The sequence below is a fragment of the Xyrauchen texanus genome, chromosome 19 (assembly GCF_025860055.1).
Source record: "Xyrauchen texanus isolate HMW12.3.18 chromosome 19, RBS_HiC_50CHRs, whole genome shotgun sequence".
Lineage (NCBI taxonomy): Eukaryota > Metazoa > Chordata > Actinopteri > Cypriniformes > Catostomidae > Xyrauchen > Xyrauchen texanus.
This window is the reverse complement of record NC_068294.1, coordinates 4,402,599-4,535,247: the sequence shown is the minus strand read 5'-3', so window position 1 is coordinate 4,535,247 and position 132,649 is coordinate 4,402,599. Positions and strand designations below refer to the sequence as shown.

General features: G+C 40.2%; 1 protein-coding gene across 1 annotated transcript; it reads left to right on the top strand.

Moving 5' to 3' along the window:
• Window positions 1-29,450: 29,450 nt before the first annotated feature.
• Window positions 29,451-126,440, top strand: LOC127659534 (short transient receptor potential channel 3-like). The gene is made up of 13 exons (XM_052149398.1): window positions 29,451-29,605; window positions 51,292-52,057; window positions 54,912-54,962; window positions 57,071-57,256; window positions 83,688-83,852; window positions 88,524-88,740; window positions 107,714-107,947; window positions 114,486-114,750; window positions 115,373-115,568; window positions 117,395-117,604; window positions 125,200-125,283; window positions 125,408-125,483; window positions 126,298-126,440. Exons 1-13 carry the CDS (start codon window positions 29,451-29,453, stop codon window positions 126,438-126,440), a joined length of 2,748 nt encoding a protein of 915 aa, XP_052005358.1.
• The last annotated feature ends 6,209 nt before the right edge of the window (window positions 126,441-132,649 follow it).

The following is a 132,649-nucleotide window of genomic DNA, read 5'->3' as shown; positions in this document are numbered from 1 at the left end:
TCACACACGATCATCTGATGAGTATTGGATGAGCATCCCTATTGGACGAATCTATTGTAATGACCACGAGCACAGTCTGTATTTGCATCAAGGCAGGCAAGAACCTGAGAGGTCTGATGATTCACCAAACACCGGTGGCATGCTTGAGGAAGGGACAAGTGGAGCAATGCAGTAGCAAGCATTTCAAGTTTCAAGGTGCCGACTACTGAACCTGGTCAGACGGAGGAGGACTCCCCCATAACATCCATGCAACATGAGTCCCTATACAAGGCAGGAAGTCTGAACAGCGTCAGGTTAAGTGACCTGCCGCTAATTAAAAGGAGTGGCTCTAGTTGTATGAGGATGTAGAGAATATCCTGGAGAAGACATCATAGAGCAATGGGAAACTCCAGACTATGTGCACACTCATAATGAACATAGGCACAGTCCCGCATACACACACACACACACACACACGGACACTGACCGGCATATACACACACACACACACACGGACACTGTCCGCGCACACACACACACACACACACACACACACACACACACACACACACACACGGACACTGTTCGGCACACACACACACACACACACACACACACACGGACACTGTCCGGCATACACACACACACATGGACACTGTCCGGCACACACACACACACACACGGACACACTGTCCCACAAACTATCATTACTCAAGACTTATTGAAGAGACAATAAAAAAGCACTTAAAAATAGTTTTATCTATCATCCCTCTATCCATCTCTAACTGTATCTATCATCCCTCTATCCATCTCTAACTGTATCTATCATCCCTTTCTCCATCTTTAACTGTATCTATCATCCCTTTCTCCATCTTTAACTGTATCTATCATCCCTTTCTCCATCTCTAACTGTATCTATCATCCCTTTCTCCATCTCTAACTGTATCTATCATCCCTTTCTCCATCTCTAACTGTATCTATCATCCCTTTCTCCATCTCTAACTGTATCTATCATCCCTTTCTCCATCTCTAACTGTATCTATCATCCCTTTCTCCATCTCTAACTGTATCTATCATCCCTCTATCCATCTCTAACTGTATCTATCATCCCTTTCTCCATCTCTAACTGTATCTATCATCCCTCTATCCATCTCTAACTGTATCTATCATCCCTTTCTCCATCTCTAACTGTATCTATCATCCCTCTATCCATCTCTAACTGTATCTATCATCCCTTTCTCCATCTCTAACTGTATCTATCATCCCTCTATCCATCTCTAACTGTATCTATCATCCCTTTCTCCATCTCTAACTGTATCTATCATCCCTCTATCCATCTCTAACTGTATCTATCATCCCTTTCTCCATCTCTAACTGTATCTATCATCCCTTTCTCCATCTCTAACTGTATCTATCATCCCTTTCTCCATCTCTAACTGTATCTATCATCCCTTTCTCCATCTCTAACTGTATCTATCATCCCTTTCTCCATCTCTAACTGTATCTATCATCCCTCTCTCCATCTCTAACTGTATCTATCATCCCTTTCTCCATCTCTAACTGTATCTATCATCCCTTTCATCCATCTCTAACTGTATCTATCATCCCTTTCTCCATCTCTAACTGTATCTATCATCCCTTTCTCCATCTCTAACTGTATCTATCATCCCTTTCTCCATCTCTAACTGTATCTATCATCCCTTTCTCCATCTCTAACTGTATCTATCATCCCTTTCTCCATCTCTAACTGTATCTATCATCCCTCTATCCATCTCTAACTGTATCTATCATCCCTTTCTCCATCTCTAACTGTATCTATCATCCCTTTCTCCATCTCTAACTGTATCTATCATCCCTTTCTCCATCTTTAACTGTATCTATCATCCCTCTATCCATCCCTAACTGTATCTATCATCCCTTTCTCCATCTCTAACTGTATCTATCATCCCTTTCTCCATCTCTAACTGTATCTATCATCCCTTTCTCCATCTCTAACTGTATCTATCATCCCTTTCTCCATCTCTAACTGTATCTATCATCCCTTTCTCCATCTCTAACTGTATCTATCATCCCTTTCTCCATCTCTAACTGTATCTATCATCCCTTTCTCCATCTCTAACTGTATCTATCATCCCTTTCTCCATCTCTAACTGTATCTATCATCCCTCTATCCATCTCTAACTGTATCTATCATCCCTTTCTCCATCTCTAACTGTATCTATCATCCCTTTCTCCATCTTTAACTGTATCTATCATCCCTTTCTCCATCTCTAACTGTATCTATCATCCCTTTCTCCATCTCTAACTGTATCTATCATCACTCTATCCCTCTCTAACTGTATCTATCATCCCTTTCTCCATCTCTAACTGTATCTATCATCCCTTTCTCCATCTTTAACTGTATCTATCATCCCTCTATCCATCTCTAACTGTATCTATCATCCCTTTCTCCATCTCTAACTGTATCTATCATCCCTCTATCCATCTCTAACTGTATCTATCATCCATTTCTCCATCTCTAACTGTATCTATCATCCCTTTCTCCATCTTTAACTGTATCTATCATCCATTTCTCCATCTCTAACTGTATCTATCATCCCTTTCTCCATCTTTAACTGTATCTATCATCCCTCTATCCATCTCTAACTGTATCTATCATCCCTTTCACCATCTTTAACTGTATCTATCATCCCTCTATCCATCTCTAACTGTATCTATCATCCATTTCTCCATCTTTAACTGTATCTATCATCCCTTTCTCCATCTCTAACTGTATCTATCATCCCTTTCTCCATCTCTAACTGTATCTATCATCCCTCTATCCATCTCTAACTGTATCTATCATCCCTTTCTCCATCTCTAACTGTATCTATCATCCCTTTCTCCATCTCTAACTGTATCTATCATCCCTTTCTCCGTCTCTAACTGTATCTATCATCCCTTTCTCCGTCTCTAACTGTATCTATCATCCCTTTCTCCATCTCTAACTGTATCTATCATCCCTTTCTCCATCTCTAACTGTATCTATCATCCCTTTCTCCATCTCTAACTGTATCTATCATCCCTTTCTCCCTCTCTAACTGTATCTATCATCCCTTTCTCCATCTCTAACTGTATCTATCATCCCTTTCTCCCTCTCTAACTGTATCTATCATCCCTTTCTCCCTCTCTAACTGTATCTATCATCCCTTTCACCATCTCTAACTGTATCTATCATCCCTCTATCCATCTCTAACTGTATTTATCATCCCTTTCTCCATCTCTAACTGTATCTATCATCCCTCTATCCATCTCTAACTGTATCTATCATCCCTTTCTCCATCTCTAACTGTATCTATCATCCCTCTATCCATCTCTAACTGTATCTATCATCCCTCTATCCATCTCTAACTGTATCTATCATCCCTCTATCCATCTCTAACTGTATCTATCATCCCTTTCTCCATCTCTAACTGTATCTATCATCCCTCTATCCATCTCTAACTGTATCTATCATCCCTCTATCCATCTCTAACTGTATCTATCATCCTTTGTCTATCTTTAACTGTATCTATCATTCCTCTATCTGTCTCTATCTGTATCTATCATCCCTTTCTCCATCTCTAACTGTATCTATCATCCCTCTATCCATCTCTAACTGTATCTATCATCCCTTTCTCAGTCTTTAACTGTATCTATCATTCCTCTATCTGTCTCTATCTGTATCTATCATCCCTTTCTCCATCTCTAATTGTATCTATCATCCCTTTCTCCATCTCTAACTGTATCTATCATCCCTTTCTCCATCTCTAACTGTATCTATCATCCCTCTATCCATCTCTAACTGTATCTATCATCCCTCTATCCATCTCTAACTGTATCTATCATCCTTTGTCTATCTTTAACTGTATCTATCATTCCTCTATCTGTCTCTATCTGTATCTATCATCCCTTTCTCCATCTCTAACTGTATCTATCATCCCTCTATCCATCTCTAACTGTATCTATCATCCCTTTCTCCATCTCTAACTGTATCTATCATCCCTCTATACATCTCTAACTGTATCTATCATCCCTTTCTCCATCTCTAACTGTATCTATCATCCCTTTCACCATCTCTAACTGTATCTATCATCCCTCTATCCATCTCTAACTGTATCTATCATCCCTTTCTCCATCTCTAACTGTATCTATCATCCCTTTCTCCATCTTTAACTGTATCTATCATCCCTCTATCCATCTCTAACTGTATCTATCATCCCTTTCACCATCTTTAACTGTATCTATCATCCCTCTAACCATCTCTAACTGTATCTATCATCCATTTCTCCATCTTTAACTGTATCTATCATCCCTTTCTCCATCTCTAACTGTATCTATCATCCCTTTCTCCATCTCTAACTGTATCTATCATCCCTCTATCCATCTCTAACTGTATCTATCATCCCTTTCTCCATCTCTAACTGTATCTATCATCCCTTTCTCCATCTCTAACTGTATCTATCATCCCTTTCTCCGTCTCTAACTGTATCTATCATCCCTTTCTCCGTCTCTAACTGTATCTATCATCCCTTTCTCCATCTCTAACTGTATCTATCATCCCTTTCTCCATCTCTAACTGTATCTATCATCCCTTTCTCCCTCTCTAACTGTATCTATCATCCCTTTCTCCATCTCTAACTGTATCTATCATCCCTTTCACCATCTCTAACTGTATCTATCATCCCTTTCTCCATCTCTAACTGTATCTATCATCCCTTTCTCCATCTCTAACTGTATCTATCATCCCTTTCTCCATCTCTAACTGTATCTATCATCCCTTTCTCCCTCTCTAACTGTATCTATCATCCCTTTCTCCCTCTCTAACTGTATCTATCATCCCTTTCACCATCTCTAACTGTATCTATCATCCCTCTATCCATCTCTAACTGTATTTATCATCCCTTTCTCCATCTCTAACTGTATCTATCATCCCTCTATCCATCTCTAACTGTATCTATCATCCCTTTCTCCATCTCTAACTGTATCTATCATCCCTCTATCCATCTCTAACTGTATCTATCATCCCTCTATCCATCTCTAACTGTATCTATCATCCCTTTCTCCATCTCTAACTGTATCTATCATCCCTCTATCCATCTCTAACTGTATCTATCATCCCTCTATCCATCTCTAACTGTATCTATCATCCTTTGTCTATCTTTAACTGTATCTATCATTCCTCTATCTGTCTCTATCTGTATCTATCATCCCTTTCTCCATCTCTAACTGTATCTATCATCCCTCTATCCATCTCTAACTGTATCTATCATCCCTTTCTCAGTCTTTAACTGTATCTATCATTCCTCTATCTGTCTCTATCTGTATCTATCATCCCTTTCTCCATCTCTAATTGTATCTATCATCCCTTTCTCCATCTCTAACTGTATCTATCATCCCTTTCTCCATCTCTAACTGTATCTATCATCCCTCTATCCATCTCTAACTGTATCTATCATCCCTCTATCCATCTCTAACTGTATCTATCATCCTTTGTCTATCTTTAACTGTATCTATCATTCCTCTATCTGTCTCTATCTGTATCTATCATCCCTTTCTCCATCTCTAACTGTATCTATCATCCCTCTATCCATCTCTAACTGTATCTATCATCCCTTTCTCCATCTTTAACTGTATCTATCATTCCTCTATCTGTCTCTATCTGTATCTATCATCCCTTTCTCCATCTCTAACTGTATCTATCATCCCTTTCTCCATCTCTAACTGTATCTATCATCCCTTTCTCCGTCTCTAAGGCCGCGCCCCTGAAAGAATAGGAAACAAGGTAAGACCCCCTTCCCTTAATGCATGTAAGGGCCCCGGCCGTAGTTGCTCTATGCGAGAAACATAGAGAGAAAGAGGCCCAGCCAGGCTTGGCCCGTTTCCAAGGTGATGCTTGCCAACCTGTTCCCCTCACTAGGGTAACCAGAAGGATTCTGATGACTTTAATGGGGCATTGGGGAAGGGTACGTGCAGCCTGATACAGCTGGTCGCCTTTGCACGTAAGAATACCTGCCCGCTCCTGTATCAGCAGTTCACGTACACGGCTCAGCGCATGGCATGATTGAAGTGGGACCCCTTGTGTCGCTTCTCCGACACAACGTGGAGAGAGCGACAGAAGGGGAACGTCTAGGTTACGTATGTAACCTCCGTTCCCCGATGAAGGGAACGAGACGTTGTGTCTTCCCTGCCACGTCGCTGAGCCGAGCCACTGTTGTGGCCAGACCATTTCCGGCTACTCATTCAAATCCTGAATGAACTCCCGTATTTGTCCCACCTAAATACCCGTATATCCGGGGGTGGGATATGCAAATACCATCTGCCAACTTCTCATTGGCCTTTTTTCATAGAACAGAGCTATATATCGGCGCTCAAGAGAGACCCATAGTGTCGCTTCTCCGACACAACGTCTCGTTCCCTCCATCGGGGAACGGAGGTTACATACGTAACCTAGACGTTATAGCATGTAACATCTGATCTTTGAGCATATCGGAGGACAAAAGATAGTTGGACCTAGAGCTACTTCCAAAACACACACAAAACAGAGATGGCTGAATATCACCTTATGAGTGAAGATGAAAACATAAGAGTTTTTTCCTGCTTTTCATCATTGTCGTTAGTTTTTGTACAAGCCATCATGTTATCCTTTCCATGATCAGACACTTTGGGAATATGCGATGGAATCAGCACTCTGTCTAAAAAACCTCCCCTCGTAAACAGCTGCTTCATGTCTGCAGCTAAGAAACACTCATGCTGGTCTGGTTATAGATTGTGGTCCATTCAGATGAGTAATTTTGATCACACCACAGTGTTTAATGTAAAAGTCCACTCTCATGCCTGTTCGATGAGTGTGTTTGAACCCGTGTCAGCCCGGAACCGTTTTCATATCCGCGTGTGATTTTGAATTATCTGCTGTAATGTGATCTCGCCATGGAGCCCTTCTCATTTGTTGTTGTTGAACTCACGCCAGAAAGGAACCTCTGTCATGTCCGTGTGTATTTTGAATTCTCCGCTGTAGTGCCAGCTAATGCATGAGGAAATGCTGTGATTGGATGGAAATTTTCCTTCTCATGAATAATGTGGAGAAATTATCTGTGCTTTCCTACCAGTCATAACTCCGATTTTTGTGTATAGTTCATATTTGTGAAGTTTTTTCAGCTTTCGAAAAAATAAAATGCTTCAAAAACAGAAAAAAGTGCCATCCTTGTTTTAAATTAAAATGCTTTGACCAAATGCAAAAATTGTATTAGTTTGGTTTTGCTTAACTCAACACTCAATTGGCTTTACAAGTTAGTCTCTTTTTATCATCATCTTAAACTCACAACAATAGCCTGCTGTTCTGGTGTCTCTAGAGGTCTATGTCACTAGGGATAATTTAGTTTTCCACTAGACACAGAGAGGCCACTCACTGTGTTTCATATTGACAGAACACCTTCTAAAGATCTACTCAATTCAGCTTAAGTGTATCTGACTACTTTTTCTGTATTGCTCAATAAGTGGCAGGTCATATAACAGGATATTCACTGGCCCTTCTATTCTGAGAGCAAAAACCATCCTCTAGAGCAGGGATTTTCAGTGTGGGGCACGCCTCCCCAGGGGGTGTGCTAGAGCATGTCAGTGGAGGTGCGGAGAGTGGTAAATTATTTTTATGAAATAATTAATATGTATACATATGCATTGAGTTTAACAATTATATTTTATTTTAAATATTATTTAAACAAAATAATAGGCAATATATATACATATTTATCTATCAAGAATCTTTGTGAAGATTGTCTGTTATTTGTCAAGCCCGCCAATAAAGCAGAGTGAAGTATTAGTCTCTAAATACAATGGAGCGGATTGTAAGACCACCAAATTCGAATCCTTCAGTTTCAGTGGACAAATCCATTTTTAATTTTCATAAAGGAATTTTGCCTTCATTAAATATACAACTATCATGTGATATTACAGTATTGTGCAATCAGAATTCATGTAAAGTCTTTCAATAAAGTAATATCTACACATATTATTCAGCAATATTTATAGAAGATTAATATGGCGCTATCGCTGTAAGAACAAATCACTCTTGCACTTCAAACGGACATTCGATCCCTCACGCCAAAAAGACCCATCACTCTCCCGCACCTGGTTTCACTTTCAGCCGAACTCATGCTACAAGTACACCTGTGGCAGCTAGTATGCAATCATATTGTAGACCTCCTTGTGTCCAATGAAGTGATTTCCATGTGTATGCCCATGTTGCGTAAGACATTGCGCATATTGGATAGAAAAGATGCCTAAATTTCAGAGGCTCCAGGGGCATATGGCATCCTCAGCGGCGGTCACGCCGCTCGGGTTGATGCATATGATACCGCTTCAGCACTGACTTCAGACTCAAGTCCCGAGATGGGCATAGCGCCACAGGGCACATCGCGTGGCCATCATGCCGATCTGCCGCCGCTGGTCCAGCCCTTGGACAGGGAGGACGAGGAGCAGGTCATCCTAGTTGCCCCTAGGACATGCAGGCGTTCTCTGTCAGCAACACGTGCCTGGAGTTCGGCCTGAAATACTTTCACGTGGTCCCAAAACCCAGACCGGGATATGTGCGCAAGGTTCCCACGACCCTGTTTCGGGATCAGGTGGTGAATCTGCAAGCGCTGCCCAGGTGGAGGCAGACACAGCCTTGTCATTGCATGTGATCCAAATAGATGCATAAAGCATGCACTGGACACAGCAGAGCTTTAGATGCTCTGATTATCTCTTTGTCTGCTTTGGAGGACAGCGGAATGGAAGCACTGTCTCCAAACAGAGGATCGCCCTCTGGGTCACTGATGCCATCGCTTTGGCATATCATGCCCAGGACATGCTGCCCCCCTTGGGGCTACGAGCACACTAAAATAGTAGTGTTGTGGCTACATGGGCTCTGACCAATGGCACCTCCTTTAGCGGGCTGTGCAACACCCAACACCTTTGCGAGGTTCTACAATCTGCAGGTTGAGCTGGTTTCGTCCCGTATATTGTCAGGTATGAACAGGTAGGTTTGCGAGATAACTGGCCGGGTGTACCGCTTGCGCATGGTGCCTTTTCCCTCCTGGAGGAAAAGCCTCGCCCAGCCGTGTTCACAAAGTCATGGACCCTGGATGTCCTTCCTACTTAGCCCTGTGGCAGGCGAGTTGGCGGAGAAACTCGATGCCAGCTCAGTATGTCTGCTATTTAGGACCTGTACAGGGGTATGTACTCCACTTGCACTGGTTGCCTGTAAGTAATCCTGTGTGATGTATCTTCTGCGTGATGTATATATATATATATATACTTTTATAATAGGCAATTAAATGTTTTACTGTGCATACCCCGGCATGTTTTATTTTTGCATCATTTAATAAAAAATGATTCATAATTCAATGATCATAATAGTTAATCTTTTCACAACTGTTCATTTGTTATGCGTATTATATTAATGATAGAGAAAATACTTCAATTTGTCATGTTTATATTTTATTTTTCATAAAAAGATATTTAGAACTGTTTACTCTATATGTAATTAAAGATAAAATGAATGAAAATGCTACTGTTCGCTACTATATATATTAATATTAAAACAAATTGTAGAAAAGTAAACTACCAACAAAAAATAACCAAAGTGCTCAAGCACAAATTTTTGCAGGGTTCTTCATGTGGATCATTTGTGTTCATCTTATGTTCATATAAATCTTATGTTCATATAAATAACTTTTTTTTATATCCAGAAGAATGGTTTACACATTTAAAACAATGTTTTTATGCTTGTTCAATGAACCATAAACAACATGCACCTGTGGAACAGTCGTTAAGACACTAACAGTTTACAGACGGTAGGCAATTAATATCACAGTTATAAAAACTTAGGACACTAAAGAGACCTTTCTACTGACTCTGAAAAACTCCAAAATAAAGATGCCCTGGGTCCCTGCTCATCTGTGTGAACGTGCCTTAGGCATACTGCATGGAGGCATGAGGACTGCAGATGTGGCCAGGGCAATACATTGCAATATCCGCACCATGAGACGCTGAAGACAGTGCTACAGGGAGACAGGAAGGACAGCAAATCGTCCTCGCAATGGCAGACCAAGTGTAACAACACCTGCACAGGATCGGTACATCCGAATATCACACCTGTGGGACAGGTACAGGATGGCAATAACAATTGCCTGTGTTACACCAGGAACACACAAGCCCTCCATCAGTGCTCAGACTGTCTGTAATAGGCTGAGAGAGGCTGGACTGAGAGCTTGTAGGCCTGTTGTAAGGCAGGTCTTTACCAGACATCACTGGCAACAATATCACCTATGGGCACAAACCCACCTTCACTGGACCAGACAGGACTGGCAAAAAGTGCTCTTCACTGACGAGTTATGGTTTTGTCTCACCAGGGGTGATGATCGGACTCATGTTTATCGTCGAAGGAATGAGTGTTACACCGAGCCCTGTACTCTGGAGCAGGATCGATTTGGAGGTGGAGGGTCTATCATGGTCTGGGGCGGTGTGTCACAGCATCATGGGACTGAGCTTGTTGTCATTGCAGGCAATCTCAATGCTGTGCGTTACAGGGAAGACATCCTCCTCCCTCATGTGTTACCCTTCCTGCAGGCTCATCCTGACATGACAATGCCACCAGTCATACTGCTCGTTCTGTGAGTGATTTCCTGCAAGACAGGAATGTCAGTGTTCTGTCATGGCCAGCGAAGAGCCCGGATCTCAATCCCATTGAGCATGTCTGGGACCTGTTGAATCGGAGGGTGAGGGCTAGGGCCATTCCCCCCAGAAATGTCTTTGTAGAAGAGTGGGGTAACATCTCACAGCAAGAACTGGCAAATCTGCTGCAGTCCATGAGGAGGGTGGGTGGCTTCCTTGGTTCCTAAAAATTATTTAGAAGAGAATGATGTATCTTACAGAGATACAAAAAGTCATTCAGTATGATTTTAAAGAAATAGCTCATCCAATAATTATAATTTACTCTTCATTTACTCACCCTTAAGCGTTCTTAAACTTGTACGACTTTCTTCCATGAGGCACAAATAAAACAGAGATATGATCTGTTTATCTCCATAAATGCAAGGCATAATGGTGGCAAAAAGGTTAAGTGTAAGACTAATAGCTTTTTGATTAGAACAGACAAAAAAACCTAAAAAATTATTTTCACTATAAATCTTGACATAAGCGGTCTCCTAGCCCTAGATTTCATGCTCAGGTCGCCAAGATTTCAAGTTGGATTACACTTCCTGGCACCATCTAGCATTCAGGCATGCATTAAGCACTATGAAGTGTAATTGAGCTTGAACTCATGATCAGCTAGGAGACTACTAATGTCAAGATAGATAGTGAAAAAGGAGTTACAGTTTGGTCTGTTCTCACACAAAACTAATTGGATCGATTCAGAAGAGTCATATGTATTACCTTAATGCAGCCTTTATGTCGTTTTTGGAGCTAAAAGATTTGTTCACCATTCACATGCATTGTGTGAACAAACACGTCATATTTCCATTAAAATATCTTTGTTTGAATTCTGTGGAAGAAAGTCATAGCAGTTTGAGATCACATAAGGGTGAGGAAATGATGAGAGAATCACTAATTTTTGTCTAAACTATTTCTGTAATTCAATGCATGATCACTACTATAGACTAAAATGTATATATCCAATTAAAACTGTGTGCCAAAGACTTTTGAACAGCACTGAATAAAAATAATGTAAAGATGTGCTCAAAGATGCCTTGTATGTTTTTCTTTAAAATGAGTTAAAAATGTGTTTTGTTTTTTATTCAGTACTGTATAACATATATTACATAGCATAAATTATCATTTGTAACTTTTTGTATTAGTTGAGTGTGAGCCTCTCAAATGTCCTGAGCGATAAAGTTGGATCAGCCACTGTGGTTGAGAGATCAAACGAGAAGTGCCATGTACAAACATCACAAAACGCCACAATAATTGACCCCGAAGGAGGACACATGATATTAAGAACCAAGAGCTTGTAAACTTTTTAAAAGGATCATTAGTACATTTAGATATGATCTGGATTTGGAATTGTATGTACATATCTGTAATATTAATATTTTGCATATCAAATAGCTACATTTAATGCAGTTCTAAAAAAAGCAACTTTTATGCATCATTAAACAAAAAACATCTTGCAGAAGCTGCAAATTATGTAAATTTACAAGCAGAACTGTATATGTTGTTAAGATGAATCTACCTTGTAGGTTCTTCAATTTTTCCCACTTTTTGGCAGGAGTTACCACACCAAGCAACCCCATCTCTTTCAGAACATTTCTTTAGTGCATGTAACGTAATGATTTAAATATGACTAATTACACATATCAAATGAAACTGAACTCTACTAATTTCTGAGGAAAGTAATCTACAAACTCACTCCCATCCAAGCTGGGCTGTGTTCCTGCACCCAGAGAAGAGATGCCCATTGGCCATCCTGCTCATTATGAGACGCGTTACGTCTTCATCCGTCCCTACAACAATAGAAAATCTTTGGTACATTATTTTCAAAGGCGTATGCGAATACAGTACTTGCATATGATAAATAATATATGTGAACAATCCAACAAATTATCATTTGCTGTGTGAAATCTCAACCTTAAAATTACCCTTGCTAGTTTCGAGTCAAAAATTTCATTTAAGCGTTAGTGGCCAATTATAAATGAATCCATCAATATGTATAATTTTACTTAGTTATATCTTGATAAAGATTTATTTGTATTTATAAAATAGTTACTTACATTTGTAAAAGTTGCCACCTTCGGTGTTTGCGTCCGCCATTTGCTATTTTTTATTTTGCACTCTTCTGCCGTCTCAGTGTTTGCGAGACAGCTCCTTTTATACCAGTATGTCCAGGGGAGTGGAATGCAAATTCCACTCTCCAATTCCCGTTGGCCTTTTCTTAAAGATTAGAGGTGTTTGGAGTTCCCAAGTGAGACCCCTAGTGTCACTACATCAACAGAACTTCTCATTCCCTCATCAAGGAACAGAGGTTATGAAAGTATCAAGGACGATTTCTGCCCATATTAATATACATTATTTACAATGGTGATGAAAGGCAAATGTCAAGACTTTTTTTTGGATAATCGAAAGCTATGTTTCTGATTTAGGTTTAGGTCATTCTTTACTTAAGCTTAGTTTTACTGCCCCAAAAGGCAAAAAGCAGAAGTATTTTATGGCAAGTATTATTTTAATGGATAAGCAAGCACTACCATTAAATATGTCATTTTGAAAAGAATACTTTAGAAACATGTAGTCAGTGACAATATGGTTTTAAAACGTACAATATTCATTTAAAATACTTAAAATGCAGTGGCAGGCCGTGCATTTAAAGTCTAGGACTTCAGTGTGATTCATGACATTAAGAAAACACAGTTTCACAATGAATAAGACACCCCTATGCCTTTGGGCATCATACATTATGTCACAGCTAACTAGTAATACCAACTGATATTTTAAAAACACGTCCATGCACGAAAGCCAGAATTTTAACTGCAGCATAACTGTTTTGTGAAATCATTGTCTCCCGAACAGACATTCAAAAATAAAAAAATTTTCATATGAATTTATCAAGGAGGTCTATAATACCTGGAAAAATACATCTAATAATATTTGTATGTTGCTTGCAATAAATTTTGTTTTGTCAGAGTACATGGTTATGCTGCGTTCCATTCAAGTTGGATGTGGGATATTCCTACTTTATCTCTGATCTCTGACCATAAATGTATTCATTACCTGATATTCGGAACTGCAAAGCTCCTGTTAGAATTTATGCTTCAGGTGTATGATTATCAAACGCAATTATGTTTTATACACCGGTTTCTGCAGGCATTTGTTGAACAAGCTTTAATATCATGGAATGTGGAAACTAACTCATTTATTGATATTACTTAATAAAGTGAATGTTTATCACTTAATTTGAATATCTCCCTGAGTGTCGACATGTTTGTGTGACATCATGCCTGCGACATTTAGAAGGGAGCCCGTTAATGTGCACACCATTTCATGTAGGATATTTGGTATGCTAAATTTAGAAGGGAATTTAGGGTCTTGAAATATGTGAGCTATGAAATAAATGAAACTGTCCTTATTGTACATTATTAGGTAATGAAATGTATAATGGAATTAGTCGTGTTTGACAGCCATTATAAATTAGATAAATGACAAATTACTAGATTATTCTCCACCATTAAAATCTTAATACAACTTAATACAACTGTTGTACAATTTCTACTGTAAGTAATTAGCTTTAATAAGTGAATTATGATTAATTCACTTATTGGAGTGATATTATTCTCATGGCTTATTGAAAATAATATCACACGTATTTAGGTACAGATTTGAAGCAAATCTTTTAGAAACAAGGATGAGATTATTTATCACATATATACATGAGACAGGTTGGTGAGAAGAGTGACAGAATGTGAAATAAATGATCAATACAGTGAAAATGAACTTTATGAGTCTGTTGACAATGTCTTAAGAAACATTGATCCTTTTTTGAGTCTACATTGATTTGCTATCGGATTACCCAAAGTATTTAACAAATACACCAGCACTTTGAGCACAATATTGGAGATTTACTTGTGTGTTGTGGTGTTTCCTTACGTTCTTTGTGTTGCTTGGTTCTTGGCTCTTGGTCAAAAGTTCGTTCCGTCAATGTTTTGGACTTCTGTAAGATCAGAAGGTTGTTGTCTGTATGAATGATGAGGTTGGCTTTGAAGCGAGGCCTTCTCTGAACCGTAGAGTTTGCGAGGCTTCCTCGGAACTTCAAGTCCCGAGCTCCCTTGGACCTCACATGGCATGGATCTGGTTCCAACGAGATCCAGAGAAGACCACGAGGGAAGAGTCAGAGCGAAGTCTGAGCAATCAGCGAAGCAGGAGAGACAAGCAGAGAGGGAAGATGAAAAGAGAAGAGAGGCAGGAAGAGAGCGTGTTCTTCCTGTTTGGAAACATTTGAACTGAAATTGGCCGCATCTCCAAAGGTGTCCTGTGCCGATCAGAAGTGACTTTTCAGAGTCACATGGTCAACTGGGCTGGCTTTTCCGACAATTGATTTATGGTTCTTTGTTTCAGATTCTTTTACAAAATTTCCGCTCAAAATAGTGCGTGTTTAATCATTAACTTTATATCTTGCAAATGGTACAAGAGACATGATATTCATTGTCATCAGCTTTCTCTATGTGACCAAGAAAACCATTGCATACCAAGCAGGACATTCTTTCATGGATATTATACGAGTAGGTAACAAACATGAAAATCCCTGGTTATAAATCATACTGGTTAATTCATTGGTTATACAACATGGATAAAACATTACACGCATTTTAAAGAGGTACATCAGACTATAATCATTAATTTGTTAGTTATACAAGTTACCACAGTTCAAAGCAATTTCAGAATTACCTAGCAAGCCTAGGTATTGTATAAATTGTGGATTTAAATGCATTCTGTACATTTTAGAAGGTTAAATTGGTAAAGTACTGTGACTTTGTGTAGAATGTTTCTGGATTAAGGAATGTCCTTTTTAAGAGTCTAAGTGTAGCAAATTCGTTGATATCGGAGGACAGAATCTTGTGTGTCCCGAGTCTCTAGTAGAAAGTTTTAAAATCCGACTTTTCGAGTTGAATGGAATGCAGCACTATTTTTTAAAACTTGATCCGAAACTGAATGCTCCATCAGCCTAATTTACACATAGAAAACTTCTGATGTTGCTATAACGATGCAAAATGCACTTACCAATTTAATTGAAGGTAAAAGAAGTCCTCCTTTCCTCACTTACAGCGTGATTTGCATCACTCAAGGCCAGCTAGAAGGTCTCGACATATATCCTAAAGATATGAAACACACCCACCAAGAACAAATAAATCAATCTGATTGGCTGATGAATCTGACAATTCTGACCCGTGTTTTCTGTTTCACCCTCGCCAGTCACGTTCCATGTCACTCTTCCTTGTTATCCGTCCCGTGTTTTCCGTTTCACCGAACACGCTCCTGGTCATGTCTTCCTTGTTGCCCGCCTGTGTTTCACTGTCTCTGTTAGAACTACACTTCCCTTCATCCTCACTCCTCATCACCGCTGTCACAGCGTTATTGTCCGCACCTGTCGTCTATTTTATTATCACCTGTCTTCGTTAATCTGTCATTGGGTTTGTTTGCTCATTGGTTACTTTGTTCTCTGTCTGTGTATTTAAGCCCTGTCTGTTTGTTCTGTGGTTGTCGTTCGTTAATGTAAGTACAGCGTTTCCGTGTTCCTGTCCAGTTGTATGTTTCCGTCACTCGTTTCATGGTTACCCTGTTGTCCGTCAGCCCGTCCAAGGTTCCCCTGCTGTTCCAGTGTTCCTGCCGTTTTTTCCCATTGTGGATTTTGCTTTGTTCTTATGTTTGTTTATTTTGTCATCCCCCAATAAAACCCGCGTTTGGATCCGCATTCTTGTCTGTCTTCCCTGGTCATCACAAATACCAAGTTTAAATCATTCTAACATAATCTCTTGATATAAGTAAAAGCTTCAACCCCCCAGACTCTGAATTAGCAGGGAGTAATACACTGATGCCTCATGACCTTTTCCAAAAGCAGTAATCAACTCTCCCTGAATATCTGCCGATTTAGGGGTGTGTGTGCTACTCCCAAAACAATATAGAGCAGGTGGCGCAGCTGTAAATAGAACCTATAGAACTGAGATCTGGGAATCCCAGAATGTTGAACCAATTTTTCAAAAGATCTCAAAACTCCACTCTCCCCAATCTACTCTGACCAGCAGAAAGGGGACTTATTAATACATAATTTAGCTTGAGGCAATATTTAAATAAATGTCAGAATTAATTACTCTGATAACTTTTGTCCATAACTAGTGCAAATGCAAGATAACTGGCTGTAACTTGAAATGTTTTCAAAACCAGGGAGAGCTCTCTCAGGTGGAAGCAATCAATGAGCCAAATGTCTAAGATCGAATGCATAATAATAAAACAAAATCTTGGGTAGGCCAAGCCCACTTTTGTCAGTCGGCCTATGTAATTTATTAAAATGTAATCTAGGATTCTTACCATTAAAATGTAATCTAGGATGCTTACCATATCAAATGAAGAACTTCGCTATGCTTTCAAATTGCTTGAAATACGAGAGGGGTATATCTACAGGGAGAGATTGTCGCAGGTAGTTAAATTATGGAATACAATTCATTTGAATAACATTAACTGTTCCAATCATAGATTAATGTAATGAAGCCCACCTGTCCACATCGCTCGAAAACCTTTTTTATTAAGGGATCAAAATTAAACTAAATCAGACAAATTTTCTGGGAATAAAATGCCCAAATACTTAATGCCCTGTTTGGGCCACTGGAAGGTGCCTGGCTGGAAAGCCATTACTGGGCAGTACGCTGTCAGAGCCAAAGCTTTGGATTAAGACCAATTGACTCTGTATCCTGAGAGCTTGAAAAAGGATTAAGAAGATCTAATGGGGTCAGAGACGAATAATAAAATATAATCTGCGTAAAGCAAAAGCTTATGTGCCACACCTCCCGCCACCACCCCTGGAAAATCATCTTCCCTTTTTATCGTGGCTGCTAATGGTTCCAGGGCAAAACAGAAAAATAATAGAAAAAGAGGGCAACCCTGCTGGGTTCCTCTATCCAGAGTAAAATAATCTGAAATGAATCCATTTGTTTATACACAGAGTATTGTTTGTACGCTACAGAGTATCTATAAAGTAACTTAATTCACCCAATAAAAGTATTACCTAACCCATATATTTCCAAAATCTTAAAATAATCCCAATCTACCATATCAAATGCTGTTTCTGCATCAATTCAGATGGTTGTGACTGGAATCTGATCATTCGCCACTGACCACATAATATTGATGAAATGCCTAATGTTATCAGAAGAGCTGAGGCCCCAAATAAACCCCACATGATTTTTTGCCAGAATTTTTGACAATATTTTTTACATCTAGCTGGATCAGGGAAATTGGATGGTAACTCTTAGACTTGCTTGGATCTTTGTCCTTTTTAAGAATCGGACTGATCCGGGCTTAAGTCATGGTTGGAGGAAGCTTTCCATTCTTTAATGATATTATATAAACTTCTAACAAAAGTGGAGCCAGTTCTGTAGCATAAGATCTTAAAAACTCAGCCACAAAGCCATCTGGCCCCACAGCTTTGCCTGTAGGTAAGGCCTTAATTACCTTGCCAAGCTCCTCCAAATTTATCTCAGAATCAAGAGAATTTTTTTGCTCAGTCATCAGTTTAGGGCGTTCTAATGGTTCCACAAAGTTTCTAATGTCTTCATCAGTAGACGAAGACATGGAACTATAGAGATCAAGATAGAATTCTTTAAAAACATTGGCTGAGGTAAATATTTTACCAACAGCAGATTTCATTGAGGGAATGGATGAAAAGACTCTTTCTGCTTTATATATCTTGACAAAAACTTCCCTGCTTTGTCCCCCGACTCAAATATGACTGCCTTGCCCTGAATAGCCAAAACTTCACATTCCGTGACAAAATAGAATATATCTGTCAATTCTCTGACATTCGGCACTTCATCTCTGCCTCTGGACTTTTAATTTTCCCTTCCAACTCCACAAGTTCTCGTGCTTTCGATTTTTTGGTGAATGAGGCATACTGTATGTTTCCAATTGAACAATCGACAACAGATGAAATGAGGGGAAAAAAAATCTATTCTAGAATAAGTGTTATGGACTGATGAAAAAAATTTATAGTCCCTACCGGATCGGTTAAAAAGTCTCCAGATATCTGTAAAACCAAGATTTTTAGACATCCTGCTAACCAATTTATGACATAAAATGTATTAAATCTAGTAAAGTGTGCAGACCCTCGCATGGCGACACACGACTCCCCAATGTGCAAGCTTTTCAATGTAGTGTGCGCAAGCACAATGTAAATGTGCAAGCTTTTCAATGTAGTATGCAAGCACAATGTAAATGCACAAGCTTTTCAATATAGTGTTAGGAAGCACAATGTAAATGCGCAAGCTTCTCAACGTAGTGTGCAAGCGCAATGTAAATGTGCAATCTTTTCAATGTGTTTCACTGTTATCGGCCTCCCATAGTCCCATCTTCACAATGCACATTTTTTAACCAAATTGCATCATGCCACAATAAACCGTTACACCCCTATTATCTTAATATGATCCCCCACTTTTGAAGTTCATGTAGGCTATTCTATGTCAGATTTATGAAACTAATTAGTGTTATGTTGGGGTGCAGAAGAGTTGTTCTCTAGGCTCTGCTCTGATTTAATTTGGCAAAATTAATTTGAAACGGCCTGTAAGGTGACATGATATTTTAAAGCTCCTTAAAAAAAATATTATCTTCATCCCATTGATCGAAATCCAGTTCTTGAAGTTCGTGTCTAGATAGTCTCACGTAGCAGACCTTTGGCTTAAAAAGCAAAGGTCTGGGCTCTATCGCAGCTAACATTGGCAAATAACTGGCCACTAAGGCATGACATTTTGTGTGCTATAAGCATCAGACGTTAGTACACAGACTATGGGTGTGCCATCTGAGGCTGAGAAAAGCATCTAGACAACAAACCTTCTCCATGTATTGACTTGTCCGTAGGGAATTCTGATATTTCAGCCTCAACATGTGTCCTGAACTTTGTACGATTGCATAGATTCCCCCACCATCCGAAATGAAAAGGCCACAAACATCTGAATTTGTAGCAGTTCAACCACCACACCATATCAGACATATTAGAATCACAGAGAGACCTGCCATCATTCCCGAGCCTCACCTCTCCAAGACCCACGCTCCTTCCATGGCCTATGCAGGCTGCTGCGGGACTCAAAGCAGCACCTCAGGATGGCATTGATAACCGCTCTCAGCTGCTAGTCTGCCCAGTTATGATTTTAGATCCTCACAGGTAATGTCAGTTTGGTTATATTAATTTTCTTCGCCTGGCAAGTAAATGCTCTGACCAATAAAATATAAGCTTAGAATTTTAGGATCTTTGGCTTTGTATCACTTTTATTTTTAAATAAACAACTTTATGGGTCTTCAATGTTTTTCTTTGCCAAATATTAATAATATTAATACTATTGCCGTGCCTTGCAGTGCACTCTGTATATATGTCTTTGTTTCACTGTGCCTTTGTATACCAAACAATTTAATCATAATTAAATTAGGTGTTAACAGCTTTGAAGAAGTCATGACATACCATTTTGTATTATTTTAATATGTTCCATTAACATTTCTCCATGTCTGCCAAACATGTTGAGTGGTCCAAAAATCATCTGCTGCCTGAAACTGAACTTTTGACCAGATGTTATGAGTGAATGCACTTGGCTGCATAATAAAGCTAGAGAATGCTCCACTGCTCCCCAATTACTAAATTTATTTCAGTTTCAGCTAAAAAGAGCCCTAGTGCTCCCTCGTCTCCCCCCGTACTTACTCATGCTCCCCCACTCTCACACACACACTGCAAAGGGTGGTGCGAACTGCCAGAAACATCATCGGAGGTGAGCTTCCCTCCCTCCAGGACATATACACCAGGCGGTGTGTGAAAAAAGCTCGGAGGATCATGGTCTGTTCTCACTGCTACCATCAGGCAGGCGGTATCGCAGCATCAGGACCCGCACCAGCCGACTACATGACAGCTTCTTCCCCCAAGCAATCAGACTGTTGAACACTTGATCTATCAGGATCAATAATTAGCACTGCACTTTATTCATCTATAATCTCACACTGGACTGTCAACATATTCTCCTCAATATACTACTTCATATATATATATATATATATATATATATATATATATATATATATATTTCATATACTCCTTACTTATTGTATTGTATATTGTGTATTCTATATTGTGTGTATTGTTTACTGTACATTGAATATAATTATTGTGTTGTGTAAGTATGTGTACATTTGATATGTAAATTGTGTTGTGTAAGTATGTTGTTTATTGTAATTGGTATATGTCTCGTCACTGTCATGACTGCTATGTTGCTCGGAACTGCACACAAGAATTTCACCTACTGTTGCACTTGTGTACATGGTAGTGTGACAATAAAGTGATTTGATTTGATTTGATTTGAAGATGGATGGATGGAAGTGTAGACCACGGGGATGCTTCCCATTCCACAAATATTTTATCAGTAAAGAATCTAGCTTTTTCCAATAATTTACTGGTGGGGAGAGAGGAAGCATAGAGCTAATAAAGTTAATGCGGGACAGAATATAAATTTTTATTGTTGATAATCTGGCAGATGGTGATGCATGCAGACACATCCATCTTTGAATATCAGACTAAACTTTTCCATAAATTGACAAATAATTAACTTTTGAAATGAGGAGTAAGGTGGGTCTCAACTCAATCCCTAAGTATTTGAGTTGTGTTGATATCTGAATATTATTTGGAATAGAGAAATTAAATCCATCTGAATTAAGAGGCTTCAAAATAGTTTTAGAATGATTCATTTTAAATCCAGATAGTGTACCAAATTTATCTATGATTTGGAGGGCATAAGGAAGAGAGCATTGTTGATCAGATAAAAATAATAAAGTATCATCCACATATAGAGAGATAGAATGGATTGATGAGCCTAACTGAATCGGGCTAACAAGTTTACACGGTCTAACATGTACTGCACTAGAGATTCTATTGATATTTGTTCTACTGTCCGAGATGAGTCCACTCGTAGATACCCTGGCCATGGAATTAGAGTATAAAGTTTGTATCATTCTAATAAACTGGTCCCCAAAACTGAACTTTTTCAACATACAATAAATAGTTACATTCCAGCCAATCAAAAGCTTTTTCAGCATCAATAAATAGGCCGCTATTCTGCAATAATATGTAACACTTGATGAACATTGTCAGAAGCCAAACATCCCTTAATAAAACCAGATTGATCTGGATCAATTAATTTATGTATCACTAACTGTAGATGTCTGACAATAACTTTAGCATACATTTTTACACCATCGTTAATCAAGGAGATGGGCCTGTAATTAACACAGTCTGAATGATCTTTGCCGGGTTTAGGTATAACCGGTATTACAGCTGTATTGAGGACTTTGTGAAAGTTGCCTTTGAATATAGCCTCACTTATAGTACGTAGACAAATGTGGCCTAATAGTTCCCACAACGTCAGGTATAAATATAATGGGAGACCATCAATTCCCTGGGATTTCCCTTTATTTGAACATACCACTGCATTGTGTAGTTCTTCTAAAGTGATTTCAGAGTCAAGGCTGTCAGCTTCCTCCTTTGAAAGTATGTTTAAGTTCATGTGATCCAAAAACTTGTAACTGATCAGTGCTGGGTTGCATTTCTGAGGTATATCATTCTTCAAAAAATAACTTTAATGTTTTGTTAATTTTTGAGGTATGTGAGGTGAGACAACTTTTTGAGCTTGAACTTCTGATCGCCTGGATATTAAAATGTCACTCATGTTTTTTAAAAGTAAGCGCAAGGAGACGGCTTGGTCTGCTTCCATCTAAGTAATATTTATGTTTTGAAATATGGGGAACAAACAGGGTTTAAATACACAGACACAGTAACGACTAAATGACATGCAGGTGAGAACAATGACTGAGTGAGGGCAGTGATGAGGGCCGGAAATCATGGGAAGTGTAGTTTGTGACTGTGACATGAAGTACGGGGCAGACAACAGGGGATCATGACACAAATCATTAAGTGCAGCCCTTTCCACCTTTAATTTTTGTTGAGTAACATTGGAAAATTGATGAACCAATTCCTTTTCTAATTCCCCACATCTTATCTCTAATACAGATAGTTGTTCAAGATAGTCTTTTTTAAGTCTATAGCATTGTTCCTTAAAAACCCCTTGATGGATGCCCATAACATATTTTGATAGGAAACAGAGTACAGGTTGATTTCGATAAATTCAGTCAGTCCTGCTCTCAGTTGTGAAAGAAAGTCTTCATTTTGCAACCAAAAGTATTAAATCTCAATCTGGATTGTTTACAAAGTGTATTAATCTGAACAAATGCTAATACTGTATTATGATCAGAAACACTTTGTGGTAAAATTTCAATACTGATTAGATTTGAAAGTAGCACTGAAGAAAGTAAAATGTAATAAATTCTCGAGAATGATTTGTGATTTGGGGAGAAATAGGTGTACTCCTTAGCTGTTGGATTATGTAAGTGCAAAGCATCACACACATCTAAATCTACAGTGAATTACTGTATCTCTGTGCTGTAGAAGACTGAGATTGCATTACTGAAACCGAAGGGTTGGAATGGTCCAAAACTGAGTCAAGCACTGCATTCATGTCGGAGCCTATGATAATTGAGTAATCCTGGAGAGATAGTAGGGATTGCATTACATTTGGAGCATATAACAAACGCTAACCTCTTTCCATCTATTGAAGTACAGCAATATGCAACTCTACCATCATTATCCAAACTTGTGTGTTCAATAATAAAATTTGATTTACGTTTGAATAGAATTGACACCCCCTTCTTCTTAGATTTACAACTTGATGATACAATGGAAATATAATACCTGTTTTGCAGTCTTTGGGCGTCCATGGCAGTAAAATGTATTTCTTGAAGAAACGCTACAATCAATCTTTTTTCTGTGTAAAAGATTCAAAACCCCTGTACATGGTGACAGAGCTCGCACAGCATAACTTGTAATGTATAGAGCAGCTTATTTAGCGTGTAATTAAAGTTTTTAAAGCTAAAAGCACAAACAAAATCAAAAATAATCCTGAGTGCTTTATGCACCTAAGCGCTCCCCTCCCTTTCCCTTATCCCCCCTCTAGCAAACGTTTGTGGCGATCATGAGGCAATGTCTAAACACTATTCACCTTTTTACCCCCCTATGAATTGAGGAGAAAAAAAATATATATACATATTATATATATATATATATATATATATATATATATATATATATATATATATATATATATATATACACCAAACTTCGAAAAACAATCTGAAATGCAACGATTTACATAATGGCCACCAAATTTAAATTAAGAACTGTGGCCTGACTTTTCTAGGTTTATAAACATACAATAGTTAAACATGACTTTTATGTATATCAGTCTAACAACCTGCACATGAAATTTTTTTAAAGGAGATTAAAAACTAAAAACAGTTGAATATATATAAAATACTGGTTACCATTTCACTTTAGTGAACTGAAACACAAATGTAGGCTGAAAAAGTCTTTGTTCCATGCATTGCACGGGATTATAAGCAAAAGCATTACATGACTCCTTAGTCTGCCTCCTCCATTGCCTCCTGAAGCGGGAAGTTTAAGGCTTTACGAGCAGCGGGTACCATTGCGGCATCAAGACCCTTGAGATATTTCTCCGCATCCTCCGGAGATTCGAATGAGTATTTCTGACCCTTATCGTTAACTCTCAGTGATGCTGGGTAGATCATGAACAATTCTGCACATTTCTGATGAAGCTTAAATCTTACTACCGAGAACGCCTTCCTCTTTTGTGCTGTATTATGTCTGTAATCAGCATAAAATTCCAGGCATGTTCCACCGGGCAGGGTGGGTTTTGCTTTCCGAGCTCCTTGAAGGATGGCTTGCCTGTCAGGATATTGGAGGAGGTGTAATATCAACGATCGTGGTTTGGGTGAGTTGAAGTTCGAGTATACTCGATGAGCTCTATTGATCTCGATCGGGGATCCATTTGGGTAGCATTTTCTGTAGAAAGCCGACAGGATCATCCCCTTCCATTCCTGTTGGTAGACTAACCAGGCGAACATTGTTGCGCCGTGACCGATCTTCTATGTCATTGCATTTTCGCTGTATATGTTCAAGTTGAGATAGGCAGAGATTTGTATCTTTTTTGTTTTGCGTAAACAGCCTTGGAGATTGTCCACTTTTGTTGTAATCAACGGCATATTTTTACACAGAGAATCAATTTCTTCTTTCAGAGATCGAAGAACAGCGATATTTTCGTTCATATAGTTATTATAGGGATTTTGGGCCAACTTTATTGCCTCCGTCAACATGCGGGAAACCATGTCACGCAAGGCCTCCTTTTGTGATTCGACTGCTAGGCTAACGAGTGTTTTGAGGCATTTGCAGCCCGAAGCCATTTTTGGGGAGACATGTTTTTTTACTTGTTGCCATTCTTGCATTAGAACTGACCGGTTATTAAAAAAAGAAGTTATCTTTCCTCAAAGTGTCAAAATACCATTAATTAGGGGGTTTTAGTCAGGAGAATAGTGCTGTGCTTCCAGCCACTGGAAGTCCCTCAGGACACTGTATTTTAAAGATAATTTTGTTAAAGTCCAAATAACTTTACAGATATTTATTGTAAAGGGTTTAAACAATATTTTCCATGCTTGTTCAATGAACCATAAACAATTAATGAACATGCACCTGTGGAACAGTCGTTAAGACACTAACAGCTTTTAAGGTCACAGTTATAAAAACTTAGGACACTAAAGAGACCTTTCTACTGACTCTGAAAAACACCAGCCCTGCATGAACGTGCCTTACAGTGCGTAACAGAAGTAGAGCTAATAAAAAAAAAAAAATCGCCTTGAATTGCTCACGCGAGTTTGACCGCTGGATTAAATGTCAAGCGCTTCAATCTGACACCCTCCAACTGCCTGCTCACCTGCCACTACCAGGAGCTGACCACTGAGGACCCCAGGCACACGTCTTTGTTGATGACGCCTTTCCACTCCGGAAAAACCTCATGAGGACATTCCCTGGGCGCATCCTTCCAAGAGAGCATAGGAGTTTTAACTACCATCTGTCCCAAGCTTTTGGTTGTGGAGAATGCCTTTTGGATCCCACTAGAAATATTTGAAAATGCAGGAAAAGTGGGCAGATCCCGGCGGGGATAAAGGGAACGAACCGAGTGCAGGGCTGAGCGGGGGGGTGGGGGGGGGGGCACCTGAGACTCGTAGTGACGGATTAATTGACAGCTGCTGTCAGACTCTATGTTATTATTATTCCTCACATGGTCGCAAGACGACATGTACATGAATCTGCCGTGGTGAGCTGGAACCTGCTTACGTCAGCTGTCACCGCTTACGTCACGAAGTACCGCAAACAGCTAATAGGAAAATTCAACTGCAGTAGCCACCGTTCAACCTGAAGAGGGCAGCACTAAGACGTTTTTACACCATATATTGTAGAATTAAAACACTTTATACACAAATGTCAAAAAAATTACTTGAATCAATGACCAGTACTAATAAAGCCCCATGCTTACAGATCATTAACTAAAAAAAGTTGGTTTAGGGTTTAGTTACCCTTTAAGAAATTATTCCAGACTTGCTTAAACTTCCCTAATTTGTATTGATCATTCTAGCAATTGACTAAAGTCAGCACTTCCAGTCATAAATTTAACCTATTCAGTGAGTTCTGGTGTTTTTATGTTCTTCATGTTTTGCAGTATTCCTGGAATAAATTAAACCTGTCTTTAACACCCTTTGGTTCAAGTGTTTTATCATCAAGACACAAATGAGGGATGTTTTATCCATACTTTTTTGAACATGTTTGGTACATGTGAGAATAAAGATTTTCCATCTATAAAAACTTCTCTGTATGATTTTCCCGTGCTGTGTGTGTGTCTTCGCTTGTAATCCAACCTCCTATGTCAATCTCTGATGGCCATGCTGCTACCTCTGAACCCTGGTGCTCAACTGATGCATTTCCGCAGTACACTGCGGTCCTGTCTTCCCCACACCATGGTACTGGTTGTTTGTTTTGGGGTAACAAATGGATCGGGAAACACAGGACCGCAGAGTACTTCCACCTTTTTACTGGCCCTGCCACTGATCCACTACTCTTCTCTGTCTCCTTCTTCCTCATTTTAAGATATGTGTCTCACAGGCCCTTCCACTTCCTCCTGCATATCTCCTCTAACATGAAACACACATTAAACATGAAATGCTGTTCACTTTTTTTACACCGGTTTTGCTAACTTTGGCTAATGCTAGTGCTAACGTGGTTCATAGCCAATAGCTGGAATTAAGTAGATGCACATATTTTTAGAACTTACTAGGTAGTCCAACTTTCTCTCTCACTTTCCTCCAAGCGATATCTTTTTTTGTCCAGTCTCTGTACATGTATGACGTTGTGTCATACAATTCCGGGTGCCCACACACCGCTACAACCATTTTGTCATCCATTTTTCCTGATTTCTTCTGCTACTACATCAGTACATCAGTGAAATCCGGACAGTCTCAATGCTGATAGGCTTTCGCGATAACGTGTCATGCAGATTTTTCAATCGAGTTGAAATTTTTAAAATACGCGAATGAGAGGATGTGGAAAGTGAGAGGACGTTTATTTTTTGCTGAGATTATACTGTATCTATGTGGTCTATACCAGAGCCGGCCGGCCCAAGGCATACGTGAACTAAGCGGCTGCTTAGGGCCCCGGTGGCCACCAGGGGGCCCCCAAGAGCACATGATTTATTTATTTTTTTGTGATTATACTGTCAATGGACAATGGTAATTATACAAAAACGCAATATTAAATGCAATATTATGTTAACAGGCTGCAGGATGCAAGCACATTCAGACAGCAAAACAGCAATGTCACAAAAAAGGACATATCCTCTGGTGCAAAGAAAAGGATAAAGAAGAAAACAGAGGAAGAGAAAAACAGCAAGATAAAGGTATGTTAAGTAGCTAGGCTAAGTTACGAGCTAACATTAGCTGGGTAGTTAGTTAACATAGCCTGTGTAGCATATCTTCTTTTTTAGGAAAGTTTGATTAATCATCCGTAAATAGCCTTGACATCTTAATATATTATTAGTACAACATATTACTTAGCAAGTTTAGATTAAAGTTTTTGTCTTCTGTGTAAAAATAACTTTCCTGTGTATATATTTTTTGTAATAAAAATAAGCTTCTGTTCCATAGACTTTGTACTGATAACAACTTAACATTATTTACATTAGTCTACAATTTTGGGGTCTTTGCTATTATATTCCAATATCATTATGCCTCAGTTAGCTAGTTATAGATTAAGAGTTGTTGTTTAGGTGTACAGATGGCTTACTGCTGTGTATAATAATTTGTGTTGAGAAAATAACATATTTTGTCAAATATTCTGTCAAATATGTACTCTTATGAAACTTCCCTAGGAGCACTGTTGAAATATTTTGGACGTGGGGCACAACCAACGCCACCTGCCCCAAGTTCCAGTGCTACAGCTGATTTTTCAACAATCCCAGATCATTATATTTATATGGATAAGCCATGCCTTTGTTTTTGACATTACCTTCTAATATGACATCTAACATGGCTAGCTTTTATTATTATTTTCATCTTTCATCAGGTCCATCCTCTGCATGCAAGGAGCACTTCCCAGCATGTGCATCCACTGATGTGGTCATCTATCCTGTCTGACTCAGAAAGGACTGATCTGGTAAGCAGAGGGCCACTGCCTATAAAGGAAAACTTCACATTCCCTGAAAAACCTGATGGCCGAAGCTTCCACTACTAAGTTAATTAATGGGGAAAAAATGTAAGTGGAGCTGCTCACTTATTCAGAAAGAAATGATACTGTCTACAGCTTCTGCTGCAAATTGTTCTCTAGGAAGTCCACAAAACTGGTAACAGAGGATCAACAGGATTGGGTAAATATAGGTGTGCTACTGTTACATTTAAAACCGTAGAAGGGTAAAATCATGCCAGGCAGACATTGGTATATGGTAAGCAACACAGCTACAACTAATACAGTTGTGTGTTAGATTTATAGTGTGCGAATAATCAAGCATTGACAATATTCAATCATATTGGCGGCACCGAGGGGCCCCCAAATCAAATTCTGCTTAGGGCCCCATAAAGGCTTGGGCTGGCCCTGGCCTATACTATATTATCACTCTCTGATAATGCACTACTTGATAAAGAAAAGATTAATGATTCTATTCCTGTTTTGTAGTAGAAGTAATATATATATATATATATATATATATATATATATATATATATATATATATATATATATATATATATATGTATATACTGTATAAATCTGTGCATCAAAGGGTAAAAAAAAAAAACATTAATAATTTTTTCCTTCAAGGATGTCCCCAAGGAGATATTTTGTCCGAAAACCACACACACGCAGGCACACACGCAGGCACACACACACATTATTTAGCACACACTGCTAAGATGCCACCAGTACCTCCTGACCTCCCTTTGCAGTGTTTATCATTGAGGGCTGCAGACTGAATGATCAAGTTTTTTGGTGTTGGATGTGGGGCAGGGCTGCTGTTTTCTCTCTCTCTCTCTCTCTCTCTCTCTCTCTCTCTCTCTCTCTCTCTCTCTGTTCGCACACACACACGCGCGCGCGCACACACACACACACACACACACACACACACACACACACACACACAGTGAAACTGGTGCTGATGCTGGAGTGTGCGCTTCCTGTGTCACTTTCCGCGGGCAAGCAGCACTGGATTCCTGGAGCAGCTCTCACAGCCTCTGTCTGTATGTCCACTAAAGCGTCTAAACATCGCAAAAGCGTCTCGTTCTCGGAGGATGAAGATGAACAGTGCTGGAAAGAGGAGAACGGCGGTGTGGACGCACATCACATGAAATCCGTCAATACAGTGAGCGATTCATCGGGATATTACCGCTACAACATGTGAGTGTTTATACTCTAATAACTGAGAGAAATGTATTTGGTCGTACTGTTTGGGCAGTATAGTACCTAAACATGTCAGGAAAATAGTTCATTTTCATTAAAAAAAGTTTAAGATATAGTTATAACGTTCCTTTTCACACATAAAATGTCTCATAGGTAGATATAACAACGATATTATCTTCAGTAAAAAATCGTCATGTATTACCGCCAATGAAGAATATTTATTTTTGAAACGTCTGTCAGCGGCTTCAATTAACAGGGTTTCATAAAGAAAAGCCAATGATGTCTTTAAAATATTGTTTCATTTTGTGTTTTTTTTCTACTTCTATATAGTCTTAATACAGTGCTGGGTAGATTACTTCTGAATTGCAATCCAGACTACAAATTACATGACTAAAATGGCAATCAGTAATGTAATTTTTTTAATTACAATTTGGATTACCTTTAGCTCTGTGTGAGTTCTAAACACTGGTTGGAATTGGGTGGAACATTTGCAATGTGTCCGGAGACAATACACTGACATACACACCACAAATAACATCGATTCTGTGTCAGTAAAGATCTCTTACAGCCTCAGCTTTCTGTTCTTGGCTGACAGAAGTGGAACCCAACGTGATCTTCTGATGTTGTAGCCCATCCACCTCAAGGTTTCACATGTTGTGCATTCTGAGATGCTATTCTGCTCACTACAATTGTACAGAGTGGTTATCTGAGTTACCATAGCCTTTCTGTCAGCTCGAACCAGTCTGGCCATTCTCTGTTGACTTCTATTATCAACAAGCAATTTTAATCTACAGAACTGCCACTCACTGGTTGTTATTTTGTTTTTCACACCATTCTTTATACACTTTAGAGACTGTTGCACGTGAATATACCAGGAGATCAGCAGTTACAGAAATTCTCAAACCAGCCCATCTGGCACCAATCATGCAGTTTGGCACTGTTTTGGTAGCACGAGTGGGACCTACACAATATGTGTCAGGTGTTTTTAATGCTGTTGCTGATGTGTGTCTGTATATATAATATATATATATATATATATATATATATATATATATATATATATATATATATATATATATATATATATTAGGGCTGTCGATTTAACGCGTTAATTCAGTGCGATTCATTTTTAGTTATTAAGCGACAAAAATTAACGCAATTAATCGCATGCCCGCGGACCATAATAAGGAAGATTCCTAAGAAATGCAAGCTTGTAGTACCACCTGTTTACTCCAGAGGGCAGTAAGTGAATTTTCAGCTGTATGAGCAACACAGTTTATACAGTGAAGAAAACACTTCAGTAGGCAGAACAACACAAACATGCGTTACGTTCTTGCGTTCAAAACACTCGAAGGAGCGCAAATGCGATCTAAGGGATCTCAAGATGTGTTTAAAGATTGAGTATTAAACTATATTTAACTTGACACAGTGACCTAAACATTTTATGTTTATGACGCAAGACACCCGAGACGTCTGACGTAGGTGTAAATAGACAGGTCCTTAAACAAGCCCTCATAATAAATCTCCAACTGATTGACAAATTCACTTGTGAAATGGATTGCTGTGAACTGTGTACCAATAATTGACTTATGATCAATAATATGGTAGTAAACAATACATTGTATTCTAAAGCCGCTTTTTGTATTGTCTTATCAATGATTAACTCTTCTGCTACAGAATCATAAACACGGGACGTGATGGTAAACTGTCCATTGTGCCAATGGATGGTATGCACATGAGGTTTGCCTTGATGTTGAGAGTGGCGTAGGAGCTGTACCTCAGTCATGGGAAAGATGTAAATTTCGGGACACATCATCAGTAATGTACCTTTGAATCAGGGGGTGTTTCGGCCTTTCAACACTAGACACCCTCATCAAAGGTGGCCAGCTACAGGGTGATCAAACCTGAGCTTGTGTCCCATGCCCAATCATGAAAATTAGGACTATGCAAGGCAGGAGGCGTCCTCTTCCCTGAGTCAAGCATAAGGCTGACCGCATACCTTCAGCCTCCTCATGGAGGGTTGTGACCTGGGTTCTCAAGTGGGTTATAGGGTGGGGGGATTAGTGAGTGGGTCATGTTGATGCTTTTTGAGCCCAACAAGGGTCCTTCCTTTTAATCCATATCCACTGGCTGCTTCTTTCAGCCGCTTCAGAGACTGATCTAATTGTTTGTCGCAGAGCCTGTCCACGGATGCCAAGGTCTTTCAGCAGTCTGATGGTAGAAAAAGCCACAAAACCTCTGCATCCCACTTCAACCGGATAGACTTTTGCTTTCCATCCTTGTTGTTGAGCATCTGCTGCCAGTTCTATATAGCGCAGTTTCTTGCGTTCATAGGCCTCATCTGTTGAATTCTCCCATGGGACTGTGAGCTCAGTGATGTAAACAGACTTCAATGAAGGGGACCAGAGAACCAAGTCTGGCCTAAGGGTGGTGACTGCAATTTCAGGTGGAAAGATTAGTTGCTGGCCTATATCGACTAGCATCTTCCAGTCCCGGGCCATGGCTAGCTGTCCAGCTTCTGGTTTGGTAGGGGGATGGTTGGGCTTTTTCTGTCCCTCTCGGATGAAGGTTGGGGCTGTGATGGACTTGATTGCTCTCAGGGGCAAGGAGTTGGTGGCATTCCTCTGGCTCTCAAGAGCTGCTGCCAGACTCTTGAGGACCTGGTTGTGTCTCCAGGTGTAACGACCTTGTGTGAGGCTGGTCTTACAACCGACCAAGATGTGCTTAAGAGTCGCTGGAGTTGGGCAGAGGGCACAGGTTGGGTCCTCGCCATACCACTGGTGGAGGTTTTTTGGAGATGGGAGCACATCATAGGTGGCTCTGATGATGAAGCTGATGTTGCTTGCCTCTATTTCCCAGAGCTCCTTCCAGCTAAGCTTTCTCCTCTCCAGGCCTTCCCACCTCATCCATTGTCCCTGCTTGGCAAGAGAGACAGCCTTTGCACTTCTTTCCGCCTCCTCCTGATGGCGCACCTCCTCAGCCACCATGTTCCTCCTCTCTGATGTTGAGGCACTACGCCAAGTTGGCTTGTTTGTCGTAAGGCCAAGGCCACCTCTTCCCAACTGGACGTGCCCTACAATATCGCTGTGCCTCAGGGCTGACGTAGCTTGCTGCACCGCATCAGATGGTGTCCATTTCCGTCCAGTTAACAGAGGTGGAACGGCATTGCTGATGGTCTGGTCTCTGGAGTCCTTCAAAGTCATCTGGAGTCTCACTTTAGAGCACTTGTACTCTTCAGTGAGGATTGTGATAGGAAGTTCAAGGACCCCTTTGCCGTAGAGGCTGATGTTAGTCAGACAGCGTGGGACGCCGAGCCATTTCTTCACGTATGAAGTCATGGTTCGCTCCATCTTCTCCACAGTTGTTATTGGGAGCTCATAAATAGTGAGTGGCCACATTACCCGAGGGAGAAGTCCAAATTGCAGGCACCAGAGCTTGAGCTTCCCTGGCAGAAGGGTACTGTTGATGTTTTTTAGACTGTTGGTAATTTCCTGCCTTACTTGCTGCACTTGGTCTTTGTCCCTGAGGCTTGCATTGTACCATCTACCCAAGCTTTTGACAGGTTGCTCAGACACTGTTGGTATTGGGTCATCACCAATGCAGAACTTCACATCTTTAAGCTGTCCCTTAACTATTGAGATGCTTCATGACTTGTTCGGTTTGATTTTCATCCGGGCCCACTTGATGTTCTCCTGCAGTTTTCCAAGTAGCTGCCTGGCACATGCTGCAGTAGTGGTCAGGGTGGTCATGTCATCCATGTATGCTCGGATAGGTGGAAGGTGAATCCCGTTCTTAGTTCGCTCACCCCCCACCACCCATCTTGAGGCCCTGATGATGACCTCCATGGCCATTGTGAAGGCCAGGGGTGAGATTGTACAGCCTGCCATGATGCCTACTTCTACGCACTGCCATGATGTTGTAAAGTCAGCTGTTGTAAAGCACAGTTGCAGGTCTTCGAAGTAGGCTTTTACTAGACTAGTGACGGATGATGGAACATGGAAGAATTTGAAGGATTCCCAGAGGAGGTTATGGGGAACTGATCCAAAGGCATTGGCCAGGTCAAGGAAGATGACATGGATGTCTCTCTTGTCTTTCTTCGCCGCTTGGATCTGGTGCCAGATCATGCTGGTATGCTCCAAGCAACCAGAGAACCCAGGAATGCCGGCCTTCTGTACGGATGTGTCAATGTACTTGTTCTTCTCCAGGTAGGTGGATAACCTCCGTGCTATCATGCTGAAAAAGGATTTTCCCTCAACGTTGAGAAGGCAGATTGGCCGGAATTGACTAATGTCTGTTGCATCCTTCTCCTTGGGAATCAGCACCCCTCCAGCCCTTCACCACACCTTAGGTATTATTCCCTTCTGCCACACTATACTCATGAGCCTCCAAAGATAGCGTAGAACATCTGGTGCGTTCTTGTAGAGCTTATACGGTACTCCATTCGGCCCAGGGGCTGATGCTGATCTTGCGCGCCGTACTGTACTCTCTACTTCCTTCCATTTTGGAGGGCCAGTCTCCAGATTGAATTCAGGAGGTTGAATAGGTGGGATGTCATGTGGGATAACTATTTGTTCATGCCTTTTTGGGTCATGGTTGACCTTTTCCAGATGTTCTTCCAGTTCCTGCTTTGGAATTTTCAGGATTCCGCTTTTTTCCTTAGCGAAGAGATCTTTAACGAACTTGAAGGGGTTTTTGTAGAACCTTGTTCTTGTGTGTTCCTTCTTCTTGCGAAGTTTCCTCAGGTTCTCTGCTCTTCGCAAGGTTGCCAACCGACACTTAATGTCCCCCTGAAGTAGCATGAGACCCTCTCTCTCTGCATCAGAGGCCTTCTTCCACTGCTTTCTCAGGTGCCTTCTCTCTCTGACCAGCATTTCTATCTCCTGCTGCCTCCTGGATTTGACTGGTGCTGGTATTGCTTTGTCACTTCTCCTTGTGTTTACTCCAAAGCCCTCTTCTCCGTAGTGGTAGATGATGTCACCCATCCTTTCCAGCTTTTTCTCTGCTGTGCCCACTTGTTGCTCCAGGATTTTTGTCAGATCGTTGTTGACTATTTCCCACTCTGTCTTTTCAACAGCTTTGGGCCACTTCACACTCGGTCTGTGCCCTTTGATCTTTTCCTCCTTGGGAGGTCTCTGTGGTTGAGTGGGTACCTCCACCGGCATTTCTGTGCTTGTTTTATCATCCTCAGTGACAATGGTGCTGATGCTCTGCTGAACTGTGGTTTTTATCCCGTCAGCTGTGCTTCAATCGACTGATTTGACTGGTTGCTTCAGTAAGAAGTACTGGTCAATCGCGAGGCCATTGTTTCTGCTCTCTCAAGCACCCTCTCTTTGCCTTGGTGGGTCCTCAACCCCTGTATGATGTTTTTTTTGCCCAGCCACAGGTGCACACTTGAAGAGAGTGTCCAGCTGCTGCTGTGGTTGTCTCATGTGCCGTGTTCTTGCTCATAGTCATGTCCGTTCCTGGGTCTGTAACCATGCTGTCAGTCAATGAGCCATCTTGCGCCCCCGCTCTCGCAGGCTCTGGGGGTATGTTCCTTTGTTCACTTTCTGTAGCATTTGACGGGTGTCTCCAACAAACTGAAACAGTGTCGGAGACTGCCGCCATGGGTAGCTAGCCCATGACAGCCCCAGTGGGGACTATTCCCTCCAGTCAGCTGTCTCTCCAAGCTGTCACACAGACTTTCCTATGTTGTCAGCTGTCCTTTCACAGCGGTCACTGGACAAGTCCAGATACTCAGAATCATAAACACGGGACGTGATGGTAAACTGTCCATTGTGCCAATGGATGGTATGCACATGAGGATTGCCTTGATGTTGAGAGTGGCGTGGGAGCTGTACCTCAGTCATGGGAAAGATGTAAATTTCGGGACAGGAATGTAAAGCATTTTAATTATCTGAATATGTATATGTATATATATATATATATATATATATATATATATATATATATATATATATATATATATATATATATATATATATGTATACAAAAAGTTGGCCTATAAATGCCTATAGTGCATATATATATATATATATATATATATATATATATATATATATATATATATATATATATATACAGTGTATCTATAATGCATACTAATGAACCATGTATTGAAATATGAGATCAATTTGCAAACATGCTAAGGTGATAAATATGCATGCAAATTTGACCTATTCAATATATAATGACGCATCGAAAATTATTTGAGGGCAATTGACAAGTAAGCTGATAAGTGGGGGGTGCTATTATGATCTATTATGTATCGAGAGCTAAAGTAGCCACAGATTGCCTGAAGCTCACTGTGTAGTTCTTGTTTATTTGAGAGGTGTTATGGGAGGCAAAAGCATGAGATTGTGTGACTTTTGGTCTAATATATTTGGACACTCCTTTTTCAAAGAGACAATGTTGCGACAGAAATTCTGAGATATCATGTGCTATCTGCGCTTTGATGACAAGAACACGAGAGCTGCCCGCCTTATGACAGATAGATTTGCCATGATATTTGAGATATTTGACACATTTTTGAAAAACAGCATTGCTTCATACACGCCCGGTGAGAACATAACAGTTGATGAACAACTGTTCCCTACCAAGGCGCTCGTTTCACACAGTACATGGCCAATAAACCGGACAAATTTGGCATAAAATTCTGGGTGGCCGCTGATGTTGAAACAAAATACATGCTGAATGCACATCCCTATCTAGGGAAAGACAACAGTAGGCTGGTCAGTGGTTATCCGACAATTTTGTCATGCATCTGGTCTAGGGTGACCAGATCAGAATTGGTAAAATGGGGGGGGGTTAATGAATTTCAAAAATCTGGGCAAAATTATTTATTGAGGAATTCAATGGAATGAAATGACTGTCTGTCATGTAAACACGGAAATACAAATAAAAAAAAACATTGAACTCAAGTGTCATCATGAAACAAATAAAACAAACACGCTTTAATAACCTGTTAACCTGCACCCCCACTCAGGGGCTCTCAGCTGAAAATGACATACCTGAATTAAAATAAATATAGCTCCTGAGACCAGTGTACCACAGGCACAATTAAGGTCTCTTTGGAAAGAAGACACTTGGCACTCTACTAACAATAAATCAGAGTTGATAATGCTCAAACAAATAAAAAGTTATAAAAGTTGAAGTGCCTCATAAATAATGTGAACTTCAAAAAATGTTTTATTATTTCATGTACAAATCCAATTAGGTAAAGGATTGAAAGCCACAAGTCTCATCAGTTTATATTTCAAATTTGAGGAAGATATAATGAAAAATGGGGTTCCTGCAAGCTTTTTTCCAAGACTATGTCAGTTCTCTTTCTCCCTTCCCTGCTGTGAGGCACATCCCCAGAAATGACATCCCCAAACTAAAATAATTGTAGTTACTGAACAATTTGCTCTACATGCACAATTTAGACATATTTAAAAAGAAGACACTTTGGAGTTTATTACCCAAATGTAAAAGTTGAAAAAACTTACACAGACAAACATTTATAGAATTTAAAGTGTCTTGAAGATAATTTGTACTGCAAGTAACATTGCATTATTTTATGAAAAAATAAATGAAAACAAACCTGGATGAATCCAGTTAGGTAATCGATTGAAAGCCACAAGTCTCATCAGTTTATATTTCACATTTGAGGAAGATATTATGAAAAATGAGATTTCTGCAATATTTTTCCAAGACTATGTCCAGGTACCAAGAAGCCTCCTTGGATACCTCAAAAAGCAACCTAATGACCAAATGTTATGAAGGGTACTGCAAGCTATTTTAGTCATCATATACACTGTTCCATGCTTTTTCAATTATAAAATAATCCACACAGCTGTTGCATGGGAAAGAATGGAAAGATAATTAGAACCCCATGTCAAGTAAATAATTCTGTATAGTTTTTATGTGGCTGGCCATTCAATCAACAATCAAACTGATGGGCAGTCGTTTAGACAGCATTCATAAATCAACAATCAAACTGATGGGCAGTCGTTTAGACAGCATTCATAAATCAACAATCAAACTGATGGGCAGTCGTTTAGACAGCATTCATAAATCAACAATCAAACTGATGGGCAGTCGTTTAGACAGCATTCATACTAAAGGTCGTCCATACAATCAAACTGATGGGCAGTCGTTTAGACACGTATAATGTGTGCATGTTACATAGCAACTCACCGATGTAAAATTGGACCATCTTTTCCGTCCTCAAGCATATCACCCTCGACGCTGTCTTCACTCTCCTCAATTTCGTCATCGCTGCTTCGAGTGATCGCAAATAAAACATCTTCAGCAGAAAAAAACTTCTTTTGACGATCCATTTGATGAGATAATCCGTCCAGTAAGTAAGACGCGAAAACAGATGTTGACTGGGGAACCGTCTTTTTACTATGGCTTGTTTGTTGTCAAATGGCGGGGTGTGGTCACAGCCTACATCGCAGGTTAGCTCCTCAATAGAGAGTGGCTGATTCAAATAAATAAAAAAACATCTTGTTCGCGAGGAATTTAGACTTCCGGGTATCGTTGGAATCGTGCACTGCTTGGCTACATTTTCTATCAGTCATATAATTTCAATTCTTTCATTGGCTTTCGTTGTAAAGACAAAATAATAGGATCAGCATATCATGGCGTCAAAAAACTGACCGCAGTGTTTGGATATTTTGACCTATATATTGCCTATCTTTGTATTTGTGTGTGTGTGTGCGGTCTTAATTTGTTCATTACACTCTAAGCAACACACCCATATAACGTTCGGCTACCGGGAGTCTGTTTTTATGCATAATTTTATTGCATAACCGACAAGTATGATACTTCACCCTGAAGAAACTTCGATGTAAACAAAGGAATAACCATCGATGTTACAACGTTATTGTTTCTTTGGACTAAAAATGCTCTATGGGATGTTATTCAGTGGACCCTCACCTTTCCATTCAATCTGGAACTTTTAGCAGTGGATGCGTTTGTGGCTCGTTATTACGACACTACTGGTATGTACTCCGTTTTTGATTACGTGTGTTTTGATCTGTACTGCTTACATAAATGCAAGAAATACATTCGTTATAAGCTTTTCATCGAAAAACAGAGCTCTATCATCGATGCTTGAGGCTTACACCTTTAAAATGATATATAGTTTGCCAAGATTAATGATGTTCTTTCACGTTAAATCTATTCATAAACATTAAACTTGTGGGGGAAAAAAACTCTTCCGTGCGCTGGCGCTCTGGCAAAGGTTAACAGGTTAACATCAGCAACATCCAATCAAATCACTCCTTGTGACTTTTTTGAGCATGCATTTCAAAACTCCGCACCAAAATTATTTACTATTTTAATTCCAAAACTGAACTGTCATGTAGGCTAAACCTGAAATTACAAATAGGCCTAAAAATCATTAAAATCATGAACTCAAGTCTCATTATGAAACAAACACAATGACTGCGCTTTAACAGCAACATCCAATCAAATCACTCCTCCTCATAGCTGCCTGCACGTGCACTTTCCCTGGCCTCACGGCTGCAACTTGCGCTCTCTTCATCTACTCTATAACATAAAAAGGGAACAGAAAGGTTGTATTTCTTTGTGCGTATAGAATAACAGAAACAACAAAGGTGAAAATGCACTACGCTATACCTCCTCAGACTGGGTTGCGCTGGAGGCCCGGCGGCACTGACATATTTCGCAGAGGATTTCACTGCTGCCAACACTCTCGGCTTTGGCTTTCCCATTATGAATTTGTGGAATTCTCCACAGCTCATTTGTAAATTCATTTTTATTTTAATTTCGCTGTGGACCAGGTTAATTGAACATCTGTTTCTAACATCAGTCCAGGCACCTTTCATGATGGAAAACACCCGCTCTGAGTAAGCATTGCTCACGGGAATGCTCAGGACGAAGGACAGCAGCTTAGAATACTGCGGGAATGCAGACCTGCTCTTTAGCGCTTGTGCCCAAAGCTCACCTACAGGGTGGCTGTGTATCGCCAGTTTTGGCAAGACATCCTGCAGAGCACAATTCTCGTTGTAGAGCTCATCCATGTCAAGATCCTCATCCATTTGAAGGGCGGATACAACTGTGGTCAATTGCTGGTAGCTTATGTTTTGCCTTTCCTTAAGGTTGAAACACTGGAGGTTGAACAGGTGCCCAGTTTCGGAGAAGTTGAACCATTTCTCCAGGTATTGCTCCGCGGTATCATAGAAGCTGATAAATTCTTCACGGAGCCTGTCAACCCTAAATGTAACAGAGGACGCGAAGACACGGTCAACTTTTGCTCCGAAGAAAGCATCTTTTTTGCGCTGCTGGAGTTTGGTTCGGAGGCCGTTCATCAGCACGTAGACTTCAACTGAGGTGAGATTGTCACTCAAGACTCAGCACAGCACCAGAGAAAATCTTTAGAACATTTTGCAAAAAGAAGAGAGTGACCTGCAACTCGCTGCATTCATCTTCCTCTCCATGCTCGTTACCCCGGAGAGCATCCCAGATGACACGGGGGCACTCTTCGCCTCCCAGCGACAAGAAGTAGCTCTGCACAGCTGGCCAGGTGTTGATTAGTCTGTCAATTGCAGGGAGCAGGCTCAACTAGCGTGTCGGGACGTGGCGCAACAAGGTAAGGTAGTCCATGTCAGCAAATTCAAACATTTCTTTGAGGGTTGCGACTCTCTTGGCAGAACAGCTAAAATGATTAAATGATTTAATCACTATAGAATCTACATCAGTTTTCAGCACATTGCTTGCACGTTTTACGGCATTATGTATTATGTGAGCTGGGCAGTTTGCTGGCAGGATCTTGCTGTTGTGTTGTTTTAGATTTTGGTAAATTGAGTGCTTTCTGCCGTAATTCACAGCCGCATTGTCAGCTGAGAAGGCCGATACGTTATGAATGCTGAGATTTTGTTCTTCTAACTTTTGCAGTAAGGTGTCTGTGACATCATCTGAGCTCTCGGCTGCCTGTTCAAAGAAATCCAGAACCCTGTTTTGGATACCTTGCTCGGGGGTCCAGAATCTTACTGAGATGGGGAATGTTTTCACATTGCCTTTATTGGAGGCATCAGTTGCAATAGAAAAATACATGTCCTTTGACTCAAGGCTCTGGGAGAAGACAGACGCGAGCGGTGCCAGTATGTTTGTGACAAGTGCTTCTGCTTTTGTGCGACCGCAGCAGATGTGTTTAGCTATAGCCGAGTCGGAGTACAGTTTTGGCATTAATTTTATAGCACAGTCAAGTGATCTGTATGACTGTTGGTGGGTCACACAGTGGAACACAGAGGTCAGCTCAGCAGCAGCTATTTTATTATACATAGAATCATCCTCCCGTCTAAAGAAGGATGAGACCAAAGTGTTGGTCTGTACAGTTGTGTTGTTAGTTATATGTAGTTTGCTGCTAGCACGCAGCCTGACGTCACACTCCCCCCCGTGCGAAATACCAAACTCCTTCCTACATACATTACAAAAGCTTTGTTAGCACCACATAAAACAGCAGTAATCCAGGGGTATTTCCCTACCCAGTCCTCCCGATACCTGCAGAGACCTTTTAGCTTTTTAGCTACGTGTTCATCGGGTCCCGGGACACCAGCCTGAGGCTCCATTTCAAGATTGAATGAATGAATGAATGAAATTTGCGCCTTGCCGCCTACATAGTCTACGTAGCCTACTGCAGCTCTCTACGTTCTTTTACTGTCTATGGTTGCAATGAGCAGCCGACAGGAGCTGGCTGCAGGATGGCAATGAGCAATTTTTAATATTCTATCACACTATAACTACTCGAGAGTCTGCTCTTGAGACTTTGTTCTAATTTTCGGGACAATTAGGGCAGGATTCGGGATTCGGGACAACTGCTTGGATTTCGGGACTGTCCCGAATTTTTCGGGATGTCTGGTCACCCTAATCTGGTCGAGCCTTTCCTGGGAAAGGGAAGAAATGTAACGATGTTCACCTCGTTGTAACTGGCAAACAGTCTTTTGGTGAACAAAACCACCATTGTTGGCACAATAATTCAAATCAGACGAGAGATGCCCCCATGTACACAGGCACAGTCTGAAAGATGGTAAAAATGCAGCCGCTCATGTCTTTATTGTAAACTACACACTCAAAACAATGACACTTATACACCATGTGCTGTTTTCACAATGGAGTCAAAGAGTGTCTCCCACTTCAGGTCCTGTGAGATGTTAGTGCCTTGGAATCTGAATGCCCAAATTAGCAATCCATTGTGTGTGTGTGTGTGAGGGGGTTGGGATGTTGGACATGTATATGGTGGAGTTACAAACATCTCAACATTCACAGTTCAAATTACTGATTCAATAGCATGTGTAAACGCATGCACAGAAAATAAATCTTTTATTTCAGCTTATTTCCATGTAAATACATGTTAAGCTGTCAGGAATTCAACAATTAAATTACGAATAACAGCACTAAAATTATTATTGTTATTATTTATACTATATACACTACAATTATTATTGATTATATTATAATAATTTTTATTGCAAGACAAAGCACGCCTTTGCGAAAAATGAATATAAATATAAACTCACTCTCCTACAGTTACAAGCCTTCAATCACAACGTAATTTATGCCAAACGAGAATTAAATTAAACAAACTAAATATAGGAGCATATACTAAAATAATTGTAAGACAATGTTGCCAGGACAAATGGATCTGGATCAACCTTAGAGAATGTACATAAATTCAGTCTATAAGCATTAATAGACTAACTTCTGCCTAACTCACAGTGACATTTTAAGATCAATCCATTGGCTACGCGCAGGAGGCGCCATCTTGCGATCATTATGTGTCAGTAGCAGTGTCCCTGTCTGAAGACTAGCTGGTCATCTGACCTCTGAATTCGAGCTATTCGTAGGTTACAGTGGCTCGGCGCTTCTAGTGTAAAATAAACTCACTTTATTATATTATTAATAACAGATGACAGAAAGCCGTCTATACACATGTATATTTGTACAGAGGCATGCAGTCTCATGGAACACGCATGTAAAAGGTTCTCACACTTTCTTTGCTTCTTTCTTCTGAATTATTATTATAATTTTTTGTTTTTGCAAGAACAGTATCGTCTATGAGTGCTGCAAATGACCTCAGACATCTGAGCTCTGGAGGTGCTTTGAGTTCAGTTGGTTTTATTTCCACAGAGCAGTTCATTGTGACCACAACTCTCTAGCCTATACATCTGTGATTAAAACAAAATAATACATAAACACGTTCACCTCAAACCATGATTTATATATCAGTGATTATTATTATCATTATATATTATTATTTTGACATTTCTAATTCATTTTATGTCTTAATTTGTGTAAATATTTTTCTGCCTGCATGTCTAGACGGATACTTGCTTGACGGTAAATGGAAAGGTGCTTACTTATAAGTAACCACCTTTCCATTTACCGTCAAAATCACTAAAGCAAATATATTCACTGATCCCTCAGCCCGGGGGTTGCAGATGTAAGGAAAAAAATTATTTATTCACACATATGATGTATTTTCCTGGACAACAAAATACCAAAGCAGTAGAGAATGCATGGATGAAGCAGGTTCTTTGCCAGGGAGATGTTACCCTTCACAAATGTTGTAAAGGCATTTTTCAAAAAGTTGAACAAAACTAATTTTAGTTGTAATTAATTGTTTTCCAGTTTCATTTGAATTTAGTAAAAAGGTGTCTTGCTTTATTTGTGTTGGCTCTATCCTAACCCTGCTCAACGAAAATTACCTCATAGTACCACCTAGCGTCCAACCAGCAGTAATACCGGTGTTTGTCGGTTTGAACGTGAACACCATTTTTTTTTTCTGCAACCAAACAACCAATCAAATAAAAGCATTTTCAGTAGTAAATTTTGTGTGCTGATTGGACTACATGAAATGTAACCAAATTAAAACACTTTCTTATTAATTCACACCACAATTCAGAGCAGCCATTTTCGGTCATTTGTCAGATTCAGGTGTTTTAGGGTAAGGTAAGCTCTTTGGGTCTATATAATTAGCTGATAAAAGTATCATCATTGAGAGTTTGTGCACCAGGGCCCCCATATTCACAAAGACTTTTATCTTACCACTAGGAGTTCTCCAAAGATTTCCTAGCTAGGAGTTTTTGCTTAAACCCTATTCACAAAACTGCTAAGAGCAAGTTTTAGTAAGGAAATCTTAAGATAAGAGTAAGGCAGATTTGACCTCGTCAGGGTTTTTCCTGCATAGAGAATTATGAGGTGGCCTCCACTGTCAAATTTTGTGCCGCCTCCAACTGTCGATAAAACTCAGGCAGGCAGTCTAGTGGTGGTCAAGTACAGGCCCTCTTTCACTAGATAAGTGCCCTTTTTGTAAGTCATTTCTTATTTTTTATTTATATTTTAGTTTTGATTTAAATTTGGCCCTTGGCATTGTTTACCACTGCTGTAAAATTAAACCACAAAAAAATCTCCCTTGAGCCAGCAGAACTCCATTAAGATCTCCATTAAGCTTAACAACAAGCAAGCTAAACAGGTATTGGCTCAAAATAGCATCGTGCAGGGTCGTAAATGCCCCCAAAATTCAATATTTGAATTGCACCAGTTTTTTATATTGATAACATAGTCCATCCTCTGTGGTCACCGGAGGCACTGGCGCAATCACCTGACTTTTTCCCTGATAACAGCAGAAAGAAATACTCTGCCATTTTTGATTATACAGATAAGAGTAAGACATCATTCGAAACTATAAAGGGTTTACTTTTATTTGTATTCACTCACAATAACTGCAAAACATTGTGGTTTTGTAAAATTAAGAAATTCATACAGGATGCGCTTTCTGCCATCTCTGTCTCAGTGAACTTCTGTCTGGAGCGTGTTACAAAAATGCATCAGACTGCACGTAACCTCCCCCAATGCCCTAAAAGACGTCATGTAGTTCCCCACATCCCTGAGGGGGGGAAGCGGCATAAATAGCGGCAACCGCTGCCTTTTCTCTCAATGTTTTTTCTTCACAGAGTTTTTTCTACACTCTCGAGAGTGTGCTAGAATCAGCCAGTCATTGAGGTAGTTGAGTATGCGGACGCCCACTTCCCTTAACGGGGCAAGAGCTATCTCTGCGACTTTCGTGAAGGTGCAAGGGGACAGGGCGAAGAGGAGGAACTTGTACTGATATGCCCGGCCATCGAAAGCAAACCATAGGAAGGGTCTGTGTCTAGGTATAACCGAGATGTGAAAGTACGTGTCCTTCAGGTCTACCGCCTCGAACCAATTGCCTGACGCACGTCACAATGTGTTTCTGTGTCAGCATCTTGAACAGGAGTCTGTGTAAGGCCCGTTTCAGCACTTGCAGGTCCAAGATTGGCCGCAACCCACTTTCTTTGGCACGATGATGTAAGAAGTAGAACCCTTTCCTCATCTCGGCTGGAGGGATAGGCTCTATTTCACCCTTGTGAAGAAGTGATGCGATATCCGCACACAGGGTGGCGGCACTCTCTCCCTGTGTACCCGTGGGCCGCCCCACTGTCAAGTCAAGTCAATTTTATTTGTATAGAGCCTTTCACAACACACATCGTTTCAAAGCAGCTTTACAGAAGATCAGCATTAACAGACGATAAAACTGTAATGTCTATAAAGTCGATGAATCATCATTGTGTAATTAGATAAAATACGATTCTTAATCGTGTTTAAAAATAATTAAATAATAGTTGTATTAATAACTCCAGTGAGCAGCTGAAGGCGACTGTGGCAAGGAACACAAAACTCCATAAGATGTAGATTAATGGAGAAAAATAACCTTGGGAGAAACCAGACACACTGTGGGCGCCAGTTCCCCTCTGACTAACATCATGAATATAATGTAAATATTACTTATGTATAGTTAAAGTCATGGTTTAAAATTATTAAACTAAGTAAGTGTTAAGGGTCAGTGTTTAAACATCAACTGTGTTTGAACTGTAAGATAAATGACCAATATCTTTGAAGTCCATCCTGGATTAACTGCAGAAGTTCACATAGATGCAATTGTCCTTGTTAATTGGCTGATGAAGGCTTTTGTTGGCAATAGTTAGTCTATGCATTTCATTTCATGATCGTAGTCCATCAATAGACCGAGGTGATTCAGGTTGGAGTTGGCACCAATTCATCCTCTGAAGTCTTATCATAATAGACTGAAGTGATGTTAGGCTGGCACCGGCTGCATTTAGTCATCATCATTCAGTGACACGTAGCAATGGAGTCCAACACGAAGCAGGAATGGAGCTGGATCCAGCTGGTTCTGGTGACCTCAGGATAGGAGTACCGAGGTTGAGACATGGAAACAAATAAAATAATATTAGCATAGATGCCATTACATTTATTGCAGAGTTAGAGATCATGCTCAATGTTTCTGGTTCTGGTTGCAGCAGACCCAACTAAAGCAGCCTAATTGTGGGTTGGCTAAATAGATGAGTCTTAGTCTAGACTTAAACTGAGAGAGTGTGTCTGCATCTCGAACAGTGTTAGGGAGACTATTCCATAGTTTAGGAGCCAAATATGCAAAGGATCTACCTCCTTTTGTGGATTTTGATATTCTAGGAACTATTAACAGGCCAGAATTTTGCGATCTTAATGAACGTGTTGGAATATAGCTGTCAGGATAGAGACCAGGAGATCGGAGGTAAGTGATTCGACTACAGCTTTATTCAGGTGACAATAGTGTAAGATGAGTATACGGTGAATTTTCAGGTGCAGATATAGTGAAGATCGCTTGGTGCACGGAGAACAATAGGTAATCCAGATAACTTCAATAGTAGTATAATCACTCAGTCTCAGTTCGTTAATCCTTTCTCTCTACTAGGAATGATCGGAGTAACTTGATCAAATCTCGAACATGGGCTCTCATGAATCGGATGGGAGATCTGGAGATGGCAGAACAATATCACAAAGGGTTAGTTTGAGTCAGGCAAGGAAACAGAATTCTCAGGCAGTTCAGAGCCAACAGGGTTTTCAGGATACAAGAAGAGCAGTCTGTTCCTGTTGGAGGCTTGACAAAGACTGAAATCACAGTGAGAGTTCTTATGAGCTGGTTGATGAGGTAATTGATGATGAACAGGTGTGTGTGTTTAATATTCTGGAGAGAGTGATCTTTGAGTGGTGGACTGAAACAAGCTTGATTGATCCCTGACAATAGCGTGGTAGAAGATCACTTAAGTACTGTGGAGCTAGACCATTCAAAGCTTTGTACGTAGTTAACAGAATTTTAAAATTAATACGGAATTTAACAGGTAGCCAATGTAACGATGATAAAATGGGGCTAATATGATCATATTTCTTGGTTCTTGTTAGCACTCTGGCTGCTGCATTTTGAACCAATTTAATTTTATTTATTGATCTTGCTGGACATCCTCCCAGTAATGCATTACAATTATCTAGTCTTGAGGTCATGAACACATGAATTCGTTTTTCAGCATCAGCAACAGAGAGCATGTGCCTTAATTTAGCAATATTTCTTAGGTGGAAGAATGCTGTTCTACAAACATTGGTCATTTGATTTTCAAAGGACAGATTAGTATCAAATATAACACCTAAGTTCTTCGCTGTTGAAGATGATGTAACAGTACATCCATCTAGAGTCAAATTATATTTTAGCGGTTTTTTGGTCCAATAATTAGTACCTCTGTTTTGTCAGAATTGAGTAGAAGGAAATTTCTGGCCATCCAATCTTTTATTTCATTGATACACTCTGCTAATTTAGAGAATTGTGATATCTCATCAGGTTTTGAAGAAATATAAAGTTGTGTATCGTCAGCATAGCAGTGAAAACTTATTCCATGATTCCTGATAATATCTCCCAGGGGAAGCATATACAAAGAGAAAAGCAGAGGCTCTAAAACGGATCCCTGTGGCACTCCATATTTTACTTTTGTTTGGTTTGACAATTCCTCATTTACATAAACAAAATGGTAGTGGCCTGCTAAATATGACCTAAACCATGCTAATGCAACTCCACAAATTACATAAACATAATTCTCCAGCCTATTCAAGAGAATGTCGTGATCTATCGTGTCGAATGCAGCACTAAGATCTAAAAGCACTAGAAGAGAAATGCATACGCGATCAGATGATAAGAGCAAGTCATTTGTAACTCTGATAAGTGCAGTCTCTGTATATATTCTTCATATATACTATTTCTCTGTAGAAATGAACATATTTGGGAGGATACTTCCTTTTCTAGTATTTTTGACATAAACGGGAGATTTGAAATCGGTCTATAATTAGCAAGTTCTCCAGGATGAAGTTGTGGCTTCTTAATAAGCGGTTTGATAATTACCATTTTAAAGTTTCTTGGGACATGTCCTAAGCATAGCAAGGAGTTAATAATATTAAGAAGAGGTTCTGAGATTACAGGAGATACCTCTTTTAAGAGCTTAGTTGGTATAGGATCTAACAAACAAAGTTGTGGCTTTTGATGTTTCGATAAGTTTTGTTAGCTCTTCATGACCTATGACAGAGAAAGACTGAAGTTGCACATGAGGAAAATTATTAGGCACTGTTTTCTGAGGTGCAATGACAGATGATTGCATAATTCCAATTTTATCTGTAAAGAAATTCATGAAGTCATTACTCTTGAGCTGTGACGTAATATCTGGTTCTGCTGAAGCTTTATTCCTAACCAATTTAGCCACAGTACTGAATAAACATCTAGGATTGTTGTGGTTATTTTCTAAAACTATTTAGAGTTTACTAAAATATGCTGAACTGGCAGTTTTTAGTGCCTGTCTGTAGCTACAGACACTATCCTTCCATGCACCACGAAATACTTCTAATTTTGTATTTTTCCACATGCGGTCCATTTTCCGAGCTGCTCTCTTGAGAGCATGAGTGTGATCATTGTACCATGGTGCAGGGCTTATTTCTATTTTTAATCGAAGTGGGGCGACAATATCAAGTGTGCTAGAGAAGACTGCATATATATTTTTTGTTATTTCATCAAGTTCATCTGGGCTTTGGGGTTTATTGAGTGTATGCGGTAGATCTGGAAGATTATTTGTGAAGCTATTTTTCTTGTCGAAAGAATAGTTCTACCTGAATGACAGCATGGTGTAAATTGAGTAACATTAGTTGATTGCAGCATACAAGAGACGAGGTAATGATCAGAGTTGTCATCGCTCTGCTGCAGAATTTCTAGATTATCAACATCAACTCCATATGAAAGAATTAAATCTAGCGTATGATTATGGCGATGAGTTGGTCCTGTTACATATTGTCTGACTCCAAGAGAGTTGAGAATATCAATAAATGCTAATCCCAATGTATCATTTTCATTATCTACGTGAATGTTGAAGTCACCAACAATTAAGGCTCCATCTACAGTAACAACAAGATCTGATAAGGAAATCAGAATAAGGCCCGGGTGATCTATACATTGTAGCAAGGGTAAAAGACGACAGAGATTTTTTATTTATATTTGACACGTTATTTATATCAGCCATTTATATTTTTATTTTAATGGTGTCACATTAAGCATTATTAGTTCAAAAGACTTACATTTATATCCTGTCCTCTGAGTAACACCAAAAACTTCACTGTAAATTGTAGCAACACCTCCTCCTCGACCCTTCAGACGAGGCTCATGTTTGTAACAATAACCTGGGGGAGTAGATTCATTTAAACTAATATATTCATCCGGTTTAAGCCAGGTTTCAGTCAAACAGCGCATCCAATCTATGATCTGTAATCATTTAATTGACAATTAGTGCTTTGGTAGAAAGAGATCTAATGTTTAGTAGCCCTATTTTTATATGAGACTTACACTGTGTTCAAAGAATCGCACAGTTGTTTAAATTGTTGAGGAAAACACAAATATCCCAAAATCAGTAGATAAAAAAAAAACTCTAGAATGCACAAGTTCTGAAATTAATATTTGATCTAGGACCTTTATACAGCTTTGTAGAGTGCTTTCTATTGAAGAGTGGCATAGTTAAAGCAAATCATTCAAGTACACATTACAAAACACATTCAGCTTCATAAGCAGTTGTCAGTTACTGTAGTTTGTCATTTGTGAATTTCCATTCTGGTACAGTTTTTTTTTAACTTAAAAAACATTGAGATGTTTGCTGTCTGCTCCATCTCTGATCATCCTGTGGCACATCCATGACTTTCTTCTACTGAACACAAACAAAGATTTTTTGAAGAATATCTCTGTTGTTCCATACAATGCAAGTAAATTGTGGCCAGAAGTTTGAAGTGATCCAAACATTTTTGTACCTCTTTGGTATCATTTGAGTTGTGATGTTGACTTCCCTATTCTTTAACAGTTAGAATTTTATGATGAATAATCAGAATCAGAATCAGCTTTATTGCCAAGTATGCTTACACATACAAGGAATTTGTCTTGGTGACAGGAGCTTCCAGTCTAAAACAATATAAACAATACCAAAAACAGCAGCAAGACATGGGTAATTAAAAACAAAAAAAGAACACAAAATAAATAATTATACATATACGTACATATACTCACCTTCATACATACCCACATACACACGTAGTGCAAATCTAATACAATCTGTTATATAAAGAACAAAAAACAGTATATTTTGTACAGAGCAATGTAAGTAATGGCAGAAGTGGATATGTTGGATAATATAAATTAAAATTAAACTGTGTATTGCACATAATTATTGCTCAATGGGGCAATTTAATTGTTCATTAGATGGATGGCCTGAGGGAAAAAACTGTTCCTGTGTCTGACGGTTCTGGTGTTCAGAGCTCTGAAGCGCCGGCCAGAAGGCAACAGTTCAAAAAGGTAGTGGGCAGGGTGAGTGGTATCCAGAGTGATTTTCCTCACTCTGGAAGTGTATAGTTTTTGAAGGGGGGGGGGTAGGGGGCAACCAATAATCCTCTCAGCAGACCGAACTGTCCTTTGTAGTCTTCTGATGTCTGATTTCGTAGCTGCACCAAACCAGACAGTTATTGGAGTGCAGAGGACAGACTCAATGACTGCTGAGTAGAACTGTTTCAGCAGCACTGGTGACAGGTTGAACTTCCTCTTTATGGTTATATTTATCGTTATAGTTATAGTATCTTTCTTGGTGTGAACGGGCCTTTAAAGTAATCCACACGACTCCAGTGGTTAAATCCATACATCTTTAGAAATTATATGATAGGTTTGGGTGAGAAACAGATCAATATTTATGCCCTTTTGGACTGATTCTGAAGTTCCAGAATGGCTAACATCACTTACTGCATCTTTAATAAAGCAAAACCTAATTCACTCTCGATTACTGTTGATGATCTTCTGTCCTGTAGGCCTAGAATGCTTACTAAATGTGAGTCAGCTTGATTTAGGCACAGACGTCACTGTAACAAGACACACATCTCTTGTCCATTTCTGACATTTGTTGTGTTTCATAAAAAGCTATTTAATGCCAGAATGCGATCTCACCATCAGCAGGACCCTCTGCCCTGAAACACCTTCTCCTTTCCTTCCCTCTGGGAGAATTTCCCTAATGATACATCATTTTTCAAGCTTTCAGTCAGGGGTCACCTGTTGAATGTTTGTCAAAGACTGATAGAAGATATAACCAAGTAGCCAAGAGCAGAGAATGTTACTTCCACTTGAAGTCCTAATTTAAATAAAGTGTTGTGTTTACATTTGCTTCGTTTTTGTAGCTGCAGTACAATCTTTTCTTTAAAAGATATGGTCTGATTGTAATGTACAAAAGGTAAAATTACTTGTTTTATGTTTCCACTTGCAGGAAAGTCTCGGATACTTTTCTCCATCGCAGGATGACTCTACCACGAGAAAAGGGTCGTCGTCAGGCAGTTCGTGGGCCAGCTTTCCTGTTCAATGCCCATGGCAGCAGTCTTACGGCAGAAGAAGAACGCTTCCTGGATGCAGCGGAGTATGGCAACATACCGGTGGTCCGTAAGATGCTGGAAGAGCCCTCCATGCTCAATGTGAACTGCGTCGACTATATGGGACAGACTGGACTACAGTTGGCCGTTGGCAATGAGCACCTGGAGGTCACCGAGCTGCTCTTGCAGCGAGACAACCTGGCCCGTGTTGGGGATGCGCTCCTGTTGGCTATTTCCAAAGGTTACGTGCGTATCGTAGAAGCCCTGCTGGGTCACCCATCCTTTGCAGGTGCAGAGCGACTGACTCACAGCCCCTGTGAGTTGCAGGAGGATGACTTCTATTCTTACGATGAGGATGGCACACGATTCTCTCCCGATATCACGCCCATAATCTTGGCCGCCCACTGCCAGAAGTATGAGGTGGTGCACATGTTGCTTTTGAAAGGAGCCAAGATCGAAAGGCCGCACGACTACTTCTGCAAATGCGCCGATTGCACAGAGAAGCAAATGAAAGACTCGTTCAGCCACTCGCGGTCCAGGATGAATGCGTACCGTGGACTGGCGAGCCCAGCGTACCTCTCACTCTCCAACGAAGACCCTATACTGACCGCTCTTGAGCTCAGCAATGAACTCGCTAAGCTGGCCAACATTGAAAAGGAGTTTAAGGTAGGATGGTTGCCTCTCTTGGATGTCAGTGTTTTTTAGTTTGCACAATATGTTTTTCACAATGTTTTGGTTTATCATGACTTCTTTATTTAAAAGTGTTTGTGAATAATTTGCTACAACACCAGATACATATTTCCTTAAACATTTTGCATAAGAGATTGGCCATGTACACACTGCAAAGGACCAAGATTTTACAGTGAACTTCAAGTTGTGACCCAAAACAATACCAACCCCCGAACCCATATTTAATTGTGCCATTCTCCATCAAAATGAGTCGTAATTGATTTTTGACTGTTTTTTGTTTTCTGTTGTTTCAGATCATACAAAATCTCTGCTTTCAAATTATGTCAATGGTATCATGCAATTCAAACATCAAATTTGTTTTGCTCTTTAATGTGATGTATCAAATTGTGCTGCTGTCAATTCAGATGGAAGCACTGTATAAAGTGTCTCTCCTTTGATCAGTGCTCCTCTTAACTTCAAAATTACAACTCAAAAAACACATGAATGAATATCTGATGGGACGTTGAAAGACACTGTCATTGGCTGAAATTATCGTCTCTCATGTATTTGCAAATCAGTTTTTCAACCGTGGGAAGGCACCAATGATATCAAAAACCTTCACTTAACTTTATAGATTTACCTTAGAAAAATGTTATACAATGTCCATAGTTTGTTAGCTTGATAGAAAAGCTTATACCACCCTTTTTACTTTTGTGCATGAAATTCAGAATGCGATTCTGGGCCAATGCGACTCAAAATGATGGAGCAAGTCACAATTTGGTCTAGGCCATGTTATCTTATACATTTAGTACTGTTTATGGTCTTTGAGGAACTGCCTAATTTGGCTAATCGATATGGGCTACCAATTGTTTACCAAGTGACAGATGCATTTGCTCCAAAATACCATAGATTTTGATTGGATACAACACCTTTGACGTCACCAACAATGGATAGTGAAAGCATTTTCTCCTCACTTTTAAAGTTGAAGTAATCAATATATTCTGCAGCTTGATCTCATGAAAATTAGGTGACTATGGCGGCATTTTTGCAAAATTATATTATGTGGTTTACATACATACATTGAAGGTACAATGTTCAGTGTTTCGCTAAAAGTGAGTTAAATATTTTCCCGCACAGAGGTTTTTAAGGTTAATGCTCTATTAAGTTTGAAATCAACAAAACCTACATCCCTACCCTAAACCATAAGCCTAAACCTAACCGATATTGTTATAAAATTGTGAGATAAAAAACACAATCGCTTGAGCAACCATCATTTTGTGGTGGTTCTATGACATTTTCGGCTCAAGTGTCCACTTGCATGCTCTTCAGGACTCGTAAACCGGGTCCTTTGCATTGCAAGTGCAACGCTCTATCAGCTGAGCTACCGTATGCTCAAATTTGATGACAATTGAATTACCTTGTAAATGACTAAAGTTGAGGCATGAAACTCTACACTGTAAATCCCAAATTGCTCAATCTACATAAATTTTTTGTGGAAACGGCTAGCACATAAAACTTTTAGTTTAGTCCAGCACAGTAACATGAAAGTTGAGTACACTTGACTCAAATTTAGGTGTTGTTTCTACTCAAAGGTTTTAAATGGTCTGCACTTATATAACGCCTTTTTAACCGTAGCGGTATTCAAAACGCTTTACACTGCGTCTCATTCACCCATTCACACACCAATGACAGTAGAGTTGCCATGCAAGGCACTAGCCTACCATTCGGAGCAATTTGGGGTTCAGTATCTTGCCCAAGGACACTTTGGCATGTGGAGCCATGTGGGCCTGGAATCGAACCGCCAACCCTGCAATTAGTGGCCGACTCGCTCTACCACTTGAGCCACAGCCGCCCCACAACCTGAGCCACAGACACCCCACAATATAACAATATGATGCAAGCTGATAGGTTATTTGAACTTGATTTCTGTAGCCAATCAATAGCTTGTCCACATGCTTAACTCAGCATGTCTTTTTATGTTCTAGGAGTAGCACATTTTTGTACTTACTCTGCAACAGCCAGATCTATGTCGCCAAAACCAAAATCCTATCAATATGTCCTACCCACATACCCACAAAAACGCCTTACAAGTCCTGCACTATATTAAGTGTTTAGATGTCATAAGATTGTATTGTGTGAGAAACAAGGCAAAACATCTGTTTATGAACTCATAATCTGCTGTTTTACTTGTGATTTGTGTGGAAGTGAATAAAAGTCATTGTTTTAGTGCCTCTTATGTTCATTTTGCCAGGAAACTGCCGCAATACGTACAAAGAGCCACGTAAAAATGATTTAGATATATTAATGTAACTCTATGAGAACAGGTGTTTATTTTTCTATTCTGACAATGCGTGATTAAATGGTTAATAGCATTTTAAGTTTAGCATTTTTCTGTTGTGTGTACAGTACAGAATAAAGTAGTCACTCCAGAACCCATGGTGGTTGACATTGCAATGCTTTACTGTCTGACAGCTGTAAACAAGAAACATCTATTCCAGCTGTTTTATCCATTTGATGTCAGCTATTTTGGTCCAAAGTAATAGTAGTAGCTAGAGACAAAGTAATGTCGTCAGTTTTTGGTAAACCGGCATTGACAGAGGTTTCAGACACGCTAGAATGTGGTTGTCACTGCTGTAAATAGCCATTTTTTGTACTTGGCCAATATCACTTGGGAGCTGCACTTTGTCTTGTGTCAAACTTGTTAATTCAATCACTGTTCCAGACTCTTATCAGAATTCCAGACTCAGCTCTACTTATATGTACATCTCTTATCTTGACACTTATCTTCATTTTAACAAAATGTTTTAACTTCTGTTGCATGTTTGTTCGTATGTGCTGCCGTCGTCTGCAGGATAAAAAGAACCGTTACAAAGAGACATCACAGCACAATGGCTTCTTTCTGGTAAATATGTCTGACTACATCATTTTAATATTTGACTAACGATTTCTCATTGTCATGTTGCTGATTCAGCTCTTCAGTCAAGGTCAAACTGTCTGACAACCTGTCTGGTGGAACAACAGATTCACTGTAGGATTCCATCAATTTAAGCATTGAGACTAGTAGATTAGAGGGATCCAGAGATTCACTTTAAGTAAATAGATTTTTTTTTTTTACAGTACAAAATCTTTTAGACCAAACTTTACCCACAGTTATATATAATTCCACAAAAAAATATTAATCTTAATAAATAAAATACAATAAATCATATTAATCATTTAAGCTCGAATGGGCCCAAAAATTATTGTTAAAATATTAACAACTATAGTCTTGACCAATACAAATTAGTTGTTGTTTGAAAGCTTAGAAACTCTACTTTCCAGTGCATTTAAGCATTATGACCAAAACTAAACAAATGCTTGGAAATTTGCAGACAAATCAGAAGTGTTTCATTTTGATCATTTATATAAAGAAATGCTCTGTACATGTTATTGCAATCAGTAAAAACATCAAACTGACCATTTTTAACAATTACGTTGGTGTTGCTTAAATTCCATGGTTTCACTTATAACTTTACAAAAAAATAAACAGAAAATATCACATACCATTATTTAGAGGGGATGATTATATTTCAAACAGCGCCAGCCCGCTTCTCAGAAGAACATTCTGATATAATATTCTTCTCATCACAATTGTACGGAGTGGTTATCTGAGTTACTGTAGACTTCGTCAGTTCAAACCAGTCTGTCTGTTCTCTGTTGACCTCTCTCATCAACAAGACATTTCTATCCTCAGAACTGACGCTCACTGGATGTTTAAAAAAAAACCATTATATTCCAGTAATCTTTGTACTGCAATACAGTAATGAGAATCACTATTGCAAATAATGGGAATTACAAACAAAACTCAAATGTAAAACATCCAAATACATTAGAGTAATGAAAAAAGTGATAAATTCTGTAAAAAATTACGTCACAATGCAAAAAATTATAATGATCCTAAAATAGGCTTCATTTTGTTTTAAAATACAATTACTTTATTATTTCTAAATATAATTGCATTTTTCTTTTGACTTCTAGGGAAAATGACTTCTACGTGCATATGTTTTTGTTTCTTAGAGAACAATTTTTCTGTAGTGCCTTATTACTTTGATAACCGTCATGATGTCTAAAGTTTGATTCTGATAAAACATATGGGCTGATAAGAGAAGATTTGTTCTCGTCCTGGCGGTCTGATATAATGAACCTCACAGTAAACAATAAAGCACACAACAAGGCAATTTTGGACCAGAATCTCAGCAGCATTGCATGCTGGGAGATCAGACTGATATGTTTACCTGACATTTGTAGAGTAGACACTGCATAGAACTGCACACTGTTAGATTATACTTATGCCATACTCTCAATAATATTTCTTAAGTTTATATGTGTAATTTGAAAAGTCTATCAATATCTATCAATAATAATGAGATCAGACTGGGTGCAGAAATGGCACACTTCACCTTTATTGAAGTAAAGCATAAACACACATTCACTAATAACATGCAACAAGCCTACAAACACCTAAAACCTAACCCAAAGCTTGACTTAACCATTAATGCAAACCCTATAAACCTAACAATGATTTTAATAGGAAAATCACTTTTTTTCTGTATCATGGAAGAAAGACAACATTGGGGATTGGAACGAGTCAAGAGAAGGAACTGCATATATAAATATGGAATTAGTCAATAAATTAGTTCAGAGACGTTTCCTTTATTAAATAAAGTGTTGGATAGGAGGCCAGCTAAAATGTGATGCCTGTATTGTATTGATTTGCCCATGAGGCTGAGACTAGTCTCTATGTGACTAAATGTCATTCATTTATATTTAGTCAATGCAATTATTACAAGTTGTCACCAGACTATGTTATAAAAATGATCTTTAAAACATGTTGTATTATAAACCTTTTACTGCAGTGCTTCTCTAAATCTGACTGCCTTCTCAACTGAACATGCTGGAAATAAACCTGTAAACTGAGTTCCCATTTTGACATTTCTAAACAAACTTTTGCCTTTATTTTCGTCTTTCCAGAATAATTACAGGAAGTTGTCTATGCAGTGTAAAGACTTTGTGGTTGGCGTTCTGGATCTGTGTAGGGACACTGAGGAGGTGGAAGCCATTCTGAATGGAGATATCTCAGCAGAGCTTGAGGAAGGGCAGCATCATCGCTCCCTGCTCAGCCGAGTCAAACTGGCCATTAAATACGAGGTTAAGAAGGCAAGTGTCTTATCTAGTCCTGCCACACTTGCAAAAGCATGATACTGATTAAGAATAGGACTACTTTGCAGCAATACTGTTATTGTACACTCATTCACTATTGTTTTGAGCACACTACTGACCACAATATGCTTCTGTGGAGATTGTTGACCTTAATTTGAATTTCTAAAATGACCATGTAATCTGTGTCGATGAGGGCTTGATGTTTGCTAAAGCTGCTTTGATTTAATTGTTTCTGGATTACTCTGTGGACACCATTCACCTTGTCTATGGTATTTCAGGAAGGTTGTATTTGACTTTCACTCAGAATTAAATGGGGTGTATTTAATGAAAACATGTCCAGGAGCCTGATGTATAAAGATTGTGTATGCACAAAGTGTACATTGAAATGTGTGTATATATTACACAATTTCTTGACTGTGTGTGTGTGTGAGCACTCTTTGACTGGTTTGTGCCTGATCTAGGGAGGTGCCGGGGTGAACATACCCCACCTAATTTATACCTAGATGATTTTTGCCGTCACATTGCACCTCTCCGTGTTGGCCAGGGGGTCTGCCCGAGGCGATTAGAGGCATTTCCGAGTGGCTGTGCCCCACGGTGGCCACGCTAAGGGATGTTGAAAATGGCCCCCCGAAAAGCATCCCTCTCGCAGAGTGACGACACCAAATCCACCAAAAATCAAGCCAAGTTTTAGGGTCATATTTTTTTCATGACCTTTTTTTCACATTTTCATGACAAATAAATGAAACAAAACAAGAAAATCACATTTTGATACATAACTCCTGTACACACAATCAAATGGGTTATATCATTGGAATAATTAAATTAATAGTCGACATTATCGACAACGACAATGTTGAATAGTCATTTGATCTCATTTAACGTAACATGAAATCATATGAAACTCTAATGATGAAGAATTACACAGATCACAGTCCAGATGCACTCTAAACTTCCAAAGAGCTTCAGCTGTAGATTGCAAAGTACAAGGGAATTATACAAAAATACCAAATAAGTAAATTCAGAAGCACTCTCGTTGTGGAATAAGCGGAGTCAGAGCTCTTTAAAGGAAACACCATGGTGTTACATCTTAAATGGAGTTTTAATGCGTTATAGCTTTATTAAAGTTCAAATAATACGAATGCAGGTCACGTAATTAACTACAAACTCCGAAACTGGCATTTCTCTGTGAGGTCAGCGCCTCTTCTATGAGTTGTGTGAATGTCTCGTTCTAAGGGGGAGAGACTGAAACTGCACCCGTCTGATGCACACTCTTTCACGGGGATGCTCAGGCATGCACACTTAATGCAGCTAGATTATAACGTGATGGCTCGCGACTTATTGAACCATAATATATGTCACTGTGTATTTCTTATGGTGGCAATAAGCAGCTTTATTAATAAGAGAGAGTTTGTTTTTTAGTGAGTTAAAAATGGATTGAAGTGTACAGAAAGGTGAGAGAGGAAGTCTTCACCCCATTCACCTGAGAAGCAGCATATAAGATATTTAGACTTGCTTTTAGAGAATAGATCTTGAATATGAGTGCATTTTGTCTTTACTGCACTCGCAGAAGTTAAACCAAGTGAAAAAATATACTTATATACAAAATACACTTATATACAAAATACACTTATATTTAAGATACAACCTTTTAAGTTGGGGCACAAGCAGAAAACTCAGTTAAGAGTTAATTATTAATCTTTGCAATAATCGGTGAATAGTCAATTAATCATTCTAATAATTGTTAGTTTAATACATTTTTTCAAAGTAATTGTTAGTTGCAGCCCTACTCAAGACTAACAAAGTGTATATTTCTGCCATGAACATTTTTCCTAAACCTACTTTTGCAAACTAGTCCTAGGCTGTTCAACTAATCATAACCAAAGCATTGCAGAAAGATTCTCTGTAATTCCATTATCAGTAATTATTTATATAAAAAAGAACTCTTGATGCAAAGCATAGCCACTATTACTTAAATATCTATAACTCTTGAATAGAATGAGATATCTACACCAAATGCGAAACACTTCTGTACAAGGGCACAATCTGAGGACACAAACTTAAAAGTAGCTCTAAATATGGGACCGTTGTTTCGATCGACTTGACATTTTGCATGCAGTGTCTTTTTCTAAGGTGCCATAAAGATCGTTGATAACAGTTTCATATCTTGAAAAACATGGCCACCATAGGCCAACTGATGTTCAGCAGCTAATAGACAAGGTAAACAAATGTGTACAGGAAGGATATGTGGCAAGCCTTTTTGACATTTGTCCCCAGAGCAAAATATAAAAAAAAGAATAATAAATTGGCCACCGGGAGAGACTATCACATTTTACATGTGTTTAAATGGTTATTCTGTGGTGAATAAAGCAGACACAAGTTATGCATGTTATATGATAGATGTTAACAAAATATCTGAATTGTATTTTGTATCCTTCAATGCACTTAAAGGATCTAAAGCACTTGAACCCTGTTAATTGCTGCTTTTATGTATACAGTTTATATATGAATATGTGTGTGTGTGTGTGTGTGTGTGTGTGTGTGTGTGTGTGTGTGTGTGTGTGTGTGTGCGTGCAATCAAAATTATACAACCCCCCTGACCAGCAATACATTCTGGTGATGTAAATGAAAACACATCAACTAAAACCTCAGTATACAGTCAAAGTAAGTTTTTAATACACATTTGAGTGATTTTGAGAACAAAGAGTTCAGTTTACCCAAATTTTTAAATATAAAATAGCTAAATCTCTCCACAAATGTCATGTCAAAAATATTCCCACCCCCAAAGTCATTCATTTGTGGAACATCCTTTATCCTTAATAACAGCAAATAAATGTTTCAGGTTTCAGGTAAGTGTTCTCAGGCTTCGGACACCTCTTTAATAGTATTTTTACACATTTCTCATGAGCAAAAGCGTCCAGCTCATTGACATTCTTTGGTTTCTGTGCTGCCACTGCTTCCTTGAAATCCCAACAAAGGTATGCAATGGGATTTTAATGATGGACTGAAAGGGCCATTTAAGAACATTCCATGACCTAACCCTGAACCAGATATTGGACAACTTGGATGTATACTGTTTTATTGTCTTGCTGGAAAGTCCTGTGATCACCGAGCTTCAATTTACTCACTGACGGCATCACATTTTTCATACCAAAATGGCCTGATACCTGATAGAATCCATAGTGTGTCAGTCACATAGTCAGGATATTTGTTTCCTGCAGCTGCAAAACGCCCCCATAATAGGACTGACCCACCTCCATGCTTGACTGTGGGGATGGTATCGTTCTTGTCATCACCTTGTCATCTTACTCCAGACGTACTGCTGACCCATGGGTCTAAAACTAATTTTCAGTTTAGTGTCATAAGTCTAGAAACCTTCTTCCAGGACTCCACTGGTCTTTCCTAATTACTTCTTGAATATTCAGTCAACTGGAGCCCTTGGTGAAGTTTTGCTTTCTTCCACACCCCAGGATGTTGCTGTTGTACCCTATTTAAAAAATGTATGAATGGTGCTGCCAACATTGTCTATTGGAAATTGAAGTGCCTTGGAAATGTACTTTTAGCCATGACCTTTCTTGTGTAATGAAATAACGTCTTGACTACTTTCGTAACTTCCGTTCCCTGATGGAGGGTATGAGACATTGTGTTGATGTAGTGACACTGGTTGTCGCCCTTGGGAGCCTCAAACACCTCTGATCTTTGAGAAAAGGCTAATAGAAATTGGTGAGTGGAATTTGCATGCCACTCCCAGACATACGGGTATAAGAGTCCGGACCGAACTCCAGGCACGTGTCGCTGACAGAGAATGTCCGCAGTTCCCATTTTGAAGGACACCTCGTAGAGGGAGCCGTAGATTTAGTTATCGTGTCTACTGTCGCAGGCGGAAGGCCACTTAGTTCTTCCACATCCCACCCAAGGGCCAGACGAGGAGATTCCAGAGGTCTGGTTGCAAGTGCTAGATGGTGGCCCGTCTCTGAGAGAGGAGATCTCTCCTCAGGGGAATTCTCAAGGGGGCTGTCGTATCTGTTCATCAACCCGAGCGGCGTGACCACCGCCGAGGATGCCATATGCCCCAGGAGCCTCTGAAATTGTTTCAGTCGAGTTGGACGTTCCTGGTCAGCCATTGCGATGGGTTGGTGAGCACGGGCCATGCCCCCGAGCTCCGGGCAAGCGGGACCAAGGGAACAATCGCGTTGGACATATGGGGGGGTGGTACCTCGTAGCGGGGCTTGGTGCACTTGCAGAAGAACAATGGTGTACCGGGTAGAGGCAGCCTGTCTAGCGGCACTGTAGGCCTTAGTAAACCTACATGCCTTGGATGGGAGTCTCGGATGGCACAAGTGCACCGCAACTGCCTTATCCACCAGGGGAATCACCGAGTAACCCCTGGCAGCCCCACCATCAAGGGTAATGAGAGCTCAGAGATCATGTCCGGACTGTAAAAGGTGCTCGCAATGACTTTGTGAGCTCCTCATGCACCTCCGGGAAGAAAGGGACTGTGGCGGGGCATGACCGTGAGCTGTGCTCCAGGCCCAGGAACCATTGCAGATTGATGACTTCATTTTGTTTTAAAACAATTTGTGTAGCCTTACATATTTAAGAAACATTTATATGCAATAGGGTTTGAATAATTATGACATGGCTGTATTTTAAAAAAAAATCCTGCTATTTAGAAATATTAGGTTATATATTCACACTTTGACTTTGAATGTGTCACTCAACTAGATTTAAAGTAAAAAAATTCTGGGTCATCAGAAAAGCTTACCTTTGTAAATCCTTACTGTCTTGGGGGGTGGGGGTAATTTAGATTGCAACTGTATATACACACTGTATATTAGGGGTCTAATGGTTCATTGTAAAAAAAATTATCTTGCGGTTCTGTAAGCATTGGCACCACGGTTTACCTAAAGTTGACGCATCTGGAGCACAAGGTTTGGCGACGAAAACAAAGCATCTTGTCTCCAAAGACTTGTCTCCTGTCTGGTAACATTTTATTTCTGCAGTCAATTACAACAGCATTGGTCAAAAAACATTTACAAAACAGTCACTGTTTGCAGACATTGCTCGACGGGAGTGCTGTACTGGTAATATAAGTGCAGCGTAGTTCTAGCAGGAAGACTAGCAGCTGTACATCATCACACTGTAAGCTAGGTAACTCCTAGCCAATGTAAGCCATCACTTTATTAGTCTGCTCACAATCTATCACCTTGCTGTTTCAGTGTGATAACACGGCAACCTCCACCACCCCACCGCCACAAGTTAAGTCCCGTCATGCATCTGGGTAGACTCCTTGCCCCTGCCTCCTATCTCCGGCAGGATATGACAGTTCCGAGTACAACTTCGGACCGCCAGACGGGGCTTACCCCAAAGAGAGACATTACATTCCTGTTTTTTATTCATCAAATATATGTAATCTAAAAATGTATTCAAGTCTGCGAGTCCTCCTGATAGGAATACATCAATATATGATTAATAATTTACACCGACATCACCTAGGGAAAGATGTCACGAACAGAGCCGCAGATGATCCTGGAACTGCACACTCCCTTCTGTTTTTAAGCAGGTATTCAGTTCTAATTTGGACAGACTAAAGCGTTTTGGGTGTTCATTGCCAAAGTTATGTTGCCCTACTCTGTTGATTAAGATTTGGAATTTAAGTGTATGATTAAAACAATCAAGCCGTGTTACAACATCTCTTTTTGTATCCATTTTAATGGCAAGATTATTCCTTCAGTAGTAATGTAGGCTACAGCTTTTGAATGTTGAATATATGTTGAGTTGTGTTTGAAATACTTTGTTGATGCTTGTAGTTAATACAAAAGATTTTGTGAGACATGTAATAATGCACAGTACTGTATAAATATATTTGCAATTCCTATAATACTCAGATGATTCTCTTTAGATTCTCATTACTGTAATACATTATTATGTAAAAATTGCTGAAATATATATATATATTTATTTTCAATTCAGCATTAATCAATGGGCTGGACAACAAGTTCTACCATGAAGCATCAATACATTACATTTTAACTGCTATATCTTTACTAAAGTAATGAGAATTAGATTTTATTTTCATTACGGTAAAGGGGGGAAAATGTGTTTAATTGTCAGGAAAATGTCACAATAAAAAAGGAAAATGATTCTAAAGAATAGTCATCATTTTAATTATCATTAGGCAAAATATAATTTCTAATTTCTCACTTTTGATTTTGGTGATGAATATGGCCCACACATGTTCTTGACCGGTTTTGCCTAATGATGAGTGCATTGACTGCCAGGACAGCAAGAGAGAGGCAGAAAAAGAGAGCCACATTTAATCACCTGTGTTTGTCATGTAAGTGTGACTAATCCTCTTTGCCCACTTAGTTTTGTTTAATCACCGGTCAGACACTTTCACTCCCCCAAACACTCCCAGGGACTCACCTCGTTCAACGACGTAATCTGATGAACCATTAATCAGGCTAACAGCAACACCCCAGAGATGAGCCGTCTGTATGCAGCAACCCTGACAAAGTTCAACTTAAAAATTTGATTTTGAGTCCCCTAAACACCTCCCAGGAGGATGTGGAGAGTGGGGCTTGAAGTTGTGTGAGGAAATGAGTTCAAAGTCAGCCTTCCACAATATGATGATTAATTTGATGGGTCACTGTGATTTTTTTTTTTCATTATAAATGACTGAGAAGTGCAGTTAGTTGGCAATCTGTTAAGTTGCAACCATGCAGTCGGCATTCAGAGAAGATGAAAATTGTTTACTTTTATCAATGGTTGTTAGTTCCTTTGCCACTTTATTACAGAAACATCTGAGTTGGGCAATACACCATGTCCTAACCACGACGCAATAAGATTCAAGATACAAGTAATCTCTGTCCACACTGAACACAAATTGGCTGCACGATGCAATAGGGATCTCTTAGACTTTAAAGACGTGATTCAAAGGAAAAGTTTATTTTTCTTACCCTGATTTTTTTTTTAAACATAAAACCCACAAAAATTCTCTGACAACAAGACTTAATATGTTATGCTATTCTGCTTTCTCAAGTAATTTTTTCTTGTTTAAGGATTTTTGCAGTATAAGTTAACGTTACTACATGAACTGCAACCTAAGCATATTACAATTGTTTATATTCCCACTGTACTCCTGTTGTTATTTTGGAGAGCTTCATGTGACTGGGAATCGGAGAGAAAGTCAGGGGGAGTCAGTATGTCTCGCTCCTCCTCCATATTGAATCAGCAAGTGTGACAGTCCTCCAATTGAAAAGAGCAACATTTCAGCAAAACAGTCAGTAGGTGTGACATCCATTGACAAAATTCATTTGTTTTCAAATGTCTAGTAAGACACCAGATTTAAAATACGGTTATAAGAAGGATATAACACTCCTCGTCTGCCTCACCTACTTACGTAACACAGTGAGTGTATGTATGAATATTTGTGCTATGAAATGTATAATAAATTTAAATAACTTCAGACAATTACATCACAGCCAGCTTGTTTTGTTTTTGTCTTTGGTCAACTAATTTAAATAATTGTTTGTTTCCTACCACATGTATCTGCAGATTTAGCAACAATAACATTATAATAATGATATCATAAATAAATGTGGAACCAGTGGATATCTGTTAAAAATGAAGTAGGATACAGGTTATGCACCCTCAAAACGGATTGGTCCGTGCTTTCTGCATGCCAATTAAAATGTTTACTTCAATGCTTTCAGTGTAGACAGCCTCAAAAGACGTTGCATCACATCACTTGATGCGTCTGGTATAGACTGGGTGTAAGCCCCCCCCCAAAAAAAGGCCACATTGATCTTTCAGACCAACATGTAAAATGACCAAGCACGGTTATTTTTTTCGAAAACCATTTCAATTTTACCTTTAGGGGCAGGTAAATCGGAAATTTAATGTAACCATGGGAGCAAATAGCCTGGACTCTCTGTCTGAGGCCACTTCCACACAAATTAATTTTTGTTTGAAATCACATTGAATTTACTACATTTACACCTTTCATCCACACTGAAGCCATATTTTGCTTCACGAACCAACTGATACTCATGCACCAAGTTTTAAAACAAAAACAGATTAGGATTAGGCCTGAGGCCCTCTAGCCATGTCCCAAATCACATTCTTCTACACTATTCTACACTATTTTGTAGTGTTAGTTGTCAGGGTTTTGAAGAACAGAACAGAAAAAAACACACCAAAAAAAAAGTTTAAGAGGCGAAAGAGACACTGCAACAAGAATCTAACAAAGAGTTAGTAAAGCAATGAACAGACCACTGAGAAACAGAAACACGACAAACAAACATTTGATTCCACAAAAACACAGCGGACAAAGGGAATATAAGGAGGGAGAAATCAGGGTGCTAATGAGGAGCGCAGGTGACAGAAATAACAAGGAGAAGACAGGGCAAACAAGGGGGCAGGGTCAAGGTACCAGACGGAGGAGCACAATTTGCCATGAACTCTCGATTTTTGTAGTATATTGCGAGTAGTATATTTACACTGAAAATACCAATAACAACAACGACCAAAAAAAGAACTGCTGACTAATTTTTTTAATGCACTTTTATCATAACCAACTAGGAGTACCTGGACACTTAATGTACTTAGCGGTCGTGGCTTTCCCTATGTAGTGGATGGGGTGGTGTTACCAGGCCAAGAAAGAAGAAAATTGTAAAACACAGTGCTTAGATCATTTATAAAATGAAATATATTTATTTGTTTTCGGAAAAACACGACAGACCACTTGACCACTGATGAAGCAGGCAGCGCATAGATGACGCTGTCACGTGACACCTGTTACTTTTGGCAGCGCTGTTCAAAATGGGCCAAGCACAATCAGTTGTTACTGGAGGATTTAAAAAATATATATTTTATAGGCAGATTTAACGAGTATGAATCCACACAGCACATGAGTCATATGGACTACTGTTTACGGATCCAGTTATTCTCTGTTGTTGGAAAGCATAGTGCGTACTACAAGTGCACATCAATTTCGTCATGAATGAACCAAGAATTGTTACTGAGAATATATCGTTAAAGATGCACGTTGAGATGTGTTGTACTTGTAATAAGTGGTGTTTTATGAAAGTAAATGAAATGAACTGAATGAATACATTATTTTATTTAAAATTAACAAATAAAGAATTATTTGTAATGACATCTCAAGCATAGTCCTTAAAAACAAATAAACATGTGCTTGAACAGTCCTTGGATTTAACTTAGACTCATCTGTATGAACCCTGCAATTGTAAATAACAGTGAATTTGGCAACTAGAGAACCTAATACAGCACCATGCAAATGTGATTTGGATGCTTTACCATCACCCAGACTGTGGATGTATAAATTATTTAAGATATACTGTACAGTAAGCGTTGAACTGAGTTTGGCCAGCGCACTAAAGCTAATGAAACTTCATTACTTTGAAACTTAATTTCCTTTTGCTAAAAAAAACAGCGAATGCTTCAGTGTAGTACAAAAACAAACAAACAAAGTATTCAATTTGAGACAATGTTAGAGTTAGTTAGTTGTAACTCTTGATTTTTGTAAGGGAACTGTATGGATCCTTCTAAACCAGCCCATCTCCTAAGGGGAAAAAAAACCTCAGCAACCTTTCCAAGGATGTTGGATGGAGGTGTGCCAGAGGCAATTGACCGCTATTTGGATTCTCTCCAAATCCAAATCCAAGTTCCCTTACTTATCAGCAGAAAAACCAAACCCCAATGGAGGCCCTTCACTCCTCATTGGATATTATTCCCCATGAGCACATACACACACATTCACACATCAGTGAATTATCTCAGACCATCAACTGAAAATACAAAGGTTCATGACCTTGTGATTGTTTAGGAAAGAGGGGCAGCAGTTAAACCACCTGGATATAGTTATGTCAATAGAATGTTACAAATAATACGATGGAGAATATCAGAAAGTAAGGATGAAGAAAAACCTTAGCGGCGTAACTGTAACAGCAGGCATGTATGGAGCTTTCATGAAAACGGCGTTTCTGCTGCATAAAAGAGCTTACAGATATATACTTAGATTTCAGAGCTATTATATTGAGTATTTTGTTTTTAAAAACCTCAAGATATGCTTTGATGATGCACAGTTTTCTTTCCTAAGATAATGTATTTCCTATTAAAACAGGAAGTTCGGACCATGAGTGGGTGGGACCATGATTTGCTGCTTGATAAGCTGTTCCATATGGTATTAGGGGGAGTAGATTTGTATTTGAAATAATATATATATATATATATATATATATATATATATATATATATATATATATATACACACACACTCTCACTTAGCACTTTATTTGGAACACTATGGTCCTAATAAATTGACCAACATGTTCTTCTGCTGTTGTAGCTCATAGCTTTTCTGTCAGCTCAAACCAGTCTGGCCATTCTCTGTTGACCTCTCTCATCAACAAGGCTTTTTTTGGTTTTGGCACCATTCTGAGTAAACTCTAGAGACTGTTTTGCGTGAAAATCACAGGAGAGCAGCAGTTACAGAAATATACTTCAACTGCATTGCTATACTTCAACTCTATGTGCAATTCAGATGCTTGAGATCATAGGGTGAGCTGTGCCACATTGTGCCATCTCATAGAGCCACAAAATCAGTTTAAGTGACTTTCACTTCCACCGTTCACTGGTGGAACGACCTTCTGTACTCCACCCAAGCTGATGATCCTCCAGCCTCTTTCAAGAAACATATAAAGACACATCTTCTCTGCAAGCACCTGACCCAATAATGCACTAACTGTTTTATTTGTTTTATCTATTATTTTACTACTGTCTCTGACCTTCCTATCTTCTTGTAGTTCTCTGAGCAATTCAAAACTTTTTACTGTAGCACTTCACATATTATATCCTTCTTAGGATGAATCGCTTTTGCTGTATTCCTCATTTTTAAGTAGCTTAGGATAAAAGATTCTGCTAAACGAATAAATGTAAATGAAAAATATATTGGAAATATACACTGAGCTGAAACATTATAACTGTGTGCCATCAAAACAGTACCGACCTGCTGAGGCATGGACTCTAAAAGACCCCTGAAGGTGTCTTGTGGTATCTGGCACCAAGACATTAGCAGCAGATTCTTCAAGTCCTGTAAGTTGCGAGGTGGAGCCACCATGGATCAAACTTGTTGGTCCAGCACATCCCGATCAAGGGAATTTGGAGGCCAGGCAACAACATGAACTCCTCAATATGTTCCTCAAACCATTCCTGAGCAATGTGTGCAGTGTGGCAGGGTGCATTATCCTGCTGAAAGAGGCCACTGCCATCAGGGAATACCATTGCCATGAAGGGGTGTACCTGGTCTGCAACCATGTTTAGGTAGGTGGCACGTGTCAAATTGACATCCGCATGAATGGCTGGACTCAGGGTTTCCCAGCAGAACATTGCCCAGAGCATCACACTCCCTCCTCATTGTGGTCTTCCCACAGTGCATCAGGTAAATGGCACACATGTACACAGGCATACAGTGCCATTTTCAAAAGAAAACAGGCCTCATCAGACCAGGTATCATTCTTTCACTGCTTCAAAGTCCTGATTCAATGCTTGCGTGCCTATTGTAGGCGCTTTCAATGGTGGACAGGGTTCATCATAGACACTATGACCGGTCTGTGGCTACGCAGCCCCATACGAAGCAGGGTGCGATGCACTGTGTGTTGTGACACATTCCTTCCATAACCATCATTAACATTTTCTGTGACTTGTGCCACTGTAGACTTTCTGTAGGTTCGGACCAGATGGGATAGACTTAGTTTCCCTCATGCATCGATGAGCCTTGGGCACCCAACACTCTGTTGCCAGTTTGTGGTTTGTCCCTACTTGGACAACTGTTTGTAGGTACTCATCACTGCTGACCAAGAGCACCCCACAAGCCCTGCAGTTTCAGAGATGCTCTGACCCAGCCATAACAATTTGGCCCTTGTCAAAGTCGCTCAGGTATTTACTCCTGCCCATTTCTCCTGCATTCAACACGCTGACTGCAAGAAATAATTGTTTGCTAAACAGCTAATCTACCCAGACCTTGATATGTGGCCTTGTTAGGAGGTGATCAACGTTATTTGCTTCAACTGTGAGTGGTCATAATATTTTGGCTCATTGGTGTACTTCCGTAATGAAGATGGCTGAAAAAATGGGCAGATACTGTTGTGCTCTATTCAGCAGGAAGCACCCAGTTCAGCGCTGAAATTTTACTTGCTTGCTGCATCTGCTACTCACCCGTCAAAATTAAAATGCGTCGCTTCTGTAAATGCAGGATGTGTAAAACAGACCTTATGGAAACCATCTGGGACATCGGAATAACACTGACTGTATCAGTGCTTCATTTCATATGCAGCTCTGCTCAGCTCAGCTATCCAAAGAGTATATATTATTCTTTTTTGCTTTCATAAATCTTCTATTCTCCATTATCCTGTACCTGTCATGCTTTCTTTCGCCGTGTTGTAGAGTTGTTCATCATGATCTTTGCACAAAACAAACATTTCAGCATTTTTGCCATTGCTGTCTCAGACATTTAGACTTCCTGCAAACAATAGCTTTAGCTGAGGGTGTGTGAGAGGGGAAAGAGATGCTTTGACTCTGAAAGGTCTGGTGTAATAAGCTGGTCTATTTCTTCAGGTCACACTCATTCCAGAGAATCTTTGCTGTAGCCCTGGAGTATCTGTTCACAAATTACTGGCATTACAGGATGACCACAAGCATCTGATTTTACACTGAGAATGACAGTGAGGGAGACTAAATTAAACTAATGTATGTTGATATTTCTTGAGAAATTGAAAACAATATAGGTACAGTTTGACAAAGTGCTTTACCTTTAGCTTGATTGTGTCTTATTTGATGTTAATAATTACAAAGCATCAGCTTCAAGGTGATAGTCTATTGAAGGTGTGTTTGTAGATAATAGTGATAGGCTGATGTGTTGGCCAGGCTGATATTTCAGATTATTGGTATCAACCAATAATTGTGCCCATATGGCTGATTAACATATTTGCTTTCTCAGTCCCAAAATTGATCACTTTGCCAATGGATAATGCACATTGGGTACAAAGGGGCTAAAGTGAAATTATTGAATTTATTTTTAGACAAAATACTTATTTAATTTTCAATTTTGTTCAAGGCTATTAAATCAAATGTTTTTCAAAGTATTTGCATACAGGTATGTTGTTGCCCTTATATCTACAGTATATCATTGTAACCCCCAAGTGTGTGATAAAAGGCCCCCTCGCCTCCTTTTTATCAAAACAGCATTCTGTTACTATTTCTTTCCACACAAATTATGTTGCTCTATCAATATTCAATTAACAAGTTTGCATGTCCACCTAATCCTTAAAGTTGAAATAGTAAACATTGTTAAGGGTAAACAAATTTGGTTTGCTGTACGTATGGAGGGACTCGAGCCTGAATCTCAACTTGAGCTAATTTAGCCATATTATTTCATGAGTTATGAGAACGGAACATTTCCAACACTTACAAATACGTGTTAAGAGATGGTTTATTTTGCCTAAGTCACTGTAAATTTGAGTTTCCAAGCTTTAAAACAAGTGCATGAAGCAACCAACATGGTGACCAGTGGGTCAAAGCGTGTGAATAAAAGGATGTTTTTTTTATAGTGGAGAGATGCTGTTCTTATATCCTTACAATTGTTAAGCAAAGGCAGAAGATGCAGATGAAAAACTTACAGTGGCCACCACGGACCGAAGCCTGGCCACCTCACTTGCAATTGCTGTTTTAGTCATTTTTCTGGTAATTTTTTGGCACAATTTAGTTCTTTAGAGGTGAAATCATCGCCAAACCTCTCCATCCCGGGTGTCATTGTATCCACTCACTCTTTTGGAGGTATGCTTGGCTTCATTGTCCATTTGGAAGAAAAGTTTGCAACCAAGCTTTAACTTCCTGGCTGATGTCTTGAGATGTTGCTTTAATATATCTGCATACGTTTCCTTCCTCATGATGCCATCTATTTGTGCACCAGTCCCTCCAGCAGCAAAGAACCCCAACAAAATTATGCTGCCACCCCCCTGCTTCACAAATAACGATGGTCATTATGGCCAAACAGTTCAATATTTGCTTCATCAGACCAGAAGACATTTCTCCATAAAGTAAGATCTTTGTCCCCATGTGCTCTTGCAAACTGTAGTCAGGCTTTTTGTATGGTGGTTCTGGAGCGGTGGCTTCTTCCTTGCTGAGCAGCCTTTCAGGTTATGTCGATATAGGACTCGTTTTACTGTGGATATAGATACTTATCTACCTGTTTCTAATGATGGGCGGCAGTAGAAGCGGCAGAATGGCGATATCGCAAACACGTTTGACGGCGCACCGCCGGCGGCAGCCGCTTTTTAAAAGCGACAGCCGCCATCCTACCGCCTTCGTTCCGCGGCCGGCCCGCTGGCTATCCGCCGTTCCACCGCCATTATATCGAAGGCGGACCGTCGGAGGCAAATGCTTTTTTCGAGCATGCTTTTATTGTGTATATATATATATATATATATTTATAGCATGCAGTTTATCAAGAATAATGATTGATCAAACCAGACAAATTTCCATTTGCCGTTTTAATTCCACATTTCATAGTACAGTAACTGTCATTGAAACAAGATGTCAGATCACTGAAATATAAATAACAGAAAAATACAAACATTATATATACACACACACACACACACACTAAAGAACATGCAGGTTTCCAATTCAATTTTGGTAAAAAAAAAAAAATGGTCAGCTCTGGGATGAAAAGAATTACCAGTAAACATAAGCAATGAGGATATTTGGTACCAAATAAAGTGCAGGATACAAAATAAATTGAGGTATAACATCATATTTACAATTCATTTCTAACAATAGGTTAAGTGGTAATAATTTAGAGTAAAGCTCTGGAGTAGAATATAGGCCTACCATTATAACTGCAATGCTGACCTGTGGCACAAGGATTTACAAGCTATATGTAACAATAGAATAACAGTTAAGCACTGTGATGGAATGAAAGTAGAATTTTTGGTACTAGTTAATGTGCAATATCAAGTATCAGAGGTATGAAATACGATTTACAAACTATAATAGAATCGTTAAGCACTGACGGAATGAAATTAGCCAATACTAAAGTCACGGTAAGTAGAATATTTGATACCAGATAATGTGCAAATATCAAGTATTAGATGTATAATCTAGGATTTACAAGCTATATTTAAAAATAGAATAGTTAAGCACTGTAACAATGAAACAAGCAGCAAATTGTATATGAAATAATTGAGATCTTTGGTATCAAGGAATGTGCAGGATAACAGGTATAATATACATTTTGACATTCAACTTACACATGACAACAAGTGGGAATAAATATAATTAACAGCAGAAAATCTGGCTGTAGAGAACACAGCCAATCAGAATGTCTGGAGAGGTTGGGGACTGCGTGGCGTAGTGGGCTAAGAATCACCGGTTTTCCCCGACCTCCAGAATGAGGCAGTGCAAATTAGCATATCTTCAGTGATTCCTCGTGCGCCTGTATAAAAGGACAAACCATCCCATATTCATCCAAGGAGCTGCCCTCAAAGCAGGGTCACGAGAGAAAAGAAGAGAGAGAAAAAAAAAAAGCAATTTCCACAGTGAACAGTGTGGATTGGGTGAGTGTAGTCTGACACTTTTAGCAGGCTTTTTTAGGGGTCTTGATGTTACTGACTGCAGGATAAAGAAAGGGTTCCAGTAGTCAGTGATGCTGGGGTGTCAGTAGTCAGCCTAGGTTTAAGGGGTCGGCTGTGGGTCCCTCTCAGCTGTGCGGCGCCTTTTTCCACCTTCATGTTCAGATGCTCCTTTCAGGTAACGTTAACCTGGATCGCCTCATCAGTGGCATCCTGGGTTGCCGGGTTCTTCCGGATGGCTCCTGTAGAAAATAAAGATCTGTCATTCCATTTGAATGGCATAAGGTCATACACATCTACTTAAATATAAAAAAAATATCCAACTTACTTTGAACAATGGTCTTCAGGAACATGTCTCTAAAACATGCTTTATCCCCTACACCAGTCCAGGTTGTATTGATGGAAAGGTGATTAGAGAAGATACTCTGAAGCATTCACCACATGGTTGTCTTTAGGTCCCTCCCACATTTGATTGCCAAAAACCGAAGCTGAACATACAAAAAAAACATGTTACAAATTACATTTCTCTGAAGCTTCTCATAAATTTAAAATGTGACAGGCTGTGGATTCAGACTGTAGAATATGCAGTGTACGATCTTAATTGTACTTTTTAGATTAACCTATACCGTTATAAACGAAATCGCACACTTACAAATCGTTGCTGGAGCTCTTTATCCTGCCTCAAACTGTTGTCAAGCAACGCCAAATCTTCCTGGGTGTCTAGGGGGGAGTAACAGATCCCCTGGCAGGGATAACTCTCCAACAGACCATGGTTGCAAATTAATAAAAATAATTAAAGTATACCCAAGATTTTGGCCATGTTGCAGATGTCTTTCACTGTACACTGATACAGGCATTGGTGAAAAGTCTAACTTCATCAATTTATTCTGCTAAATTGTTCATACCATGAATTAAATATCTATTTTAAAACCTAATCAGAATCAGAAAGATATTTATTGCCAAGTAAGTTTTACAAAAGGAATTCTTTTTGGTTTATTGGTGCATGTCTCAAATGCGCAGCAATCAAAGAAATGTAAAAAACTTTCACCAAAGTGCATAAAATAATTCAATATATTTTACATATATTACTGTATAATCGCTTCAGAGTTTCAAAGTAATTTAAGTGTCATTTCCTAAACCTTACCTTATCATGGAATCAAGAGTCAAGAATCTGTTATAAACCCTAATGGCTTTGAAGCAAAAAATAATAATAGCCAACATGGCTGGTCGATTTTGAGAGTAGAAATCCTTGTATTTCAAAGCGGCTTGCCGCCAGCCGGCCGTGGTCGATCAGCCCGAGGCAACCGCCAGAGAAAACGAAGCGGGCGGCCCCCCAGCTTTTCGCGAGTGGCATATCGCAAGAAATGGGAGTGACGAATTCGGCGGCAAACGTTTCATCCCCGCCAGTGGGACGCACCTATAGCCGACAGCTTAGGGACGGCGGCAAAAAGAAGCCGTGCGGATATTTTTTGCTATCTGGGTAATTGGTGTTAATACAATTCTAATAAAAGTATTAAATGAAGTCATACTCTTTCATAACAAACCAATGCATTTTTAAATACACTGTGTTTAAGATAAAGAATGCTATTAAACATTTGCATTTAAAATATAACTTGAAATAGGGGTGAGGGGGTGTTGCGCGATATGAGCGTGAAGCGTTCGTCTGTGTATCACAACTGCTTTCGGGTCCTTGAATAACGTATAACGTGCGAGTAAGGGCAGCCGGTGGACTTTATGGTGCCCTCCTAGGGTAAGATGATGCCCCCCTAGGGAGTTGGTGCCCTACGCAGACTGCGTAGTATGTGTGTAGGGAGCGGCAGTACTGATAATAGAATATTACACCATATAAAAGAAAAATAAATGAAAATTTGCAAAACTGCAGTATCCCACAAATTGAAATAAATGTGAAAAAGAAGGGTGCTATTTCACATGTGCATTTAAAGTATAAATTTTTAACATAATAAAGTGCATATAAATGTAACAATTCAAAATGAATACAATCTGAACAACATAATAAGTTGCACCGTTCCTCATGCATCTTTGGTTCATTGCTTGACACTGTGTGTCTGATTGACATGATCAACACGTGAGGCTGTTAGTCTGAGCAGACAGTCAGAATGAATGTGTGCGCGCTTGAGCATTTAGGTCTATATTATTATAATTTTTTTGTTCTTTTAATTAGTTAATTCTATTAATTTAAATCTTTTGATTATTCATATCTTAATTTTTTTAAATAATATTATAAAAAATAATTTTATTAACGGATCCGGCTCTTCTCATATGTGAGCCGGCTCCCAACGTTCACCTACAAGAGCCTGCTCTTAGAGCCGACTCGTTCGCAAACAACCCATCACTACCTGTTTCCTCCAGCATCTTCACAAGATCCTTTGCTATTGTTCTGGGATTGTACTGATGAACATGGTACCTTCAGGCATTTGTAAATTTATCCCAAGGAGGAACCAGACTTATGGAGGTCCACAAATTGTTTTCTGAGGTCATGGCTGATTTCTTTAGATTTTCCCATGATGTCAAGAAAAGAGGCACTGAGTTTGAAGGTAGGCCTTAAAATACATCCACAGGTACACCTCCATTTCAGTACACCTCCTATCAGAAGCTAATTGTCTAAAGGCTTGACATCATTTTCTGGAATTTTCTAAAATGCTTAAAGGCACAGTTAACTTCTGACCCACTGGAATTGTGATATAGTCAATTAAAAATGAAACAATCTGTCTGTAAACAGTTTTTGAAAGAATTACTCATGTCATACATAAAGTAGTACTAAACAACTTGCCAAAAGTATAGTGTGCTAATATGAAATGAGCTTCTTTAAAAATGAGTTTTAATGACATCAACCTAAGTGTATGTAAACTTCTGACATCAGCTGTAAATTTATATTTTGTTGGATTCAATTTCTGGATCATCTGTGAAGTGATCAGGATACATGTGCATAAAACATCATTTTATGAATGTCATTTTAAAGTGGTAATTTGCACTGTTTTTTTATAGTGTAGGACCACTAATAAACTAATATTGTTTATATGAAACAGTTCAGACTGCTTTACAGATTATTGTCCCCATTCCAAGATTCTCACATATCTTCCTCTCATTTCCTCACTCTCTCTCTCTCTCTCTCTCTCTCTCTCTCTCTCTCTCTCTCTCTCTCTCTCTCTCTCATAGTTCTCTCATCCTGAGTTTAGATTCTTGTATATAATTATGTGGATATATTTTCAAGCCATTTGTTCTAAGAGTTATAATTCAGGCAGGAGGGGGTTTATAGGACAAGCATCAAATTAACACCTGTTATTCCCTCAGGATTCATATTAATTAACCTACTACCTTAATACAGAACGCCAGGCACATTAGAGGTTGGCTCTGTATCCAACCTGTCCACAGGTATTGTGTGTATCCGTGCCCCAGAAAATATGTTTCACTTGTCAAACACATGTTGGATTATCACGCCATTGGGGTAGAATAATATAGAGGGGGTATGTAGCTTTGAACTGTTTCATATAAACAATATTAGTTTATTAGTGGTACTACACTATAAAAAAACAGTGCAAATTACCACTTTAAAAAGACATTCATAAAATTATGTTTTATGCATACGTATCCTGATCACTTCACATATGATCCAGAAATGTAATCCAGCAGTTTAGATACACTTAGGTTGAAGTCAGTAAAACTCATTTTTTTAACCACTCCACAGATTTAATATTAGCAAACTACAGTTTTGGCAAGTCGTTTAACTTTGTGCATGACAAGTAATTTTTCCAACAATTGTTTACAGACAGATTGTTTCATTTTTAATTGACTATATCACAATTCCAGTGGGTCAGAAGTTAACTGTGCCTTTAAGCATTTTAGAAAATTCCAGAAAATGATGTCAAGCCTTTAGACAATTAGCCAGTTAGCTTCTGATAGGAGCTGTACTGAATTGGAGATGTGCATGTGGATGTATTTTTAGGCCTACCTTCAAACTCCTCTTTGCTTGACATCATGGGAAAATCAAAAGAAATCAGCCATGACCTCAGAAAACAATTGTGGACCTCCATAAGTCTGGTTCACCCTTGGGAGCAATTTTCAAATGCCAGAAGATACCACGTTCATCTGTACAAACAATAGTACGCAAGTATAAACACCACAGGACCACACAGCCTTCATACCGCTTAGTTTTGTGCAAAAAGTGCAAATCAATCAAAGAACAACAGCTAAGGACCTTGTGAAAATGCTGGAGGAAACAGCTAGACAAGTATCTATATCAACAGTAAAAAGAGTCCTATATCAACATAACCTGAAAGGCTTAACTAGTGATCTTATTATTTATATAACATGAATATTAATACATCTTATAAGTTTCGAAGTGGAAAAAAATCATTTTATTAGCAAATTGTTGCATGGCACTGGAACAATTTTTCTTCCGCTCATCTTGACGCACAGAAATGCTAAAATACACCAGCAGACAGACAGCACGTACCCTTTCAGTCACAGCACTCATTCAAAGAGAGATTGTTACTTTCCTGAGGTAATGATAGAAACAGCATCTGGAGTTATTCACACTAAGTAATGACAAACCTAGACGTGACATGTATTATAATGGGTTTGTGTGACCATTTTAACAGGTTTAATTAAATTCAGTGTTGTTAAAAAATTGACAATGATCTTTAATCTACCTTTAATTTACCATGACTAGTAACCACAACTGAAGTTTTTTTTTGCAGTAACCAATGGTTTTGCTGCAGCATTACTGTAGTATCCATATTGTAACTTGGTTTTAGTAATAGTAGCCATATAATTATATATGGTTAATTTTGAGGTAAACAAAGCAGCCTAACAATTTACTGCTGAGGCCCATAAATATATAAAAAATCTAAGTAATAATTTGTTACAAATTTTATCCAAAGAATTCTTCAAAATGTAATTTATTAGAGGTATCATTATCGATATCGGCGATACTGGCCTAAAAGTAATTTGTATCGGATCGAAAAGAAAATAAGTGGTATTACCCATCCCTAGAGCAGAAATCTTTACGCACATGAGTCGGTTTTGACACTCAGTGGCGGCGCCCAAAACTTTCTGTTAACAAATGCTATTGGCTGCTTGGATGACATTAATGATGTCCTTCTGTTGCGATTTGGCTGTTGTTGGCCTCTTCTAATGAAGACACTCAAAACAGAAATCAGGATCCGGGATGTGTTGGGAACGGGATGACAGACTGTAAAGAGGTAAGTTTTCTTTCTTTCTTCACACATGTTTATACATATAGTAGCTGTAAGAATTTTTTGTGCATTGAAGCAGCTTTCTTATTCACAGCAGCGCCATCTTTGATTTTTAACGGAAATGAAAGCGAGGCTGTGAGGGATAGACATATGTCTCTTCAGTGGGTTGCAGGGCTGGATTGGTAATCTTGCATACTGTGCATTTACCCGGTGGGCCGACACAATTTGGGGCCAATCAGGGGCGGACTGACCATCAGGAGAACCGGGCTGGCAACAGAACAAGCTGAATGGTCCATGCTAAGCTGAAATGGCCACAAAACTGCACCTCAATATCCGCTCAACAACTAAAAGGACCACGACCCCCCCCCCCCCCCACCAATCTAGGGCCAGTTTCTATTCCCAGTCCACCCCTGGTGGGTTGTACTGTTATTTAATGTGTTTTTAGATTGTTCTGCTTATGAAACACTCCAATAAATTTTAGTAGACAAACTCCAGACAACACGAGCTGTGGAAAATTAGAGTTAGATCTAGGAGCTTTATACAGGTTTTTACAGCCTCGCTTTCAAACCTGTCATGGTGCTGCTCTGAATAAGGTCTATAACAAATCTCGTTTACAAATCTAAATGTTAAATCCAAATCCAACAATGATTAGCTGATGCTAACATCTACGACACGTTATTATAGGTTAATATTGCCAAGTCCAGAAACTTAATTTTCTTGCTTTTTTTGTTTGTTTGTTTGTTTTTCAGTGATACAAGGATGTCTTTCGACCTGAGCATATGATGGGCGTTCTTCTAAAATGGCTGACCCAAGAAAAGAACTTGCATGTGTGTTCAGATCTGCATGCGCGTGAGACCTGTTAAGACTCACGGCTTTACTATTTCTTCTCACGGCTTGTTAATTTGTGTGCACAATCATGTTTTTTTGTGCTCGAGTTTGGGATTTGCTAGTTCCGCAGGTTTACATTTTACGTGCAAGCTTTACATTTACATTTACATTTATGCATTTGGCAGACGCTTTTATCCCAAGCAACTTATTAGATGTACAAAGCAACCTCTAGTTAAGTGCCTTGCTAAAGGACACAATGGTGGTGGCTTTGGGGATCGAACCAGTTCTGATTACCAGTTATGTACTATAGCCCTCTACGCCACCACTGCTTTGTACCAGTTCTGTCTGGAGGAATGTACCAAAATTCCAGCAACTTATTGTGAGAAGCATATGGAAGGTAACCCAAAACGTTTGACCCAAGTTAAACAATTTAAAGGCAATGCTACCAAATACTATCAAAGTGTATGTAAACTTCTGACCAACTAGGAATGTGATGAAAGAAATAAAAGCTGAAATAAATCATTCTCTCTACTATTATTCTGACATTTCTCTTTCTTAAATAAAGTAGTGATCCTAACTGACCTATGAAAGGGAATGCTTGCTACGATTAAATGTTAGTAATTGTCAGTTTAAAAGTTTCGCCTTTTTGCTAAGGTGTATGTAAACTTCTGACTTCAACTGTATGTGCATTTAGAAACTTTAACATATACCTGTGAACAGATAAAGTCAACTAGGTAATGAATGATAAGTGTTGAATGAGAGGTGGGTGATATAACCACTTTTTTATGACCACCATGATCACTTTTTAAGTAATTTTATTTCACTGAAACTATATGTACCTACGGATACCAAACCTTGACTCCTTAACATGGCGTTGCCTGCCCCCCTACCGCGAGGCCCCACCCTAAGGTACGTCAGACTCGATCGTCCCCTTAGTGCCCCTCGCCCAGAGCTTGGATGCATAGCTAGCACTTTCCAACCCATCGCGGTGGCTGGCCAGGACATCCGACTCGGCTATGTGATTCAATTCGCCAGGCATCCGCCCCATTTCAGCAGTGTCCGCTTCAAATTGGTGCAGGGCGAGAATGCCGCCACTCTGTGGCAGAGATTGCGACTATTCTATGCAAGGGTGCGATAGAGCCTATCCCTCCAGCCAAGATGAGGAAAGGGTTCTACATCCCTTACTTGATCGTACCAAAGAAAGGCGGTGGGTTGAGGCCAATCTTAGACCTGCGAGTTCTGAACCGGGCTTACACAGACTCTGACATTTTTTTGTATTTGATTAATTGGTTCAACTTGCCCCAGGTTAGGATTACATTTCTCCTGGTCAGTGGGTAAGATGAGTCATTTGGGGTTAAGTTGACCAATTGAATTTTTCCTGCGAAGTACTGAATAAAATTCCCCAAAAAGTTTTTAGCATCTATTATTTGTAATATATAATCTATTTACTTAGAATTATAATCTCCTACTTTCCCCTTGTTTCCTTTAACACTGAGGATTATTATTGTATGCAAATGATGTAACGAAACACAGCGATGGTGGCATATATAAACCGCAACTCCTGGAGTCAGCAGTGGCTGAGGTTTCTGTGGGGCACTCCATCCTGTGCATCCTCAACGCTACAGCAGACATGCTGTCGCAGTAGGCGGCACTCAGTGGTGAGTGGAGACTCCACCCCCAGGTGGTCCAGCTGATTTGGAGTCGATTCGGCAAAGCTGCACGAGGAGGCTGCACAAATACGCATTCCCCCAGTGAGCCTACTTGCACAGACCCTGTGCAAGGTCAGGGGGGATGAGGAACAATTCACCCTTGTGGTGAAGTATTGGCCCACCCAGACTTGGTTCTCTGACCTCACACTCCTCGCAATTTTACAATCTCCGGGTTGAGCTGGTTTCATTCTGTGTTCTTTCAGGTACGAACAGGTAGAGTTCGGTAATACGGATCTGCTGACCGGGTGTATCACTTGCATATAATGCCTTTCCCCTCCCCGGAGGCGAAAACGCGCGCTTTTACCCCCAGTTGAGTTCACGAAGTCGTGGAACCAGGATGTTCTTCCTCCCTAGCCCGTTGGCTTGCGAATTCAGTGGAAGAGTTTGCAGCCAGACCCACTATGGGTACTAATATAACCTGTACTGGGATAGGTGCTCCACAGGTGTCGATTACTCCAGTAACCCCCTGTGATGTATTTTCCACAGTACCCGCAGACCCACATCTCCCTCGGCAGAGCTCTCTCTGCCCCCGGTTGCTGTGAAATGATGAATACGTTCTGCTTTTATGGTCAAATTGCAAAAAATTGGTTCAGTTGCCTAGATTCACAGGGTGGGTCAACTTACCCACAGACTCATCTTACCCCCCTCTCCCCTATAGATGATTAAAGTTATAAATAATAATATAAACAACAATGCAACAATCAAATTGCTTTTATTTTTCCACAAATGTGTTATTTCAGCTTGAACAGTTTAACCAAAACGACGTTAATACCTGTGATTTGTTATTCTTGTGTAAATATATTTATGTTCTTTCTAACTGTAATCACGCATACACATGATGATTTTTTTGGCCGTGTACTGTATGTAATAGTAGAGGCTGGGTAGTAAAAAAGAAGTTACAAAAAGAAGTTTGGTTACAAATTATCACAGGAATTATTGTGCATCTCTCTGTCTTCTCCTTTATGCCTTCCTCACTGAGCTGCTGCTCTAGGCAAATGCATGGTTTGACTGTTTATATATGCCAAACCTGAATAAACACAAGCTTTTATTATCAACGCCTGGCGCGTTTGCATTAAGCATTATTCATTCTGGATTATTTCACATGCACTTTTTTCCTGCTTTCTGTTCTTTTCAAAGAGTCTGTTGACAAATCTTAAAATCTGTTATCAAAAGTTATTTTTTTTCTGTTCAGTTTGTATGGCAGGATTATCAGAAAAATACCATACATTTTAGAAATCCTCAGTACATACAGGTATGATCTCCCTAGGTACATACAGTTACAGTGGTATAAATTACTTTGAAATGTATAGAAGATTTGGCAGAAGCTATTTGCACTTAGTGCCAATAGGGTTAGATGCTGTAAAGAATTAGAGAATGCAAAAGGAGAGAAATTAGGAAGCAGGAGACAAAAATATACTTTGAAAATAAAAACATCACCCACATCTCCTGATCTCCTGTTTTTTCCCTTGAGCCCTTTCATGTTGTTTGTTTATGTGTTATCACAAATAAACTCTGCCATTGCTATGTGCTTGAGTTTGTGAATTTATTTTTGCTATTGTCATTTTAGTCTGGGACTATGATTGTGTGATTGATACATCCAGTCTGCGATCAGGTCTGTATTGTGCGCTTGGCTTTAGTGTATGCGCGTCTGACCATTTGCTTCTAGCATCTCATTTCGTCTCTGGTGTGCACTGCCGTGGTTAAATTGAATTCAGATTTGGCTCTGGATTTTAAGAATCGATTCAGAATTGCTGTAGAAGGAATCGTGATGTATTGGAGAATCTGTTTTTTTCTCCCACCCCAAACACGTCTGGCTGCAATGACGTAGCGCGTTAAACGTTGTGGAAACTATTTCTTTGGCTGTTTCTCATTGCTTATCTCACTTGTCGGAACTGAGCACATCCGGGATGCTTGATTGATTTCTTAAGCAGCAACATCACTATTTGTGTCACTTTACTATCACCTGTAGTGTGGAAAGGAGAAGATTACATTTGCCAGGGCTCCAGGAAAATGTAGTTTTGAAGGGGCAAGTGAAAGAGAAATTGACTTGCCCAACCGGACAAAAAGCCTGATTAAAATGTAGATAACGAAAAAATAACTGGCTATATTTGTGATATAGCAAAGGCTTGTGTCACTTATTAGGCTGCAAAGTATATATTCTTATTCTGCTGTTGAAAATAATCCAGAGCGCGTAATTCACTAGTGAACTAACAATAGCTGTGATAGTATTTGACTGACAGGCAGCCTTTGTGTGTGCACTAAACATGTGCATGTGCTCCGAGAACGATCATGTTAATGCGGATACATGCCTGAACGATCAAATACATTCAGTCTTTGGTGAGATATTCATGGAAACGTAGTGAGTTATGTCTAAAGTGAAAGTAAACAGTGGAGAAAACGCGTATTTGTATCAAAATGTTGGATTTTTAAGTGTTAATGTAACCTAATAAGCTGCTGCTGTCTAATGTGTCATTAATAGCATAGACCATTTAGTGGAGACTGGCCACTTCTATTAAAATGAATGGGAGAAATTGGAACACCCAACGGTCAACTGATGTTGAAAGAATGTGCCGCCTGTCAATCAACTCGAGAACTTGCATATGCATTAGCTATGCAAGCTGGGGGAAAAAACGTTATCTGAGGTAACAAAGCACAATTTATGATTCCAGTGTTGTGAGATTGTATTGCTTATATGAAATATGTGGTTTGATCATAATCTTGACCAACCGTTTATGACTAGTGTTTCCCTTTTCAATTAGATAGGAGTTGCACTTACATGACTTTTTTTCCTCTCCAGACAAGTCATTTTTTACTGAGACAAGTGAATGACCAATTTACTTGCCCAAAAGATAAGCATATGACAATGCTTAATGGAGCCCTGATCTGCACTCGCACAGAAGCAAATATATCATGTAGCCATATATCAGCAACTGATGGTTGATGGTTATAGTTATAGGCTAGGGAATATTTTAAACTTGTTTGTCTACAAATTTTAATGATACTGTTAATCTCTTTTACTCATCAGTTTGTGGCTCATCCAAACTGTCAGCAGCAGTTGTTGACGATCTGGTATGAGAATCTGTCTGGTCTTCGGGAACAAACCATTGCCGTAAAGTGTCTGGTAGTTCTGGCCGTGGCATTGGGACTCCCCCTGCTCGCTGTGGGGTATTGGTTTGCCCCATGTAGTAAGGTAAGGTGCTCTTAAAAGGGTGAATCTCAAAAAAACAGCCAAGAACATGTCAAGAACATCAGTCAGTTTTGGACGAGGGCTGTAACCACCACTGACTTTGATGGTGAAATGTCTCCAATATTTTTATAACCTGTCAACTATTATTGTTTTTTCAATGGATGGTTCTTCAATTATAACATTCCCTCTCCCATCCTCAATATGTTTTTACAGGCTTGGTTTGGACTCTACTCATTCTTTATTAATAGTATTTACCACATTTTATAATAATCATAAAGTCATAAATACTATGCAATTATATAGTGACCAAAAATGATAAAATCAAAAATAACCACATTGTGTCTTGAGGATAGCTTTGGACACTTTGACATTCTCTCTACCAATTAAGGTGTCCAGTTGTTATGTTTTCAAACAGTATTAAAGGGGTTTGTTGCACTTGTTGGTTACTTTTCAATGGCTATCTGGTCCAACTGAACTAATACACAGCAAAAAAAAAAAGCAAAAGAAATTGTGGTAAAGAAATTAATAAATAGTTACAGCATATATTTGACTACAAAACTGATTTCAATCATTTAAGCATAAGCCTTTAGATCAAGAGGTCTTGAAAAAAATATTAAATTAATAGTGTGAACATAATATTGATTAATAATTAATATTATTGATTAATATTAATAATAATAATGCAAAAAGTCTTAATGATCCCCCAAAATATTATACATTTTCTTTAATTATGATAAAAAATTTTGGTGGGGAACCTTACTAGTGTTTACTGACCATTGTCCTTTGTTGCACACTGCGCTATGCATTCTCCTTACATAATAAAATAAATTAATCTCAAATCAATATTTCGTGAGCAGATATGTACTTCTTTGGTATGAATCATTAATAGCACAATCTGCTCCACGTTGGATTTCAGGGTCCCTATTTACAAAGATTTATATCTTACCACTAGGAGTTCTCCAAAGAGTGCCTAGCTAAGAGTTTTTACAAAACTGCTAAGAGCAAGTTTTACTAAGGAATGGGGACATTTTAAGGTAAGAGTAAATGCAGAGTTAACCTCGTTGCAATGGATGACATCACATTCTATGAACGTGCTTTCTTAAATCGCCCAAAGCAATTGGCAGACAGAGTACCAATATTTGTTTTTAAATGTATTAAACAGACAGTGTGAAATAAGCCTATATTATAATAATTTACACTTGCTGAGCACTTTATTAGGAACACCGGTACACCTACTTATTCATACGATTATTTAATCAGTCAATCGTGTGCCAGCAGTGCAATGCATAAAATCAATCAGATACGGGAGCTTCAGTTAATGTTCACATCAACCATCAGAATGGGGAAAAATTTGATCTCAGTGATTTCGACCGTGGCATGATTGTTGGTGCCAGATGGGCTGGTATGAGTATTTCTGTAACTGCTGATCTCCTGGGATTTACACACACAACAGTCTCTATAGTTTACCCAGAATGGTGCCAAAAACAAAACAAAAAACATCCAGTGAGTGGCAGTTCTGCAGACGGAAACACCTTGTTGATGAGAGAGGTCAACAGAGAGTGGCCAGACTGATTCGAGCTGACAGAAAGGCTATGGTAACTCAGATAACCACTCTGTACAAAAGTACAATAGTATCTCAGAATGCACAACATGTCGAACATTGAGACCACGTCAGGTGCTTTATTAGGAACATAGTGTTCCTAATAAAGTGTTCAGTGAGTGTATATATGAAACATTAGATAGATAGATATCAACGTCAATATTATACTATTAAAATGCGCTGACTATTCAGGTGGTACCTTTTTAAATGTTCAAAGCCATGATAACATTCTAATACGTTGACTTTAACCTTAAGATTTTTTGTGAATATGTGCCATGGTACACAACAACTAATGGGGACCTTAATCAACATCTAAACATTTTTATTGGTTAAAAGCAAATAGTACCACTTTCAGTGTTTGTGTATCTCAACGGCGCTCTCTCTGTCAATTCAGCGTGACAATTACATGTGTTTGGGAGGCGAGGATATTTAAATCATACTATGATTTCGAAATGCAGATTTTAAAACGAGTTGTTTTTGCAGAGTGTAAACAATAAATGCTCTTTTTGGACTGGAGAGGAAGTTTTGAGTTCTGAAATTTACAGTATGTTTTTACAGTACAATGGCCTCTTATGTCAAAATATCAAATAAAATTGGATTCCTCATCACATGACCACTTTGGGATTAGTCTATGACAATTGGAATGACTGAGGCACTTCCCATCTTAACAAATGACTGTAAAACTGAGGTAAGAACATGTTTGTCAAACATTGTAGCTATAAACTCGACCATTGAGCTGGTTAGGAACAGTGCTATGTACTGTGGCTTGTTTTCCCGAAGCACTAAGCTGAATGTTAGTAACATGTAAGTAATACTTAATCACTACAGCACGTTTTCCAAAAGCATCTTTATTTAAGAAGTATGTAAAAACAAACAAGAGTTTTGAACCGCTCTTAAGTCCATTAAGTTCAACTTAAACGTATTGGCCTTCTTTGATAATCATAACACTAATAGCAATAGAAAGATAATATGTTCTTATTAAACAGATTTCTTAACAAGATATATGTTAGTAAAAAACTTAAATAAATAGGCCTAAATAAATACATAAAATAAGGTTAACAAAGGAGATTCGAGTGAATGTGCAGTGAGAGATTCCCCTCTCTCTATATTTTCTTCTTCCTCCTCTTCCTTTCTTGAATAGCTGTTTAAATAGTCCTTAATCTGTTTACATGGCACTAAGAAATGACATGTTTTATGATGGCAATAAGGCTACAAGTGCACAGTGCATAGAACTGTAACCAGATGATCTATAAATATTTACATAGGTCTATGAGCAGTTCAGTGCTGATGTCTGTACATCGGGTGCATAGTCAGTGGCTCTGGCTCAAGAGAATGGACCACAGTTGGTAACCCAAGTGAGTAGGCTAGGCAGATGCTGAGGGGGTGGTTCTGGGACACCAGAACACACTGCTGAACCTACTGGAGACATTGTGGGCCCAGTGAGCGAAACATTGATGAAGGAGCCCACTTGACAACCCCAATGATGTGTCCACCCAGCCTTCATCACCTTCACAACATCGGAATAGTGTAGGTCATTCCTCCCATCACCATCAAGAGGAAAGGAGTATAGGAGAGGCACTTTGGACTTTATCATGTCCTGTTTATCTGAACACATTGTCATTTTAAGAATGTTCTGTGTACATCTGTTCATTGTTCAGCCAAAGAAACAAAACTTTAGGCTACGTAAGAGTCTCTCCTTATGATGCAATGCACATCGCATATATTCATCTTACATACATTCCTTGTGTCACTTTTATTAATCTCTATAAGCTAAGCATCAATACATCTGAAGCCTTGTTTTACCAAAGCCATCACTATTTCTTCAATTCAATTCTGTAATAGTTTATAAAAGTCTTCGCCTCAACAAGGTTACAAACAACTTCCATGTTTAATATTTCCACATAATTTTTATGTTGAGAAGACAAACTAAACATATTGGCCAATGTAATCAGCATCTTTGGACCGGACAGCTGCTGTAACAAAGCACTTGTTCTACTTTACAATGAGCAATTAACATGCTGGTTTGGGATACAGAAGTTGCTCCATCGTAAAATAACGAGCAAGGTTAGTTAATTTGATCGTAAAAGAGTTGCAACTTTATCAGGAAGCCCAACCTGTGACTGTTAGTGTACATTATAGATCTCTTTGTGTTTATGAGAGAAACTTATGTGCAGCCTACTTGGATCAGTGTCCAGTCACAGTGTCATCATTGGTAATACCGTGTATCCTCAAAAACTGAGATTATATTACCTTCTCTACAGTTAGTTGGAGTACTATTTTTAGAGTATGTGAGTTTCACTTACAGGTATGTCTACTGACCATTACTGAACTCTGCTGTCCTCCGTTTGCCTCATTGGTCTCCACTGACCTCTATGTTCTCCACATCTGTACAGTATGTATGTTGCCTGGATCAATACAGAGACAAAAGTATTGTATATATATATATATATATATATATATATATATATATATATATATATATATATATATATATATAAAATGAAATTGATTCCTTTAGAGTTAGTTGGGGTTTAAGGGGTGTTCACATATACAGCGATTGGCAGTAACAAAGCAACTGGAAGTCATTCATTTCCAACAAGATTTGGCAATGCCCCATGACATAAGCTAAAATGACTCTTGGCAATACAAAAAGTTGAACAGAATTATGTTTCATGCAAAATGACCAGTGACATGATACAGCAGCTACCAATGGTGATAGATAGTGATCCGCATCCTAGGATACTGTACACCAGATGTGTGGCAGATGGTGCAGTGTCACATCTGTCTGTGGGTCACATATACTGACAACACTGTTGTCTTGACAATTCTGGACAGTTTGAAGGAATGGTGCAATAGAACCCTTAATAACTTAGATAAAATAAAAGATTTGTATTAGAGTATATTTACAGTATCTGCAGTTATGGAATATGTTAAAAGGTTTTATCCAGGCTACAGTGTTTTCTTTGATAATGCTCTAAAATTTCTCTTTAGCCTAATATATGAAATTGACTTCAAGATGCATGCAAAGCTATGGAGTCTTTGACCAGCTACAAATGATTTCCATGTTTTCTCAGCTTGGTAAAGTACTGCGGAGTCCTTTTATGAAGTTTGTTGCCCATGCGGCCTCCTTCATCATCTTCCTTTGTCTGCTGGTGTTCAACGCATCTGATCGCTTTGAAGGCATCACCACTCTTCCCAATGTGACCGTAACGGACCACCCACTTCAGATCTTCAGAGTCAAGACCACCCGCTTCACATGGACAGAAATAATGATCATGATCTGGGTAGCAGGTAATGCACTTTTTTACTCTTGGTGAGAGTTGTAGATATAATTGAAAGGATTCCCACAATCATGGAAAACCCTGTATTATTTAAACATTCCATTGCACAAATGTTAATTTAGCTATTTTTTGCTAAAGGTTTAGGTAATGTGTGACCGAGGCTCACTGTGGAGGACAGTTCCCCTCTGGTTAAACAACATGAATATAATGCCAATATTATTATTATTATTTTGTGTACAAGTCATGGTTCAAAGTTAGTAAACTAAGTTAGTGTTATGAGTCAATGTGTAAACAAAAAATTTTGTATGAACTGTAAGATTTATGACTAAAGTCTTTGAAGTCCATCATGAATTAACAGCGGAAGTTTACACAGATGCATTTTACTTTGTTATTTGCCTGATGAAGGCTTCAGTTGGCAATTAATTTATTGTGTATGTATTTCATTTTAATAGTGTGGTTCTTACTTTGACAAAGGTGATGCAGGCAGAGGTCAGTGAGGTACATCACAGTTCGACTGGCAGCTTGTGGCAGTTCATTTCGTTGAAGTCCATTTTAAGTCCAAGGTTCAGGCATTGGCCAGTGAAGTTTCCATATCTTAAGGTTGCAGTTGACATAGTCTTTTGTGATGCCAATGTTAGTAGATGGAAGTGATATCTGGCTGGCACAGGCTACAGTTAGTCACCATCACTCAGCAACATATAGCATTGGTAGTCAGACATCAGGCAGGACTGGAGCTGGATCTGGCTGGCCCTGGTAACCTCAGGATATGTATCCCGAGGCTGAGACAGGGAAACAGGTAGAATAATTTTAGCATTTGAATTTTAATATAGAGTTTGAGAAGTCTTTCCAGTTCTGGCAAACCTCACCAATGCAGCATAACTATGAGTTGATGGATGAATAAGGTGTATGCCTAGCTGAATAGATGACTCTGTAGTCTAGACTTAACCCTGGAAAGCCTGACATATGAAATAATTGTCGACGAATAATTTTTGTTTAATGTTAAACTGTTTTTAGCACCATAAGGCAAACTAAAAATAAGTAGTAATATAATAATAATAATAATTTGCCTGTTTTTTTATTTTATTTTTGATGTACCATTCTGGGTCATTTAATGTACATTATGTTTTAAAGTCATTCTCCTCCTGAGGCCCAGCAATTCATTTTTGTGGAGGACATTTGTTATTTAAGTTTCTCTTAATCCATACATGCTACAGTGGTAAATATTGGGGTATTATCAGAGGACTCCCTGGGCTTTTCAGACATACCAAATGTTTGAGAGTTTGGCCTTGACAACTTTTCTCCTTGCTCTATAAATATTGATTGAGACCTATTACAGTTCAATTCAGCACATCAAATGCAATCTGAATAAAATGTAATTTTTTCAATAAACTATATTGATCATATGTATTTTGTGCACCAAACATTATATTGACATTTAAAAAAGGGAAATTGTAACCATCAAGTAACCAACTTGTTAATCATACTGTACCTAACTGATGTTTTTAGTTGATGGAAACCAGTGGTAAAGAAATGTTTATGGGAAAATTAAGAAAGCATAATTCATAGTTAATAAAGATATTAAATAGGTAATGAATTGGATACACATTTCTGCTTAATATGTATGTTAATGTTTTAGGAACACTTACTATTAAATAAATTAATGCTTAATAAAGTTCATAATAAAGCACTTACTAATAGCTAGCTAAGCATTTTTCGTGGCCTAATCTAATTTGAGAACTATATGCCTTGTTAAACATTTATTAACATGGTTCAACAGTAAGTATGGCTAGCTGACCCGGGGCCAGTGTGAGAGTTTTGCCCTTCTGTTGGTCTTGTAAATGTGTTGTATATGTGTCCTAGTCTGATTATTAAATCACAGCAGCCTGCAATTTCATTTAAGAAATATCCAGTTCTCTTGTGTTGCACGCTTCAAAGTGATGTGTGAAGGTGTTAACCTGTTAAAAACATCACATTATGACTTCTGTAATCTGTGTATTAGATTACAGAGTGCAAAACACTCATTTAATGTGAAGTGTGCAGCACATTCCAGACCAATTATTTAAATTAATTGCAGCCTCTTATGGTGTAACAATCAAATGACCACATAGTGAACTGCTTTTCCAAAAGTGTGAAGCTTCCATCAAACAGACACAGAAACTGACACAGTGATCCATCAAAATAAAAGTTAGGTTTAAATAGATGCGTGAAATTGAAGAAAGTATGACAAAAAATACATTACTACTGCATTGTAAAAATGTAATATTCATTTTATTATTATTGTTTTTATAAATATTATTATTACTATTCTCATATATCAGGAATAATGATATTTTAGCAAATTTCACAAGCAAGTGTGTACTGAATGCACTGTAAGTTTTCATTTATACAGTGACTCTGTTGTTCTCACATTACTTGACAAAAAGTTTTTTTGGATTCAGCTGTGAAGTTATTGAAGCACTTTATTTGATAAAATAATTTCATTTGATGAACTCTTTATTAATTAATTTGATTGGACATATTTTTGATTAAAAAACAAATCTTTTAAAGATGGAATTCATAAAAAATAAAATGGAAAACAGAATTTGTGAAAAATCGGAATTTGGAGAGAAAAAAACAATATTTTATCGGCTCCTATTTTTTATGCTTTGCTAACTTAAACATTAGCATTTTCTTTGAAGTATAAGTTGTTGATGTATTGAATATTTTCTGTAATTTTGCTCATTGAAACGTGTCATTAAAGTGCTGATTTAGCTAAAAAATAAAATTCTATGAGCGGCAGATGTGTCTTCCTGAAAGGGGCACCTCCTGGCCTGAATCCTGAAAGCTGAAGTCTTCATTCATCAGCATTCAAATCTCAGGACATTTTTGTCATACTGCAGACATTTGTACTGTTATGTATGACCTTGTCTTGTTTTACCGTTGCCCCTTTGTTTTCCATTTTTGTCCCTTTTGTTATTCCATAGTGTTATGTATGACCTTGTCTTGTTTTACCGTTGCCCCTTTGTCTTCCATTTTTGTCCCTATTGTTATTCCATAGTTTTCACTTTTGTCCTTTGTTTTGCTCCACAGTTCTCTGTTAGCGTTCGTGTTCGTTGTTTATTGTTTTCACCTGCCCTCGTTAGTTATCTTGTTTGAGTCCTGTTTGTTCATTGGTTCCTGTCTTACCATGTCCATGTATTTATATCCTGGTTTTTGGTTCAGTCCTTGTCTTTCGTTGAACGTTGTTAGCCGGTGTGTTTTCCCTGCCTGTTTTCTCAGTGTTGTGTTTATTTTCCCCATTGAGGGTTTTCCTTTGTGTTTGTTTTGATTTTGTTAATAAAGTAAGCTTGCGTTTAGATCCAGTCTCCTCGTCTGCCTTCGCTGCCTTCTGTTCCTAACAGAACGAAAGACCACATATGGATCTAGTGGCTTACTGTAAGGAGCCTGTGCCCACGCCTTCCACGGTCAGCGAGCCAGCGCCCACGCCTGTCACGGTGAGCGAGCCAGCGCCCACGCCTGTCAAGGTGAGCGAGCCTGCGCCCACGCATGTCACGGTGAGCGAGCCTGCGCCTACGCATGTCACTGTGAGCGAGCCAGCGCCTGCGGCCTCTACCGTCCCAGAGCCAGCGCCTGCGGCCTCTACCGTCCCAGAGCCAGCGCCTGCGGCCTCTACCGTCCCAGAGCCAGCGCCTGCAGCCTCTACCGTCCCAGAGCCAGCGCCTGTAGCCTCGACCGACCCAGAGCCTTCCTGGGCTCCGCCGCGGCCCCGCCGTCCGCGGCTCATCCTTCTACGGCGTCAGCCTCTCGAGGCCTCCGAGCCTTCCAGGACTCCTCTTCCAGAGTTTCCCGGGGCTCCTTCACTTGAGCCTCCCGAGCCTCCCAGAGCTCCGCCTCTCGAGCTTCCCAGAGCTCCACCTCCCGAGCCTCCTACGGCTCTGTCCCCAGAGACTCCAGAGCCTTCTTGGGCTCCGCCGCGGCCCCGCCGTCCACAGCTCATCCTCCTACGGCGTCTGCTTCTCCAGTTCCCCGAGCTTTCCAGAGCTCCTCCTCCCGAGCTTTCCAGAGCTCCGCCTTCTGAGCTTCCTAGAGCTCCGCCTTCCGAGCCTCCCGAGCTTTCCAGAGCTCCGCCTTCCGAGCTTTCCAGAGCTCCGCCTTTCAAGCTTTCCAGAGCTTCACCTCTCGAGCCTCCCAGGGCTCCGCCTCTCAAGCCTCTCGAGCCTCCTAGGGCTCCGCCTCTCAAGCCTTCCAGGGCTCTGCCTCTCAAGCCTCTCGAGCCTTCCAGGGCTCCACCTCTCGAGCTTCCCGAGCCTCCCTGGGCTCCACCTCTCAAGCTTCTCGAGCCTTTCAGAACTCCGCCTCTCGAGCCTCCCAGAACTCCGCCCCTCAAGTCACTCAAGTCTTCTAGGGCTCCGCCCCTCAAGCCTCTCGAGCCTTCCTGGGCTCCGCCTCCCAAGCCTCTCGAGCCTTCCACGGCTCCGCCTCCCGAGCCTCCTACGGCTCTGCTCCCAGAGACTCCAGAGCCTCCTAGGGCTCCGCCTCTCGAGCCTCCTACGGCTCTGCTCCCAGAGACTCCAGAGCCTTCTAGGGCTCCGCCTCTAGAGCGTCCTACGGCTCTGCATCCGGAGCCTCCTACGGCTCCACCACCAAAGCCTCCTGAGCCTCCCACGGCTCCACCTCCTGAGCCTCCAGAACTTCCCACGGCTCCGCCTCCCGAGTCTCCTACGGCTCCGCCTCCAGAGCCTCCTACGTCTCCGCCTCTAAAACCTCCCGAGCCTCCTACGGCTCTGCCTCCAGAACCTCCTGAGCCTCCTACGGCTCCGCCCCAGAGCCTCCCGAGCCTCCTACAGCTCCGCCTCCTGAGCCTCCTACGGCTCCGCCTCCAGAGCATCCTACGGCTCCGCCCCAAAGCCTCCAGAGCCTCCTACGGCTCAGGCCCCAGAGACTCCAGAGCCTTCCAGGTCTCCGCCCCCAAAGCCTTCTACGGCACCCCCTTCCTCGGCTCCGCCTCCTGAGCCTTCCTCGGCTCCGCCTCCTGAGCCTTCCTCGGCTCCGCCTCCTGAGCCTTCCTCGGTTCTGTCTCCTGAGCCTTCCTCAGTTCCCGTCCTGTGGCCTCCTCCCAGGCCTCCTGACCCGGCCCCTGTCCTGTGGCCTCCTCCCGGGCTCCCTGACCCAGTCCCTGTCCTGTGGCCTCCTCCCAGGCCTCCTGACCCGGCCCCTATCCTGTGGCCTCCTCCCAGGCCCCCTGACCCAGTTCCCATCCTGTGGCCTCCTCCCAGGCCTCCTGACCCGGCCCCTGTCCTGTGGCCTCCTCCCAGGCCTCCTGACCCGGCCCCTGTCCTGTGGCCTCCTCCCAGGGCCCCTGACCCTGTTCCTGACCTGTGGCCTCCTCCCAGGGCTCCTGACCCGACCCCTGTCCTGTGGCCTCCTCCCGGGCCCCCTGACCCAGTCCCTGTCCTGTGGCCTCCTCCCAGGCCCACTGACCCAGTTCCCGTCCTGTGGCCTCCTCCCAGGCCTCCTGACTTGGCCCCTGTCCTGTGGCCTCCTCCCAGGCCTCCTAACCCGGCCCCTGTCCTGTGGCCTCCTCCCAGGGCCCCTGACCCTGTTCCTGACCTGTGACCTCCTCCCAGGCCTCCTGACCCAGTCCCTGTCCTGTGGCCTCCTCCCAGGCCTCCTGACCCGGCCCCTGTCCTGTGGCCTCTTCCCAGGCCCCCTGACCCTGTTCCTGTCCAGTGGCCTCCTCCCCGGTCACCCGAACCTATCCTTGCCCTGTGGCCAGCTCCCAGACCTCCTGAACCCATCCTTGCCCGGTGGCCAGCTCCCAGACCACCTGAACCTGTCCTTGCCCTTTGTGCCCCCCAGGACTTCCTGCCTGCCCTCTGTGCCCCCTTGGACTTCCTGCCTGCCCTCTGTGCCCCCTTGGACTTCCGGCCTGCCCTCTGTGCCCCATTGGACTTCTTGCCTGCCCTCTGTGCCCCCTTGAACTTCCTGCCTGCTCTCGTGCCCCCCCTGGTCTGCCCGTCTGCTCCTGGTGTTTTTTTCTTTGTGTTTCTTTTATTTCGGATCGTCTGGGATCCGATCCTTTGAGGGGGGCTATGTTATGTATGACCTTGTCTTGTTTTACCGTTGCCCCTTTGTTTTCCATTTTTGTCCCTTTTTTTATTCCATAGTGTTATGTATGACCTTGTCTTGTTTTACCGTTGCCCCTTTGTCTTCCATTTTTGTACCTTTCCATAGTTTTCACTTTTGTCCTTTGTTTTGCTCCACAGTCTCCCTGTTAGCGTTCGTGTTCCTTGTTTATTGTTTTCACCTGCCCTCGTTAGTTATCTTGTTTGAGTCCTGTTTGTTCATTGGTTCCTGTCTTCCCATGTCCATGTATTTATATCCTGGTTTTTGGTTCAGTCCTTGTCTTTCGTTGAACGTTGTTAGCCCGGTGTGTTTTCCCTGCCCGTTTTCTCAGTTTTGTGTTTATTTTCCCCATTGAGGGTTTTCCTTTGTGTTTGTTTTGATTTTGTTAATAAAGTAAGCTTGCGTTTAGATCCAGTCTCCTCGTCTGCCTTCGCTGCCTTCTGTTCCTAACATGTACATTAAATACTTTTTACTACAAGGATTGGTACCTGAGATACAAATCCGTCCCTGCAATCTTTAGAAAGTTATTACATAAAATGACCTATGCAGTAACCACAAACTACTGTTATTTATCCATCCGGCATAGCGCTGAGAAAAGTAACACCTGTACACTTCAGCTGCATAGTAAGGAAATTTTGCTAATGAAATTTAATATGGATAAATATAATTTAAAGTGTCCCATATAACATTACATGATCTTTCCTATTTGATTTATTTATTTGCCATTTCATCACGATCATGTGACGTGGTGACGTGCTGGCTGTTTACAGACCACGAGACTTAGCAGGATTTTTAGAGTTTCCTTCTGTAATCGGATTCAATTTAATGAAATATTTATAGTAGGTCCACTGGTGAAACTGAATTATACAGTCATTTTACTTGGCAATAATGACACCAGGTCTTCTCATAAAGCTTAAAAGGCTGAAACATGCTAAAGTGGCGTTTGAACAATTAGAGGATCTCTTTTAATAGTCGGTAGATATTCCTCTCTCACTAATATTCCTGTACTTTTGTGTTGTGTCTGGTGTTTGTTTTGTATTTTTAAGCTTTAGTGTCTGCTTTGAGCCTTTGTGATTGAGGTGCTGTGGTGATGGTTCTTTCACGGCCAGGTTTTCGGAGTAATAAATCATTAATAATGTTTAATTAAGCATATACAGCTCTCACTTATGATTTCTTTATTTACTATGAATTCATCCCTTATGCATGTAAAAAAAAAACATCAAACTGCCTACAAATGAAATTATTAAACAATAATTAATTGTTTTCAACAGTGAATATAAACAAATAACAAACTATTTGTATGTACCTTATTAATGTAGGAACAATAGATTATAAATGATCAATTGACTATAAATTAATGCTTTACAAATACTTTATACCATGTAGTTATTATAAAATGTTACCCAGTATGTAATGGAATGGAATGGTGATTGAAATATATACCTCAAAAGCCTGTTGTATTATATTTGATGCATGGATTTCAAAGGGGGGTTCAATCAAATAATATTCAAAATTTTAACATACCACGCGTTGCTTATGTTCAGAAAATACTAATTTAAAAAATATCATTAACAATATAATCATTACTGTTACTTTTACTTTATTAAACCTCTGGGGTCTGAGGGTGTTTTGGGCCTTGGAGAAGTTTTGACATGCCTTGACATTTGTGCTTTTTTCAGTTGCTTAAAAACACATTAATGGCTAAAGTCTGATAACACTGTATTCAGCAAAAACTGGGCTACAATAATATGTGAGCAACATGTGTGTACATGTTTGTATTTTTGAGAAAATAACATTTATGCATGGCTTTTGAAAAAACAAAATTTGAAGTCATTGAAATAAGGCCATATAACAGATACTAAACATTTGTCCACAAGACCTTTGAGAACTGGATCTTGTAGCCTAGTGTTTTTGCTACAAAATTATGTGAAAACATCCTGATCACTCATTCATACAAAATAATATACTAATTTAACTTTTGTAAGACACTTTTAGTGTTAGAAAGGTCATATGCGAGGAGGCTTGAACTATAATGAATATTGATGTAATTCACACATGAGGAGACAAAAGACCTCTCCTCTGGGCCTATCAATGAGGAATGTGACAGAAAGAGAATGAAAGTGAGGAGACTTAATGATCAAAATCAAGTTTTAAGTTAAAAGAAGTAATCTGACTATATATTTTCTTTACATAAAGACTTTACTTCATTTTAGACCTACACTACCTTTTAAAAGAAGTCTCTTCTGCTCACCAGGACTGGATTTATTTGATCCAAAATACAGTAAAAACAGTGACATTGTGAACTATTTTTACAAATGAAAAGAATAGTTTTGTATTTGAATATATTGTAAAATGCATTTGTGATCAAAGCTGAATTTTCAGCATCCTTACTGCAGTCTTCAGTGTCACATGATCCTTCAGAAATCATTATAATATGCTGATTTTCTAATATGGGCATATTTAAAGTGCATTTTACTCATTTAACCTGAACACATATTTGCAAGCACAAGCTTTGTTGATGATAATGAGGCAGCATAAACACTAGTTAAAATATAATCTAAACATTCATATTATTTTTATACCGTATTACATATCATATTTATATCATACAGCATACAATTTAAATACCTGCTTTAGCATTTAAATGTAATTAAATCTTTCTTATTAGGACATATTTCAAATGTCAATACACTAAATCCTGGCTGGCAAGTCTGGAAACAGTCCCAGTAGTATAATATATACATGTTTATATAAAATAGCATGTCTAATTAAAACTAAATGACTTACTCGTCCGAAAATATCCTCAGCCTCAAGTCTCTCTTCAAAATACAAACATTCATCGTGTGTATCGTGCTGTATCGTGCTGTCTTTGAAATACGCAGAAAAGTAAATTACTTTGTTTTTAGGGCACAGTCGGGGGCGTGCACCATTTGATTTGATCGTCTTAGCACATTAGCAAGCCTATGTGTTCCCTCTTGTCTGTTTAACTACACCATATACAAACACAAATAACACAAGGCTTGATAAAAAAAGAACTACTTAACTCAATGCTACAATGAACGAGACTAGACAATGAGTGAGGAAACACAAAGGAATATATGCAGGCATGAGAATTAACAAGCCGAGGAACAGCTGTGAACAATTTTTTAGAACAGGTCAATAGTGTGGGGGAACAACTTCAATGTTTAGGTCCAAGAAGGGTTAAACTAAAAGTCTGTGATCATGAAGGAAAGGTGATATTAAGGGATGTGACAGAACCCCCCCTTAAAAGATGACTCCTGTCATCTAATGATGAATAGAAAAAGGGCAGGGCCAGGCAGACCAATAAGGATCCGGAGGATGATGAGGAGGCCAGGGACAGCCTCCAGGAAGGGAGTGGGGGTGGGAGCTTTAGGAGGCAGCTCCAAGAATGCAACTGGTTGAGGATCAGGACACAGTCTGGAACTGGCAGGGGGTCAGAGGGTGGAGACACAGTTGGTTCATGGAGTTGAGTCTCAGGAGGCAGAGCCTTTGGATGAGCAGGGACTTGTAACTTGAGTTTCAGGAGGAGGAGCCAGAGGCGGAGCTGCAGGAGGTTTAAGGATTTGAGACTCCGGAGGAGGAGCCAGAGGTGTAGCGGGCGGAGCCGCACGAGGTTTAAGGATTTGAATCTCAGGAGGAGGAGCCGGAATGGGTGGAGACGCTGGAGAAGGAGAGGGCGGAGTCATGGAAGACTCAGAGGGCAGAGTCAACATGGTCATTAGAACAGGCAGTGACCAGGGATCGAACTCTGTGGTCGTGAGAACAGGCAGCGACCGGGGAACGACCTCCGTGGTTGTGAGCACAGGCAGTGACCGGGGAACGACCTCCGTAGCCGTGAGCACAGGCAGCAGTCAGGGAACTACCTCCATGGGCGTAAGCACAGGCAGCAACCGGGGAATGACCTCCTTGGCCGTGAACATTGGCAGTGACCAGGGAACGGCCTTGTTGCTGTAAGCGCTGCTGTGGTAGACTCAGAAGGCAGAGCCATGGGAGGCTCGATGAAGGAAGTCTCCAGGACTACCGAGGCTTGGTAGAATGTCGTCTCTGTTGAGGGGAGCTTGGATAAAATCGCCCCATAAAACTCCTGTAGGGTTGGAGCAGGCTTGCAACACTAGCTCTGGGACGGACAAGACTTGCTACACAAGCTCTGGGACTGTGGCAGGCATGGGTGTTGGCTCGTTGACCGTGGCATGCGTGGGCATTGGCTCATTGACCGAGGCAGGCATGGGTGTTGGCTCGTAAAACCCCTCCAAGGGAACTGCGGCATTTTAGGACCAAATTGGGAGCTCAAACACCTCCCGAAAGTGGGTGATGAAGGCATCAAAGGATTGAGTTAATTTACCTCCTCGCCACCAGATCGCAGACCCCCACTTCAAAGCATCTCCGGTCAAACGGGATATGATAAGTGACCATCGCTCTCTATGTGGGAAAACTGTGTGGAGAACTCTGGAACAGGAGAAGACACTGAAGGAGGAATCCATGGCACTCCTCGGCAGAACCGTAAAAGTCGGAGCGGCCAGCGGATTGTGAGGAAGGTGAACCAGAGGGTCAGGAGAGGAGTTAACAGAGTAGGCCACTGTAGTTCTGGTAGCACTGACCAATGATGGAGAGGTGATAACAGGAACTCTCACTGTAGGATCCAGTGCATGTTGAATCCGAGGAACGATGACCCCAAAAGGCTGCATAACTTACATGTAAGGCTTGTCTAGTAGTTGCAGGTAATTGGGTCCTGCTGGGTTCCTTTTTGCAGGTCTAGTCTTCTGTCAGCAATGGGCAAGGAGAGAGAGAGAGAGATGTTAGTGAACCCAAATGCAGTATTTAATGAAGAAGATGAATATACAAATAAAACAAGGCTTGATGAACAAATGAACTATTTAGCTCAATGCAACAATGGATGAGACTAGACAATGAGTGAAGAAACACAAAGGAATATATACAGACATGGGAATTAAAAACATGAGGAACAGCTGTGAACACTGATGGAAAACAGATGAAACTAATGATGATGGTGCTTGCTGGGAATTGTAGTGTGGGAAACAACTACAACATTAAAGTCAAAGGGGTTAAACTAAAAGTGTGTGAACATGAAGGAAAGGTGAGATGAAGGGATGTGACAGTTTGATTGCTCAAATCTTAAAAATGCATGATGCTGTTTGCGCGATTTTTGCCGTAATTCTACGACTTCACAAAATGATGTCACTGTGATGGCATCATGAGGAACAACTTGCTACAATAATAATAAAATCTTGAGCTCATAATGTTATAATGTTTTTCGCATAATGTAATAGTTTATTGTATTATAAATGTATTACATTATAAACACATTGTAGAAGCTTAAAATGTAATCACAGTTCAAAATGTAATAACAGCACATAATATAAATATAATAGTATAAGTTAAATAAGTAATTTTCTATAAAAACAAATTGGGCTACATTTTGAACTGAAACATTTTACAAATTTTGTTATTATGACCTGCTCTGAGTCACTTTGACCCAGAAACACATTTTTAGTTTTATGCACTAAATAAAAAAATAAAGTTCTTCACAAGCTGTTATACTGACATCTTCCCACGGTTGAACAGCTTAGGCGCATTCACGAGAGACGAGAGAGGCTGTACAAAGGAGCTGGATGCACAAGTGACTGCTCAAAAACTCAAGGAGCTTTTTGGACTGCATATTTGATGGATGTGGGTGTGGATTGTAGGAAGATGTGTTCTTTAGATTGTTTACCATCAAGAACATCATCTGGAAGAAAGAAATGACACACTATGCAACATTCTTTAATATTTGAGTTAATATGCTAGCCTTTTCCGTTTACAGACTGAGTCAGATTGCAGTACTTAAGAATAGACTAACATTTATTGCAACATACAGTATTCTTTTTCTTTGAATATAAGGTTGGACTGTAATGTGTTCGGTCTGAAGATGTACAGTAGTTGATATACTGTGCAAAAGTTTTCCCAGTATATTTCTTGTTTTTCTTCAGCAACCTCGAAGATGTTTTAGCCTTTTGCTATAAGAAGTTGTGCTTCTCTCTAACTCTTGAAAAGTTGCTGAACTATAATTATATATTTATATGTACAGTACTGTGCAAAGGTTTTAGGCACTTGTGAAAAATGTTGCATAGTGAGGATATCTTATTAAATCTTGCCATAAATAGTTTTAATTTATCACTTAAAGTCCTGTAAACATAACAAAGTGAAATCAATATTTGTTGTGACCACATTTGCATTTAAAACAGCCCACATTCTGCTTGATACACCTGGACACAGCTTTTCTTGGTTGTTGGCAGATAGGATGATTCAAGCTTCTTGGAGAAGTGATGACAGTTCTTCTATATATTTAATCTGTCTCTTTATGTAATCTCAGACTGTCTCAATATTCTGTGGTGGTAATGCCATTTGTTGCAGGGCTCCCTCTTCTTCTATTCTACTCTTTTCTATTTGCATGTTTGGGAGTCTAAAATGTATTTTTCTATTGACACACAAACGCTGAAGATATAAATAACCATCTTAAGACAAATGCTTTTGTGAAACATCTTAAGTGCATAAAACTTTTGCACAGTACTGTATATATATATATATAGAGAGAGAGAGAGAGAGAGAGAGAGAGAGAGCGAGAGAGAGAGAGGGCACCAATAGCTGCCATTGAAAATGAAGCTAAACGATTTACTTATTTGTTGTTTGTTGCTCATGATGACATCACATTGATACTGTGGGTTATTTTTTTACAATGTATGCTATACTTTGTACACAGTGCGATTATCACACCCTATTTGTCATTTATCAGTATGTATACCTTTTCATTGTCAAATTGAAAAAAAAAATATAATATTCTCTTTTAACTGAAGACTACAAGTGTCTTTGGCTTATGTACTGTATATATATATATATATATATATATATATATATATATATATATATATATATATATATAGAAGTAATGTACAGAAATAATAATAATATTAATATTAACACTAATCTATGCATGAATATTTAAATCTGATGCATTTCATTTGTAGTTTAAGATGAGATTTCGATTTTTTTATTTTATTTATGCCTTAAAAACAATACTATTATTTTGTTTGGTAAATTATTACAATATGACAAAATTATTACATTTTAATTCAAATGTTTTAGGTGAGTTCATAATGTAAAACATTTCTCATAATGTAAACATTTTTATTATATTATGAGCTCAAGATTGTATGAAGATTGCAAAATTATTACTTAATGAACATTTTATTACATTAATAATGTAATACTTATTATATTATGTGCAGTTATTACATTATGTGCACTTTTTACATTATGAGTTGCTACACTGAGGAAAAGCACCACACCCTTTCTTCACTTGTGTGATTTCTTTAATATCAAGAAAGAGGATTTTAACCATTATAACCAATGAAGACAAAAAGAGAACTGGGAACATAACTATGTTTGTTCAAAATGCACATCAAGTGCATGTTGAAGCTATTGGTACAGGGGCGTAGATTCCAAGGGGTGTGGGAGGTAACCCCCTAACAACAATATTTACATATTGTTTTTACCATAATTTTGTGCAGAACAATCTTTTTCTTTTACACAATCTGTTTCCATATCAGGTGTGATATAAAAGCTACCAAGATTAGTGAAGACACAAGCATTCATTTAATATTATGAAGTTCAACGTGTTGGGTGTCAGAGAGCAGCCGGGAGCACTGCTGTGGCACTAGGACGGATGAGGCTTCAAGAACTGGCTCGTTGAACGTGGCAAGCATGGGCACCGGCAGCAGCAGGGGAATGTCCTCCGTGGATGGCAACTGAGGAGTAGGTGCCCTTTTCCTCCTCTTCTGGGCGGTGAGGAGCATTGATGCTGTAGGAAAACAAACATAAACTACCCCGTAGGGGAATAATATAATCCAGACTGGAGAGGAACTTGAACCAGGACCAACCGGACCAGGCAGGGATGGGGTAATGAACCAGGAGCAGGACCGAATTGAGACAAGAACAAACACACACAAAACTGACTGTATGACACTGACCGACTGGAACAAATAAGCACACAAGACTGGAAACAAGATGAACTAGCACTGGACAGGAAACACGAGGAGACTAAAATAGGAAGAGAAATCAAACGGGTTAACAGGGGTCAGGCAAATGAACTAATAATAAGCAAACCAAGAGGTGGGGTATGACATAAGATAGAGAGACACTCAGCTATACAGAAATAAAACAAAGAGTGCACCGAGCAGAGTGCATTTGCTCTAACAATTGTAGTTACTTATACTTAGGAAATAAATACATGTACACTCACCTAAAGGATTATTAGGAACACCTGTTCAATTTCTCATTAATGCAATTATCTAATCAACCAATCACATGGCAGTTGCTTCAATGCATTTAGGGGTGTGGTCCTGGTCAAGACAATCTCCTGAACTCCAAACTGAATGTCAGAATGGGGAAGAAAGGTGATTTAAGCAATTTTGATCGTGGCATGGTTGTTGGTGCCAGACGGGCCGGTCTGAGTATTTCACAATCTGCTCAGTTACTGGGATTTTCACGCACAACCATTTCTAGGGTTTACAAAGAATGGTGTGAAAAGGAAAAACATCCAGTATGCGGCAGTCCTGTGGGCGAAAATGCCTTGTTGATGCTAGAGGTCAGAGGAGAATGGGCCGACTGATTCAAGCTGATAGAAGAGCAACTTTGCCTGAAATAACAACTTGTTACAACCGAGGTATGCAGCAAAGCATTTGTGAAGCTCCAACACGCACAACCTTGAGGCGGATGGGCTACAACAGCAGAAGACCCCACCGGGTACCACTCATCTCCACTACAAATAGGAAAAAGAGGCTACAATTTGCAAGAACTCACCAAAATTGGACAGTTGAAGACTGGAAAAATGTTGCCTGGTCTGATGAGTCTCGATTTCTGTTGAGACATTCAGATGGTAGAGTCAGAATTTGGCGTAAACAGAATGAGAACATGGATCCATCATGCCTTGTTACCACTGTGCAGGCTGGTGGTGGTGGTGTAATGGTGTGGGGGATGTTTTCTTGTCACACTTTAGGCCCCTTAGTGCCAATTGGGCATCGTTTAAATGCCACGGCCTACCTGAGCATTGTTTCTGACCATGTCCATCCCTTTATGGCCACCATGTACCCATCCTCTGATGGCTACTTCCAGCAGGATAATGCACCATGTCACAAAGCTCGAATCATGGAGTGGTGGTGGCATAGTGGCTAAAGCACAGGGCTGTTAATCAGAAAGTCGCTGGTTCGAACCCCACGGCCACCACCATTGTGCCCTTGAGCAAGGCACTTAACTCCAGGTTGTTCCGGGGGGATTGTCCCTGTAATAATTGCACTGTAAGTCGCTTTGTATAAAAGCGTCTGTCAAATGCATAAATGTAAAATTTCAAATTGGTTTCTTGAACATGACAATGAGTTCACTGTACTAAAATGGCCCCCACAGTCACCAGATCTCAACCCAATAGAGCATCTTTGGGATGTGGTGGAACGGGAGCTTCGTGCCCTGGATGTGCATCCCACAAATCTCCATCAACTGCAAGATGCTATCCTATCAATATGGGCCAACATTTCTAAAGAATGCTTTCAGCACCTTGATGAATCAATGCCACGTAGAATTAAGACAGTTCTGAAGGTGAAAGGGGATCAAACACAGTATTAGTATGGTGTTCCTAATAATCCTTTAGTATATCAAATATACTAGTGTATATCAAAATATGTCATGACCAAACATGTATTGCTATACAACCCAATTTTGGTTTGCGACCCATTGGCCAGTTTATTATGCTGAGCAAACTATAAGTAAGCATTTACATGAATGCCTAGCTCATATTATTTGGTCTTGGAAGAATGCTCTCGAGGAAACACATGAGGTATTATTGAGGTATTTTTCCCAAGAGAAATATCTGAGAAACAAGTCTCCATGTGATCTCCATTTCTTAACACTGTCTAGAGGAATAACTGAAAGAGGTCTCATTTGTGATTTACTTTCTATGGGAATGCAAATATAGTTTTCACCGAATTTGCTTGCGTTAAATTGTGATTTTCGCGTGTGGCACTCAGACTCTCTGATTGTCTGATTACATCTGTCACTCTCTGTCTTTATCTCTCCCTCGCTCTCCATGTCGTCTTTTCCTTCTCTCTCTATCTCCTCATATCTCAAAATGAACACACACACAAGCTCAGTCCACTATCAGCTCTTTTGTCCGAACTAATGATTTTATTGAACAGTCTGATCAAGTACTACTTATGTAATGACGTCAAGAAAGAGGTGTCACTAATGCATCTGTGCACAACAGCAACAATCCCTACAAACAGTTAACCGTACAATTGTCATCACCCCACTGGGAGAGAGAAAAAGAGAATAAAGGATGAACAACATCAGTGAAATGCAACTCCAATGAAATGAGTCACTTGATGTCTGGGGAATTTCTGATCCATAACACAGTATCCTTCATTGTAATCGCTAACCCGTTTCATTTGTTGCCTCGAAGCAGTTAAGTAATGACTTCTCTCAAAATTTGTGTTATCAGATTCATATAATGTGATTTTCACAATTAGTGAAATTAGCTTCTAACACTTTACAGTAATGTTCCCTTTGTTAAGGGTTTATAAAGAGGGTTCATTAATGACTAATAAGTAGTTTACAAATGCATTAAGCATCATTAATCAGCAGTTATAACAACATGAAAAACTTTCATGCAGTACTTGTGAGCATTTTAACTTTAAAAATATTGAACATTTTATATGTTTTAAATGCTTAATAAATACACTTCTTCATACCTACCAAAACTAAAATTCCCTAATTCATTATTTATATCACAATGCAGCAAAAATAGACTATTATAGTGAAATTAAAAGGAGGGATTGTGCCATTTTCTACAGTCCGCTTTGTGTTTATTCAGTAGTCTTGACTCACTTTCCTTGTCACGTTGATGTCAAAAGAATGGTGCTACTCTGAGTGATGTCTCCATTTACCTAGTCCTAGCAGTGATGGGCAGATTACTTCTAAAATGTAATCGTGTACTGATCACAAATTCCATAATTTAAATTGCAATCTATCACAATATCTTTTAGATTTATCTTTTTGATTTTAGATTTACACTTTTTAGGTAATCTTTGACTTTTGGATTATACTTATACTTGGATAACCCTTAGATATTTGGATGGAAATCTAACCATTCATTTTAAATGTGTTAAGCACCAATTAACACTCCTTTCATTAAACATTAGTAAACATAAAATCATACGGAAATGTACTATTTGCCAATTGCTGAGCACTGCATTGTATAAATTTTGGTAGCTACATGCAAGCATGGCTATATGATACATAGAATAATTATTAAATAATTTATATGATGAGAAAATATACAGATATACAAATATAGAGAACAAACAGAACCTCCAAATGCTCCAGATGCGTCTTAAAGCCTATCACACATGTTTCAGGCTCTGGCTCAGACCAATCTTTTCAAATTTAGAAGCAAAATTAGTAAATTAAGCAATAGTCATTGCCTTGGCTGATTGCTGATGTAATTAATAATAATGTACCGGTAATCAATAAAATGCACCTGTATTCTGATTATGTTCATAATAAGATGTAATGTAATCCAATACACATACTTTATTTTTTCAAGTTATACGATTATGTAATTCATATTACATGTAATCCTTTACTATCCAGCACTAAACATTTTGAGTTTGCTATTCGCAAGAAGCATCTGCTGATGTGGACCATGCCTCACAAAAGAAGACACCTCAGAAGACCTACGATCAAGAACTGTTGCTTTGCATAAAGCCGGACTGGGTTACAAAGTTATCTCGAAGAGATTCGATATTCATCTCTCCACAGTTAGAAATATTGTCTATGAATGAAGACCATTTTGTACTATGGCTACTCTTCCTAGAAGTGGCCGTATAGCCAATTTGACCAAAAGTCACACCGCAGAATGCTCATTGAGGTAAAAAAAAGAACCCTAGAGAGACAGCTAAAGACTTGACGCAATCATTGGAATTGGTTAACGTCTCTGTTCATGAGTCGACTGTATGGCAATCATAGGGAAGCCACTGCTTTCCAACAAAAACATTACTGCTTGGTTGAAGTTTGACAAATACCACCTTTACACTCCACAATGCTACTGGGGAAGAAAAAAAATTGTGGACTGATGAAGCTAAGGTTGAATTGTTTGGGAAGCTATTTATGGCATAAAAAGGATCACCTTAGAGGTGCTTCGGGGGCTGGATCGCTTGCCATCATCAAAGGGAAAATTAATTCCCAAATTTATCAAGATATCCTACATGAGAATGTCAAGGTGGCTGTGTGCCAGCTCAAGCTCAGCAGAAATTGGATGATACAGCTGGAATTAAACATCCAATTATATCATTACAGAATGCTTCAAAAAAGTAAATCCAACTTTTGGAGTGGCCCAATCAGAGGCCAGACCTTAACCCAATAGAGATACTGTGGACTGACCTCAAGAGAGCCATTCACACCAGATATCATAATAATATGGCTGAGCTGAAGCAGTTCTGTAAAGAAGAATGGTCCAAAATTCCTTCTGAACGTTGTGCAGGTCTAATCCACAGCTACTGGAAACGCTTGGTTTGAGATTATTGTTGCCAAAGGAGGATCGGCCAGTTATTAAATCCAAGGGTTCACTTAATTTTTCCACACCACTGTCAGTTTTTTAAGGCATGTGTTTAATAAAGAACTTGAGTTTACTCAACTCTGGTATTTACATTTTCAACCACATACTGTAGCTTTTCTTGAAACAAAATTTTTTCATTAGAATGTTTAAATACATGACACATCAGAGTTTACTGTCTGAATTCTTCTATTTTCTGCAGGAATGATGTGGTCGGAGTGTAAAGAGCTATGGACGGAGGGCCCGAGGGAATACGTCATGCAACTTTGGAACATTCTGGATTTCGGGATGCTGTCCATCTTCATCGCTGCATTCACAGCTCGGTTTTTTGCCTTCATGCAGGCCATGAAAGCCCAGGAGTATGTGAATGAGAAGATCCATGCATCAGACCTCTCGCTGGTCACTCTACCATCAGACATCAAGTATTTTACATACGGTGAGCTCCACTGGCTGTTTCATATAGATGTGTTAACCATCATTTTCTGTTTGACAGCTCAAAAAACATACTTGATATTTTTCTTCATTTAAAAAGATTAACTCCTAAAGAAATGAATTGTAATTTTGCAATATATGTATGAAATCATGAGCACTCACATTAAAATGAAGACTCCAGTCATATCAGTAACCTCATAAAAGCTGTTTTATTCTACATGGAGAGGGTCCACACATGGGGGCGGCCATTTTAGAATTCTAAATTTCAGCAATTTTCTGAAACAGAAAACTATTCATTTTAGATAATGCTACATCTAAGTCACTAGATGTAAATCCAAGATGACACAAAAAGTTACTGAATGCACCATTAACATGTAAGTCTCTAATACTACGTGACCTTTCCTTATCTTATGAGAATTTATGAGAATCTAATATTATAAAAAAGATGGTTCCTATACTTTAAATTCTGATTGGATGAGCAATGTTTAAAGCTGTAAAATAGCCAATATATGCACACCTGTGACCACATATCATTCTATATTAATGCTAAACTCTGCTTCATGTTAAGAACTAACCCTTAAGAACAATATATTTTTTATCTTGGCTTGTTTGAAACTTTCACATTCCTCCAAAAAAAACATCATGTATGTATATATATATATATATATATATATATATATATATATATATATATATATATATACGTATGAGTTCAATAATCTGTAGTATATTTCCATTCATATTTAAAAATTTTGAAGTGCACCTGGGTTACTAGGAACATGAAATTGTTCAGCCATGACTTCCTGTTTCCCATGAGTATAACTATGAGGTAACACACAGGCCAAATTCCCTTAATCATCAATCACAGTGGGTTAGACTATAAGAATATAGTTTTGATATGCAGAAAAAGGTTGTTGAGCTTCACAAAATGGAAAATGGCTATAAGAAAATAGCCAAAGCATTGAAAATACCCATTTACACCATCAGGGCAATAATTAACAGGTTCCAAATCAAAAGGACATGTGTCTATATTGTCTCCACGCACAGTGAGGAGGATAGTTCAAGTGGCCAAAGAACTACCATGGATCACAGCTGGAGAATTGCAAAAATGAGTTGGGTCTTTATTTTGTCTTCTTTGCTCATATTTACTAAGGGTGCCAATATTTTTGGCCACATCTGTATACATACATATATATATATTCTCATTCAAGTGTATTAGAAACCCTTTACCAGGTCTTCATTTATTTTTGGTAATTTTCAAATGCCTTTTATGTATAGATTTATATCTCGTTGAACAATTAAAATAATACAAATTATTACATGTTTATCTCCATTCCGTTTCAATATTTATTGCCTCAAAATTATTTCTGTCACTTGATAAAAAATAATTTCCACTTTTCAAACTGTTACGCAGGCAGACGAGGAGTAGGGATCTAGATGGGAAGTGTAGTTTATGACAGGCAACAAGTGAAACACAGGGCAGACAACAGGGGATCATGACACAAACATTAGGGACCTATTTTAATAGAGCAAGCATATCATTATACGATATGTCATATGCGCAAAGTCAGTGGACAAGGCCATTGACTTTTGTATTTTCGTCCAAGCATGTGCAAAGTCTGGGCGCAACTGTGTTTGGAGAAATTGTGCACGCAAAGGTCAAATGAAATTGAATTCTGAGGTTTTTCTCCAGTTATTGCACTGCCTGTATCCTATTATTTTGTCCATTCCCTCAAGCTCCAGTGATATTAACAAAGACTGCACATTCATAAGAAGCTGTTAGTGTAAATGTACTGTATGCAGTGAATTAGAAGAATATAACATGGACTTACATTCTATTGTGCATTCACTGCGTCCTTGTTGAATGTCAGGCACATTTATATGGCAGTGACACGCTCCTTTTATATGCATGGAAAATGTGATGGATGTCAGGACTTGGATGTAGGTTCCATTAAAATATAAAGAATGTAATTGTTATTATGAATGTAATTGTTACTGACACACAAACCATGTGCCTTCCGGGTTAGGCTGTGGATTTTTGCATGCATTTACTAGTTGATTTTGCTTTAAAAATGTAGTGCAACTGGTGAGAACTGACTAGTACTAGAACTAATAGTATTTACACAAAAATGAAAATTTGGTAATACTTTAGAAAAAGGTTCCATTTGTTAATGTTCATTAACTACATCAGTTAACATGAACTAACAATGAACACCACTTTTATACAATTTTATTTTATTAATCTTGGTTAATGTTAATTCCAATTTACAGTACATTAATACATTTTCATACATTACAATTAAAAGTTGTATATGTTAACAATAGTTCAAGCACTATGAACTAACAATGAACAATTGTATATTTATCTAGTAACTATCATTAATCTAAGATTGATAAATGCTGTAGAATATTGTTCACTGTGTAAGGTATGGCGGAGGATCAGTGGCCTTAACAGATTCACGAACAAACAAGAACTTACTGTTAAAAACTCCCCTAATTACTGAAATAGCGCCAACCAGTCTCCACAAGCACAATAAATGTATTGACAAAGAGACAATGAACTATTGACAGAGAATCGCATGTGACATCCGCATGCTCACCACGTGCTTATCGTGTGGACAGGAAGGGGGAAACTTTGAACGTAAAAATGTGTGTGTGTGTGTTTTTCAGTTAAACACAGAACTGCATATTGCTAATGAAATACGTGTAATCCCTGTATGTTGTGTATTTCTGAGGTATATCAAACTCGTTAGAACTGTTTCGTTGTGTGTTTTAAACTCTGAGGCCTCATATTTAATAGCCTCAGTGTATATTCCCTTTCTAAGTGTACTAAACACATGTTTCTTGGTATCAAATTAAACCTTACGATTTGTCCGAGCTGAATTCGAATATAAGATCTCTGTAGAATGATATTACGCGATGTTTTACTATCTTTTGAGTCATTCAGCCCAAAATCTCTTACCGTCATAAACCCAGTCATAAACATGCAAATGAGCCCTGACAAAGGAACTCTCTCATGCCCAGAGTAAGGGAGACTTTTACGACTTCCAAAGGAATGTTCAGAGAAGTGCTGACCCTCACTTCATTCTCTTACTGAGAAAGAGAAATGAACCCTGTTAATCCTATATATATATTCTATATATCCATGTGATAAATATTGACATGTATCTAATGTGCCATCTCACATTTTCCCTTAAATGTGCTTGATCTATGTTTTCTTGCAAACTAATGGGTTAATGTTTCAGACTTTGCATACTATGGTTAACCAAAATCATATGTGTGGCATATTTGGTCTCTATAACTTGGTATTCTGAAGATTGAAATGACTGTGTACATGATATGTCGATAACAACAACATATTAGTATTACAAGTATGTTTCCTATTTTCTTTCTTGCACATGCAATGGGCAATTTTACAACAAAGAGCAATAAACCAAATTCCCGCCTAGAACTCAAACCCTTCTTATTGGTCGAGCCAATGAGAGGTGGGACCTGTTTCCTGAGGGTATAAAATTGCTGCGCCCACTTCCTCTCGCTCTCTCTCTCTCCTCTCTCTTGTCGCTTATCTCTTGCTTTCTGGTTCTCTGAGCCTTGTGCTCTCTCACTCTCTCGCTGAATGATGCCAAACTAGAAGGCCCCAAGGACTCCCAAGCGTGTGCCAGGCTACGGCCTTGACTGCCCATTCACCAAGATCCTCTGACTCTCACTGGTTCTCTCTCTCATCAAGACAACATCATCAAAGATCAACTGGAGCCTCAACAAATTGCATCAGGACAGTTTAATTCAAATGGGACATGCAAGTATCAAACTTAGTCTCATTATTTGATACATTAAGTATCCTCACCCCTTTCTAAAAAGGGCGTGTCAGAACTAATATGATGGTTTGCTCAGGCTGTTGATCTGCTGAACTTCAAACAATGCTATAACTTCTTGCCTTCCTGTATTCTGCTTCAGCCCTCTTTCCCTTGGTAAACTGTATGAATGTATGTATATGTATGTTAGAGTAGTTTAAATGTTTAGTCTAGTTAATAAAGTCTTGTTCATGTCACATGTAAAGTTGTCTGTGTCTCAAGCTCATATCTAAAGTCACTAATCATAGATTTTGACTACTTGCTCTTAATACTTAGTAAGAAAGACATTTCCCATGCCCCGAAATGTACATTTCTATTAATTAATTAATTAATAACCAAAATTGAGTGTTCACGGGATGAACCGAGTATTTGGTTGTAATGTTAATGTAGCTACATCAAGTTAACCCGATTAACTGATCCAAATATTCATAATCGATTATAACAAGTTATGATTGATTATTAATATTTCATAGAGCTGATTCGCTACCTAATGGTGGAAGAATATAGAGCTGATTCGCTACAACTGTTATTTCATGATAGCTAATACATTATTTAATGTTAATGAACCTTATTGTAAAATGTTACCAAAAATTCTGTCATCATTACTCATCTTCATGTTGTTCCAAACCGGTCTGACTTTCTATCATCTGTGGAAATCAAAAGGAGATTTTAGGGAGAATGTTAGCTTCAGTCTCAATCCACTTTTATTTTATGGAAAAAAGATGCAGTGACAGTGAATAGTAACTGTGTGTAACATTCTGCCAGAAATCTAATTTTGTGTTCCTCAGAAGAGAGAAATTCACACAGGCTTGAGGGTGAGTAATTATTTACAGTCTTTCTGCACTGTTTTCCAAGCTGGGAACAAAAAACGCAGTTGGAGATGGAGAGAAGCCTTCCCGATTTTTTTTGACATTCCTATTCCAATGTCTGAATACTCTTAAGAATTAAAAGTTAATTGCTCTTTGAAAGGGTGTACTTGCATTACAGAGGGGTCCATGGTAGTGCAGTTGTTTGTGTACAGGGAGAAGAGTAGTGGGGAGAGCACACATCCCTGGGGGCACCAGTGCTGATCGTACAGGTGCTGGAAGTAAATTTCCCCAGTCTCACTAACTGCTCCATATCTGTCAGAAAGCTGGTGACCCACTGACAGATAGAGGTGGGAACAGAGAGTTGGTTGAATTTAGTCCAGAGAATAGCTGGGTGTTGAAAGCCGAACTGAAGTCCACAAAAAGGATCCTTGCATATGTCCCTGGTCTGTCCAGCTGTTGCAGGAAATTATGCAATCCCATGATGACTGCATCATCCATAGTCCTGTTTGCTCAATAAGCAAATCCAGAAAGGGTCCATTGATGTCCTTCAGGTGGGTCAGCACCAGTCTCTCAAATGACTTCATGACCACAGATGTCAGAGCGACGGGTCTATAGTCATTAAGTCCTGTGATTTTGGGTTTCTTTGCAACAGGGATGATGGTGGAGTGTTTGAAGCAGCAGGGAACTTCACACTGCTCCAGTGATCTATTGAAGATCTGTGTGAAGATGGGGGCCAGCTGGTCAGCACAATATTTTAGACAAGTGGGTGAAACACAATCTGGGCCCTGTGCTTTCCTTGCATTTTGTTTCCGGAAGTCCCGGCACACATCCTCTTCACAGATCAGGTGCAGGTTGAGTAGCAAGTGCAAGTGCAGGTTGCGTAGCAGGAAGGGTGGTTGCAGGAGAGTTTGTGTGAAGTGAAGGTCAGAGCGGGTGTAGGGGGGGCTGGGCTTTTCAAATCTACAGTAAAACACATTCAGGTCGTCTACCAGTTGTTGATTTCCTACTGTGTTGGGGGATGGTATGTTGACGTTAGTAATGTCTTTCAGGCCTCTCCATACTGATGTAGGGTTGTCTTTTAGCGACTCTAATCTGTTTTTTTAAATGTTTTTTCTGGCCTGATTGTACAAGATTTTATCCCAACTTCTGTAAGCATCCTTTTTGGCCTGACAAAGCTGCCTGAGTTTTCCTGTAAATCATGCTTTGTCATTGCATTGTTAATATATGATGTCACAGTATCTTTGAGCTTGTCCAGATTGGTGTCTGCAGCTTCAAAAACACTCCAATCAGTGCAGGGCAGGCTTGTAGTTTCCCCGTTAACTCTGCAATGTGATCTGCTCTAAATAGCCGAAAGCCAGGCAGATGTAACGCTTTGTCCGGAATGGCTTCACTCAGCCAGGTTTCTGTGAAGCACAAGGCAGTTTGTATGGGTGAATAGATATAGTTTGTCCGTTTTGTTAGGAAGAGAGTGGAGATTCGCTAGATGAATACTCGGTAGTGCTCTTCGAAAGCGCCGCTGACAAAGTTGACCAGTGCGCTGGCTCGCTTCCCTCGCTTTTGTCTCATAGTGTGCTTGAACAACACAGATGTGCCTCCAACTAAAATGTCCAGCAAAATGTCTGAATAGTCAATAACAGGAAATAGATTGTCTGGCATGTTCAACAGTTCGTCCCTGGTAAAACGAATTGGAAAGAAATTGCTAAACACAGGACAAACAAACAAAAACAACAAAATAATTGGAGACGTCCACAACGAGACGTGACATCTTGCATATGGCAAGATATAAGTGCCTGAAGAGAAGAAACACCCATCTATCTGATTCAACAGATCAGTGACCATGTAATTTATTGTTTTCTTTATGTGCAATATCTTGTTCTTTTAGCACGAGACAAGTGGCTTCCATCAGATCCTCAGCTAATATCAGAGGGTCTGTATGCCATCGCCGTGGTCCTGAGCTTCTCTCGTATCGCCTACATCCTACCGGCCAATGAGAGCTTTGGCCCGCTCCAGATCTCCCTAGGCCGCACTGTGAAGGACATCTTCAAATTCATGGTCCTCTTCATCATGGTCTTCCTTGCATTTATGATTGGCATGTTCATCCTCTACTCCTACTATCTGGGGGCAAAGGTTAATCCTGCCTTCACCACGTGAGTGACAAGCATGTACTGAATAATTATTTTATTTGACGAAACATTACTTAAACGCTTAATAGGGATGTGCACATGTGTACATATCTAAATTGACAAGTTGGCGGGTGTCTGAACTATGAATCGACTACTCTGTCTTGAGAAATCCATGTATAATTAGTCTGTTTTAGGTTAATGCACACCAAAGTTCATAAAGGACATTTACATTACTGTGTTGAAAAACAGCTGGATTGTGCTCAACAAGATAACAGAATGTAGGGCTTTGAGATACATTTTTAGAAGTTTAACTATTTTTAACTTGACATGCAGTCCTACACACATGCTGTCAAATTATTTTTGTATTGAAATTTATTAATGAAGGAAGTACATTTTATTTTATTTGTGGTGCTTTTGTACCAATGGCTGTTGCAATGGTGATTTAATTAGGGATTTAATTTAGATGCAACTTATCAGAGAGTTTTGTAGTAGCTGGTTTTATGTGTTATGTTAACATGTTATTTTATCTGACTAAATGTATCCTGGTTCACTTATGTCACAAATATGTCACAGAAATAAAAGGAGTTGCAAATGCCATTTCATGTTCATTTTAAGTACTGTGTATCCTTTATTCCTTTGTTCTTAGGGTCGAGGAGAGCTTTAAAACTCTGTTTTGGTCCATATTCGGGCTGTCTGAAGTGTCCTCTGTGGTTTTGAAATATGATCATAAATTTATCGAGAACATTGGCTATGTGCTGTATGGAATATACAATGTAACCATGGTGGTGGTTCTGCTTAACATGTTGATTGCCATGATAAACAGCTCCTACCAGGAAATAGAGGTGAGTTGTTTTCCCACACACTAATCTGAGAATTTCACTTGAATTAAGAGTTCAAATGAATTATACAGCCTCAAAGTGAGATCACCCAAACACTGACCACTCACAGGTGAAGCGAATAATGTTAATCATCTCCTAACAAGGCCACATGTCAAGGTCTGGGTAGATTCGATGGTAAGTGTACAATCAGTTCTTGAAAAAGCAGATGAAATGTGAAGGAGTAATGACCTGAGCGACTTTGAGAAGACTGGGTCAGGGTATCTCTGAAACAGCAAGGCTTGTGGGGTGCTCCCGGTCAGCAGTGGTGAGTACTGACAGTGGTCCAAAGAGGGATAAACCATAAACTGGCAACAGGGTGTTTGGGCACCCAAGGCTCATCAATGTGCGAGGGCAACAAAGGCAATCCCATCTGGTCTGAACTGACAGAAGGTCTACTGTAGCACAAGTCACAGAAAATTTTAATGATGTTACGGCCATTCATGTGGATGTCAATTTGACATGTGCCAGCTACCTAAACATAGTTGCAAACCAGGTGCAGCCCTTCATGGCAATGATATTCCCTGATGGCAGTGGCCTCTTTTAGCAGGATAATGCACCCTGCCACACAGCACACATTGTTTGGGAATGATTTGTGTAACATGATGAAGAGGTCAAGGTGTTGCCCTGGCATCCAAATTCCAATTAAATCTGATTGAGCATCGGTTGGATGTGCTGGACCAACAAGTCCGATCCAGGGCTGCTACACTTTGCAACTTACAGGACTTGAAGGATCTGCTGCTAATGTCTTGGTGCCAGATACCACAGGACAACTTCAGGGGTCTTGTAGAGTCCATGCCTAGGCGGGTCGGCACAGTTTTAGAGGCACACAGAGGACCAACAGCATATTAGGCATGTGGTCACAATGTTTTGGCTCATCAGTGTATATGCTGTATACTATTATCTGTCCAATACAAAAGTGGAATTTTGAAGATATTTCCTTTTTCCATGCAATTACAGTAAAAGATTAGTTCTCCCAAAAATGAAACTTCTGTCACTGTTTACTCACCCTCTTTTTGTTCCAAACCCATATGACTTTCTTTCTTCTGTGGAACACAAAAGTTGAATATTTAAGATTTTATTTTCCTTGCTTTCTTTTTTTACGTTTTGAGGGGGATCTCTCTCAAACTGTATGTTATGATGTTTCCTGATCTTTCTTTTATGTTATGACAACCTATGTTATGGTGTCTGATATTTCTGGTATGTTATGATGGTTTGCCGTCTAATCGTCCGATCGCTTCTTTTTTTTATTTGTTCATGTTTTAATGCTGTCAGATCTTTGTCTTATGTTTGACTGTGTTACTTCCATTTTTTGTGTGTGTCTGTATGTGTTTTGTTGGGGGGGTTGACCAAGAGCTTGTGAAAATGAAATGACTGTGGTGACATTTTTGCTAAACGATATTGCGTGGTTCATTACACGTATCATAGCAGTTCTGAGGTGAAATGTTCACTGATAACACCACTAAAAACAAGTTAAACGTTCTCCCAAACAAATGAGCTTTTTCAAGTTTTAAAATGAAACATACCTCCCTACCCTAAACATAAATGTAACCAATAGTCTCATCAAAAGTAAATGTAAGATGAATAGCACAATTGCTGAAGCAACCACACCATATTGTGGCGCTTCTTTGACACTTGACACTCAGGTGTCGAATCGCAAGCTCTTCAGGACTCGTAACCTGGTCCTTTGCATTGCACGTGCAACGTTTTATGAGTTGAGCTGAATGTATGTTTAAGTACGTTTAGATGTTTTGATTTTCTTTTATGTCTTATGCTTCTCTTATGTTTCATAGGATGATGCAGATGTGGAGTGGAAGTTTGCCCGGTCTAAACTCTGGCTCTCATATTTTGACAATGGCAAGACTCTCCCCCCTCCCTTCAGCATTGTCCCCAGCCCAAAGTCCTTCTATCAGTGCATAAAGAAACTGGTCAACCTGCTCCGTTGTCATCAACGGCACCTGAAGAAAGATGTGGAGCAGGGCATGGACAACTCCAAATCCAGGGTATGTGCCAGTTGTGACTACTTGTGTATTTGTATTCATGTGCGCATATGTATGCATAATTGCATATGGTTGTTAACTACAGATTTGTGGGGGGGTCAGTACCCCAAAAACCGTTAATAAAGCTATGTCTGTGCCACTAGTGCCACCAGAATGGAATTTTCTATGTTTTTATTCAAATGGCTCACTTATTTTTGAAACATTGTAACATATAAGTCAAATCAAGTCAAATAATGTATATGGATAAATTATAAAACATTTTAGGAAAACTATTTGCATTTTTATTTCTGTTTTCTTTGTCTTGACTGTTTCGCTTTATTGTCATGCAGTAACACACTGGCAGAGTGATTGATGCATGTCGTCATGAAACAGAGACCTTCCCCTCCAAATCCGAACACAAGTGGTCACAGGAGATGCATTTAAACAACCAGGTGTAAACAATGATGTGTCTCACTTGACCACATGTGATCGGATCACTGGCATCATAATACCAGGTGGAAACGGGGCTCACGTTAAAACAAAAAGCATTTAAGACAATGTACTTCTTAAAATGATATCCTTTTCTTCAACTTTTGGCACACTTCTTAAGCTTCCATTCAGATTTCAAATGTATACCAGCTCTCTTCCCATCTGCCCTGCTCTCTGTGTCAATCTGCTTTCATTTAAAGATTTTTTTCAGTGAGAATACCGCACAATGATCTATCTCTCCAATAAGGACCACATACTGTAGGATATCTCTATATCATTACCTTGTAATTACCTACATTTCCCAAGGACAACCTGTTTTTAGCATTTACAAGAGAAAAGAGAAAAGACAAATAGTGCTGTCCTGTTTTAGCCCGCTGAGCCAATCAATGCCATTTAAATGCAGCATAAGAAAAAGAGAAACAGCTTTGATGAAGAGTTTAGATGTGATCATCGTGCACTGGCCAAATAATTAATTGTGTTCAGACGGGCTTCTCCTGGAGGGGTGATGTAATTGAAAATCAGACAAGCATTTTATGTGTTTAGGGGCACCATCTAAGGATACAGAAGAAATGGGCTTACTTTATGTGTTTGGTTGCCTGGCAGTTGTTTTTAAATGTCACACATTGAATCGGCTATGTGAGCATCAGGGAAGTGTTTATTTAAGGTGTTGGGTTGTGGTGACGGAATCTGACTGTGGAAGTCCTGCTGTTATTAGTTTAATAGCCACACTGATTTGTCTTCTTTTTTTTAAACATATCACGGACAGTTCTTTTGAATCTGTTGTTTCAGGAAGGATTGTTAAACAACTGAGAAAGTATTTTGTCATTGTACAACATTTTAGTGGTGTCTTGGGCCACCTGGTGACTGTTTTTATCAGTTTTAGGGGTCAAAAGTCAATACAAAAAAATGTAATAAAAAAATACTACAAGTCGAGACCTGTCCTCGTCTTTGTGCAGTATTGGTAGTGCCGACTCAGTTTGATACCTCCTGAGAGTATCTCCATCTGTCCTGTGGTGGGGCGCTCATGAGTGTTTCTCCATTTGGGCGACAGTATCGCCATTACAGATGTGCTGCTGGTACTGCAACGTCATTTTGTTGGTGTTTCGCAAGTAGTGCATAGCGGCTCACTTTGAGCACTGAGCGGATAAATTAAAATTATGCCATGACCCTTTTAAAATTTAACTTTTTTAAAAGAATATAATAAATAACATTTCAGTTTTGTTGTGGTATCAAAATTGGTATTGAGAATAAAAAATTGCAATGTTGCTGTTTTGAACGTTTACTTATCAGGACTATTGATATTGATTATATATTTGCTGGTAAAATCAAAATAATAAAAAATTACCCATTTGCTTGTACTATATTTAATATACCATGATAACCATGTCTTTTTTTCTTTGTTTTTATGACAAAACAAACAAACAAAGCTGCTGAAAATCATTTGGAATTGTTACGAATGAGCAGCGAAGGCTCAGTTCGTAAAGGATGAGGAGAGCGGGTCTAAATGCAAACTTACTTTATTGGAACAGACTAATGAACGAACACAGAGGAAAACCCTCAATGGGGAAATAAACATAAACTGAAAACATGGGCAGGGAAAACATACCAGGCCAAACAACATTCAACGATTGACAGCGACGAAACAAACAGACAGGGTTTAAATACATGGACATAGGAAGACAGGAACCAATGAACAAACAGAACTCAAACAAGATAACAAGGGGATAAACAGAAATCAATAGCAAATTAACGAGGGCAGGTGAAAACAATGAACCGAGAACACGAACGCTAACAGGGAGACTGTGGAGCTACAAAAGGGACAAAAGTGAAAACTACGGAATTACAAAAGTGGCAAAAATGGTAAACAAAGGGCAACGGTGAAACAAGACGAGGTATGCCTAACAGAGCCCCCCCCCCCTCAAGGATCGGATTCCAGACGATCCAAAATAAAAAGAAACAACTATAAAAAAAAACACCAAGAGCAGACGGGCAGACCGGGGGGCACGAGAGCAAGAAGGCAGTCCAAGGGGGCACAAAGGGCAGGCAGGAAGTCCAAGGGGGTACAGAGGGCAGGCAGGAAGTCCAAGGGGGCACAGAGGGCAGGCAGGAAGTCCAAGGGGGCACAGAGGGCAGGCAGGAAGTCCAGGGGGGCACAGAGGGCAGGCAGGAAGTCCAGGGGGGCACAGAGGGCAGGCAGGAAGTCCAGGGGGGCACAAAGGGCAGGGTCAGGGGGCCTGGGAGGTGGCCACAGGACAGGGGCCGGTTCAGGAGGCCTGGGAGCTGGCCACAGGGCAGGGACCGGTTCAGGAGGCCTGGGAGCTGGCCACAGGGCAAGGACATGTTCAGGTGGTCTGGGAGCTGGCCACAGGGCAAGGATAGGTTCAGGTGGTCTGGGAGCTGGCCACAGGGCAGGGGCCGGTTCAGGAGGCCTGGGAGCTGGCCCCAGGGCAGGGACCGGTTCAGGAGGCCTGGGAGTTGGCCACAGGGCAAGGACCGGTTCAGGGGGTCTGGGAGCTGGCCACAGGGCAAGGACAGGTTCAGGAGGCCTGGGAGCTGGCCACAGGTCAGGGACTGGGTCAGGGGGCCTGGGAAGAGGCCACAGGACAGGGACCGGGTCAGGAGGCCTGGGAGGAGGCCACAGGACGGGAACAGGGTCAGGAGGCCTGGGAGGAGGCCACAGGACGGGAACAGGGTCAGGGGGCCTGGGAAGAGGCCACAGGACAGGGACCGGTTCAGGAGGCCTGGGAGGAGGCCACAGGACAGGGACCGGGTCAGGAGGCCTGGGAGGAGGCCACAGGACTGGAACAGGGTCAGGAGGCCTGGGAGGAGGCCACAGGACAGGGACTGGGTCAGGAGGACAGGGACCGGGTCAGGAGGCCGGGGAGGAGGCCACAGGACGGGAACAGGTTCAGGAGGCCTGGGGGGGAGGCCACAGGACAGGAACAGGGCCAGGAGGCCTGGGAGGAGGCCACAGGACAGGGACTGGGTCAGGAGGCCTGGGAGGAGGCCACAGGACGGGAACAGGGTCAGGAGGCCTGGGAGGAGGCCACAGGACAGGGACTGGGTCAGGAGGCCTGGGAGGAGGCCACAGGACGGGAACAGGTTCAGGAGGCCTGGGGGGAGGCCACAGGATGGGAACAGGGCCAGGAGGCCTGGGAGGAGGCCACAGGACAGGGACTGGGTCAGGAGGCCTGGGAGGAGGCCACAGGTGGCCTGGGAGAAGGCCACAGGACAGGGACTGGGTCAGGAGGCCTGGGAGGAGGCCACAGGACGGGAACAGGGTCAGGAGGCCTGGGAGGTGGCCACAGGACAGGGACTGGGTCAGGGGGCCTGGGAGGAGGCCACAGGACAGGGGCCGGGTCCGGAGGCGGAGCCGAGGGAGGTAGCGCCGTAGGAGGCTCTAGAGGCGGAGACCTGGAAGGCTCTGGGAGCAGAGCCATAGTAGGCCCGGGAGGCGTGGCCGAAGGAGGCTCGGGAGGCAGGGCCGAAGGAGGCTCAGGAGGCGGAGCCATAGGAGGCTCAGGAGGCGGAGCCGTAGGATGCTCGAGAGTCTCTGGGAGCTGAGCCGTAGGAGGCTCGGGAGGCGGAGCCGCAGGATGCTCGAGAGGTGGAGCCCTAGAAAGCTCTGGAGTCTCTGGGAGCAGAGCCGTAGGAGGCTCGGGAGGCGGAGCCGTAGGAGGCTCGGGAGGCGGAGCCGTAGGATGCTCGAGAGGTGGAGCCCTAGAAGGCTCTGGAGTCTCTGGGAGCAGAGCCGTAGGAGGCTCGGGAGGCGGGGCCGAAGGAGGCTCAGGAGGCGGAGCGGTAGGAGGCTCAGGAGGCGGAGCCGTAGGATGCTCGAGAGTCTCTGGGAGCTGAGCCGTAGGAGGCTCGGGAGGCGGAGCCGCAGGATGCTCGAGAGGTGGAGCCCTAGAAAGCTCTGGAGTCTCTGGGAGCAGAGCCGTAGGAGGCTCGGGAGGCGGGGCCGAAGGAGGCTCGGGAGGCAGAGCCGTAGGAGGCTCAGGAGGCAGAGCCGTAGGATGCTCGAGAGTCTCTGGGAGCTGAGCCGTAGGAGGCTCGAGAGGCGGAACCCTGGAAAGCTCTGGAGTCTCTGGGAGCAGAGCCGTAGGAGGCTCGGGAGGTGGAGCCGTGGGGGGCTCTGGAGGAGGAGCCGTAGGAGGCTCGAGAGGCGGAGCCCTAGAAAGCTCTGGGGCCTCTGGGAGCAGAGCCATAGGAGGCTCGAGGACTCAGGCTTGCTCACAGTGACATGCGTGGGCTCTGGCTCGCTCACCGTGACATGCGTGGGCTCTGGCTTGCAGACCGGGGCGGGCGTAGGCGCTGGCTCGCTGACCGTGGCAGGCGGAGACTGGGGAGCAGGAGCCTTTCTTCTTCTCCTCCTCCTCCGGGTGGACGAAGCTGGCAACGCTGGCTCGTTGGCCGTGGCAGGCACGAAAAGCTCAGAGGCGGAAACCGGGATCGAGAGAGGTGGTTCCCCGGCAGCGAGTTCTTTCAAGGTTAGACTCACATACTCCCTCCACGTGAGGTCTCCGGAGTCCAGCAATTCCCTCTGCCGGTGTGTTGGTAGCCCGAGCCGTTAGATGGTCTTCAGGGATGTGTCGTCGAAGCCGATGTGGATGGCAACAGTGGAAAAGAAGTGGGAGTATTCGCGGATGGTCAAATCCACCTGGGTCAGTTCCGTAAAGTAAGCTGCTAGATCCATATTTGGCTGTCAATCGTTCTGTTACGAATGAGCAGTGAAGGCAGACGAGGAGAGCGGGTCTAAATGCAAACTTACTTTATTGGAACAGACTAATGAACGAACACAGAGGAAAACCCTCAGTGGAGAAATAAACATAAAACTGAAAACACGGGCAGGGAAAACATACCAGGCTAAACAACATTCAACGATTGACAGCGACGAAACAAACAGACAGGGTTTAAATACATGGACATAGGAAGACAGGAACCAATGAACAAACAGAACTCAAACAAGATAAAAAGGGGATAAACAGAAATCAATGGAAAATTAACGAGGGCAGGTGAAAACAATGAATGGAGAACACGAACGCTAACAGGGAGACTGTGGAGGTACAAAAGGGACAAAAGTGAAAACTACGGAATTACAAAAGTGGCAAAAATGGTAAACAAAGGGCAACGGTGAAACAAGACGAGGTATGCCTAACAGGAATAGTCAATTCAAGTCATTTTTATTTGTATAGTGCTTTTCACAACACATTGTTTCAAAGCAGCTTTAAAAAAATTATGCTGTAACATGAAAGATGCTGTGATGTCTGTAATGTCTTAAAAGTCCTCATTGAGCAGTTAAAAATGAAAACGTGATTGAAAATCATAATTAAAAATGTATTTTGTCTTTAGGGCTTCAGTGAGCTAGACAAAGGCAGCTGCGGCAAGGAACCCAAAAATCCAAAGGTGTTTGTTAATGGAGAAAAAATACCTTGTGGAGTCAGTACACCTCTGGCTATACAGCATGAATATAATGCCAATATTAGTTGTCCATTTGTAAAAAAAAAAAAAAAAAAGAAAACCTTAATGTATTAAAAGATTAAACTTAGTAGATGTTGTTGGGCAATGTTTAAAATGGGTATTGATTGAACTGTAAGATTAATGATTAAGTGCCTTTGAAGTCCATCCCAACTTATTACAAACATATCAATGTAATTGTACTTAAACTGTGGAATTGCAAGTAGATGCTGTGTCCTTTTTTATCTGGCTGATGAAGGCTTTAGTTGGCATTCATTTATTGTCTATGTATTCCACTTTAAGAGAGTGTAGTCCATCCTATGACCAAGACGAGGCAAGCAGAGGTCAGTGAGGTGTGCAGCTTGTGGCAGTTAATTTCCAGTGAAGTTAATCCTGCGTCCGCGTTGCAGGCAGTGGCCAGTGAAGTATCTTGTATGGCTGAAATTGGCAGCAGTTCATCCTCTGTGAAGTCCACCATATTAGATTGAAGTGATGTGGACAGCGGTTATCTAAGTTTTATGGAATTTATGCAATTTGTAGTCATCGTTCAGCGACATATAGCAGTGGGATTTGAACATCTTTTTAGAGGTTTTAGAGATTTTTGGTCCAATAATTAATACCTCTGTTTTATCAGAATTGAGTTGAAGGAAATATCTAGCTATCTAGTTTTTGATATAATAGATGCACTCTGCTAACTTGGATTATTGGGAAATGTCACCAGGTCTTTTAGAACTATAAAGCTGAATATCGTTGGCATAACAGTGAAAAGTTCATTCTGTGATTCCTAAAAATGTCTTCCAGGGTAAGCATTTACATGGAGAAAAGAGGACCTAATACTGAGCCCTGCGGCACTTAATACTTTACTCTTACTTGATTTGAAAATTCCTCGTTTACACAAACAAAGTGGTAGCCACTGGATAAATAGGACCTAAACCCATCTAATGCCTGTCCACAAATGTCAACTTAATTCTCAAGCCTATCTAAGAGAATGCCGTGATCTTTGGTGTTGAAGGCAGCACTTATACATTGATCTAAAAGCACTATGAGAGAGATGCAGCCACAGTCAGATGATAAAAGCAAGTAATTTGTAACTCCAATAAATGTAGTTGCTGTACTAAATTCTGTTGTGTGAATATAGTACAAAATATTGAAAAATCGTAATTCAATTAACTAGTCATGAAAAGTGTCTACAGCATTCCATTTAGATCTACTCCCTCTGCCCCAAAATTTTGGATTTTGATTTTTTTTTTTTGTGGTTGAGGATCGTAACCAGTCTCAAACATTTACATAAGCCTATCAGTAATGGCAAGACAAAACTCGAACACTCCCATTATAATATAACAATATAATAGCAATGAAATAATTAAAGATCACAGTTCTCTGCTGGTTTTTAGAAGTGTAGCCAATATAAAGAACATGGCTTGTTTTTGTCTCAAACAAAGTATTAAAGTATAAAGTATCAAGTATAAAAAGTATTTTAATGTAAATTCTATAAATCAAAATCGTGATTATATTTTTAAAGGAACTAATCAACAATTACGATTTGCCCTACATCTACGGACATTTTGGTATTGAGAAAAACCTAACCAGTTGTAGAAACCTATGACAGTGTCAATGATGTAATAACTATTGATGAATATTCATAAATAATCAGTATTTATGGATGCTTGCAGCTGAATCTCTTCACCCAAGCCAGTATGAGATTACCAGAGTCTCACAGCTTCAACAGCATCCTTAATCAACCAACACGCTATCAGGCAAGACCACCATCCTCTCTCTCTCTCTCTCTCTCTCCCATATGATGAATCGTCACTGCAGATTTCACCCTTATCAGTTCCTGTGATCTGTCTTTTGTGTGATTCTGCTTTTCCCTTCTCACAGCTAATTATTAAACGTCTCATCAAACGCTACGTAATGAAAGCACAAGTGGACAAGGAGAATGATGAAGTGAATGAAGGTGAAGTTTGGTTTAGATTGAGTGAAATTCTTGAGATATCTCACTGCTGTCACTGCTCGAAAAGACTTCTGTAAAATAAATACTTAAGAAAGGATTGCATAATAATATAATCATTAAAGGAATATTCTGGGTTCAATACAAGTTAAGCTCATTTGACAGCATTTGTGGCATAATATTGATTACCACAAAAATACATTTTGACTCATCTCTCCTTAAACCCTTACAATGGAAGTGAATGGGGCCAATTTTTTTACATAAAAATACTCACTATTTCAAAAGTTTAGCCACAAGACATAAATATTATACACTCTAACATGATTTTAGTGTGATAAAATCACTTAATAACGTTTTCTGTAAAACTTTATAATTGCCTATAAAGTTATAGGCAATTTTGCAATTTTGACGATGTAGTCAACAACCCCTAAAATGACTAAAAATGACAATTTAAACAACTTTTTCAGCACAAATAATTATTTTAACAGAAGAATTCATCACATTTCTGCCTTTAAACCCTCCATACAATTTTAAAGAAAAGTGTCAAATTAAAAAAAAATGTTTGTGGTAATCAACATTATGCCACAAATGCTGTCCATTGAGCTTAACTTGTATTAATTGTCTTGAAAATAATGTAAATGCAGAAAAAGTACAAGTTAAATTTTCTTTAAGCTACATCTTTTTTTATTTTATTTTATTTATTTTGATTTTCAGGTGAAATATGACCAGAATTTTCTTACCCAGTTTTGTGAGGTTCACCCATAATATAACTCAGTGTGTTTGCATATACATTTTCATATACATTATGTCTCTTCTATAGGTGAGCTGAAGGAGATAAAGCAGGATATTTCCAGTCTGCGATATGAACTCTTGGAAGAAAAATCCCAGGCCACAGAAGAGCTCTCTTTCCTAATACAGAAACTCAGTGATAAACTCAACCCACGCCCTGTCCTTACACACTGACTCCAGGCTCCTTCATGCTAATTCATGTGAAATTTTTCCATATTAAAATACATCCTCTTATTCCAATCTAATGTGCAGAAAATATAAGTTACAGGTAAGCCATTCATAAAATGACTTTCCAGTGTAAACACTGTGGCTCTGTGGCGCTATCAAAACATTGCCCCGTTTGTTTGAGTGTGCCGACATGTCAACCTTTGGCTCAACAAGTGCTGTGAGTTTGGGCCGGGACTACCTGTATCGGAGCAATGGAAGACAATGGAAATGTGTGTCATCATAGTCTCATCATTACACAGAACTGATTTGCCAACATTTGAGCTGTAGTGGAGTTCCAGCTGTTCTGGATACTTAGATTTCGCTTACATATATTTTATTTATTATTTTGTGAAAAATAGCAAAGCTAGATCATGAAAAATATAACTTTTGCATAATTAGTTAAAACAGTACATTCAAAGTCAATAACATGCAACTATAGTCTATTCGGTTTAAATGAAATACATGACAGCGCATTCTTTGTTTAAGGATTTAGACGTTCTGAATGTGGTAAAACCTGATTTTATGCAAATGTTGACCCATCCTTAAAGATTGCCTATGCTATTGGTGATTGTCCCTTATATAAATCCAATATATTTGTTGAGTCATGATTTTCATAGATTTTTTTCTTCTTTTTTTTTTTAATTGATGTTCAGCTGTTGTTTCTTGTAAATAACTGTGTGTAAGAGTTCAATGTATTTTATATGCAATAGGAGTTATTCTATGAGCATAATGTACGGTATTTCTCAACTAAACACAGACAAACAGAAAACCTAGGCAGGGATTTTCGGCACATCCTGTTTGTATCCATGCAGAAGTTAACTCTAGATCACCTGCCAACATCTTTCATTTATAAAAACATCTCAGAGCTTTTAGCACAAATCTATGCAGTTTTAATATCTGTTCATATGTCCGTGTTGTCTTGAACTGGTGATTGTTTCTGTCAAGCTCTAAAAATAAAGAAATATATACATAAATCACTATAAAAGTAGTCCTGAAAATCCACTACGACAGAATTGACATCTTTGCATGAACTATTTCTTTAAGATATGTGTTGGCTAGTTTACCTATTGACTATTCCTAAAAGATGTTTCAGTTTGTTTTGTGCAGTCAGTTCACTGTTGTACCCATTGTGTTTAAATGCAGGAATTATCTCATAAGGATCATAATATTTAAGATATCTTACTCCGTAAAAACCAATAACAAACTCAAACAATATTGCTGAGCTGCCTAAAAATGTATGCTGAGAAAGAATGCCATATGCTGATCATTTGCATTTGGGGGGTATACAGTGAGGAAAATAAGTATTTGAACACCCTGCTATTTTGCAAGTTCTCCCACTTGGAAATCATGGAGGGTCTGAAATTGTCATCGTAGGGTGCATGTCCACTGTGAGAGACATAATCTAAAAAAAAATCCAGAAATGACAATATATGATTTTTTAACTATTTATTTGTATGATACAGCTGCAAATAAGTATTTGAACACCTGTCTATCAGCTAGAATTCTGACCCTCAAAGACCTGTTAGTCTGCCTTTAAAATGTCCACCTCCACTCCATTTATTATCCTAAATTAGATGCACCTTTTTGAGGCCGTTAGCTGCATAAAGACACCTGTCCACCCCATACAATCAGTAAGAATCCAACTACTAACATGGCCAAGACCAAAGAGCTGTCCAAAGACACTAGAGACAAAATTGTACACCTCCACAAGGCTGGAAAGGGCTACGGGAAATTGCCAAGCAGCTTGGTGAAAAAAGGTCCACTGTTGGAGCAATCATTAGAAAATGGAAGAAGCTAAACATGACTGTCAATCTCCCTCGAACTGGGGCTCCATGCAAGATCTCACCTCGTGGGGTCTCAATGATCCTAAGAAAGGTGAGAAATCAGCCCAGAACTACACGGGAGGAGCTGGTCAATGACCTGAAAAGAGCTGGGACCACCGTTTCCAAGGTTACTGTTGGTAATACACGAAGACGTCATGGTTTGAAATCATGCATGGCACGGAAGGTTCCCCTGCTTAAACCAGCACATGTCAAGGCCCGTCTTAAGTTTGCCAATGACCATTTGGATGATCCAGAGGAGTCATGGGTGAAAGTCATGTGGTCAGATGAGACCAAAATAGAACTTTTTGGTCATAATTCCACTAACCGTGTTTGGAGGAAGAAGAATGATGAGTACCATCCCAAGAACACCATCCCTACTGTGACGCATGGGGGTGGTAGCATCATGCTTTGGGGGTGTTTTTCTGCACATGGGACAGGGCTGACTGCACTGTATTAAGGAGAGGATGACCGGGGCCATGTATTGCGAGATTTTGGGGAACAACCTCCTTCCCTCAGTTAGAGCATTGAAGATGGGTCGAGGCTGGGTCTTCCAACATGACAATGACCCGAAGCACACAGCCAGGATAACCAAGGAGTGGCTCTATAAGAAGCATATCAAGGTTCTGGCGTGGCCTAGCCAGTCTCCAGACCTAAACCCAATAGAGAATCTTTGGAGGGAGCTCAAACTCCGTGTTTCTCAGCGACAGCCCAGAAACCTGACTGATCTAGAGAAGATCTGTGTGGAGGAGTGGGCCAAAATCCCTCCTGCAGTGTGTGCAAACCTGGTGAAAAACTACAGGAAACGTTTGACCTCTGTAATTGCAAACAAAGGCTACTGTACCAAATATTAACACTGATCTTCTCAGGTGTTCAAATACTTATTTGCAGCTGTATCATACAAATAAATAGTTAAAAAATCATATATTGTGATTTCTGGATTTTTTTTAGATTATGTCTCTCACAGTGGACATGCACCTACGATGACAATTTCAGACCCCTCCATGATTTCCAAGTGGGAGAACTTGCAAAATAGCAGGGTGTTCAAATACTTATTTTCCTCACTGTAGGTGTTTCATTTTCAATAATTATCAATTAAACGATTTTAGAGATAAACCTAAGAAATCTAATTATGACATAGTCTAAGAATACTGATGTAAGACTATAGTATTGAGACTATAAAATTTCACTTGTTTTCAATTTCACTTGTCATGAGCAAATCCCAATGAGGTCACCATGTTCAGTGCTAAAACGTGCCAACTTGTGACATAAAGGCCAAGCAAATATTCTGATTTGAAAGGGAAAGGCACTCACAAGCTGTCCTTGACCAAAGCGATTCTGCTCCAGACTAGGCAATACTTCAAGCAAGAGTAAATGCATGCACGGACTGTGTCCACATCGCATTTATAATTCTGCTATGCATGTTGCGTTTGTGCTTAGATGTGAATACGTTTCTCTAATAGCGCTAATAAACTGGCTTTTACCAAAGCCACAACCTATCGTATGCCTTCAGAATAGACCTTTTTTACAGACTGTGATGTCGCATTTCTGCCTTTTAGCAGCGTTAATTTTTTTTATATTTACATTTACATTTATTCATTTGGCAGATGCTTTTATTCAAAGTGACTTACAAAAGAGGAATAATGCATCGTAAGCGATTCATCTTAAGGAGACAGCGTTACGAAAAGTGCTGCATTACAAAGTTTCACTAGCATCAGAATAGCAGTATCCAACACAGATTTTGGTGCAACAAGAATATATATATGTAACACCCCTCACAGGAAGGAGGACAGGAAACAAGTCTTAACCGCAAGGTAAGCCTTTAATGCCCGTTGTCTTTACAACACTTCACAATAACACAATATATAATACAAGCACACTGGGTTAGCTTGTCATCTCTCTCTCCATGGAGGCCCTCTGGCTGCCCTTTTATGCCGCTCTCCCCGTGCTCACTGAAATTAGAGACAGGTGTTAGACATAATTTAGCTCAGGTGTAAGCGCCCTTACCGCTTTTCTCTCCCAGACGGGCGCTTGACCACGCCCCCGCTGCCCGACTCAGGCCAGGTCATCCAGCCTGTCTACCACTCCCCCCCATTTCTGGAGAGGAAGTTGGCGACAGCCATCTGCACCCCCGGTCTGTGGACCACCTTGAATTTAAAGGGCTGGAGGGCTAGATACCAACGGGTGATCCGGGCGTTAGTATCTTTCATGCGATGGAACCTCTGCAGTGGGGCGTGATCCAAGCAGAGGGTGAAGGCCCGCCCCAGCAGGTAGTAACGGAGGGTGAGGACCGCCCACTTGATGGCCAAACACTCCTTCTCCACGGTGCTGTACTTAGTCTCCCTTAAGGAGAGCTAATGTATAGCACCGGGCGCTCCTCCCCCTCCACCACCTGCGAGAGTATGGCCCCCAGCCCTCTGTCTGATGTGTCCGTCTGCAATACAAAAGGGAGAGAGAAGTCAGGTGCATGAAGAAGCGGCCCCCCCACAAAGTGCGGCTTTAATCTGCATAAACACCTGTTGGCACTGCTCCGACCACTGGACCGGATCTGGAGCCCCCTTTTTAGTGAGGTCAGTCAGCGGGCTGGTGACATCCGAATAATTAGGCACAAACCTCCTATAATAGCCAGCCAGCCCCAGGAACTGCCTCACCCCCTTTTTGGTCTTGGGTCTATGGCAAGTCGCAATCGCCGCGGTTTTGTCAATTTGGGGACGCACCTGGCCATGACCCAAGTGGAACCCCAGATACCGTACCTCCACACGCCCAATCACGCACTTCTTAGGATTTGCTGTGAGCCCCGCCCGCCGCAGCGATCTCAGGATGGCCCTCAGATGTTGCATGTGCCGCTGCCAGTCATTGCTATAAATGATGATATCATCTAAATAGGCAGCGGCATAAGCGGTGTGAGGTCTGAGGATCCTATCCATAAGACGCTGAAACGTGGCTGGTGCCCCAAACAAACCGAAAGGATGTGTCACAAATTGGTGTAATCCAAACGGCGTAGTGAAGGCGGTTTTCTCACGGGACATTGGTGTCAAGGGGATATGCCAATAACCCTTCGTTAAATCCAAGGTCGAATAAAAACAAGCAGTACCTAACCGATCGAGCAGTTCATCAACACGGGGCATTGGGTACGCGTCAAATTTAGACACTGCGTTGACTTTTCTGTAATCCACACAGAATCGAACAGACCCATTGCTCTTGGGAACAAGAACAACCGGGCTGGACCAATCACTGTGGGATTCCTCTATTACCCCCATATCAAGCATCGCATCTAATTCCTCCCGAACTATTTTCTTTTTATGTTCGGGTAAGCGATAGGGGCGGCAAAGTACCACCACGCCCGGTTCGGTCTCGATGTGGTGCTGTATGATGTTTGTACGGCCCGGTAGAGGGGAAAACACATCTGCAAATTCCTTTTGTAAATCAGAAACCTCTGTGAGTTGACGCGGTGAGAGGTGGTCTCCACAAGTAACCGGAGTGTTGCGACTGTGGGCTTTGTTTACCTCTGGTCCGAGCTCCGCCCTCTCCGGAACAACCGTGGCCAACGTCACAGAGGCCGCCTCTTCCCTCCACAATTTCAGGAGGTTGAGGTGATATATTTGCCGCGCGCCCCCTCTATCGGTACGTTTAACCTCATAATCGAGATCCCCAACTCGTCGTGTGACCTCAAAGGGTCCTTGCCACTTGGCGAGTAATTTAGAGCTCGATGTTGGGAGCAATACAAGTACCTTATCTCCCGGTGCAAATTCCCGTAGCCGAGCACCCCTGTCATACAGCCGGCGAAGCGATGCCCGCGTGCTGTCCGTTCTAATGGCCCGACGAGGTCCATCCCAATTCTTTCGAAGCGGACCTCGATCAATGGTAGAGGGCGCAATGGCGCTTTTGGGGTGGCCGGTGGGTTTACCAGCTGACATTCACGGCACGCCGCACACCACCTGTGGACGTCACCGCCAATGCCCGGCCAATAGAAACGGGCTATTAGACGGAGAAGTGTTTTTCGTTCCCCTAGGTGACCGGCCATAGAATTATAGTGAGCCGCCTGGAAAATCATTTCCCGGCGGCTCCGTGGAATCAACAATTGGGTCACTTCCTCTTTTGTTTGAGCGTCCTGCGTCACTCTATATAGCCGATCTTTAATCATGGCAAAATACGGGTATGAAATGGCGATGCCCGGCCGAAGCTGTTGTCCATCAATTACTCTCACTTGGTCAAGAGCATGTTTAAGGGTTTCGTCCCGCGACTGCTCTAGAGGGAAGTCCCCTTCAGGGAATTCCCTGAGAGGAGGGGTGGCCACCTCGCCCCTTACCTCGTCATTCAGAGCAGCCGAGGATGGCCCCGCCTCCGCCTCCCCTG

Excerpts from the sequence above, each read along its gene's own strand:
- LOC127659534 (XM_052149398.1), top strand. The coding sequence starts at position 29,451 with ATGTCCACTAAAGCGTCTAAACATCGCAAAAGCGTCTCGTTCTCGGAG. Across the intron at positions 52,058-54,911 it reads ACATTGAAAAGGAGTTTAAG|GATAAAAAGAACCGTTACAA; the intron begins GTAGGATGGTTG and ends CGTCGTCTGCAG. Across the intron at positions 57,257-83,687 it reads TTAAATACGAGGTTAAGAAG|TTTGTGGCTCATCCAAACTG; the intron begins GCAAGTGTCTTA and ends TTTACTCATCAG.